This window comes from Narcine bancroftii, chromosome 6 (assembly GCF_036971445.1).
Source record: "Narcine bancroftii isolate sNarBan1 chromosome 6, sNarBan1.hap1, whole genome shotgun sequence".
Classification (NCBI taxonomy): Eukaryota; Metazoa; Chordata; class Chondrichthyes; order Torpediniformes; family Narcinidae; genus Narcine; species Narcine bancroftii.
In genome coordinates this window covers 239,991,011-240,122,629 of record NC_091474.1, presented here as the reverse complement: position 1 = coordinate 240,122,629, position 131,619 = coordinate 239,991,011, and the positions used below count along the sequence as shown (strand labels likewise).

At 42.2% G+C, this 131,619-nt stretch overlaps 1 protein-coding gene across 15 annotated transcripts; it reads right to left on the bottom strand.

Annotated features, from left to right (window-relative positions):
- Nucleotides 1-9,943: 9,943 nt before the first annotated feature.
- LOC138737171 (uncharacterized) lies at nucleotides 9,944-109,923 on the bottom strand. Of its 15 annotated transcripts, XM_069887769.1 has the most exons (9): nucleotides 109,835-109,923; nucleotides 80,730-80,868; nucleotides 78,525-78,652; nucleotides 63,963-64,152; nucleotides 60,386-60,749; nucleotides 58,328-58,391; nucleotides 56,521-56,666; nucleotides 48,051-48,180; nucleotides 44,737-47,551 (listed from the first exon to the last, which is right to left on the bottom strand). In XM_069887769.1, the coding sequence occupies exons 7-9, from the start codon at nucleotides 56,622-56,624 to the stop codon at nucleotides 47,162-47,164; spliced, it is 624 nt and encodes a 207-aa protein (XP_069743870.1). In that variant the 5' UTR covers nucleotides 56,625-56,666; nucleotides 58,328-58,391; nucleotides 60,386-60,749; nucleotides 63,963-64,152; nucleotides 78,525-78,652; nucleotides 80,730-80,868; nucleotides 109,835-109,923; the 3' UTR covers nucleotides 44,737-47,161. The 15 variants fall into 15 exon arrangements, 5 of the variants coding, with proteins under 5 accessions (XP_069743870.1, XP_069743869.1, XP_069743872.1 ...); XM_069887768.1 differs by lacking the exon at nucleotides 78,525-78,652; XR_011340812.1 differs by lacking the exons at nucleotides 44,737-47,551; nucleotides 48,051-48,180; nucleotides 56,521-56,666; ... (2 more) ...; nucleotides 63,963-64,152; nucleotides 78,525-78,652 and adding exons at nucleotides 9,944-10,573; nucleotides 11,644-11,691; nucleotides 12,199-12,328; nucleotides 25,661-27,320; nucleotides 28,863-29,093.
- Nucleotides 109,924-131,619: the final 21,696 nt, after the last annotated feature.

The window sequence follows — 131,619 nt, the reverse complement described above, 5'->3', positions numbered from 1 at the left end:
CGAATCCCGTCGTGTCTGTTAGGAGTTTATACATTCTCTCCGTGTCTGCGTGGATTTTCCACAGGGACTCCAGTTTCCCCCCCACAGTTGAAAAGATACTGGTCATCCGGTCGGCTGCAGCAGGGTCTAACACCAATAGTTAGAAGTTCCTACCTACTTTCACCTTTTCTACCTATTTGGTTCTTGATTTTATAACCAAAGTGCTTCTTATTGGACGCCTTTCCTCTCCTTTACTCACATTTGCTTTAAAATGGCCACAGGAAGTGGAAAATCTGGGAAGAATGAAGAAGTGCCAGCTAATCTAACCCTGAAGGCTATTTCTGATCTACTGGATCAGCACAGACAGTTATTATCCGGCGACTTTTAAACCCATTTAAATGAGAATGGTGCAAAACTTGAAGTCCAGTGTTTAACCCAGGAACACGGTGAATGCTTATCATCTCCTGAGCTTATCTGAGCAAGTTGACCAAGCATGTTGATGGATGAGAAGAAACGTGCTCCAAACTAAGTGACAGTAATTCGAAGCTAATGGTGCAAGTTGTTGACCTGGAAGGCAGGAACAGACAACAGAATCTATGTAGTCTGGGCTTGGCTGAAGCGACTGAAAGTAGAGAACATACACAGTTCTTTTCGGGGTTTTTCTGTGCAAATTTGGAAAGGAGTTGGTCCCATCGCTGCCAGAGATTGATAGAGCACATCGCTCACTAATGCCCGAGCCGTTTTTGGAGCAGAGACCATGTACAGTCATTATACGGCTGCAATACAATGAAACTAAGGATCTTCTGATACGTGAAGCTCGATGTACAGGGAAACTTGGATAGCATGGTCAGTGGATCAAGATTGTAGAAGAATAATTGTCCTGAAGTTTTGAAGGAGTGTGCTGAATATAGGGATGGAATGTTGGAGTGGTATAAACGTGGCTCCAGACCCTCCTTGTTATATCCGATGCACCTCTGCATTACACTTTCCAGTGGTTAAAAGAAGTGGCTGCCTTCAGGTGAAGAGGCTCAGAATTACATAGATGATCTCCCCACCACATCGAGCCCAATGTGAATCTCTACTTGGTGTCTGCAACTAATGATCTATTATTACTTTTAAGGCGTCTAATACTTGTTATATAACATTTGTTGGGACAATACATTGCTTTGGCAACATTTTAATGGTAAAAAAATCATTTTGGTTTTAGTTGTGTAAGCATTTTTTGTATTAAAAATTGAGCTATTGCATTCGAAGTGAAGAATGTTGAAAATTATACATTTATTTTCTCTCAGTAAAAATGGATACTTTATTATATTTTTCTTAGACTTGTATGAGAAATTCTAAAGAATCTTTATTCATAATATGCGAGAAGATTTAGCAAAATTATGTTCTGTTTAAAAGTACTAACTCTAGTTACATAAATAAGATAGGATAGTTAAGAAGGCCGGTGGGATCCTGGGATTCATTCATAGGAGGATTGAGATCAGGAGTAGTGAGGTCATGTTAAAACTCTACAAGTCTCTGGTAAGACCACACTTAGAATATTATGTTCAGTCCTGGTCACCTCATTATAGGAAGGATGTGGAACTATGGAGAGAGTGGAGAGGAGATTTACCAGGATGCTGTCTGGATTGGGAAACAAGTCTTATGAGAGCTCGGGCATTTCACTTTGGAGCATAGAAGGACTTAATAGCAGTCTCAAGGTTATGAGAGGCATAGACTGCCAGCACCTTTCTCCCCAGGGCAGTATCAGCAAAAACCAGAGGGCATCTGTACAAATTGAAAAGAGGGAAGTTTAGGGGAGACATCAGGGATAAATATTTTTTTTACACAGAGGGTTGCAGGTGCCTGCAATGCTTGGCCAGGGGATGGTGGTTGAGGCTGAAACATTGGGGGCATTTAAGAGACTCTTAGACAGACACATGGATGAAAGAAAAATAGAGGGTTATGGGGCAGGGAGGATTTAGAATTTTTTAAGAAGGAAGATATGGTTTGTCACAACATCAAAGGCTGAAGGGCCTGTACTGTGCTATATTGTTTTATGTTCTATGTAATAGAGGTTGAGATTAAAACTCCAACAGATTGTTTTGTTTGACTTGTTGTTGGTGTCTTCAGCAGCTGTTTTGCTTAAGGGAGGGAGATTATTTTCTAAAGGTTGTTATGGCTTTATTAGTGTTAATTTTTAGCCGCAAGGCTAACACCGTGATTTTTGATATTAATTGCATTAAGTATGATTGTCTAATAATTGTGTTAATCAACTTAAAAATATGGATAATTTTATTAATTTCCTTAGTCAGAATGTAAAAGGGTTGAATCATTTGGTTAAAAGGACGTAAATGTTTTCTCATATGAATCAACGTAAAGGCACAGTTACATTTTTACAAGAAACACATATTTGTAATGACGATAATTCTCGTCTTACGACAAGGTAGAGGGGGCAGCATTTTCTTCTTCACTTCAGGCTAAACCCACAGGTGTGTCAATCCTTATTATTCAAAATACTCTCTTTGTCCATCATAATGTTGTATCTGCTATAAATGATGGCTATATTATTGTTTGGGGGAAATTATATAACAAAATGGTAGTTTTTGCTAATGTTAATGTCCCGATTGTCGATGATGTAGGGTTTGTTTGAACATTTTTTTCTTCTCTACCAAATTTGAGTTTCTCCTCTCTGGTTCTGCGTGGGGATTTTAATTGTTAGTTAGATCCTTCCTGGTCCCCTAACCCTGTCCCAATGAGTAAATCTAACTCATTAATTCATTCTTTCTGATCAGATTATGGGATCTCCGATATTTGGTGTTTTCTTCATCCAGGTAGGAGAGAGTATTCTTTCTTTTTAGGCTTTCATCACACTTTTTCTTGAATTGACTGTTTTCTCATTGATAATCAATTCCAGGTAAACGTGCAGAGATAATGGAGATGTCACATTGCAGAAAAAGAAGGCCGTTGCTGGGATGGTCTTTAACTCACACGATTTCATGGGACATGGGTATGTTGAGACTGGCTGCTCTCTGCCTCCAAGCTAAATTTGGTTGAAATTCAGACAGGAGACATATTTAGCATGTCTACTGTTCCTGCAGGTACATGGGGTTTTCAACGTGGAAAGATGAGATGCAAAGCAGAACAAAACCTGCCAAATTGTTCAGACCAATTTCCAGACAGGTGATCTCACCCTATTTCAGGTCACACATATTTCATCCTCATTTTGAAAAATGTTTCAATCCAGTGTCGTCAGGCAGGAACATTCAGCACCAAGTGACAGACGGCTGAAATGTGGTGCAAATGCAGTTGGTTCTGTCCCTGTGAGGGACATGGTTCAGTTTACCCTCTGTGTTGAGTCCAGCAGCATCTGAACCACTGGATCAGGTCCATATCCCTCCCATCATGCACCTGCCCAAATTTATCTGAAATGTCAAAAGTAAACCAGCGTCCCCTTTTCTTGTTGGCAGAACATTCTCACCAATCTCTGAGTGAAGATGTTTTCCCCAAATGTTCCTACGATCCACCTGACCTTTCGTAATCAACTCATGGCATCTCATTCTTATCTCACCCAACCTCAGTGGACAAAGCCTGCATGTATTTACCCTATCTAAACCCTGAATAATTTTGTGTCCCTCAATCAAATCTGCCCCTGTGGTGCGCTGACGGTCAGAAGCAAACACACAAAACCAGACTGTACAACGGGCTTTACTCGACATAAACTTCCACAGAGCCAGCTGTGAGAAGAGATGCTGTAAACTCTGAGAGTTTCTTCAAAGGGCCGGCTTAGGCTTATATTCTGGAGGGTGATTAACACCCGACTGGGTAGGGCTTGGTCTATACTGATCGGTGGATTGACAGCCAAGCAGATGTTGTCTTCTCCCCATGTTCTTTTGCAGGTATAGAGGTTGCCCCATTCAGTAGGTCATTGGTGTACCACCACAGCCCCCATTCTCTGACACACCAGGGAATAACTTCTGAATGCATTCCCTAAAACTCGCTCTTCCTACTCTGCCAACAGCCTAGTAAATTTTCTCTGCACTCCTTCAACATAATAGATATCTTTCCTGAAGACAATTCTCCAAATGTGGCCTCGCTAATGTCTTCTACAACTTCGACATCACATCGCGACTCCTATATTGCACAGAGTACACACAGAAAAGGTGTCTGCTGCTCTCCTGACCACAATGCTTGGATTTATCAAGGCCAGTGTGCCAAAAGCCCTTGACATGAAACTAGGATGCCACTTTGAAAAAAAATATGCATCATTTTCTTTTTGCTCCTTGCAAAGATGAACAATAAAGACATTGAAATTGATGTCAGGTTATAAGGAGTCCTTCCGTACAGGCATGGAAGTGGACCATCAGCCATGGTCTCATTGAATGGTGCAACAGTCTCGATGGGCCAGATACCCTCCTCCTCCTGCTCCTCCTTCCTCCTTAAACTAACGTGATGAGTACAACAGCCAGAAGGAAGGGGTTTTCACACTGACAAGGAGAATGGTACTTTGGGAGGGAGGGTGAATTGTATCGCTGGGAACAAGGATCTCCTGACTCTTCCCCACTGAAACATCTCAGCATCATGGAGTGCGCTGGATTCATGTGGAAACTGTCTCCGTGGGTACTCAGGCTTCCTTAGTGTCACTGCTCCCAAGGTTTCACCGTCCCTTTTTTTTGCATAAGATTGGAATAAAACAGCGTTTGCATAATATTTGAGATGACTTCATTCTCCATCTGCTCCATTCAAAATCACCTCCATAAAACAATATAAAGAGGTTTGATCTCGCTGCTCAAACAGCAGATCCACCCAAAGGTGTCAGGACTCACTGGGTGCGTCCAAAAGTCACTGAAGCAGAGCCCAAGATGCTGAGACTCTGTTTAATTCTGCTTGTCCTGGTCGGGCTGCAGGTTGAAAAAGGAGCAGAAGGTGTTTCTGTGACAGACGTATGCAAGTATACGATCTGTTATCCACTCTTGAATATCGCTGAGCACGATGTAAGTACTGTTGGGAATCAGGAGGGGTGGGTGAGCTGCAGGAAGTAGATGATGCTTGTTCAAATTTCTCCACAGTTTAAAATTTTTCTGACCATCCTGTGTTGTCCTGTGTTGTGGGACAGAAATTCATAGACCAGGAAGAACCCTGGAGAAACACAAACACAGCAGATGCTGGAACGTTGGGTGAATAGCGAGAAGATGGCGGGACTCAGTGGGTCAGGCAGCAGCCATGGAGAGATGGGGTCACTCAGGGTCTCAGGTCAGGACCCTTCGTCCTGACTGCAGTGGGGAAGGGGAGATAGGAAGTCTGTACAGGGGGAGAAATGAGTTTATGGGGGGAGAGGCTTTGAGGTGAGAGAGAATTCTGGAAGAAGGTGGGGGAGGTGGAGAGACAGGTCGGGGAGGGGAGCAGTGCAGCTGGGGAAAATGTCAATGGAAGGAGGTAAAGGAGAGATGGAAAGAGTGGAACAGGATCCAGAGGGGAAGAAAAAAGCTGGAGAAAATACTGTTTGTGCAATTGCATTGAAAAATATGATGATTTCCCAAAGTTTACATTTAGTCTCACCCTGGCATTGGATGAGGCCAAGGACAGACATGTTTGTGAGAATGGAGAGCGAATTAAAGTGACTGGAGACTGGGCGATCCTACTCAGACCAACAGACCCCACCTATGGACATATACAAAATCATCAGGGGGATAGACAAGGTGAAGTCTGATTACTTGTTCCCAATGATGGGGGAGACGAGGACTAGAGGGCATAGTTTAAGAATACAGGGTAGGCCCTTTAGGACGGAGATGAGAAAGCATTTTTTTACCCAGAGAAGTGTGAATCTGTGGAATGCTCTGCCACAGAGGGTGGTAGAGGCGGATTCGCTGACTATGTTCAAAAGAGAGTTAGATAAGACTCTTGTGGGTAACGGAGTTAAGGGTTATGGAGATAAAGCTGGAAAGGGGTACTGATGGTAATGATCAGCCATGATCTAAAATGGCGGTGCTGGCCCAATGGGCCAAATGGCCTACTCCAGCTCCTGTTGTCTATTGTCTATTGTCTATTGTCTATCCCTGGTCCCTGCCCCTCTCCCTCCTACCGCCCAGAATCCTATCACCTCTCCCCTCCTCACCCACTCCCTTTCCCCCCTTTTACTTACTTGAAATCCCCTACTCTAGTCTTGATAAAGGATCCCGTCCAGAAACATTGACTGATTATTTATCTCCATGGATGTTTTCGGACCTGCTCATTCCCTCAGGTTCCTTTGTTCGGAAATTACCTTACTGAAAGTTTTCACATTCATCTATAAACTTTATGAGGGGTGCAGATGGAATGAATGCAAACAGGTTATTTCCACTGTGTTTAGATGAATCCAGAACTGAGTAAATTGGTTAAGGGTGAAAGGTAAAATGTTTTAGACAATGGTTTTTAAACTGCTCCCCTAAACTCACAATCCACTTTAAGTAATCCCTCTGCCATCGGTGCTCTGTGATTAGTAAGGGATTGCTTAAGATGGGATGTGAATGGGAAGGGAAGGTTTTGAACCACTGTTCAAGACCCAATTGATACTGAAATATTTTGCTTGAGAAAAATTGTCATAATCCCACTTCCTTTGGAGTTCTGAAACCGTGCACATCACGAGTCAATTAGGAACGATGAAAAGTAGAGGTTTTAGAACTTTAATGTTCCACCACATACCACCTTATACAATCCCTTATTAATCTTTGAGCACCGATGGCATGGGGATTACTTCAGATGAAGTGTGAGTTTAGGGGGAGGAATTTAAATTCCACTGGCTTAAGGAAGCTATTGGGTGGATTTCTTCACTCAGCGAGTGGTGATAATGTGGAACAGAAGTGGTGAATGTGGCCTCAATTTTTACATTTAAGAAAAATTTGGATAGCTACATGGATGGGTTTTGCACAGGTCTATAGTTCAGAAGCAGGTGGAGAGGATTAGGAAGAACAATGTTTTGGCACAGACTAGATGGGCCGAAGGGCCAGTTCCTTTCCTTAATCCTCACTCCTGCTTGACTATATCCCAAATGGTATCAGCAGTGAGGTATTGAGTCTGCACAATTATTTCCTTGTAATATGACAAAAATTTTCCCAGCTGATATTAAACCAGAACATCATGGTCAGATTCAGGGCAGGGGGTCGGGTTTCAGATTCGAGAATCATTGGGATTTCTTATGACGTGTACAAAAAGGACGGGTTGCAACGAAACGGGAGAGGGACATATCCTGGCAGGTTTGATAGAACTGTGGGGGAGGGGGATGGAATCCAGAATGAGAGGATATTGAATGGGGCAGAAGATCCACAAGTAGATACATTGTACACCAGGATAGTGAGGGACGATAGGCAGTCATTAGGGCAAAATTATATGCGTTGATTAAGGACTTAACCGGGGGCTCTTCAGGAACAGGATTGAAAAGGGTGATAAATAGAGGTTGCACCCTGCAGGTGTGGTGGCTCGTGCAATACACCCTAAACATTACCTCCAGGTTGAGTCGGAGGTGAAGAAGGCAAATGCAATATTGGCGTAATATCATGAGGAATTAGATACAAGAGCAGGGATGAGATGTTGAGGATTTATAAGGCACTGGCCTCACTTGGAGTATGTGGTACAGTCTTAGGGTCCTTACTTAAGAAAGGACGTGCTGGCATCGAGCAGGTTCAGGGAAGGTTCACAAGGATGATGCGAAGAATGGAAGGATTGGAATGTGAGGAACGTATCCCGGCTTTTGGAGTGTACTCTGTGGAGTTCAGAAGAATTAAGGGGAAATCACACAGCAGCATTTTGATCTGTTTAAAGGCCAGGACAGAGTAGACGTGGCAAGGTGGTTTTCCATGGTAGGTAAGTGTAGGACAACACAGATTCAGGATTGAAGGGCACCCATTTAAGACAGAGATGCCGAGGAATTTCTTTAGGTAAGAGAGTGGTAACCGTCTCTAATGGACCAATTCTCTAATGGACCAATTTTATCCATACTCACTTTTTGCTATTGCTACAAGCCCAGAGGACCCCAAAACCCAGCAGCAACGGATATTCACCAAGACAAATGGTTACTTAAACAAAAGTTGCTTTTAATTATCTTTAAACATGAAAACAGAATCACACTTTAACTTAACCCTATTTTTAACTTACTTAATCTAACCTAACCCCTTTCTAATTCTAGGCGCATGTGTGTGTAATGTATGGAAAGTTTAGAAAAGTTCTTTGGTTCGTAGTCCAATCTCACTTCTCAATCCTCCAAGTTCACTGGTTGCAGGCAATTCTTAGACTGTGCACAGAATGTAACATCTATTTATTTATTTAAAACTTTATTTAGTATTTTTCAATAAGAATAAACAGACTTTTACAAAATAAGTAATCTAATAATGATAAAACAATAAAACAAATGCATCCCCTCCCACCTCCCACAACAGACCCTTCAATAGAAGCATTAAAAATAAACAAAAACATTCAGTAATTTACAACATTACTAAATTCATATTCTTCATATAAGGTGTCATAATGATTATGTAAATTATGTCTGATTATCTCCATATAAATACATGACTTCAACTCATGATGCCATCGAATTAGGTTTAACTCCACTTCATCTTTCCAAGACATGGCAATACATTTACGACCAATTGTCAAAGTTTCAAATGCTGTCTGCAAATTATCCAACCCCAAGTCCACTAATGAAATAAAATAGCCTCACAAATATATATTTGGATCTAAGGAAATTGAATTTGAAACAAATTTTGAAGAAATATCCTAATTTTAAACCCGTAAGTTTGAACTTTATCACCAAATGAAATAGAAGGTAGCACACCTCAAACACAGATCTGAATAACGAGATCCAGATTTTTTCAATTTTTCAGGGGTTAAATATAATTGATGCAAAAAGTTATAATGAACCAAACTATATCTTACATTAATTAATTTAGTCAACACATCATCACACATATTTTCCCAATCTACCCGACTCATCTCACAATTTAAATCCTGCTCCCATTTAATCCTAGATGTATCTAAAAAAATTTAACCATAGTATCTTGTAATAATGCATACATCTCTGATATAAAACCCTTATCTGAAAAATATGAAACCATAAGTTCAAATTTAGTTAACTTAAAATTTTAATTTCTCTTCCAAAATTATCTTTGACTAGTGCCCTAATTTGATAAGAAACAGAGAATTCTCTCAAATTTCCCTTTAAGCTGATGAAAAGATAAAAATTTGCCTCTTTCAAAACAATCCAGCAATCTTTTTGTTCCTTTATTCCACCAATCTTCTAAAATTCTATTATTCTATTCAAAAAAAAATCAATTTATGTTAATATATTGGGGTTTGAATTGATAAACTATATTTTGATCCTATTAATACATTCATTTAAGTCCAAATTTTTAATAAATGTTTCAAAATTGGTACATTATATTTCTGTAATAAAACAGTATTCCATTTAAATACAAACTGATGAGGACAAAATTCCAGTATCACAGCCAATTCCACCCTAGCCCAACTAGGAGGATTAGAAATATCTAACATATGATTAATAAATCTTCATTGAGCTGCTTCCTAATCATTTTAAAAATTAGATAGTTGCAAACATAATTGCATCGCTACTCTTGCCAATTTTCCTTTACATAAAAAAATTCTCAAACTACTTTATTTAAATCTTAAAAAAAAAGATTTTGGAAGAGAACAAGGAATCGATTGAAACAAATATTGAATTTGTGAAAAAATATACATACATCTTTATATAATTTACTTGGCTCATTCAAGTTAAAGGTAAATCTTTCCATTTAGTCAAATCTGCTCTAAATTTTCTCATTAATGCTCCATATTTTAAATTATACAATGATTGTAAATTTACATCAATCATTATCCCTAAATACTTAATTTTATCAGTCCATCGAAATTTACTAATTTGTCTACATTAATCATAATTTACTTAAGAAATTGGCAGTATTTTACTTTTATCCCAATTCACTTTATACCCAGATAATTTGCCATATAATTCTAAACAATTTTGCAAATAAATTGAAGATTGATCTGGATTAGTTAAATATATTAAAACATTATCAGTAAATAAATTAATCTTATTCATCCTGTCTGATCCTTATACCTGTAATATTCTCATTCTGTCTCTATGCCTGAGCTAATGGTTCAATGACCAACACAAATAGGCTGGTGACAAAGTGCAACATTGACAAGTTTAACATGTTAATTAAAAAGATAAGTTTGACAATTTGTCGCCATCCTTGCTACAGGATTATTATATAGTGCTTTCACCCAACCAATAAATAAGGGTCCAAATTTATATTTCTCCAAAATACTAAATAAAAAATTCCATTCAACCCTATCAAAAGCTTTTTCAGCATTGAATAATACTACAATTGGTAGGTTGGGTAGCTGATGTGAAGCATTGATCAATGTAACCACTCTAAGAATATTATTCGAACCATACCTATGTTTAATAAAACCAGAATTTGTTGAATAACATCCTTTATTTCTAAATCCATAAGAAGTGAATCCAACTTTCTTACATGCTCCTCCTTCAATATTGGTAAATTTTACCCTGACAAAAATGTTTCAATGGAACCATCGCTTGAACGCCCTCAGAAGCATATAATTTCTGTTAAAATGACAATTAAAATGTCATTAATTTCCTGAGGATTAAAAGTAATTGAATTGTCCTTCCTCACAGCATTAATAATCCTTGAAGCTTGTTCAGTTTTCAATTGCCATGCCAAAACTCTATGTGCTCTGTCCCCTAACTTGTAATAACGTTGCTTAGATCTTTGAATCAAACGTTCAAATTGGTCAGTTTGCAATATATTATATTTTAGCTTAAATTTTGCCCAAAAAATCCATATTATCTTCTGTAGAATTCCTCTGGAATTCCTTTTCCAACTCTGCTATTTGTTTTTCCAACAATTTAGACTCTACCAGAAATTTCTTCTTTTCCCTTGATGCATAACTAATTATTTGACCACGTATAAATGCCTTTAAAGCATCCCATACAATAAAATTACTCCTGTCTGTATTTTTATTCAAATCTAAATAGATTGGAATTTGATCTTTCATAAATTTTACAAATTTTGGTTTTTTCAATAACATTGCATTGAACCTCCAGTGAAATAGTGATTGAATTACTTCTGGCCCCACACCGGAGATAAGCAGCAAAGAATGATCAGAAATTATCCTACTCTTATATTCAGCTTCAATAAAACGTACTTGCAAATATACTGATGCTAAAAAAAAATCAACCCTAGAAAATGAATCCTGATGTGAAGAATAAAGTGAATAATCTTTCTCAGTGGGATTTAATCTTCTCCAGGCCTCAATCAAATTCAGATCTTTCATCAAGGGAACCAATTGAACTGCTTCTTTCGATGTTTTCACAACTTTCAGATATTTATCCAATAATGTGTCTAACACACAATTGAAGTCTCCCCCATCAAAATATTCTCCTTAGCTTGACTTAAAATTAAAGAAGCTTCAGACGCAAACTGTTCATCATCAACATTAGGTGCATACACATTCAATAAAGACCATGACTCAGCAAACAATTTACAATTAATCATTAAAATACGACCAACAGATTCCGAGAAAAAAAATAAGTTCAAATGGTATTTTCTTAGGAATCGAAATTGCCTCTCCTCTTGCTTTTGAATTAAAGGAATATGAAAATACATAACTGACCCAATCCCTCTTCAATTTCAAATGTTCTTTTTCGGTTGAATGAGTCTCCTGCAAAAAAGCAATGTCAACTTTCATCTTTTTTAAATAAGCTAAAACTTGTTTTCTCTTAATTGGATTATTTAAACCCTGAACATTAAACCTTGCAAACTTTTTATTAGACATTATTATCAAAGTAAAACTTGAATAACAAATGAACCCCCCTTAACTTTCTATCCCTTCTACTAACTCAAAAAAACCCTTAAAACTCCCTTAAAATACTCCCTTTCTTTCTATCCCTTCTAATAATTCAAAAAAAGATTAATCTTAAAGCTTCCCTTGATAAATAATCACCAAACAAAACAGTTCCCATCACCCCCCAACAAAATTAAATGTATTTAAATAAAAAAATATTTTTGTATAAAGCACTACAAAGTAGCAACTCCCCACATAACTGGGTGTGGACAGAAATAAACCCCCTCCCCACCCACAGTTAGCAGATGACTTCGGAAAGCTTCAGTGACCTCCCTTCCCCCAATCGGACTTGTTAAATGATAAGTCTAAATCAGGTCACAGCACCATTGATTTTAATCCCAAAACTTGCTCCGGATCATCAATATCAATCAAACTCTTTGAGAGATTCCCATTCCTGATTCCATTCTTCTTCACAGATATCTTCCACTTAGGTGACAAATGCCTTTCAACAGCCCTATCAGGCAGAGAATTAGCAAAAACGAAAACATTATAATCATTCTCAAAAAAGTGTGATTGAAAAGTACCATAAAATAATTTCAATACTGCAGGATATCTAAAAGAAAATTTATAACCCTTTCTCCAAAGCAGCTCTTTAGCAGAATTAAATTCTTTATGTCTTCTCATAATTTCTTCACTCAGATCTGGATAGAAAAATACCTTATTTCCCTGTACCATCAATGGGGATTTATATCTATGTGCTACTCTCAAAATAGTTTCTCTATCTTGATATTTTAGACAGTGAATCAAAATAGCTCATGGTGGTTGACCTGGATATGGTTTACTCCTTAAAGCCCTATGAGCCCTATCCAACTCCAAACCTTCTTTGATTTTCCAGAGAGTCTATCTTCTTCAATAAGTCGTTCTTCTGAATCTCCCATCCAACGAAAGAATCTTCAATTTTCTCTATTTTCTGTTTATTACTTTCCACTTGATCCTTGCAAACTTGAAAGGCACCTACTATTTTCTTAAAATTACCTTGAACCTTCGATTTCATCTTGCTTCTAGTCTGGACACCTGCAGGTCCAGACCCAGCCTGTTCAGAATGCCGTTGACCCTCACCAACAGCCCAGACTTTATCCAGTAACTCCGAGACCCATGACGTACTGCACAATCCCGGCAACATAGAGGTCCGTGAATGCACGTCTTCCGACAAGCTGCCCTGAACGTGCGTGCCACCGGGACTCGCAGCAGTACTTTCAAATAAGATCTGTTTTAACGTATTTGTACGTAACCTACTCTAACTTTTCCAAATTTATCTCCCAAAAATATTTCTATATATTCTGTCACACTATTAATATATTTACAGAAACCTTTTGGATCTATTTTCACCCTGTTTGCTCGAACCACCTCGTACCGCCTTTTAGCTTTTCTGATCTCATTCTTCAGATTCTAATTATATTCAATGTATTCTCCGAACATCACGTTTATTCCTTGTTTCTTATTTTTATTGTTGGTCTCCCTTTTTTTTGAACCAAGTTTCCTATATCCATTGAAAATCAAGGATCTTTCAAAATTGTGACCCAGCCTTTTATCCTAATAAGAACATAAAGATGTTGTACCTTCAAAATCTCACCTTTAAAAGACCTCCCATAAAACAAATCGTCCCCATCCACTCCTCATAAATCCTTTCTCATCTCCTCAAATCTAGTTTCCCCACTCGAAAACCTCAACCCGAGACCCTGACGTATCCCTTTCCATAATTACATTGAAGCTAATGGTATCATGATCACTGGACACAAAGTGCTCCCCAACACATACCTCCATCACCTGCCCTATCACATTCCCCAACAGTAGATCCAACACTGCCCCTTCTCTAATGGTACCGCTATGTATTTCTCTAAAAAACTACCCTGTAAACATTTTACAAACTCCAATCCATCCAGCCCGATCACAGAATGGGTTTCCCAATCTATATTTGGAAAATTAAAATCTCCCACAATCACAACTCTGTGTTTATTACAAATATCTTCTATCTTCCTACAAATTAGTTCCTCTAGTTCTTGCTCCCCATTATGTGGTCTTTAATACGCACCTATAAGTGTGATTACCCCTTTCCCATTCCTCAGTTCCAGCCATACAGCTCCCTGGACCAGCCCTCTAATCCATCCTGCCTAAGTACTGCTGCAATATTTTCCCTGACAAACAATGCTACACTTTAGTAGTAAAAATACAGGAGTAGATTATTATTTAAATGGTGAAAGAGCAGAAGGACTTGGGAGGGCTTCTGCATGAATCGCAAAAAGTTGGGTAGCAGGTTCCACAGGTTATTAAGAAGGCAAATAGAATGTTGGCCTTCATCGCTAGAGGAATTGAATTCAAGAGCAGGAAGGTGATGCTGCAAGCGTACAAGGTCCTGGTGAGGCCGCACATGGAATATGTGTGCAGTTCTGGTCTCCATACTTGAGGAAGGATATACTGGCTTTGGAGGCAGTCCAAAGGAGGTTCACCAGCTTGATCCTGGAGATGAGGGGGTTGACATATGAAGAGAGACTAAATCGCTTGTGATTGTATGGACTTGAATTCAGAAGAATGAGAGGAGAACTTATAGAAACATATAAAATTATGAAAGGGATCAGTAAGATTGTGGCAGGAAAATTGTTTTCACTAGTAGATGAGAGCAGAACTAGGTGACACAGCCTTAAGATTCAGTGGAGTAGATTTAAGACGGAGATGAGGAAAAACTGTTTTTCTTAGAGACGAGTGAATCTGTGGAATTCTCTGCCCAGGGAGGCAGTTGAGGAAACTTCATTAAACATATTTACGGTTCGGTTAGATAGATTTTTACATAAATTAAAAGGAATTAAGGGATATGGGGAAAAGGCAGGTGGGTGGAATTGAGTCAATGATCAAATCAGCCATGATCGTATGGAATGGCGGAGCAGGCCCGATGGGCATGATGGCCAACTCATGCTCCTATTTCTTTGACCCTCTTTGACACCCTGAGCTTCTCCAGAAATTTGTGCTTTTACTTCAACAATGGTGTCTACAGATTTTCAGGATATAGTTCTGGCAGTAAAGAGAACAGAGCACCTGCTGGGTGGTTTGGATCAACGATGATGGCTGCTGCTCTCCGACATCAGCGTTCCCTATAGTTGTTCTCAATGGTAGGAAATGTTTTACCTGGGCTGTATCCACTACCTTTTCAGGGCTTTATGCTCAGGGGTATTGGTGCCCCATACCAGTCCGTGATGCAGCCGGTCACCACACTTCCCACCACATATCTGTAGAAATTTGCCAGGGTTTCCATGTCATGTCAAACCTCCACAAACTCTTGAGAAAGTAGAGAAGTAGATGAGCTTTCTTCAAGATGCCATTTTTGGCTTGTGAAATAGTGTCTCCCATGAACTTAAATCTGCTCACCCTCTCCACCTCTAATCCCCCAATGATCACTGGATCGTACTCCTTTGGTTTACCATTCCTGAAGTCAACAATCAGCAATGGTGTCTCGAGGGGCTTTCACGCTGCCTTGTAAAATGGGGCTAACTGGGTAATTTGCCCAGTCAGTGCCCCTCTCACATGGAAGTTTGAAAGTGTCTGACTTGGTCAGTATCGTCCAAAGTCAACCAGATCCCTGCCCTACCTCAGAGGTAGTCATGGAACCCAGATAAACTTACCCAGGACACATCCACCATCGGCTTGAAAACAAAAATTGCCAACAAAGTTACTCCTGTGGCATCAGTGCCTACATGATGGTGTCACAGGGAAACCCAGCTGAAATGTCTGCAGTGATCGAGGAAGAGAGGAGTCACTGCCAAGGGAGCCGGGGTGGAGAGGGGTTGGGGAAGAGGGTTCTGCCATAAGGGGGAGAGGTTAATGTCGCGGGGGATTGGGCTGGTGCCACGATCAGTGGAAGACGGCTCGCTGATATGGTGGGGGTGTGGTGAGAAGAGAGGAGTTGCTGCCTTGGGGGCTAGAGGAGAGGGATTGGCTACCATGGGGGTGAGGGAGAGAGGACAGGAGTCGACTGCCGTGGCAGCAGAAGGGTCATCCTCCGTGGGTTGGGGAGAGAGCAATCTATGGTGGGAGGGAGACTGACAGCTGGTGGGTGAATTAGCTTGCATGATGCGTCACTTACTGTGTCATTGCGGGCGGCGGGATTCTCCTTAAATCACCGAGTTGGCCTAATAATTGTTGGACGCACCTTTTCCCCACTAATTTCACCCAGGTTCCAGGAGGGCTACCCGGGTGCTGCAGCTTAAAAGCATATATTGAGTGTGAAGTTGTTGTTGGTGCACCATTCAGCCAGGTTTTCAATCTCCTTCCTGTCTGCTAACTCATTGCCCCTTTCAATACCACCTTCTATCAGTGAATTTGTGGGTGTTGTTGTACTGAGCCACATAGGTGTTTAGTGAGTAGAGGAGGGGGCTAAGAACACAGCCCCGTGGTGCTCCAACACTGATGAAGATTATGGAGGAGATGATCTTACCAATCCTCACTGATTGTGGTCTGGAGATGAGGAAATCCAGGATCCATTTACACAGTGAGCTGTTGAGTCCCAGGTCTGGGAGTTTTCTGGTCAGTTTTGAGGGGATAATGGTGGTAAATGTCAATCTGTAGTTGATAAAGAGCAAGGATTTCATATAGATGTTAAGGTAATTAAGATGGTTTAAGGCGTGCTGGCTCTCATTAATGGGGGCATTGAGTTCAACAGCAGTGAGATAACGTTGCAGTTCCATCAAACTCTGGTTAGACCACACTTGGAATATTCCGTTCAGTTCTGCTCCCCTCATTACAGGAAAGATGTAGAAGCTTTGGAGGGGCTGCAGCTTAGATTTACCAATATGTTGTCTGGATTAGAGAATGTCTTAGCAGGCAAGGTTAGCAGGGTGAGGGCTTTTCTCCCTGTGCCAAAGACTTAATAGAGCTCAACAAGTTTATGAGAGCCATCGTGTAGATAATCAGGGTGACAGAAACTAATACCAAATGAAATCTCCTTCAGGTTGGGGAAATAAAGTTTAGGGGAGATGTTGTGGGTATGTTTTTTAACAGAGAGAGCTGTGGGTCCATGGAAGGCATTGCCGGGTGGTGGTGAAGATGGAACAATAAGGACATTTAAAAGACTCTTAGACAGGCACATGCATTCAAGTAAAATAGAGATTTTCAGGTTTCAGATTCATCATCAGGGAGTATGTACACAACATTACAAACATGAGATTCTTTTTCTGCGGGCGAGGCAGAATGACCATTTATTGGCAGTGCAAAATAAACTGTAGACAGCGTATACATGGAAAATGATAACATTTGTGCTGGCGACCCATGGCGACTTTCTGTGGGCTGAAGAAACCCTGTTAAATACCCCTTAAAAATACTCACCATTTCAGCTGATTTCATTACCTTCACCTACATCGTGTTTTTTCATGACATAGCAGATGATGAACACAGTAAAAAAAAACAAAGGGTTGGTGGTGGGAGGAAGGGAAGGGTTTGATTATATAGCTTGGCACTACATCGTGGGCCTATACTGTGCTGTAATGTTCTAAGACTTATCAGGCTCCGACGACCCGGCACCCAACACACACACTGCCCAGGAAGGTAACGGGCGGTCCTTTGACAAGTCTTTCCTTCCATTTTCCCAGGGATATTTCGAAGAGGAGATCACACCCATGTTCTGGCTTAATACGTACATTAATGGATCAGATTTGAAGACTGCATCAAAGGTTGCCCTGGGGAGATTTTTCAATTATTCACATTTCAATAATGCTGCAGGTATGTGCGATATTTCTACAATGCAACAGCACAGAACAGGTCTTAAGTCTTAGTGTCTGACAGGAAGGATATGTTATTTTTCAGCTGGTGTTCTGTGCTTCTTGTGGGGACAGGCTTGAACAAGGACATTTGGTCCTTCCTCAGTGTATTGGTAAAATGGGCCAAACCGAGTTCTCCCATTTTCCATCCTGTCACTCGCTTCCTGCAACAAGAAGCCCACAACCATACACAGTTTTCCAGTTGCTGTGTCACCCGTCACTGATAGAGTTCCAGTTTGACCTTCCCATTTTATATTTAAAATTTAGACGTACAGCACCTTAAACAGACCCATCCGGCCCACAACATCGTGTCATCCAAATACTCCAATTAAGCTGCAACCCCAATATGTTTTTGGAGGGTGGGATTAAGCTGAAGTAGCGGGGGAAACCCAAGGAGACACAGGGAGTGGGTACAAACTCCTTACATACAGCGCTGGATTCACCCTAGATCACAGGCGCTGTAATAGGGTTACTCGAACAGCTACACTCACCGCGTCACACTATGCGTGACAATTTTGCTGCTTTCACCCTATTGATCCACCCTCCCCCTAAACTGATCTTATCCCAAAACCAACATATAGGATATTTCATTTTAAAATGATTACAAGCAAATCATTTGGATTGTGTCAGTTGACACTCAAAGACCACAAAATCACTATAAACTTGTCATACTTCATACTTTTAGGGAAAACTTCACTGATAAAGAAAGAAATTTTAATATAATTATAATTTCATTATATTAGCATACGGACAAGAAATTTGCAAAAATAAAGAATATTTATCGCTTAAACGACACATCATTTTTTTTTAATTGAAAAGAACTTTGAATCTCACAGGCCATATATCCAATGTTAATGAAACATCGGATTTCCATGTTACAGGGACACATTTCCTTGCTACTATTAAACCCAACTTAACAAACTTCACTTGGGAATCTGACAACAATAACTTATGAGCAATTGTTACGAGCAGAATGGACCCAAAACCCAGCAGCAAAAGATATTCACCACAACAAATGGTTACTGAAACAAAAGTTGCTCTTAATTGTGTTTCAACATGAAAACAGGATCAAACTCTATGTTTTCACAATTAACTAACCCAACTTAGCTCCCTTCTAATTCTAAGCGCACGGGAATGTAACATGCGTTTAAATTGAAGAAAAGATCTTTGGTTCACAGTTTAATCTCACTTCTCATTCTCCAATTTCTCTGGTTGCAGGCAATTCTTATACTGTGCACAGAATTTAACATGTATAAAGTTCACCAGGCTTTGGTGCTTGAAAGGTAAATGGTTACTGCTCAGGAAGGCTCCTGTAGGTTTGCAGAGAGAGATGTGTTGTTCCAGGATTTCCACCATTGAGGTACCACCCTTAGTCACCTCAATATCTTGGTGATGAAACCTGCCCCATCACGGTTCTCCAGATGATAACCTCTTTCTTTCAGGCTAACACCGAGTTCCTTTCTGTTCTACTTATTCCAAGACAAACATCAGACAGATAGCACTTCCAGCCATCCGCCACTCTGGAACTTCTGTTTCAGTTCCAACAAGCTTCTCCTGGATGACACTGCTTCAGCTGTATCTCTCTCCATCTGAGATACCAACTGCCAGCCACATGTCCTTGTCTCTCTCACTTGTAAAATCCCCTCTTTCTCCAGCAAACAATCGGAGCCAGCCTTCTGCTCCAATCTGTTATTTTAGGTAAACAAACATCTCAAAGACCTCTGAGTGAGCACTTTGGAGAGAGGTCAGAAACTTTGCAAAAATGTACAACACAGATGACCTGACTCCAGTCCATTCATTTCATGATATCATTTAAATTAGCACCTACTTGTGACTGTGCATAGCATTCTCCATAGTTTTTGTAAAGTCACTGAATATGAATTCTTCAGTATTTCAAAAAAGATGTTTTAAATTGTGTTTATGTATGTAACTTACTGCGGCGGTGCACATCCTCATGGCGAACCGGCCCCTCTTGTATGGCCACGTGGCAGGCCAGCCATGGGGAAATGGCGTCATTTCTCTCTGACTCCAGCATCCCTTCCAGTGTCCACCCTGGGCAGAGATTATGATGTCACAATGTACCAGGTGACTGAGCTCAGGCTGCCCTTAAAGGGACGTACAGAATTTGAACAAAATGAGTCATTAATGACCCTCAACATTGTGGCTGTGTTTCTTCCACTGCTAACACCACCACATTGGTGACCCCCTACGAGCCCAGACATTTTCTGGACTCAAAACACCATGGATTCAGCAGAGGTTAATGCTGTCTCCATCAAGCTTCCCTCAATTTGGACCCACCAACCTTGAACGTGGTTTGGGCAGGTGAAAGCACAATATTAACTTCGCAACATCTCCTCAGTTGCCATGATGTTCTATCATGTGGTGAGTGCTCAGGGCCAAGATACGGCAGAGAAGATGAATGACATCATTTACAGCCCCGCCCCCACCCCCCAACGGCTATGGGCAAGTACACCATCCTCAAAGACCTGTTGCTTGGAACTTTCGGGCTAACTCCCCAGCAAGGGTCGTCCAGGATCCTTCACCTAGATGGGCTTGGGGACCGTAGTCCGTCAGCGCTGATGGACAAAATGCTGACCCTGGTGGAAGAACACAAGCCCTATTTTCTATTTCGCCAGATATTCTGGAAGAGATGCCGGATGACATCCAGTTGCTTCACACAGATGTAGACTTCTCGAACCCAAGGAGAACAGCAGCCCATGCAAATGCCCTCTGGCACAAAAAGAGGGAGAACAAGGCAGCCCTCAACCAGTTGGCACAACCAGGAGCCAGCTGACCGCAAGCTGCTCACAAGACCAAGCCAGAGGAGGGCCAGTTGACCTGGTGTTTCAACCACAAGCGCAGGGGAGTGCAAACCTGTAAGTGCCACCAGCCCTGCGGGTTTCAGGGAAATGACCAGGCCAGCCACCATTGATGGCTGTGATGGCTGCCCACAAAAACAGTCTCCTTCATTTGACAGACAGATCCACTGGCTGCCGATTCCTGGTGGACACAGGGGCTGAGCTCAGAATCCTTCCCCCCCCCACAGTATTAGAGACTCCCACCCGATCTCAAGGTCCAAACCTGTGGGCAGCCAAAGGCTCCACCATCAGGACCTACGGAACCTGCGGTGCACAGATCCAGATGAGGAAGGAGAAGTTCCACGGGTTCGTCCTAGCCTCCATAGGCACCGTTAGGGGTTGACTTCCTCAGAGCTCACGGCCTACTAGTTGACATGAAGGTCAAAAGGTTAGTCAATGCCCGAATGTTCCACTCCACCCGACTGAACATAGCAGAAGCCCAATGTCCCGAAATCACCACCATATACGCCACAAGGGATGTGTTCGATGCGATCCTCCACAAATTTCCCACCATCTTAGAGGCATGCTTCAAAACTGCCCTGCCCCAGCATGGAGTCTTCCACCACATCACCACACAGAACCCCCGCTGCATGCTAGACCAAAATGGCTGCCATCCGAGAAGCTCCAGCTGGCAAAGCATGAGTTCTCCAGGCTCCAGGAACTGGGAATCATCTGGCACTCATACAGGACTTCTCCGCCAACCTCCACGGCACATGGGTCTTCTCCAAAGTGGACCTCATGCGGGGATACCATCAGATCCTGCTGCATCCAGATGACATGGGTAAGATAGCTATTATCACCCTTTCAGCCTCTTCGAGTTCCTGTGATTGCCTTTCGGTCTAAAGAATGCGGCCCAAATGTTCCAGCGCCTAATGGGCGTGGTTGGAAAAGACTTGTACTTTGTGTTCATTTACCTAGGCGATATTCTCATTGCCCGTTGCAACCACAATGAACACAAAGCCCACCTCCTCACACTCTTTGCCCAGCTGACAGACTTCAGACTCACGATCAACACCTAGGACACACCATTTCAGCACGTGGGGCAGTGCCAGAGAAGGTAGTGGCTGTTCAACGATTTCCCAAACCCTGCACCCTGAAAGGCTTCCAAGAGTCCGCAGGATGGTGAACTTTTAGCATCTTTTCATCCCCGGAGCTGTGCGCACCATACGCCCATTGTTCACGCTCATGGCCACCAAAGGAAAGACTTTATCATGGTCAGAGGAGGTGCACAGGTCTTTGTTGCGACAAAGTAGGTTCTAGCAAGCGACCTGCTGCTGGTGCACCTGTAGCCGGAGGTGCGTACGGCACTCTCCGGGGATACCTCAGCTACAGCTGTGGTGGGGGGGGGGGTGTTCTGGAACAGAGGCTCGATGGACAATGGCACCCACTTGTCTTTTACAGCAAGCAGCTGCGCCTGCCAGAGCTCAAAATCCGAGAGCTCCTGCCGCTGTATTTGGCCATCCGCTATTTCCGCTACTTCCTCGAGGGCAGGCCACTCACTGTCTTCATGGATCACAAGCCCCTCACTCAAGCATTGGTGATGACCAAGGAAACATGGTCCGCCAGACAGCAGCGCAACCTCTCGTATGTGTCTGAGTTCATGACCGACATCCAACACAGGGCTGGTAAGGTCAATGTAGTGGTGGATGTGCCCTCCCATCCAGCCATCAACACTCTCGCGCATGGTCTGGATTATGAGTAAGTGGATCAGGCACAGAGAAACGATGAGGAGACACACGCCTTGCGGACCACCATCTTGGGCCTCAAACTCAAGGATGTCCGGGTGCCTAGCAGCCCGGACACATTGCTCTGCGACATCTCAATAGGCATGCCGCGCCCTGTGATCCTGCCACACTGGAGGCCGAAGATCTTCAGTCTGATCCATGACCTTGCTCACCCAGTGGTAAAGACAACAGTGCGGATGTTGGCGATCGGTTTGTGTGGCATGGGCTGAAGAAAGAGGTGGTGCAACTGGCCAGGAACTGTACCAGATGCTAGACCTCCAAGTTCCAGCGACACATGCGAGCCCCCATCCAGAACTTCAATCCGGCGGTTCGCAGATTCCAACACATCCACGTTGATGTCGTCGGACTCCTGCCAGTGTCCAAGGAGGCTCGTTACCTCCTCACGGTGATAGATTGGGCCATAAGGTGGCCAGAGGCTGTCCCCATTAAGGAGGCCTCCTCGTCAACGTGGGCCAGGACTCTGGTCAGCCAATGGATTGGCCGTTTCAGAGTCCTGGCGCACATCACTAGCAACAGGGGGGCGCAATTCACTTCTGCCCTGTGGACCCAGATGGCGAAACACCTGGGGGTCAAGCTCCAGCACACCACAGCATACCACCCGTAGTCCAACGGGTTGGTGGAGAGGTTCCACAAGCACCTGAAGGCCTCGCTTATGGTGAGGCTCTCTGGATCAAACTGGGCGGATGAGATTACTACGGTACCCAAGGAGGACCTGCAGGCTTCAGCAGCGAAGATGGTCTATGACGCACCGCTTTCCCTGCCAGGTGAGTTTTTCTGCCCAGACCCTGATACCACGGCCACCAACAAAATCCTGCTGGTGGATCTACGCAGGCAACTGGCCTCCTTAGCTCACCCACCCCCGGCACACCACGGCACCCAGACATTACATCTCCCAAAAGAGCTCGACTCGTTCCAGTTAATTTTTGTGTGGAGGGGACACAAGGTACGCTGCTATAGCGACCTTACAAGGGGCCATACAAAGTCTTGACCAGTTCGCTGGAACCTTCACCCTGGACCTTGGGGGGGAGGGGGGGAGAGAGGAATTTTTCATGGTGGACTGTCTGAAGGCAGCCCATCTGGACTTACCACAGCCGGTGCAGACAGCTGCGCCTTAGTGCCGGTGCCACCCGGCAAAGTGACAGACCACGCAGCCAGTTCTGGGGGGAATGTGTGGCGGTGCACGTCCTCTTGGCGAACCGGCCCCACTTGTATTGCCACGTGGCAGGGCAGCCATGGGGGAATGTTGTTGTCAGAGGTTTCTCTTTGATTCCAGCATCCCTTCCAGCGCGCACCCTGGGCAGAGATTATAATGTCACAATGCACCAGGTGACAGAGCTCATGCTGCCCTTAAGGGGAGCACTGAATTTGAATAAAGACAGTCATTAACGACCCTCAACGTGGTGGCCGTCCTTCTTCCACTGGTAATTTTACCAAATTATCGCCCAAAAACTTTTCCAAATATTCCATCACACAACTCAAGCTGGTGATAAAGGACACCCCTGTGTACTACATCTCATTAATTTGAAAGGTAAGAGATATTTGTCCATTCGGAATCACTTTAGATTTGGGACATCTGTATAAGGTCTTAATCCAATTTATAAAATTAATACCAAATCCAAATTTACTTTGCGCTCTAAATTAAAACATCCCAATCTAACTTATCAAAAGCTTTGTCCGCATCTAAATCTACAATAAGATTTATATATTTTTTCTGTGTTAAGTCGATTATACTTAATAACCTTACTATATTCTCCGAAGTTTGTCTATTTTAAAGAAACCCATCTGATCCATGTAAATTAAATCAGGAAGATATTCATTAATCCTATTCACTAATACTTTTGAAAAATTTTTATAATCTACATTTAACAAAGATTCAGGTCCATAAATATCAGTTTTAATGGATCTCAATCTTCTTAAGGATTAACCGTAATTATCACCGTTGAAACCTTTCTGGAAGACAATGTTGTTTAGAAGTTTGTTCTATTACTTAGATAAATTATGGAATCAATCAATCTTTAAACTCTTTATAAAATTCAACTGGAAACCCATCTTCACCTGATTTATTATCATGTAAACTAATAAGTGCATCATAAATATCCTGCTCAATAAAAGGACTCCCTAATCAATCTAAACTTTCTTGAGTCAAAGATGGAAATTTTCAATAATTTTCTGTAGCCTCTTCATCTTGTGGTAATTCAGATGTACATAACTTCTCGTAAAATTCCTTAAATAGGTCATTAAGACTTTGTGTCTTTGATGTCACGTCTTCATTATCCTGTTATATAGCATTAATTGTCCTAGAAGATCGTTCTGCTTTTAATTGCCAAGCCAAAACATTTATGTGATATTTCTGCTTGATCGTAATATCATTTTCTCTGTTCTATGTTAAAATTGTATTATATTCTATTTTTATGACTAAAGTTCTATATTTATCCTCAGAAGATGGTTTTTGAATTTCTTTTTCTAATCAAGTTATCTCCTTTTCCAATTTGTTGATATCTTTCATATATTCTTTTTAAATTTTGAGGAGTAGGGGGTTAGATATTTTTTGTAGCTTTTTTAGTTTTTAGATTTTAGTTTCTATATATAGAGTTTCAGTGTATGTTTGTTAACCCTTTATAATGTACTTATGAATAGATAGAGTTGATGTGAATAGGCTCTTCGCCTTGAGGGGAGGAGAGATTGGAATAAGGGATCTAATTTAATGGTTAGAGGGCATCACTTTAAAAGTAACTTAAGAGGAAGCTTCTTCACTCAGAGAGTGGTGGGTGAATGGAATGACCTTCCGGAAGAGGTGGTTGCAGCAGGGTCAATTTTGTCATTTAGCAGCTGCTTGGATGAGTGTAGTAGGTGAGGGGGTTAGAGGGATATGGGCAGGGAGCAGGTAGGTAGAACTAGTAGAGTTCCCTTAAATCGGTGCAGACTAGAGGGGCTGATATGTCCTGCACTGTAATTGTTATATGGTTATGGTATAATATTCTTAATTTTTGAAATTATATATGTTGAATCAATAAAATATTCAAAAAATTACTACTTTCAGATGATTGGAGTTCTCCAACCCTCATTTCTTCTTGAGACTGAAGTAGGGAGACGATGGGAGGGAACTCAGCTGGGCAGATCACCGTGGGATGATCCAGTCAGGCAGTTTCTCCCTGTATCCGGATTCTATGATGTCACAGCACTGAGAGTGGGAAGAGTTTGTATGTGTGTGTGTGTGTGAGTGTGAGTGTGTGTGTGTGAGAGTGTGTGTGTATGTGTGTATATGTGTGTGTGTGAGTTTGTGTGTGTGTGTGTATATGTGTGTGTGTGTGTGTGTGTGTGTGTGTGTGTGTGTGTGAGTTTGTGAGTGTGTGTGTGCGCGCGTGCATGTTTGTGTAAAACAATCAGAAAATTTAAGACAGTTTGGAAAGAATTAAAAAGCCAATGAAATGATTTTTACCAGGAGTCCTTAGCTCAACTCGTGAGAGATGCCTGTTGCTCGAGCCTCCAATTTACTTCAATGTCTTCCTGTCCCTGATGAATCCTATGGACCGTGAATGAGTCGAGAGACGTCTGGTGGCCATGCACTAGGTTGAGGTGGACCTGGTTGTTGGTTTGTGGTGGATGAGGTGGGATGGGATTCTTCCAACACCCAGCACCATCTGCCATCTTTAATCACAGCAGAGAATGGTGGAAATACTCAGCAGGTCTGGCAACATCTCGGGAGAGACACAGAGTTAACATCTGAGTACAATAAACACTGAACTGAACCGTGTCACTCTAAACAATCTGGTGAATGTCGTAGATGAGATGAGTTCACTTTCCTGGATAGGACGAGAAACACAGTTCCTCACTGTATCTTAATACGAGGGACAATGAAAAATTCAATGAATTGCTGATACATCACTGTGACTGTAAATTGTTCTTTCTTCCACAGGTACAATCGTTCCCCTCACTGAACCTTGGGGAGTTCAGGTTCCAATTGAAAATGGCGTTCTAAAACCATTCTTAAACTTTGCCATTTCAGTACCTCTTCAGGTTCAGAGTCCACCTCAGCCAACAGATCCATCTGTTGATTTGTTTTGGTTTCCTACATACTCATTTTATTTCAGGTGAGATTTGTTGGGGCATATCCTGTTGAAGCATTTTCACATTGTGCCCAACAGCTCCACACTCAGGCTCTGCCAGGCTGTGGTGAGTTGTCTGGTCCATATTAGTTGCGACCTTGACTAGCATTAATAGGGTAAAGAAATTGGAACTGGTCACATGACCCTCACATTGACCATGTGATTCATCCCTTCCCCTCCAGATCTCTGTCTCCATCTAAGGGAATGGGCTGCACACCAATATCCGCTGCAGCCCACGGTCTCGCATAACCTCCTTGATGATACCTCCTCCCTCCCTGCCTCCTGTGAGGACTTCATTCTCATTCTCCCTTGTCTTCAGTCTCTGACATGTGTGAGACTTTCCACACCAGTGTCTCTGAAATTTCTTCTTCTCCTTAACCATGATCTCCTCTCCCAGACCTTCACCATATCTCATCTAATTTCTGCCACTCTCCTCTCACCCCTTCTTCTCAAGGTCCAAAAACAGATGTCCCAGGGCCATTACACAATTCTGTCACTGAGTCAGACAGCATGGACACAGACCATTCAGCCCATCATGTTCACACCAACCAGTGAACTCTCACACTTGTCAATCCCATCTTCCAGCTCTTGCCCCGTGGCCATGCTGGTTTCACTGCCCATCTGGACACTTCAGTAACGGTATCAGAGTCTCTGCTTCCACCACAGTTCGTTCCAGGAACTCCTAAGTGTCTGGGGGACAAAGGTCTCCCTCAGATCCTCTTTGAATCTCCCACACCTTTCTCTAAATGTGGGTCCTCCACTTCTAATTACCTTGGAATAGAGGATTCAGGAGATCGTTACCAGGATCAGTGTGCTTGAAATGATATGGAGATGTTGGATAGGCTGCGGATCTTATGGAATGCTGGGTGAAGGAGTGGCACGTTGGAGAGTTTTATAAACTCAGGAGTGGTATAGATTAGGTGTACAGTCCCAAAATCAGTAGTGGCCTAGATTAGGTGTACCATCTCCATCTTTGATCCAGCGCAGAGATATCTGTAACGAGAGGGTATAATCAGATGTGGGATCGATTGCAAAGGCCATAAAACATTTGGACAGGTACGGGGAGAGGAAAGGGTTTCAAGGCATATGGACTGAATGCTGACCAGCAGGAGTGACTTGGTCAACATGGACACATTGGGTCTCAATCATGGCATGGAATATAGAACACTACAGCACAGTGCAGAACCTTCAGCCCACAATGTTGGGCTTACCTATGTAATCCTATTACATAACCATCTAATCCTTCCCTTTTTAACATCAGCGTGGATTAATGCATGGTAGGTCGTGTTTAACAAACCTTGTAGGGTTTTTTGAGGATGTTACCAAGATAGTTGATGAGGGAAAGGGTGTGGATGTTGTTTATATGGACTTAAGTAAGGCCTTTGACAAAGTTCCACATGAGAGTTTGGCCCAGAAGGATAGGACACAGGTATATACATAGAGAGGTCGCAAACTGAATTCAAAATTGCATGGGTGGAAGATAACAGAGTGGTGGTGGATGGTTGCGTTTCAGACGGGAGGTCTGTGTCGAGTGGTGTGCCTCAGGGACCTGTGTTGGGACCATTATTGTTTTTTTATCTATATAAATGACCTAGTTGATAACGTGGTGAATTGGATCAGCAAGATTACTGATGACACGATGATAGGAAAGTCGTAGACAGTGAGGAAGATTGAAGAGTGCTCCAGACCAGCTGGGAAGGTGGGCCAGTAAATGGCTGATGGAATTTAATGCAGATAAGTGTTAGGTCTTGCACAGGGGAAAAGTGAGTCAGGGTGGAGGACATACACATTAAATAGTAGGACATTGAGGAGTGTGGAGGAGAAGAGAGATCTGGGAATACATGTACATTGTTCCCTGAAGATGGTGTCAGATGTGGACAGGGTTGAAAAGAAAGCATTTGGCATCTTAGCCTTTATAAATCAAAGTATTGAGTATAGAAGTTAGGATATTGTATTGAAATTATTCATGTGATTGGTGAGGTCACACTTAGAATATTGTGTGCATTTCTGGTCGGCCAGCAGCAGGAAAGATATCAATAAGATTGAAAGAGTGCAGAGAAGATTGACTCAGATGTTGCCAGGTCTTCAGGAACTGAGTTAGAGGGAAAGATTAAACAGGTTAGGACAATACTCCTTGGATTGAAGAAAAATGAGGGGAGCCTTGAAAGAGGTCCATTAGATGATGAGGGGTAAAGATGTGAGGAGGATATTGCCACGTAGATTGGGGGAGATAAATACGAGAGGTGGTAACTTTACGCTGAAGGGGGAGAGGCACAAGGGGAAGGTTTTTCACTCAGAGAGATGTAGGGGTGTGGAATGAGCTGCCATCTGATGTAGTGAATGGATATTCAACCTTGTGTTTTAGAAATAAATTGGATAAATACATGGACAGGAGAGCTCTGGAGGGTTATGGAATGAAAGCAAATCAGTGGTAATGGCTAGTTCTATTTGACAGCACAGACTGGAAGGGTCGATTGCCTGTTGTTATGTGCTATAATATTCCAGGTTCTAGCCATAACTCTCATTGGCATCTACCTGTTCAATCCAGATTCCTGATGAATGGACTCAGCCTCAAACCAATTCATGGATGAATGATCCACGACCTGCTGTGGTTTTACAGCACGTTTTGTGTGTTACACCCACAACCCTCTATTTCTCTTGCATCCATGTGCCTGCCTCCCAGTCTTTTGAACGTTCATATGACAGCATCGTCACCACAGACAGGAGGCGGTACTTGAGGAATGTAGGGTTTCAAATGTAGTTTCCCTAGAAATAAACAGGGTAAAGATAATCCAGGAACTTATAAACCAATGAGTCTAACTTGGGGCAAGCTGTAGGAGAATGACCTGAGAGAGAGTATTTACAAGCATTTGGAGAGGAAAAATCAGATTGGGGAAAGTCAGCATGGCCTCATCAGTGGAAGGCCGGGTCTCATAATCCTGATTGAATTCTTTGAGGATGTAACAAAGAACATTGATGAAGGTGGACTGGTGGATGCAGTGTATATGGATTTGAGTGAGGCATTTGATAAAGTTCCCATGCAAGGCTCATTCAGGAAATAAAGAGGTGTGGAATCCAAGGAGGTAGATAGAGAATTGGCAGCCAAGAGAAGGCAAAGCATGTTTGAAAGGGGTTTGTATTCTGCATTGATGCCGTGAGCAGTGGGGTTCTGCAGGGACCTGTTCTGGGATCCCTCCTCAATGTGATTTTTATAAATGTCCTGGATGAGGAAGTTGAAGGGTGGGTTTGTATGTTTGCAGCTGACATGAAAGTAGATGGTGTTGTGGACTGTGTGGGGGGTTGCCAGAGGGACAGTGATAGGATGCAGAGCAGGGCTGAGTTGTGGTAGATGGATGTTCACCCAGAACTGGGTCATTTCGATAGGTCAAGTTTGAAGGCAGGATACAATGTCAATGGGGAGATTCTGAGCCATGTGGACAAACATAGTGATCTTAGAGTTCGTGTCCACAAGACCCCCAAAGCTGCAGCACAGATTGATAGCGGTGTTGAGAAGGAGTATGGAGTGTCAGTTTTCATTAATTGTGAGATCAGGTTTAAGAGCCATGAGTTGTTGTTACAGCTGTACAAGACCTTGTTTCTACTCCATTTGGAATATTGTGTTCAATTCTGGTTTGCTCATTGCAGGAAAGATCTGGATATGATCAAGACAATATAGAGGATGATTTTAGGTATGGAGCTGGTTAGGAGAGCATGAATTATAAGGATTGTTTGAGTGAACTTGGTTTTGTCTTCTTGGAGTATCAAAGGATGACCTGATCAAGGGGCTGAAATTGCTGACACCAGGAGGCATAGTTTTAAGGTGCCTCGGAGTAAGTACAGGGTTGATATTGTGTTGATAATTGGTGGGTGCATGGAAAGTGCTGCCAGCAATGGTGCTGGAGTCAATTTAAATAGGATCGTCAGGAGAATTATTAGGTAAATGGAACAGAGAAATGATGGAGGGTTATTCAGTTGAGGAACTTCATAGAGCAGGTTATTCTGTGGCCTCATCAATGTGGGCTGAAGGGCCTGAACTATGGCGCACCTTTCAACGTTCTGTTTTTACCCATCCCACTATCCATAGACACAGACTTTTTACAAAAGGCGGCTACTCACTCGATCATTACCAACCTCATGGATGACATTCTGTGTTCACACTGGGCTCTCGTCTGCACTGCATCAACCCAATGCAGATTGGGTGACAGCTTTGCACTGCCCTTGTGTAAAGACTCTCCGACTTGAGTCCTGTGCCACGTACCTCCTAACAGTGGTCAGTCGTCACACCCAGGAGGGAGGTGGGAGTTGCTCTGAGGATAAGGGTGGAGGAGGGAAGGTCTGAGGGAGGGGGAGTAATTTCTGAGCCCACGGCGGAGAGCAGTCTCTGCATTTCATTGTCCGAGGTGGACAGTGTTCCAAGCCCAGAGTGAGTGATGAAACCAGCTCCCTTTGAAACTCAGTGATTGGGAAAGTGTTCTGTTATCAATTTACCAATAAAGTCACTTTGTATTTATTTGAATTTTTTACAGAACTTTTGAGAGTACAACGGAGGATTATGTGGATCTGGCCAAAAAATTAATGAAAGATTTGGAGAAAGATCAGCGTTCCTTTGACCAATTGTATTTCTACTTAGGATGGTATAACACGCGTGGTCTTATAAAGATTTTAGTCAAAAAATTAAACTGAACTTCACTCAGAGGTTCTGTAAAGCGTTAAGGTTTGAAACAGTGAGATGTGCTGAACTTTATTCTTATTGCTAACGCATGTCTCCCATCTACAACAACAACCTGCATTTCTATGTAATCTTAGTGGAACGAAATATCTTCAAGGTGATAACAAGAGCTGCAGATGTTGGAATCTGGAGCAAAAATCAAACTGCTGGAAGAACTCAGCATTTCGAGCAGCAACTGTAGGGACAATGGGATGGTCGACGTTTTGTGTCGAGACCCTGCATCAGGTCCCCTCATCCCTCCCTCTCAGCTCTTTATACTGTCCATCTCCACTTTCATTCCTGACGCAGGGTTTTGACCTGATACGTCGACCATCCTTTGCCTCAACAGATGCTGCTTGACCCACTTTGTCCATCCAGGAATTTGTTATGTGCTCAGGGTGATTTACACATGTTGGATTTAACCCTGTCTTGTTGGGGATTTGAACCATCCCCTGTGGCCCCCTGTATGAACACTGCTCTCTGCTGGCCATTGCCAGGTACTGCCTCACACTGACACAGCTGCTGTGTTGGGAGCTCACACTTCATTCGCAGTGAACCAGCCACATTAACTCCAGCATCAAGCCCCCTTCCTATTTACTGGCTTGCATTTAACATTTACTGTTCACAGCTTTGGTCCAGTCCTGGGGTCCTGATCAATGATTCCCACGCAGGATGAACACTGCCTTGTGGGTGAGAGGGAATCACTCAGCCAGTACAGGAATCTTCACATTTAAACTCTTCTGGTGAGGAATCGGGGAGTTTGAGCAAGGAGCCATCAAGGCAGAGATATTTCTTCAAAGTCTCCACACAGCACGGTTGTAAATGGGTGGGACCTGCTCTGGGAAACAGGGATCAATCCCTGTGGGAATTTCCCTTTCTAATCTTGCTTGAAACAATTTGTGCACAGACTGAGAATGTGATGTTCCTGAGTACGGATACAGTCACAGAGCATTCCGTCGACACACTAGGATGGATTGTGTGTATGTTTATCCCGGTCACACTGAGCCAAACAGGAACAGACGATGTGGAAAGAGCTGATTGGAAATGGAAGTGTTGGGAGCACAGAGCACTGAAGTTATGGTGGGTGAAATCATGGAGTGGCCAGATGTGGGGCTCCCGGCTTCAGTCTGAGCTGATTCGGAATGAAACACAAAACAAGGGAATGTTCAAATTTAAAGATATGATGTGTTCCTGGTTTGCAAAATCCTTGGGAACACGGAGTGTGAGATAGACTGGGTGCTGTTGGAAGCCCAACTCATTGACTGGAATCTTGCTCATGGACCATGGTTCCTGTTCACAGGCAGCCCATTCACAGCTGTTCTTGGGGATTTAATAAATTGTCTTCTTTGGGGTCTTTCTCATTTGTTTTCCAAAGTGCCGGGAATGTATTCTCACTGTTCAATAAAGAGGGTGATGCATCTCAACACTTGGTGTCCGAGGGAATTCTTGCTCAGAGACAGACCTGGTCATTGATCCTGTCACCAGTCTCTCCATTAAATAATCCACTGGCTCAGCAGCAAGCTGGGAATGTTGTAATGGAAGATTTAAACTGTGTCTTTTACTTCTGATGCTGCAAGGCTGAGAACTTGCCTGTTTTTTTTAGAATTAGTAGACACATCTGGTTTACACTATGAGGCCTAGGATACATATTTAGTAGACACATCTAAATTCCACCATGGGGCCCAGGATGCAGTTTTCTTTTGTTGGTCGCAGACTGTCAGGAGACTTTGAAGATTATTAAACCATTTCTTCAAAGAGATAAGATCTGAAGTAAACAACTTTTGGGTAATATAAGCCATGGTCCCACTGCTGAAGGGAGAGACACTCCAAGAGGTAGCAACATCTCTCAGCAAGAAGAAGAACTTCAAGAGTCCAGCTAACGTCACGGTCGAGGGAGGTGGAGAAGCTGCTACCGGCGCCTCGACAACCTACAGCAAGTGTGCAGTCGTTGCCTCGCTTCGGCAGTTGGGACCAGTCCAGGCATTGATAAGTATAATTGGGAAGGGCTTGCATATTGTAGTGTGAATTCAGCTTTAGATTTAGTAATAAATACTTGTATAAACTGAACTGATCTCGGTGTGTGTGTCTATTTTCTTTCGGTAGCTCGAACACTGTGACCAATCTAAAACGAACAAAGTGAGAGGTATAAGTTTACTCAAGACAAATGTACACGACATGAAGCAAAGTGAGAAGGTGAAAGGGCCCAGCGGTTCGGGCAGCATCCATGAGAGAAATGGATGGTCAACGTTTCATCCTGGGGTTTTTTCAAGCCTAAGGCAGGGAGGGAGGATGTTCAGGGAAGGGCAAAGAGATCACTGGACACAGCGGGAAATCTAAAATCCAAAGATAACATCAGTCACGCAACAAGGAAAAAGTAAAAAGTGTCTTTGTCAGACCTGGGGAAAAGACAAAAGATGGCTATAAATCTGCAGTGGCGATGGGGGATGGGGGAGAGATGTGACTCTGTGTGAAACTGGGGAGACATTGGATGGAGATAAGCTGTAAATATGAGTAGCAGCTCAATGACTAAATGGCAGCTGTCAGAGAGTGAGAATAGAGATAAAAGAACAGAGAGAAAAAGGGGGACATGGATAGGATGGTCTGGAGGGATACAGGCTGATGACAGGCAACATCTTGAGGGAATAATGGGTAATCAATGTTTCAGGTCTGAGCCCTTTGGCAAGTTATGAGCACAAAACACTTGGGCACCTGAATGAAAAGGTGGGGGGGGGGGGGAGGGGTGAGAAGAGAGGAGAGAAGGGAGGATGGAGGCAGATGGAGGAGGCAAAAAGACAAGATGTTTTCAGTGGATCAGGGTGGGAGGTAGAACAAATAGCTGAGAAATGATAGCGGGAGGGGGTAGCTCTCTTAACGGAGAATGAAATGGGGGTAGCGGGGGTGGGGGTCTGGAGTAAAGGAGACAGAAGGATGGGGAGAGTTTTAATGAAACTAAAGTTGTCAATATAAATGCCATCTGGATGGACAGTAGCCAGGTGGAAAATTATGTGTTGTTCCTCCGATTTGCGGCTGACATGTCAGTGCAGGAATGGAGTGTGGAATAAAAATGGTTAGCCGCTGTGTGGTCTCCATTATTGCAGTAGAAGTAGATAATCAACATGAAAGAGGGACTTCTGTCCGACTGGAAACTGTCGGCCTTCAGGAGATGTGCATGAGGAAGTGGTGCTGCCTCGGACATTTCCCATAAACTTCCTTCCTCTCACCTGAAAAAAGATTTGCTATTGTCACATCAGGGAAAAAGTACTGCTGTCCACCCTGTACATTACCTTCATACACACCTCTATCCTTCACCGTTCTGAAGAGAAAAGCCCGATCTATATCAACCTTGCTTCATCAGGCATGTTCTCCAATTCAGACAGGGTCTCAGCAAATCTCCTCCACACCATCTCAACAGTGCAATATTTCTCCTAAACGTTCCTCCCTTCACTTTGCACAGATGTTCTCTGGTGTTTGCCTCTCCTACCCTGGGAAACAGGCGCTGACTTCAACCTTATCTAATCTTCTCATACTCTTGTAGACTCTACCAAGTCACTTCTCATCCTTCTTCTCTCCAAAGAGAAAAGCCCTAACTCTGGTAACCTTGCCTCATAAGACACATTTTCCAATCCAGGCAACATCCTGGTAAATCTCCTCTGCACCGTCCCCATGGCTTCCATAGCCTTCCTGTAATGAGGTGAGCAAGACTGAACACAACATCCTAAGTGTGGTCTCACCCAAGATTTATAGAGCTACCACATTTCCTCACAACTCCTGAACTCAATGCCCCAATTAATGAAGCCCAACATACCAGAGGCATACTTAACTATCTTATCAACCTGTGTGGCAATCTTGAGACATCTATGGATTTGGACTCCAAGGTTGCTCTGTTCATCCATACTGTTAAGTATCCAACCATTAACCATGTACTCTGCCTTACAGTTTGACCCACAAAATCTATCACCTCACACTTATCCAGATTGAATTTCATCTGCCACTTTTCTGCCCCATTCTACATCTTGTATATATTTTGTCAAAATCTACCACAACAATATGTTCTATAACACATCCACCATTCATATAATCTGAAAACCAGTTGACCATCCCTCTACTTATTCATCCAGGTCATTCATAAAACCACAAAGAACAATGGTCACAAAACAGATCCCTGTGGAGTTCCACTAATCACTGAGCTTCAGGTAGAATACCTTCTGTCCCCTGCTAGGTCCTGCTTTCTATTGATGCTGTAATCACATTGATGACTAAGTTAACAAATATGCAAATTATCTCCCGCATGTTCAATATTGTAGCCGTGCTGTTAAATAAGAAAAATTTAATTCTCCGCTTTCTGCGAGTTCTCTGATGAAGGATTGAGGGACAAAATGTGGGAAGTGACAGGAACGAGGAAACCAGGAGATCATCTGACGCCAACCTCTTTGGACAAAACACTCCAGGAAAACGTGCGGAGATAATGGAGATGTCACATTGCAGAAAAAGAAGCCTGTTGCTGGGCTGGTCTTTAACTCACATGTTTTCATGGGACATGGCTTTGTAGAGCCTGGCTGCTCTCTGCCTCCAAGCTAAATTTGGTTAAAATTAAGACATGAGACATATTTAGCATGTCTACTGTTCCTGCAGGTACATGGGGTTTTCAATGTGGAAAGATGAGATGCAAAGCAGAAGAAAACCTACCAAATTGTTCAGACCAATTTCCAAACAGGTGATCTCACCCTATTTCCGGTCACACATCCTCATTTTGAAAAAAAATTCAATCCTGCGACCTCAGGCAGGAACATTCAGCACCAAGTGACAGACGGCTGATACCTGATGCAAATGCTGTTGGTTCTGTCCCTGTGAGGGACATGGTTCAGTTTACTCTCTGTGTTGAGTCCAGCTGCATCTGAACCACTGGGTCAGGTCCATATCCCTCCCATCATGTACCTGCCCAAATTTATCTGAAATGTCAAAAGTACAGCAGCGTCCCCTTTTTCTGGTGGCAGAACATTCTCACCACACTCTGAGTGAAGATGTTTTCCCCTAATGTTCCCATGATCCACCTGACCTTTCACAATCAACTCATGGCATCTCATTCTTATCTCACCCAACCTCAGTGGACAAAGCCTGCGTGTATTTACCCTATCCAAACCCTGAATAATTTTGTGTCCCTCAATCAAATCTGCCCCTGTGGTGCGCTGACGGTCAGAAGCAAACACACAAAACCAGAAGACTGCAGAACAGGCTTTATTCGACATAAACTTCCACAGAGCCAGCTGTGAGGAGAGATGCTGTAAACTCAGAGTTTCTTCAAAGGGCCGGCTCAGGCTTATATCCTGGAGTCTGATTGACATCCGACTAGGTAGGGCTTGGTCTATACAGGTTGGCTGATTGACAGCCAACCAGATGTTGTCTTGTTCCCATGCTCCTTGGCATGTATAGAGGTTGCTCCCTGCAGTAGGCCAGTGGTGTACCACCACAGCCCCCCATTCTCTGATGCTCCAGGGAATAACGTCCTGATCCAATGCCTAAAACTCGATCTTCCTACTCTGCCAACAGCCTAGTAAATTTTCTCTGCACTCCTTCAACATAATAGATATCTTTGCTGTAGACAATTCTTCAAATGTGGCCTCACTAATGTCTTCTACAACTTCAACATCGCATCTTTATTCCTATATTGCATAGAGGTACACACAGAAAAGGAGTCTGCTGCTCTCCTGTCCACAATGCTTGGATTTATCAAGGCCAGTGTGCCAAAAGTCCTTGACATGAAACTAGGATGCCACTTTGAAAAAAAATATGCATCATTTTCTTTTTGCTCCTTGCAAAGATGAAAAATAAAGACACGGAAACTGATGTCAGGTTTGAGGTGTCCTGCAGAACAGGCATGGAAGTGGACCATCAGCCATGGTGTAATTGAATGGTGGAGCAGAATCGACGGTCCGGATACCCTCCTCCTTCTGCTCCTCCTCCCTCCTTAAACTAACGTGACGAGTACAACAGCCAGAAGGAAGGTGTTTTCACACTGACAAGGAGAATAGTATTTTGGGAGGGAGGGTGTATTTTATTGCTGGGAACAAGGGCCTCCTGACTCTTCCCCACTGAAACATCTCAGCATCATGGAGAGAGCTGGATTCATGTGGAGCCTCACTCCGGGGGTACTCAGGCTTCCTCAGAGTCACCGCTCCCAAGATTTCACCATCCCATTATTATGCATAAGCTTGGAACAAAACAGTGTATGCATAATATTTGAGATGACTTCATTCTCCAGCTGCTCCATTCAAAATCACCTCCATAAAACAATATAAAGAGGTTTCATCACGCTGCTCAAACACCAGATCCACCCGAAGGTGTCAGGACTCACTGGGTGTGTCCTACAGTGAACGGAGCAGAGCCCAAGATGCTAAGACTCTGTTTAATTCTGCTTGTCCTGGTCGGGGTGCAGGTGGCAGAAGGAACAGAAATTGATTCCGTGACAGACGTATGCAAGTCCACGATGTGTTATCCACTCTTGAATATCACTGAGCACGATGTAAGTACTGTTGGGAATCAGGAGGGGTGGGTGGGCTGTGGGAAGTAGATGATGCTTGTTCAAATTTGTCCACAGTTTATAATTTTTCAGATTATCCTGTGTTGTCCTGTGTTGTGGGACACAACTTCACAGACCAGGAAGAACCCTGGAGAAACATAAACCCTGCAGATGCTGGATTGCTGGGTGAACAGCGAGAAGCTGGAGGGACTCAGTGGGTCAGGCAGCAGCCATGGAGAGATGGGGTCACTCAGGGTCTCAGGTCAGGACCCTTCGTCCTGACTGCAGTGGGGAAGGGGAGATAGGAAGTCTTGACTGGGGGAGAATGGGGGTTATGGGGGGAGAAGCTGAGAGGTGGGAGAGTTCTGGAAGAAGGTGGAGGAAGTGGAGAGACGGGGAGGGGAGCAGTGCAGCTGGGGAAAATGACAATGGGAGGAGGTAAAGGAGAGATGGAAAGTGTGGAACAGGATCCAGAAGGGAAGAAAGAAGCTGGAAAAAATTCTGTTTGTGCAATTGCGTGGATAATTAAGACGATTTCCTGGAATTTACGTTTAGTCTCACCCTGGCACTGGATGAGGCCAAGGACAGACATGTTTGTGAGAATGGAGAGCGAATTAAAGTGACTGGAGACTGGGCGATCCTACTCAGACCAAAAGACCCCACCTATGGACGTATCAACCTTGAATCCCTGGTCTCTGCCCCTCTCCCTCCTTCCGCCCAGAACCCTATCACCTCTCCCATCTTCACCCACCCCCTTTCCCCACCCTTTTATTTACTTGAAATCCCTTACTCTAGTCTTGATAAAGGATCCCATCCAGAAACATTGACTGATTATTTATCTCCATGGATGTTTTCGGACCTGCTCATTCCCTCAGGTTCCTTTGTTCGGAAATTACCTTACTGAAAGTTTTCACATTCATCTATAAACCTTATGAGGGGTGCAGATGGAATGAATGCAAACAGGTTATTTCCACTGCGTTTCGATGAATCCAGAACTGGAGTAAATTGGTTAAGGGTGAAAGGTAAAATGTTTTAGACAATAGTTTTTAAACTGCTCCCCTAAACTCACATTCCACTTTAAGTAATCCCTCTGCCATCGGTGCTCTGTGATTAGTAAGGGATTGCTTAAGATGGGATGTGAATGGGAAGGGAAGGTTTTGAACCACTGTTCAAGACCCAATTGATACTGAAATATTTTGCTTGAGAAAAATTGTCATTGTCCCACTTCCTTTGGAGATCTGAAACCGTGCACATCACGAGTCAATTAGGAACGATGAAAAGTAGAGGTTTTAGAACTTTAATGTTCCACCACATACAACCTTATACAATCTCTTATTAATCTTTGAGCACCGATGGCATGGGGATTACTTCAGATGAAGTGTGAGTTTAGGGGGAGGAATTTAAATTCCACTGGCTTAAGGAAGCTATTGGGTGGATTTCTTCACTCAGCGAGTGGTGATAATGTGGAACAGAAGTGGTGAATGTGGCCTCAATTTTTACATTTAAGAAAAATTTGGATAGCTACATGGATGGGTTTTGCACAGGTCTATAGTTCAGAAGCAGGTGGAGAGGATTAGGCAGAACAATGTTTTGGCACAGACTAGATGGGCCGAAGGGCCAGTTCCTTTCCTTAATCCTCACTCCTGCTTGACTATATCCCAAAGAATATCAGGAGTGATGTGTTGTGTCTGCACAATTATTTCCTTGTAATACCCAGCTGATATTAAACCAGAACATCATGGTCAGATTCAGGGCAGGGGGTCGGGTTTCAGATTCGAGAATCATTGGGATTTCTTGTGACGTGTACAAACAGGACGGGTTGCAACGAAACGGGAGAGGGACATATCCTGGCAGGTTTGATAGAGCTGTGGGGGAGGGGGATGGAATCCAGAATGAGAGGATATTGAATGGGGCAGAAGATCCACAAGTAGATACATTGTACACCAGGATGGTGAGGGATGATAGGCAGTCATTAGGGAAAAATTATATGCGTTGATTAAGGACTTAACCGGGGGCTCTTCAGGAACAGGATTGAAAAGGGTGATAAATAGAGGTTGCACCCTGCAGGTGTGGTGGCTCGTGCAATACACCCTAAACATTACCTCCAGGTTGAGTCGGAGGTGAAGAAGGCAAATGCAATATTGGCATAATATCATGAGGAATTAGATACAAGAGCAGGGATGAGATGTTGAGGATTTATAAGGCACTGGTCTCATTTGGAGTACAGGGTACTGTCTTAGGGTCCTTACTTAAGAAAGGATGTGCTGGCATTGTGCAGGTTTTAGGGAAGGTTCACAAGGATGATGCGAAGAATGGAAGGATTGGCATGCAAGGAACGTTTGATGGCTTTTGGACTGTACTCCGTGTAGTTCAGAAGAATTAAGGGGAAATCACACAGGAGCACTTTGATCTGTTGAAAGGCCAGGACAGAGTAGATGTGGCAAGGTGGTTTTCCATGGTAGGTGTGTCTAGCTTCATGATTGAAGGGCACCCATTTAAGACAGAGATGCGGAGGGATTTCTTCAGCTAGAGAGTGGTGACCCTCTGGAATTTGCTACCACAGGCAGCTGTGGAAGCTGGATGTTGGGTGCATTTAAGGCAGAGATTGATGGATAACTGAATAATAAGTGTATCAAAGGTTCTACCAAGAAGGCGGGAGGGTGGGGCAATGTGGGAGAAGGACTTACCTCTGTTCCTACATCTTATCATGACATACTCATTTCTTCAACTATTGGCAATGTCCTGGTAAATCATCTCTGAACTCTTTCAATCTGATTGAAATCTTTCCTGCAGTTAGGTGACCAAAACTGCACACAATGCTCCAAATCTGGCCTCACCAATGTCTTATAAAATCTTAATATAGCATCCCAACTCCTGTACTTGATTTATGAAGGCCAATATGTCAAAAAAGCTGTCTTTACAACCCTATCTACATGTGACCTCACTTTGAGGTAACAATGTATCTGTATTGCCAGATCCCTCTGTCCTATTGCACTCTTCAGGGCCCTTCCATTTACCCTACATGTTCTTTCTTGATTGTCCTTCAAAATGTCAACACCTCACACTAGTCTGAATTAAATTCCATCTGCCATTTTTCTGCCTATTTTCCCATCTGATCCAGATCCCTCTCCAAGTTTTGAACGCCTTCCTTGCTGTCTGCAACTCCTCCAATCTTACTTTTATTTGCAAACTTGCTGATCCAATTGAACACATTTTCATCCAGATCATTGATATAGATGTCTAAAAATAATGGTTCCAGCACCGATCCCTGAAGTACCCCATTAGTCTCCAAGAAGCAATCTCTGGTTACTCCCTTTCAGCCAATGCCAAAGCCAGTTTACTACCTCACCATGAATAGCGAGTGTCTGAACCTTCCTGACCTACGTCCAATGTGGGACCTTGTCAAAGACTATACTAAAATGCATGTAGACAACATCCTCAGCCTTTCCTTCATTAACGTTCCAGTTAACCTCCTCGAAAATTTCTATCTGATGAGTCAAACATGATCTACCACTTAGATAACCATGTTGACGATCCTTAATCAGTCCTTGGCTATCAAAACATTTATATATCCCAACTCTTAGAACACCTTCCGATAATTTACCTACTACTGATGTCATGCTCTCCTGCCTATTATTTTCAGGGTTACTTTTGTTGACCCAGTTTCCTGAGTAAATACTGATGCAAAAAAGTTCCATTTAAGGTCTCCCCCATCCCTTTTGACTCAATAACGAGCCAGCCACTGGGTGCACAGGCAAGTTGGCAGAAGAGTTGAGGAACTGTGGGAGACTTTCAAAGGGATTTTTCACAATGCCAACAGAAATATTATCCCGTTAAAACTAAGGGCAGTAAGAGAGGGAAGAGCTAGTTTTGTTTAGCCAAGGAAATAAAGGAAACTATAAAATTAAAAGCTCGTGTGTACAAAGTTTCCAAGAGCAGTGGGAAACTGAAGGATTGGGAAAACTTTAAAAGGCAATAAAGGACAATTAAATGAGAAATAAGGGAAGGGAAGAAGGATCATGAAGGGAAATTAGCACAAAATATAAAAACATAGCAAAAAATGTTATAAATATATAAAATGGAAGAGGTTGGCAAGAGTCAACATGGGTCCCTTGGAAGATGAGAGAGGGAGATTGATATTGAGTAACGAGGAAATGGCCGATGCATTGAACAGATATTTTACGTCAATCCTCACGGTGGAAGACACGTCAGCATATCAAAGAGTGGTGAGAGGGATATGAAGGGAGGTGAGAGGCTCGATAAAATAATTGTTCCAAAGAGATAGTGATGAGAAGACTAATGGGACTGAAGGCAGGCAAATCCCCTGGTCCTGACGGGATGCATAAGGGCAGGAGTTATAATTGACGTGTTGGGAGTCATTTACCAAAATTCTTTGGATTCTGAGCAGGTCCCAGCAGATTGGAAGACAGAAAATGTCACGCCACCTTTTAAAAAGAGGTTTAGGCTAAAGTGAGGTAACTTTCAGCGAGTAGGAAAAATGATTGAGTTTGTCATTAAGGATGAAATAGCAAGACATTTAGACGAAGGGGTTCCATCTGGCAAATGCAGCAGGGATTCAGAAAGGCCGGGTCTTGTTTGACAAACGCTGGAGTTCTTTGAGGATATAATGGGTGCAGTAGATAGAGGGGAACAGGTTGATGTTGTCTATTTGAATTTCTAGAAGGCATTAGATAAGGTGCCACACAAGAGACTTATCAATAAGATACAGATGAATGGAGTTGGGGGAAGTATATTGACATGGTTAACTGACAGAAGGCAGAGAGTCAGGTTTTCTGATTGGCAGACAGTGGTAAGTGGGGGGCCACGGGGGTCAGTCCTGGGCCTGCAGCTGTTCACCATTTACAGTGATAATTTGGAAGAGGGGACTGAGTGTCGTGTAGTGAAGTTTGTGGATGATACTGAATTGAGTGGAAAAGCAAATTGTACAGAGGATGTTGAGAGGCTGCAGAAGGATATAGTTAAGTTAGGTGAGTGGACAAAGGTCTGGCAGATGGAGAACAATTTTAGTAAATATGACATAATCCATATAACATATAAAAAATCTTTGGCTTGGCTTCGCAGACGAAGATTTATGGAGGGGGTAAAAAGTCCACGCACGAGAAAAGGCCATCTCAGCCCTCTTGTCAACACCGAACCAAGTATTCGCCTCTAGTCCCATCTACCTTCCCCTTGTCCATAACCCTCCATTCCACTCCCATCGAAATACCTAACAAATTATTCCTTACCTGATAAAATTGACCCTGGTGCCATTGCTTCTCCTGGAAGCTCATTCCAAACAGCCACCACTCTCTGAGTAAAGAAGTTACGCCTCAGGTTACTTCTAAACTTTTGTCCTTTAACTCTTAACTCGTGACCTCATGCTTCAATCTCTCCTATTCTCAATGGAAAAAGACTATCCATATCAACTCCATCCATCCCCATCATAATCTTAAATACCTCTATCAAATCGCCCTCAATCTTCTACGCTCCAAGGAATAAAGACCTAAACTGCTCTATCTTTCTTTGTAATCTAGATGCTGAAACCCAGGTAACATTTTCATAAATCTTCTCTGCACCCTCTCTACCTTGTTGATTTACTTCCTATAATTCAGTGATTAGAGCTGCACACAGTCATCCATATTTGACCTCACCAATGCCTTGAACAATCTCAACATCACTTCCCAACTCCTGTATTCTATGCTTTGATTTATAAAGGCCACCATAATAACAACATTTTTCACTACCCTATCCATGTGAGATTCTACCTTCAGGAAATAATGAACTGGATTTAAATTCCTGGATCTTTCTGCTCCACTGCATTCCCCAATGCTCTCCCATTTACTCTCTTCGTCAAGTTTTATTATTCCTTCCAAAATGAAGAACTTCACACTTCTCAGCATTAAACTCCATCTGCCGTCTATCAGCCCACTCTTGTAAGCCGTCCAAATCCTTTTGCAATCTTTGAACATCTTCTTAAATATCCACAATCCCACTTATTTTATTATCATCTGCATATTTACTAATCCAATTTACCACCCATCATCCAGATAATTAATGTATATGACAAACAGCAATGGACTCAATAGAGATCCCTGAGCCACAATGCTTGTCACCGGCCTCCAGCCTGACAACTGTTATCCAATACGACTCTCTGGCATCTCCCTTCCAGCCACTGTTGATTCTATTTGACTATCTCAAAGTTAATACCTAGTGCTTGAACTTTCCAAACTAACCTTCCATGCGGAACATTATCGAAGGCCTTACTGAAGTCCATATTGACAACATCCACTGCTTTCCCCTCATCAACATTCCTAGTTACCCTCTTCCAAAAATTCAACAAGATTGGTCAAGCAAGACCTTCCATTTTGAGTGTTCCTGATCAGACCCTGTCTCTCCAGATACTTGTATATATATCTCTAAGGACACTTTCCATTAACTTACCTGCCACAGACGTCAATCTTACAAGCCTATAATTGCTAGGCTTGCTCCTTGAACCATTTTTGAACAACGGAACCACATAAGCAATAAGCCAATCCTCCGGCCCTATCCACATCTCTAACGACATTTGTGAAATCACTGTCTGAGTCATTGCTATTTCCTCATTAACTTCTCTCAAGGTCCTGGGGAACATCCCATCGTCACCTGGAGACTATCCACCTTTATATGCTTCAAAAGCTCCAGAACTTCCTCTCTCTTATTCACAACAGACTCTATAATCACCCTCTTTGCTTCCTTTAACCTGCACAATTCAATATCCTTCTCCTTGGTGAATACCGAAGAAAGGAACTAGTTCAAATTCTGCCACATCTCATTTGGCTCCACACACAGTTTTCCGCTTTGATTCTCTAATGGACCAATTTTATCCCTCACTCACCTTTTGCTATTGCTACAAGCCCAGAGGACCCCAAAACCCAACAGCAACAGAAATTCACCAAGACAAATGGTTACTTAATCAAAAGTTGCTTTTAATTATCTTTAAACATGAAAACAGAATCAAACTATAACTTAACTCTATTTTTAACTTACTTAATCTAACCTAACCCTTTTTAATTCTAAGCGTATGTGTGTGTAATGTATGGAAAGTTTAGAAAAGTTCTTTGGTTCATAGTCCAATCTCACTTCTCATTCCTCCAAGTTCACTGGTTGCAGGCAATTCTTAGACTGTGCACAGAATGTAACATCTATTTATTTATTTAAAACTTTATTTAGTATTTTTCAATAAGAATAAACAGACTTTTACAAAATAAGTAATCTAATAATGATAAAACAATAAAACAAATGCATCCCCTCCCACCTCCCACAACAGACCCCTCAATAGAAGCATTAAAAATAAACAAAAACATTCAGTAATTTACCACATTACTAAATTCATATTCTTCATATAAGGTGTCATAATGATTATGTAAATTATGTCTGATTATCTCCATATAAATACATGACTTCAACTCATGATGCCATCGAATTAGGTTTAACTCCACTTCATCTTTCCAAGACATGGCAATACATTTACGACCAATTGTCAAAGTTTCAAACGCTGTCTGAAACTTATCCAACCCCAAGTCCACTAATGAAATAAAATAGCCTCACAAATATATATTTGGATCTAGGAAATTGAATTTGAAACAAATTTTGAAGAAATATCCTAATTTTAAACCCGTAAGGAATCGATTGAAACAAATATTGAAATTCAGAAAAAATATTCACCTTTATACAATTTACTCAACCTATTAAAGTTAAAGGTAAATCTTTCCATTTAGTTAAATCTGCTCTAAACTTTCTCATTAATGCTCCATATTTTAAATTACACAATGATTGTAAATTTACATCAATCATTATCCCTAAATACTTAATTTTATCAGTCCATCGAAATTTACTAATTTGTCTACATTGATCATAATTTCCTTCAGAAATTGGCAGTATTTCACTTTTATCCCAATTCACTTTATATCCAGATAATTTGCCATATAATTCTAAACAATTTTGCAAATAAATTAAAGATTGATCTGGATTAGTTGAATCTATTAAAACATCATCAGTAAATAAATTAATCTTATTCATCCTGTCTGATCCTTATACCTGTAATATTCTCATTCTGTCTCTATGCCTGAGCTAATGGTTCAATGACCAACACAAATAAGCTGGTGACAAAGTGCAACATTGTCAAGTTTAACATGTTAATTAAAAAAATAAGTTTGACCATTTGTCACCTCCCTTGCTACAGGATTATTATATAGTGCCTTCACCCAACCAATAAATAAGGGTCCAAATTTATATTTCTCCAAAATTTTAAATAAAAAATTCCATTAGACCCTATCAAAAGCTTTTTCAGCATCTAATGATACTACCATTGGTAGGTTGGGTTGCTGACATGAAGCGTTGTTCAATGAAACCACTCTAAGAATATTATCCAAAGCATATCTATGTTTAATAAAACCAGCCTGGTCAGAATGTCCTAATTGTCGTAAATACTTTGCTAGTCTATTTGCTAATAATTTTGCTACTGTTTTATAATCCACATTTAATAAGGAAATTGGTCAATAAGAAGAAACTTTCAAAGGTTCTCTGTCCTTTTTTGGTAAAACTGTTATTATTGCACTCCAACATGAGTCTGGCAAAGCTGGCTCCTGAGTTACCTGATTAAGAACACCCATAAATACAGAGGACAGATCATCATAAAAATCTTTATAAAATTCACCAGTGAACCCATCATCTCCTGGTGATTTCCCATTAGGCATTTGTTGAATAACATCCTTAATTTCTAAATCCATAAGAGGAGAATCCCACTTTCTTACATGCTCCTCCTTCAATATTGGTAAATTTAACCCTGACAAAAATGTTTCAATGGAACCATCGCTCGCACACCCTCAGAAGCATATCATTTCTGTTAAAATGACAATTAAAATGTCATTAATTTCCTGAGGATTAAAAGTAATTGAATTGTCCTTCCTCACAGTATTAATAATCCTTGAAGCTTGTTCAGTTTTCAATTGCCATGCCAAAACTCTATGTGCTCTGTCCCCTAACTCGTAATAACATTGTTTAGATCTTTGAATCAAATGTTCAAATTGGACAGCTTGCAATATATTATATTTTAGCCTCAATTTTGTCAAAAAAACATCTTATTATCTTCTGTAGAATTCCTCTGGAATTCCTTTTCCAACTCTGCTATTTGTTTTTCCAACAACTGAGACTCTACCAGAAATTTCTTTTCCCTTGATGCATAACTAATTATTTGAGCACATAGAGATGCCTTTAAAGGATCCCATACAATAAATTTACTCCTGACTGTATTTTTATTCAAATCTAAATAGATTACAATTTGATCTAAAATATATTTTTACAAATTTTGGTTTTTTCAGTAACATAGCATTGAACCTCCAGTGAAAAATTGATTGAAATACTTCCAGCCCCACACCGGAGATAAGCAGTAAAGAATGATCAGAAATGATCCTACTCTTATATTTAGCTTCAATAAAACGTACTTGCAAATATACTGATGCTAAAGAAAATCAACCCTAGAAAATGAATCCTGATGTGAAGAATAAAGTGAATAATTTTTCTCAGTGGGATTTAATCTTCTCAAGGCCTCAATCAAATTCAGATCGTTCATCAAGGAAACCAATTGAACTGCTTCTTTTGATTTTTTTCATCAACTTTCAGAAATTTATCCAATAATGTGTCTAACACACAATTGAAATCTCCCCGAATCAAAATATTCTCCTTAGCTTGACTTAAAATTAAAGAAGCTTCAGACACAAACTGTTCATCATCAACATTAGGTGCATACACATTCAATAAAGACCACGGCTCAGCAAACAATTTACAATTAATCATTAAAATACAACCAACAGATTCCGAGAAAAAAACAAGTTCAAATGGTATTTTCTTAGGAATCGAAATTGCCTCTCCTCTTGCTTTTGAATTAAAGGAATATGAAAATACATAACCGACCCAATCCCTCTTCAATTTCAAATGTTCTTTGTCGGTTGAATGAGCCTCCTGCAAAAAAGCAATGTCAACTTTCATCTTTTTTATATAAGCTAAAACATGTTTTCTCTTAATCGGATTATTTAAACCCTGAACATTAAACCTTGCAAAGTTCATATTAGACATTATTATCAAAGTAAAACTTGAATAACAAATTATCCCCCCTTAACTTTCTATCCCTTTCACTAACTCAAAAAAGCCTTAAAACTCCCTTAAAAGCCCCCCTTTCTTTCTATCCCTTCTAATAATTCAAAAAAAGATTAATCTTAAAGCTTCCCTTGATAAATAATCACCAAACAAAACAGTTCACAAACCCCCCCCCCAACAAAATTAAATGTGTTCAAATAAAAAAAATATTTTTGTAGAAAGCACTACAAAGTAGTAACTCCCCACATAACTGGGTATGGACAGAAATAAACCCCACCCCCCCAAATTACTTCAGAAAGCTTCAGTGACCTCCCTTCCCCCAATCAGACTTGTAAAATGATAAGTCTAAATCAGGTCACAGCACCATTGATTTTAATCCCAAAACTTGCTCCGGATCATCAATATCAATCAAACTCTTTGAGAGATTCCCATTCCTGTTTCCATTCTTCTTCACAGATATCTTCCTCTTAGGTGATGAATGCCTTTCAACAGCCCTATCAGGCAGAGAATTAGCAAAGACGAAAGCAAAGTGTGATTGAAAATTACCATAAAATGATTTCAATACAGCAGGACATCTAAAAGAAAACTTATAACCCTTTCTCCAAAGCAGTTCTTGAGCAGAATTAAACTCTTTACGACTTCTTATAATTTCTTGAATCAGATCTGGATTGAAAAAAAACCTTCGTTCCCTGTACCATCAACAGGGATTTATATCTACGTGCATTCTGGACTGCTACTCTCAAAATAGTTTATCTATCCTGATATTTAAGACAGTGAATCAAAACAGCTCATGGTGGTTGACCTGGATATGGTTTACTCTTAAAGCCCTATGAGCCCTATCCAACTCCAAACCTTCTTTGATATTTCAAGAGAGTCTCTCTTCTTCAATAAGTCATTCTTCTGAATCTCCCATCCAACGAAAGAATCTTCCACTTTCTCTATTTTCTGTTTATTACTTTCCACTTGATCCTTGCAAACTTGAAAGGCACCTTCCATTTTGTTAAAATTATCTTGAACTGTGTCCACCAAATTCAAACATTTATTGACATCACCTTTAACAGCAAAAATGTCCTTTTTAAGAGAAGAAACTTCTTCAGAAATATTATTCATTTTTTCAGTTATATATATAAATCCATGTTCCATTTGAGTAGATATTTGCGTTGACATATTACCCATTTGATGTGCCATTGATTCCAAAATGGTAAAAACAGTTTCAAATTTAGTGTCCTCTCCTTGAGGCCTTCCTTGTTTCTCTTCAACAACAATCTATGATTCTTCTTCCAATTCTTTTAATTCAGCCTTCGATTTCATCTTGCTTCTGGTCTGGACCCCTGGAGGTCCAGACCCAGCCTGTTCAGAGTGCTGTTGACCCTCACCAACAGCCCAGACCAATGACGTACCGCGCATGCCCGACAACACAGAGGTCCGTGCATACATGTCTTCTGACATGCTGCCCTGAATGTCCATGCCACTGGGACTCGCAGCAGCGCCACGCATCGGTTCCGTCGTGGGCTCCAGCAACTCTACAGTGCACCCGACATTGAGCCCGCGCTGATCAAGATATAAGTAAAAATTTGGTAGCCGGGCTGGAGTCCTTTGTTGCTTGGGTGGCTGTCCCGTCGACTCTGAGGATTCCATTTGGTAGTTAGGCCTCACTTCTTCTGAACTTTTAATTCTGAATCTGTGTCTTGGATTTCTTTGTATTCGCTGCCATTACAGTCTTCAAACATTCAAACTTCAAAGAAAACTTTTAAAATGTTTCTAAGTATTTCAAATCAGGTATTTAAAAGTCCAACTGGGGGAATATGGAATTACAGTTCTTCCTCCTTCCCCATCAGGCCACACCCCAGAATTTACCATTCATAATGTTCACAAGGCTTTGGTGCTCAAAAGATAAATGGTTACCACTCACGAATGTTCTTGTTGGTTTTCAGAGAGAGAATTGTTGTTCTAGGACATCCACAAATGAAGTACTTCTATCAGCCACCTCATTGTCTTGCTGACGAAACTTGCTCTGTCAGGATACTCCAGATGATAATCTCTTTCAGTCAGGTAACCTTTCTGTTTCACTTATACCAAGTGAAACATTTTCATCTTTGGAGCTTCTATTTCAGTTCCAGCAAGCTTCTTCTGCCTGTCTCAGCTCTCTATCACACACTCTGACCCTCTGCTTTCACCCTCTGCTTGCAGAAACCACCTAACCATCTCCATCAAAATATAGGAGTCAGTCTTCTGGTTCATCTGTAGTTTTTAGGGAAACAAGAACCCATCAGTGACCTCTCTAAGCACTCTTCAAAACTCTGCCAAAAGGTATGAGAAGACACGTTGTCTCTGGTGTTGCTTTAAAGACAAGAGTTCATTCATTTCACAATGTCAGTTCAATTAACACCGACTTGTGAAGTCTCCACAGGCACTCGTCAGAGTTTCTGCAAAGTCACTGACTGTGGACATGAAGTCTCCAGTATTTTCAAATAAGATCTGTTTTAATGTGTTTGTACGTAACCTACTCTAAATTTTCCAAATTTATCTCCCGAAAATATTTCTATACATTCTGTCACATAATTAATATATTTATAGAAGCCTTTTGGATCCAGTTTCACCCTGTTTGCTCGAACCACCTCGTACCGCCTTTTAGCTTTTCTGATCTCTTTCTTCAGATTCTAATTATATTCAATGTATTCTCCAAACTTCTCCTTTATTCCTTGTTTCTTATGTTTATTGATGGTCTCCCTTTTTTTTGAACCAAGTTTCCAATATCCCTTAAAAATCACGGATCTCTCAAAATTTGACCCTGTCTTTTATCCTAACAAGAACATAAAGATGTTGTACCTTCAAAATCTCACCTTTAAAAGACCTCCCATAAAACAAATCGTCCCCATCTACCCCTCATAAATCCTTTCTCATCTCTTCAAATCTAGTTTCCCCACTCGAAAACCTCAACCCCAGACCCTGACCTATCCCTTTCCATAATTGCATTGAAGCTAATGGTACCATGATCGCTGGCCACAAAGTGCTCCCCAACACATATCTCCATCACCTGACCTATCTCATTCCCCTTCAGTAGATCCAACTGCCTCTTCTCTATCGGTACCTCTATGTATTTCTCTAAAAAACTACCCTGTAAACATTTTACAAACTCCAATCCATCCAGCCCTATCACAGAATGGGTTTCCCAATCTATATTTGGAAAATTAAAATCTCCCACAATCTCAACTCTGTGTTTATTACAAATATCTGCAATTTCCCTACAAATTAGTTCCTCTGGTACTCGCTCCCCATTATGTTATCTTTAATACGTACCTATAAGTGTGACTACCCCTTTCCCATTCCTCATTTCCAGCCATGCAGCTTCCATGGACCAGCCCCCTAATCCATCCTGCCTAAATACTGCTGCAATATTTTCCCTGACCAGCGAAGCTACACTTTAGTAGTAAATGTACAGTAGATTATTATTTAAATGGTGAAAGAGCAGAAGGACTTGGGAGGACTTCTGCATGAATCACAAAATGTTGGGTAGCAGGTTCAACAGGTTATTAAGAAGGCAAATAGAATGTTGGCCTTCATCACTAGATGAATTGAATTCAAGAGCAGGGAAGTGATGCCGCAAGTGTACAACGACCTGGTGAGGCCGCACCTGGAGTATGTGTGCAGTTCTGGTCTCCATACTTGAGGAAGGATACAAAATCATTATAAACTTGTCATACTTTTAGGGAAAATTCACTGATAAAGAAAGAAATTTTAATATAATTATAATTTCATTATTTTAGCATACGGACAAGAAATTTGCAAAAATAAAGAATATTTATCGCTTAAACGACATGTCATATCTTTGAATTGAAAAGAGCTTTGAATCTCACAGGCCATATATCCAATGTTAATGAAACATCAGATTTCCATGTTACAGGGACACATTTCCTTGCTACTATTAAACCCAACTTAACAAACTTTACTTGGGAATCTGACAACAATAACTTATGAGCAATTGTTACGATCAGAATGGACCCAAAACCCAGCAGCAAAAGATATTCACCACAACAAATGGTTACTTAAACAAAAGTTGCTTTTAATTGACTTTCAGCATGAAAACAGGATCAACCTTCAGCTTATCACAATTAACTAACCCAACTTAACCCCCTTCTAATTCTAAGCACACTTGAATGTAATGTGCATTTAAATTGAAGAAAAGATCTTTGGTTCACAGTTTAATCTCACTTCTCATTCTCCAAGTTCTCTGGTTGCAGGCAATTCTTATACTGTGCACAGAATTTAACATGTATAAAGTTCACCAGGCTTAGGTCCTCGAAAGGTAAATGGTTACTGCTCAGGAAGGCTCTTGTAGGTTTGCAGAAAGAGATGTGTTTTCCCAGGATTTCCACCACTGAGGTACCACCCTTAATCACCTCAATATCTTGGTGATGAAACTTGCCCCATCACGGTTCTCCAGATGATAACCTCTTTCTTTCAGGCTACTACTGAGTTCCTTTCTATTCCACTTATTCCAAGAGAAACATCAGACAGATAGCACTTCCAGCCATCCGCCACTCTGGAACTTCTGTTTCAGTTCCAACAAGCTTCTCCTGGCTGATACTGCTTCAGCTGTATCTCTCTCCATCTGAGATACCAACTGCCAGCCACATGTCCTTCTCTCTCTCACTTGTAAAATCCCCTCTTTCTCCAGCAAACAATCGGAGCCAGCCTTCTGCTCCAATCTGTTGTTTTAGGTAAACAAACATCTCAAAGACCTCTGAGTGAGCACTTTGGAGAGAGGTCAGAAGCCTTGCAAAAATGTACAACACAGATGACCTGACTCCAGTCCATTCATTTCATGATATCATTTAAATTAGCACCTACTTGTGACTGTGCATAGCATTCTCCATAGTTTTTGTAAAGTCACTGAATATGAATTCTTCAGCATTTCAAAAAAGATCTGTTTTAAATTGTGTTTATGTATGTAACTTACTGCGGCGGTGCACATCCTCATGGCAAACCGGCCCCTCTTGTATGGCCACGTGGCAGGGCAGCCATGGGGAAATGGCGTCGTCAGTGGTTTCTCTCTGAGTCCAACAGCCCTTCCAGTGCCCACCCTGGGCAGAGATTATGATGTCACAATGCACCAGGTGACTGAGCTCAGGCTGCCCTTAAAGGGGCGTGCGGAATTTGAAACAGTTGTTAATTACCCTCAACATGGTGGCTGTGTTTCTTCCACGGCTAACACTACCACGATGGTGACCAACGAGCCCAGACTTTTTTCTGGACTCAAAACACCATGGATTCAGCAGAGGTTAATGCTGTCTCCGTAAAACTCCCTCAATTTGGACCCACCAACTGAGTACGTGGTTTGTGCAGGTGAAAGCACAATATCAACTTCGCAACATCTCCTCAGTTGCCATGATGTTCTATCATTTCGTGAGTGCTCTGGACCAAGATACGGCAGCGAGGATAAATGAACATCCACAGCACGCTCCCCCCCCCACCCCCCAGGCTACGGGCAAGTACACCATCCTCAAACATGCTGCTTGGAACTTTCAGGCTAACTCCCCAGCAATGGGCTTCCAGTCTCCTTCACCTAGATGGGCTTGGGACCATAGTCCGTCGGTGCTGATAGACGAGATGCTGGCCCTGGTGGAAGAACACAAGCCATGTTTTCTCTTCCGACAGATAATCCTGGATCAAATGTCAGAGGACATCCAGCTGCTTCACACAGATGAAGACTTCTCGAACCCGAGGAGAACAGCAGCCTGTGCAGATGCCCTCTGGCGCACAAAGAGGGAGAAAAAGGCAGCCCTCAACCAGTTGGCACGACCAGGAGACAGCTGACCACAAGCGCTCCCAAGGCCAAGCTAGAGGAGGGCCTGTCGACCTTGTATTTCAACCACCAGCGCAGGGGAGTGCAAGCCCACAAGTGCCACCAGCCCTGCAGGTTTCAAGGAAATGACCAGGCCAGCCATCATTGATGGCTGTGATGGCTGGCCACACAAACAGTCTCCTTCATGTGACAGACAGATCCACTGGCTGCCGATTCCTGGTGGACACAGGGGCTGAGCTCAGCATCCTTCCCCCCATAGCATTAGAGACTCACACCTGATCTCGAAGTCCAAACCTGTGGGCGGCCAATGGCTCCACCATCAGGACCTATGGAACCCACGTGACACATATCCAGATCAGGAAGGCGAAGTTCCATGGGAGGTTCGTCCTAGCCTCCGTCGGCACCGTTAGGGGTTGACTTCCTCAGAGCTCATGGCCTACTAGTTGACATGAAGGGCAAAAGGCTAGTCAATGCTCGAACATTTCACTCCACCCGACTGAACACAGCAGAAGCCCACTGGCCCAAAATCGTCACCATATCTGCCACAAGGGACGAGTTCGATGCGATCCTCCACAAATTTCCTGCCATCTTAGAGCCACGGTTCAACACCGCCCTGCCCCAGCATGGGGTCTTCCACCAAATCACCACACAGGGCCCCCTGTTACATGCTAGACCCAGATAGCTGCTGTCTGAGAAGCTCCAGCTGGCAAATTGTGAGTTCTCCAGTCTCCAGGAACTGGGAATCAGGCACTCGGACAGCACCTGGGTATCTCCGCTCCATATGGTCTCGAAATCGTCCGGTGGCTGGAGACTGACTACTGTCGGTTGAATGACACACCACCCCCGACAGGTACACAGTGCCCTTCATACAGGACTTCTCCGCCAACCTCCATGGCATATGGGTCTTCTCCAAAGTGGACCTCGTGCGGGGATACCATCAGATCCCGGTGCCTCAAGATGACATGGATAAGACAGCTATTCTCACCCCTTTCAGCCTGTTCGAGTTCCTGCGATTCCCTTTCGGTCTAAAGAATACGGCCCAAATGTTCCAGCGCCTCATGGACGCGGTTGGAAAAGACTTTGTGTTCATTTATCTGGGTGATATTCTCATTGCCAGTTGCAACCGCGATGAACACAAAGCCCACCTCTGCACACTCTTTGCCCAGGTGGCGGTCTTCAGGCTCACAGTCAACACCTGGGACACACCATTTCGGCCTGTGCGGCAATGCCGATGCCAGAGAAGGCAGCGGATGTTCAAAGATTCCCCAAGCCCTCCACCCTGAAAGGTCTCCAAGAGTTCGTGGGATGGTGAACTTATAGCTTATTTTCATCCCCTCAGCTGCACGCGCCATGCGCCCATTGTTCGCGCTCATGGCCACCAACGGAAAGACTTTATCATGGTCAGAGGGTGTGGACAGGTCTTTTTCGCGACAAAGGAGGCTCTAGCAAGTGACCTGCTGCTGGTGTACCTGTGGCCGGAGGCGCACACAGCACTCTCCGTGGATGCCACAGCTACAGCAGTAATTGGGGAGGGTTTCTGGAACAGCGGCTCGATGGACAATGGTGCCCACTCGCCTTTTTCAGCAAGCAGCTGCGCCCGCCGGAGCTCAAATACAACGCCTTCAACCGAGAGTTCCTGGCGCTATATTTGGCAACCCACCATTTCCACTACTTCCTCAAGGGCAGGCCATTTACAGCCTTCACGGATCACAAGCCCCTCACTCAAGCATTGGTGATGACCAAGGAAACATGGTCTGCCAGACAGCAGCGCCACCTCTCGTATGAGTCTGAGTTCATGACTGACATCCAACAGAGGGCTGGTAAGGTCAATGTAGTGGTGAATGTGCCCTCCCGTCCAGCCATCAACACTCTCACGCATGGTCTGGATTATGAGTAAGTGGATCAGCTCAGAGAAACGATGAGGAGACACACGCCTTGCGGACCGCCATTTTGGGCCTCAAACTCAAGGATGTCCGGATGCCCAGAATCCGGACACATTGCTCTGCGATGTCTCAATAGGCATTCCACACCCGATCATCAAGCCACACTGGAGGATGAAGGTCTTCAGTCTGATCCACGACCTTGCTCACCCAGTGGTAAAGACAACCGTGCAGATGGTTGGGGATCAGTTTGTGTGGCACGGGCTAAAGAAAGGAGTGGTGCAACTGGCCAGGAACTGTACCAGATGCCAGACCTCCAAGTTCCAGCGACACATGCGAGCCCCCATCCAGAACTTCAACCCAGCGGTTCGCAGATTCCAACACATCCAAGTTGATGACTTCGAGCCTCTGCCAGTGTCCAAGAAAGCTCGTTACCTCCTCATGGTGATGAACTGGGCTACAATGTGGCCAGAGGCTCTCCCCATTAAGGAGGCCTCCTCGTCAACGTGGGCCAGGACTCTGGTCAGCCAATGGATCGGCCGTTTCCGAGTCCTGGCGCACATCACTAGCAACAGGGGGCGCAGTTCACGTCTGCCCTGTGGACCCAGATGGCGAAACACCTGGGGGTCAAGCTCCACCACACCACAGCATACCACCCGTAGTCCAACGGGTTGGTGGAGAGGTTCCACGGGCATCTGAATGCATCGCTTATGGTGAGGCTCTCTGGATCAAATTGGGCAGATGAACCACCCTGGGTCCTCCTCGAGATTAATACGGTACCCAAGGAGTACCTGCAGGCTTCAGCAGCGAAGATGGTCTATGATGCACTGCTTTCCCTGCCAGGTTAGTTTTTCGGCCCAGACCCTGACACCACGGCCACCAACAAAATCCTGCTGGTGGATCTATGGAGGCAACTGGCCTCCTTAGCTCACCCACCCCAGGCATGCCATGGCACCCAGCCATTTCATCTCCCAAAAGAGCTCGACGCGGTCTAGTTCATTTTTGTGTGGAGGGGACTCCTACACCGACCGTATAAGGGGCCATACGAAGTCTTGCATCAGTCTCGTGGAACCTTCACCCTGGACATTGGAGGGAGAGAGAATCTTTCTTACAGTGGACCGCATTGAAGCCGACCAATTTGGACTTACCACAGCTGGAGCAGGTTGCCACGCCCAAGCGCCGGGGCTACCAGCCAAAGTGACAGGCCATGTAGCCACTTCTGGGTGGAATGTGTGGCAGCGCACATCCTCATGGTGAACCAGCCCCACTTGTATTGCCATGTGGTGGTGCAGCCCTGGGGAAATGGCATCGTCAGAGGTTTCTCTTTGACTCCAGCATCCCTTCCAGTGCGCACCCTGGGCAGAGATTATAATGTCACAATGCACCAGGTGACAGAGCTCATGCTGGCCTTAAGGGGGCGCACTGAATTTGAATAAAAACAGTCATTAACGACCCTCAACGTGGTGGCCATGTTTCTTCCACTGGAAATTTTACCAATTTTTCACCCAAAAGCTTTTCCAAATATTCCATCACACAACTCATTCAAAATTTACTAAAAATAGTAATTCAGGATCTAAGGGAAAATTCACTCTCGTTTTCCATAGTAGGAATTTACTAATAGAAACCCAAAAAGGATGAACCTTTGAGCAAATCCACATAGAGTGAAGAAAAATTCCAATTTCTGTTCAATATCTAAAACACTGATCCAATAAATCTGATTTCCATCTACTCAATTTCTGAGGATTAATATCTAATTGATGTAAAAGTTATAATGAAGTAATCTATATTGTACATTAATTGTGTTTGTCATAACTTCTTTACACAAATTTTGCCAGACTTGTTGATCTATTATCGTGTTCAAATCCCATTCCCATCTTTCTTTTGAATGAAACAAGCCTACTTTAGGGGTCTCTTCTTGCAATTGAAATAATTTTTTAATCATTCCATCATCCATAATTTGTTCCAAATCTGAAAAATCTTTTAAAATTATTTCTGGACCCAATTTTTCTCTCATCTAAGCCCTCAAATGAAAATAATAAAATAATGTATATCATATTTAATCATTAATTGATCAAAAGATATCAATCTATTATTATCCTAACAAAAAACCCAAATTAGAGACTCCCTTATGATACCATCTGTCCTAAAAAGGATTATCTTTGGAAAAGATTATTAAAAGATTAATTAGTTGTGTTTTTAATGAGAGAATAAATTCATCAGTTTCCAATTTAACTTTACTCCAAATATTCAACAAAAGTTTTAATATCGGAGCTTCCTTGTCAATAACATTAGATTTAGAATCCCATTTATAAATAAATTCATCTGGTTTAACTTCTCCAATCTCATTTTATTCAATATCCATCCATGATGGTCTAATTTTAACAAACATAAAAACTAAAAACCTTAATAATGCTGCTCTGTAATAATTCTTAAAATGGGGAAGTTGTAATCCTCCTTGTTTATATTTCCATGTTAATTTAACTAATGGCTTTCTTTCCATTTTCCCTTTCCAAAGAAAACTCCTAACCTGCTTATTTAAATCTTGAAAACAAATTTATGTTCGAGATATAGGTATAGTTTGAAATAAATAATGGTTTAAGTCGTTGAAAAAATGTTCATCTTAATACAGATAACTCTACCAATTAATGTAATCGGTAGGCTTATACATTTCTTTAAATCTTCCTCTCCCTTTTTAAATATTGGAATATAATTTAATTTATATAAAATTTTCAAATTAGTATCAATACATTAAATATTTAATCTTATCTGTTCATTTAAAACAAACCATTTGTCTACTTTGTGAATAATCTCTTTTTAGAAGTTCCATAACTTCACCTTATATCCCAAAATTTTCCCATAGTCTAACAAATGACTATAAACTCTTGGTAATGATATTTGTGGTTGAGTTAAATAAACTAATACATTATCAGCAAATAAACTAATTTTATGTTGTACCTGATTTATCTCAAATCCTTTTCATTGTTGATCATCTCTAATTTTTGTGCAAGTGGTTCTATGGCTAAAGCAAACAAAGCTGGTAATAAAAGACACCCCTGCGTACTACATCTAATCAATTTGAAAGATAGAGATATCTGTCCATTAGGAATCACTTTAGATTTAGGACATCTGTATAAGGCCTTAATCCAATTTATAAAATTAATACCAAATTCAAATGTACTTTGCACTCTAAATTAAAACATCCCAATCTAACTTATCAAAAGCTTTGTCCGCATCTAAATCTACAATAAGATTTACATCTTTTTTTCTGTGTTAAGTCAATTATACTTAATAACCTTACTATATACTATGAAGTTTGTCTATTTTTAACAAAACTTGTCTAATCCATGTAAATTAAATCAGGAAGATATTCATTAATCCTATTCACTAATACTTTTGAAAAATTTTTATAATCTACATTTAACAAAGATTCGGGTCCATAAATATCAGTTTTAATGGATCTCAATCTTCTTAAGGATTAACCGTAATTATCACCGTTGAAACCTTTCTGGAAGACAATGTTGTTTAGAAGTTTGTTCTATTACTTAGATAAATTATGGAATCAATCAATCTTTAAACTCTTTATAAAATTCAACTGGAAACCCATCTTCAACCGATTTATTATCATGTAAACTAATAAGTGCATCATAAATCTCCTGCTCAGTAAAAGGACTCCTTAATTGATCTAAACTTTCTGGAGGCAAAGATGGAAATTTTAAATAATTTTCTGTAGCCTCTTCATTTTGTGGTAATTCAGATGTACATAACTTCTCGTAAAATTCCTTAAATAGGTCATTAAGACTTTGTGCCTTATATGTCACATCTTCATTATCCTGTTATATAGCATTAATTGTCCTAGAAGATTGTTCTGCTTTTAATTGCCAAGCCAAAACATTTATGTGATATTTCTGCTTGATCATAATATCATTTTCTCTGTTCTATGTTAAAGTTGTATTATATTCTATTTTTATGACTAAAGTTCTATATTTATCCTCAGAAGATGGTTTATGAATTTCTTTTTCTAATAAAGTTATCTCCTTTACCAATTTGTCGATATCTTTCATGTATTCTTTTTAAGTTTTGAAGAGTAGGGGGTTAGATATTTTTTGTAGTTTTTTTAGTTTTTAGATTTTAGTTTCTATATATAGAGTTTCAGTGTATGTTTGTTAACCCTTTATAATGTACTTATGAATAGATAGAGTTGATGTGAATAGGCTCTTCCCCTTGAGGGGAGGAGAGATTGGAATGAGGGGTCTTAAGTTAATGGTTAGAGGTCAACATTTTAAAAGTAACTTAAGAGGAAGCTTCTTCACTCAGAGAGTGGTGGGTGAATGGAATGACCTTCCGGAAGAGGTGGTTGCAGCAGGGTCAATTTTGTCATTTAGCAGCTGCTTGGATGAATGTATGGATGTGAGGGGGTTGGAGGGATTTGGGCAAGGAGCAGGTAGGTGGAACTAGTAGAGTTCCCTTAAATCTGTGAGGACTAGAGGGGCCGATATGTCCTGCACTGTAATTGTTACATGGTTATGGTATAATATTCTTAATTCTTGAAATTATATATGTTGAATTAATAAAATATTCAAAAAAATTACTACTTTCACATAACTGGGGTTCTCCAGTCCTCATTTGTTCTTGTGACTGAGGTAGGGAGTCGATGGGAGGGAACTCAGCTGGGCATTTCACTGCGGGCTGTACCAATCGGGGTGTTTCTCCATGTATCCGGATTTTATGATGTCATAGTACCAAGAGCGGGAAGAGTTTGTGTGTGTGTGTGTGTGTGTGTGTGTGTGTGTGTGAGTGTGTGTGTGTGTGTGTGTGTGTGTGTGTGTGTGTGTGTGCGCGTGTGAGAGAGAATGGGTGCGTGTTTGTGTGCATGTGCATGTTTATGTGTGTGCACGTGTGTGTTTGTGTGTGTGTGTGTGTGTGTGTGTGCGCACGTGCATGTTTGAGTAAAACTATCAGAAAATTTAAGAACAATTTGGAAAGATTTAAAAAGCCAGTGAAAGTGATTTTTACCAGGAGTCCTTAGCTTAACTCATGAGTGACGCCTGTTGTTCGAGGCTCCAACTTATTTCAATGTCTTCCTGTCCCTGATGAATCCTATGGACCGTGAATGGATCGAGAGACGTCTGGTGGCCGTGCACTAGTTTGAGGTGGACCTGGTTGTTGGTTTGTGGTGGATGAGGTGGGATGGGATTCTTCCAACACCCAGCACCATCCGCCTTCTTTAATCACAGCAGAGAATGGTGGAAATACTCAGCAGGTCTGGCAACATCTCGGGAGAGACACAGAGTTAACATCTGAGTACAATAAACACTGAACTGAACCGTGTCACTCTAAACAATCTGGTGAATGTCGTAGATGAGATGAGTTCATTTTCCTGGATAGGACGAGAAACACAGTTCCTCACTGTATCTTAATACGAGGGACAATGAAAAATTCAATGAATTGCTGATACATCACTGTGACTGTAAATTGTTCTTTCTTCCACAGGTACAATCGTTCCCCTCTCTGAACCTTGGGGAGTTCAAGTTTCAATTGAAAATGGCGTTCTAAAACCATTCTTAAACTTTGCCATTTCAGTACCTCTTCAGGTTCAGAGTCCACCTCAGCCAACAGATCCATCTGTTGATTTGTTTTGGTTTCCTACATACTCATTTTATTTCAGGTGAGATTTGTTGGGGCATATCCTGTTGAAGCACTTTCACATTGTGCCCAACAGCTCCACACTCAGGCACTGCCAGGCTGTGGTGAGTTGTCTGGTCCATATTAGTTGCGACCTTGACTAGCATTAATAGGGTAAAGAAATTGGAACTGGTCACATGACCCTCACATTGACCATGTGATTCATCCCTTCCCCTCCAGATCTCTGTCTCCATCTAAGGGAATGGGCTGCACACCAATATCCGCTGCAGTCCAGGAGCTCCCACAACCCTCTTGATGATACCTCCTCCCTCCTTGCCTCCTGTGAGGACTTCATTCTCATTCTCCCTAGCCTTAAGTGTCTGACACGTGAGACTTCCCACACTGGTATCTCTGAAATTTCTTCTTCTCCTTAACCATGACCTCCTCTCCCAGACCTTCACCATATCTCATCTAATTCATGCCACTCTCCTCTCACCCCTTCTTCTCAAGGTCCAAAAACAGATGTCCCAGGGCCATTACACAATTCTGTCACTGAGTCAGACAGCATGGACACAGGCAATTCAGCCCATCATGTTCACACCAACCAGTGAACTCCCACACCTGTCAATCCCATCTTCCAGCTCTTGTCCTGTGACCGTGCTGGTTTCAGTGCTCATCTGGACACTTCAGTAACGGTATCAGAGACTCTGCTTCCACCACAGTGTGTTCCAGGAACTCCTCAGTGTCTAAGTGACAAAGGTCTCCCTCAGGTCCTCTTTGAATCTCCAACACCTTTCTCTAAATGTGGGTCCTCCACTTCTATTCACCTTGGAATAAAGGATTCAGGAGATCGTTACCAGGACCAGTGTGCTTGAAATGAGAGTTATGGCAAGAACCTGGAATATTATAGCACATAACAACAGGCATTCGACCCTTCCGGTCTGTGCTGACCAATAGGACTAGCCATTACCACTGATTTGCTTTCATTCCATAATCCTACAGAGCTCTCCTGTTCATGTATTTATCCAATTTATTTCTAAACATAAGGTTGAATCTCCATTCACTACATCAGATGGTAGCTCATTCCACACCTCTACGTCACTCTGAGTGAAAAATCTTCCCCATATGATTCCCCTTAGAGCCTAAAGCTACAACCTCTCGTATTTATCTCCCCCAATCTAAGTGGCAACATCTTCCTCACATCTATACCCTTCATAATCTAATTAACCTCTATCAAGGCTCCCCTCAAGGTTGAGTAGGCTAGGGACCTTCTGGAATGCTGGATGATAGGTCGGCACGTTAGAGAGTTTTATAAACTCAGGAACGGCATAGATTAGGTGTACAGTCCCCGTCTCTGACCCAGGGCAGGGGTATCTGTAACTAGAGAGTATAATCAGATGTGGGATCGATTACAAATCCAGAAAACATTTGGACAGCTACGGGGAGAGGAAAGGGTTTCAAGGCATACGGACTGAATGCTGACCAGCAGGAGTGACTTGGTCAACATGGACACATTGTGCCTCAATCATGGCAAGGAATATAGAACACAACATCACAGTGCAGGCCTTTCAGCCCACAATGTTGTGCTTACCTATGTAATCCTATTATGGAACAATATAATCCTTCCCTTCTTCACATCAGCAGGGATTAACGTATGGTAGGTCGTGTTTAACAATCCTTGTAGGGTTTTTTGAGCATGTTACCAAGAAGGCTGATGAGGGAAAGGGTGTGGATGTTGTTTATATGGACTTAAGTAAGGCCTTTGACAAAGTTTCTCATGAGAGGTTGGTCCAGAAGGATAGGACACAGGTTTATAGATAGAGAGGTTGCAAACTGAATTTGAAATTGGCTGGGTGGAAGAAAACAGAGTGGTGGTGGATGGTTGCTTTTCAGACGGGAGATCTGTGTCGAGTGGTGTGCCTCAGGGATCTGTGTTGGGAACATTATTATTTGTTATCTATATAAATGACCTAGTTGATAACGTGGTGAATTGGATCAGCAAGATTACTGATGACACGAAGATAGGAAAGTCGTAGACAGTGAGGAAGATTGAAGAAGAGTGATCCAGACCAGCTGGGAAGGTGGGCCAGTAAATGGCTGATGGAATTTAATGCAGATAAGTGTGAGGTGTTGCATAGGGGAAGAGTGAATCAGGGTGGAGGACATACACAGTAAATGGTAAGACATTGAGGACTGTGGAGGAGTAGAGAGATCTGGGAATACATGTACATTGTTCCCTGAAGCTGGTGTCAGATGTGGACAGGGTTGTAAAAAAAGCATTTGGCATCTTAGCCTTTATAAATCAAAGTATTGAGTATAGAAGTTAGGATATTGTATTGAAGTTATTCATGTGATTGTTGAGGTCACACTTAGAATATTGTGTGCATTTCTGGTCGGCCAGCAGCAGGAAAGATATCAATAAGATTGAAAGAGTGCAGAGAAGATTGACTCAGATGTTGCCAAGTCTTCAGGAACTAGGTTAGAGGGAAAGATTAAACAGGTTAGGACAATACTCCTTGGATTGAAGAAAAATGAGGGGAGCCTTGAAAGAGGTCCATTAGATGATGAGGGGTAAAGATGTGAGGAGGATATTGCCACGTAGATTGGGGGAGATAAATACGAGAGTTTGTAGTTTTAGGCTAAAAGGGGAGAGGCATAAGGGGAAGATTTTTCACCCAGAGAGACGTAGAGGTGTGGAATGAGCTGCCATCTGATGTAGTGAATGGAGATTCAACCTTGTGTTTTAGAAATAAATTGGATAAATACATGGACAGGAGAGCTCTGTAGGGTTAAGAATGAAAACAAGTCAATGGTAATCGCTAGTTCTATTGGTCAGCACAGACAAGAAGGGTTGAATGCTTGTTGTTATGTGTAATAATATTCCAGGTTCTAGCCATAACTCTCATTGGCTTCTACCTGTTTAGTCCAGATACCCGACGAATGGACTCAGCCTCAAACCAATACTTGCCTTTAACTTCTGATGAATGATCCATGATCTGCTGTGGTTTTCCAGTATGTTTTGTGTGTTACACCCACAACCCTCTATTTCACTTGCATCCATCTGTCTGCCTCCCAGTCTTTTGAACGTTCATATGACAGCATCGTCACCACGGACAGGAGGCGGTACTTGAGGAATGTCGGGTTTCAAATGTAGTTTCCTAGAAATAAACAGGATAGAGATAATCCAGGAAATTATAAACCAATGAGTCTAACTTGGGGTAAGCTGTAGGAGTATGTCCCAAGAGAGAGTATTTACAAGCATTTGGAGAATCAAAATCAGATTAGGGAAAGTCAGCATGGCCTCATCAGTGGAAGGCCGGGTCTCAGAATCCTGATTGAATTCTATGAGGATATAACAAAGAACATTGATGAAGGTGGAGTGGTGGATGCAGTGTATATGGATTTGAGTGAGGCATTTGATAAGGTTCCCATGCAAGGCTCATTCAGGAAATAAGGAGGTGTGGAATCCAAGGAGGTAGATAGAGAATTGGCAGCCAAGAGAAGGCAGAGCATGTTTGAAGGGGGTTTGTATTCTGCTTTGATGACGTGAGCAGTGGGGTTCTGCAGGGACCTGATCTGGGATCACTCCTCGATTCGATTTTTATAAAAGTCCTGGATGAGGAAGTTGAAGGGTGGGTTTGTATGTTTGCAGCGGACATGAAAGTAGATGGTGTTGTGGACTGTGTGGGGGGGTTGCCAGAGGGACAGTGATAGGATGCAGAGCAGGGCTGAGTAGTGGCACATGGATGTTCACCCAGAACTGGGTCATTTCCATAGGTTAAATTTGAAGGCAGGATACAATGTCAATGGGGAGACTCTGAGGCATGTGGACAAAGTTAGTGATCTTAGAGTTTGTGTCCACAAGACCCCCAAAGCTGCAGCAGATTGATAGTGCTGTTGAGAAGGAGTACGGTGTGTGGGTCTTAAATAACTGTGGGATTAGATTCAAGAGCCATGAGTTCTTGTTACAGCTGTACAAGACCTTGTTTCTACTCCTTTTGGAATATTGTGTTCAATTCTGGTTTGCTCATTGCAGGAAAGATCTGGATACGATCAAGACAATATAGAGGATGATTTTAGGTATGGAGCTGGTTTAGAGAGCATGAATTATAAGGATGGTTTGAGTGAACTTGGTCTTGTCTTCTTGGAGTATCAAAGGACGACCTGATCAAGGGGCTGAAATGGCTGGCACCAGGAGGCATAGTTTTAAGGTGCCTCGGAGTAAGTACAGGGGTGATAGAGTGTTGACAATTGGTGGGTGCATGGAAAGTGCTGCCAGCAATGGTGCTGGAGTCAATTTAAATAGGATCGTCAGGAGAATTATTAGGTAAATGGAACAGAAAAATGATGGAGGGTTATTCAGTTGAGGAACTTCATAGGTTATTCTGTGGCCTCATCAATGTGGGCTGAAGGGCCTGAACTATGGCGCATTTTTCAATGTTCTATTTTTACCCTTCCCACTATCCATAGACACAGACTTTTTACAAAAGGCGGTTACTCACTCGATCATTACCAACCTCATGGATGACGTTCTGTGTTCACACTGGGCTCTCGTCTGCACTGCATCAACCCAATGCAGATTGGGTGACAGCTTTGCACTGCCCTTGTGTAAAGACTCCCCGACTTAAGTCCTGTACCACGTACCTCCTAACAGAGGTCAGTCGTCACACCCAGGAGGGAGGTTGGATTTGCTCTGAGGATAAGGGTGGAGGAGGGAAGGTCTGAGGGAGGGGAAGTGAATTCCAAGCTCACGGTGGAGAGCAGTCACTGCTTTTCATTGTCCGAGGTGGACAGTGTTCCAAGCCTAGAGGGGGTGATGAAACCAGCTCCCTTTCAAACTCATTGATTGGGAAAGTGTTCTGTTATCAATTCACCAATTAATTCACTTTGTATTTATTTGAATTTTTTACAGAACTTTTGAGAGGAAAATGGAGGACTACGTGAATCTGGCCAAAAAATTAATGGAAGATTTGGAGAAAGACCAGCGTTCCTTTGACCACACGTTTTTCGGCATATCATGGTATAACACGCGTGGTCTTATAAAGATTTTAGTCAAAAAATTAAACTGAACTTCATTCAGAATTTCTGTAAAGCATTAAGTTTTGAAACAGTGAGATGAGCTGAAATTTATTCTTATTGTTAACGCAGGTCTCCCACCTACAACAACAACCTGCATTTCTATGTAATCTTAGTGGAACGAAATATCTTCGAGGTGATTACAAGAGCTGCAGATGTTGGAATCTGGAGAAAAAATCAAACTGCTGGATGAACTCAGCAGGTCGAGCAGCAACTGTGGGGACAACAGGAAGATCGATGTTTTGTGTCAAAACCCTGCATCAGGTCCCCTCATCCCTCCCTCTCAGCTCTTTATACTGTCCATCTCCACTTTCATTCCTGACGCAGGGTTTTGACCTGATACGTCGACCATCCTTTGCCTCAACAGATGCTGCTTGACCCACTGTGTCCATCCAGGAATTTGTTATATGCTCAGGGTGATTTACACATGTTGGATTTAACCCCGTCTTGTTGGAGATTTGAACCATCCCCTGTGGACCCCTGTATGAACACTGCTCTCTGCTGGCCATTGCCAGGTACTGCCTCCCACTGACACGGCAGCTGTGTTGGGAGCTCACACTTTATTCGCAGTGAACCAGCCACATTAACTCCAGCATCAGGCCCCCTTCCTATTTACTGGCTTGCGTTTAACATTTACTGTTCACAGCTTTGGTTCAGTCTTGGGGCTCTGATTAATGATTCCCACCCAGGGTGAACACTGCCTTGTGGGTGACAGGGAATCACTCAGCCAGTACAGGAATCTTCACATTTAAACTCTTCTGGTGAGGAATCGGGGAGTTTGAGCAAGTAGCCATCAAGGCAGAGATATTTCTTCAAAGTCTCCACACTGAACGGTTGTACATGGGTGGGACCTGCTCTGGGAAACAGGGATCAATCCCTGTGGGAATTTCCCTTTCCTCTAATCTTGCTTGAAACAATTTGTGCACAAACTGAGAATGTGATGGTCCTGAGGACGAATACAGTCGCAGAGCATTCCGTCGACAACCTGGGATGGATTGTGTGTATGTTTATCCCGGTCACACTGAGCCGAACAAGAACAGACAACGTGAAAAGAGCTATTTGGAAATGGGAAGTGTTGGGAGCACAGAGCACTGAGGTTATGGTGGGTGAAATCATGGAGTGGCCACATGTGGGGTTCTCGGCCTCTGTCTGAGCTGATTCCGAATGAAACACAAAACAAGGGAATGGTCAAACTTTAAAGAGATGATGTGTTCATGGTTTGCAATATACTTGGGAACATGGAGTGTGAGATAGACTGGGTACTGTTGGAAGCCCAACTCATTGACTGGAATCTTGCTCATGGATCATGGTTCCTGTTCACAGGAAGCCCATTCACAACTGTTTTTGGGGATTTAATAAATTGTCTTCTTCAGAGTCTTTCTCGTTTGTTTTCCAAAGTGCCGGGAATGTATTCTCACTGTTCAATAAAGAGGGTGATGCATCTCAACACTTGGTGTCTGAGGGAATTCTTACTCAGGAACAGACCTGGTCACTGATCCCGTCACCAGTCTCTCTATTAAATAACCCACTGGCTCAGCATCAAGCTGGGAAAGTGCACGACATGGAGCAAACGTGAGAAGATGGAAGGGCCTAGCGGGTCGGACAGCTTCCATGGAGAGAAATGGATGGTCAACGTTTCATCCTGGGGTTTTCTCAAGTCTAAGGCAGGGAGGGAGGATTTTCAGGGAAGGGCAAAGAGATCACTGGACGCAGCAGGAAATCTAAAATCCAAAGATAACATCAGTCAGGCAACAAGGAAAAAGTAAAAAGTGTCTTTGTCAGACCTGGGGAAAAGACAAAAGATGGCTGTAAATCTGCAGTGGCGATGGGGGATGGGGGAGAGATGTGACTCTGAGTGAAACTGGAGAGACATTGGATGGAGATAAGCTGTAAATATGAGTAGCAGCTCAATTACTAAATGGAAGCTGTCAGAGAGTGAGAATAGAGATAAAAGAACAGACAGAAAAAAGGGGACATGAATAGGATGGTCTGGAGCGATACAGGCTGATCGAAGGCAACATCTTGAGGGATAATGGGTAATCAATGTTTCAGGTCTGAGTCCTTAGGCAAGTTATGAGCACTAAACACATGGGCACCTGAATGAAAAAGTGGGGGGGGGGGGGGTGGGGAGAAGAGACGAGAGAAGGGAGGAAGGGGGCAGATGGAGGAGGCCAAAAGGAAAGATGGTTTTCAGTGGATCAGGGTGGGAGGTAGAACAAATAGCTGAGAAATGATAGCGGGAGTGGGTAGCTCTCTGAATGGAGTGTGAAATGGGGGGGAGCAGGGGGGGAGCAGGAGGAAAGGAGACAGAAGGATGGGGAGAGTTTTAATGAAACTAAAGTTGTCAATATTAATGCCATCTGGGTGGACATTAGCCAGATGGAATATTATGTGTTGTTCCTCCGATTTGCAGATGGCCTTGGTTTGGCAGTGACATGTCAGTGTGGGACTGGAGTGTGGAATTGAAATGGTTAGCCGCTGTGTGGTCCCCATTATTGCAGTAGAAGTAGATAATCAACATGAAAGAGGGACTTCTGTCCGACTGGAAACTGTTAGCCTTCAGGAGATGTGCATGAGCAAGTGGTGCTGCCTCGGACATTTCCCATAAACTTACTTCCTCTCACCTGAAAAAAGATGTCCTCTGGTATTTGCTATTATCACATCAGGGAAAAAGTACTGCTGTCCACCCTGTACATTACCTTCATACACACCTCTATCCTTCACCGTCCTGAAGAGAAAAGCCCGATCTATATCAACCTTGCTTCATCAGGCATGTTCTCTAATGCAGACAGCATCTTGGCAAATCTCCTCCACACCATCTCCATCACCCAGTGTTTCTCCTAAACTTTTCTCCCTTCACTTTGCACAGATGTCCTCTGATATTTGCCTCTGCCATCCTGGGTAACAGGCGCTTACTTCAACCTTATCTAATCTTCACATATTCTTGTAGACTCTACCAAGTCACCTCTCATCCTTCTTCTCTTCAAAGAGAAAAGCCCTAACTCTGGTAACCTTGCCTCATAAGACACATTTTCCAATCCAGGCAACATCCTGGTAAATCTCCTCTGCACCGTCCCCATGGCTTCCATAGCCTTCCTGTAATGAGGTGAGCAAGACTGAACACAACATCCTAAGTGTGGCCTCACCCAAGATTTATAGAGCTGCCACATTTCCTCACAACTCCTGAACTCAATCCCCCGATTAATGAAGCCCAACATACCAGAGGCATACTTAACTATTTTATCAACCTGTGTGGTAATCTTGAGAGATCTATGGATTTGGACTCCAAGGTCCCTCTGTTCATCCATACTGTTGAGTATCCAACCATTAACCATGTACTCTGCCTTACAGTTTGACCCAATAAATCTATCACCTCACACTTATCCAGATTGAATTCCATCTACCACTTTTCTGCCCATTTCTACATCTTGTACATATTTTGTCAAAATCTAACACAATATGTTCTATAACACATCCACCATTCATATAAGCTGAAAACCAGTTGACCATCCCTCTACTTATTCATCCAGGTCATTCATAAAACCACAACAAACAATGGTCACAAAACAGATCCCTGTGGAATTCCACTAATCACTGAGCTCCAGGTAGAATACTTTCTGTCCACTGCTAGGCCTTGCTTTGTATAGGCAAGCCAATTCTGATTTCACACGGTCAAGGTTCCATTGATCCCATGCCTTATGTCCTCCTTTTTTAAAAGATTTTATTTAAAAATTTAAAACCACTATACATTTTGTGACAGAGTATAAAGATATGTTTTTGGGAGATAAATTTGGAAAGGTTTGTTAGAGGAGGTCACAGACAACACTTTAAAACAGATCTTATTTGAAATACTGAAGCTCTGCTAATGCTAGACATATCAGCCCACAGCCTTTTTCAAGAGCTTTGGAGAGTGCCCAAGAGACTTCACTAATGAATTGTTGTTTACAAAAAGGCAACAGATGAAAGATCTTGTGAAAGTTGCAGATTGTCTGGACCTGTTCTAAGAGGGTCATATAGTTTGGCAATCAGAGAGAGTCAAACATGCTTTTGCTCTCAGAGAGAGAGAGAGAGAGAGAGAGAGAGAGAGAGAGAGAGAGAGAGAGAGAGAGAGAGAGAGAGAGAGAGAGATACACAGATCACTTCTACAGTGTCACAGCTGGGAACAGCAACTTGGACTGGAACAGGACTAGCTGGCAAGCTTGAGAAAAAGCACATTTGGAAGATTGTGGTCATTGCAAGAAGAGAGGACTGTCTGTCTAATGTTTCACTTGGAATAAGTGAAACAAAAAAAAACTCTGTGATGACCTGAAAGAAAGAGGTTATCATCTGGAGAACGCTGCTGGGTCACGTTTCTTCGGGAAGACACTGAAGTGTCTGGATACAAGGAATCTATTGTAGGTGTCTATCATACCACAAATCTCTCTCTGAAAACCGACAAATACCTACTTGAGAGATAACCATTTACCTTTCGAGCACCAAAGCCTGGTGAACTTTATGAATGTAAATTTATGTGCACAGTATAAGAATTATATGCTACTGGTGAATTTGGAGGAATGAGAAGTGAGGTTGGACTGTGAACCAAATAACTTTTCTGAACTTACACACACATGAGATACTCTACAGCCATAGCCAATAGCAAACAGTTAGTGTAATACACCCCCATTACATCATCACACACTTTAATCTTGATTTATGAATTTCCAATTCAGACATTTTCATTCCAGAAATAAATGTATTAATATCCCTTTAATAAACTTAATTTCTACCACAGACACTTAAAAAAGCTTTAACTTGATAATAACAAAAAATGTATTTTTGTAACATTGTATTTTTCTTTCATTTGTTGGAAAGATATAAAATAATCAGCTTCAAGGCAGTTTTCTATCATTTTATCCCCATTTGATTCCAATAAAATGAAAAAGTTTATTTTGATATGAAGTGTTTTATGTGAAATCTTACCTTTCCCACCTAGTTCATAATCTATTTTATTCCATAATTCAATTAATTGTTTCAATATAGGTGGGTCCTTTTTGCCAATCAATAGTTTGGTATTCCACTTATAAATAAATTCAAATATAGATTTTTCATCTATTTTAGTTAATTCTATATTAGCCCATGTTAAAGATTTATCTAAATCAAACATTCCATACTAAATTTCTACTGACCAGCTTTGTAATAATTTTGAAAATGTGGAAGCTGTAAACCTCCTAATTCAAATTTCCATGTTAATTTTACAAAGGAGACCCTTACTATTTCACTTTTCCACAAAAATTTCCCAATTATTGAATTTAGATTCTTTAAAAATCTTGAGGTACAATACAAGGAAAGGATTGAAAAAAAGGATAACGAATCCTTGAGAAAATATTCATCTTAATACAATTCATTCTACCTAGTAAAGTTGTAGGTAAATATAGATGACACTTTAAAGGTTGTAGTATTTCCCAATTTCAAAAAATGTCATCTTCAAGGAAACATGAGGAGAATATTTTGAATTACTATCTTATTAATCCAATAAACCAAATTTTGTAAATGCAGCTTTAAGTAGATTTGTCATTGATAAAATGGATAAACCTTTTTAGTAAATTTGCATTAAGACTTTCATAATAATGAACAAACAAGGCATTTACTGTATAATGATATAATGATATTCAACTTTAAACAGATATAAGAAGAAATAGACAAAACTATAGAAGACAAAATAAGACGAGTGCAAAGAAAATGATCTCACACATGTCTCCTTCATAGTTCGTCGAAGAATAAGCTGCAAGCTCTTGGTCTGTGCATATATTACAACATATTACATCATAGTCACTTTGGTAACACTACAAACAATACTCCTTCTTAAAGAGATAGACTTCAAATTAACTACAAATCAAAAACACAAGGTTTAAACCTTTACAGTAAAGACTTCCATCTATTCAAATCCCCTTTAACTTTATTAAATAATGATAAAGAATTCAACTTTAAAAATATCCAAATTTTTATCACTTTTAATACCCAAATACTTAATCCCATTATCTGACCATTTAAATTGAACATTTGTTTTACATTGTGTGTAGTTTCCCTCAACATAATTTCACTTTTATCTCAATTAATTTTCGTGCCTCATGTTTTTCTCAACGAGCCTCCCATGGGGGTCCTTGACAAATGTCTTACTAAAATCCATATTCTCCACACCTGCTGCTCTTCCTTCATCAATTTCTTTTGCTCATTCAGGTGCCTTGACATTCAGAGAGGGCAATCAAATTTCACGTGGGTGGAAAGAAAAATTTGAAACCCGCTGTTTTAATCATCCCTAATTGACTCGTTATGTGCACGGTTTCAGAACTCCAAAGGAAATGTGCCAATGACAATTTGTCTCATGCAAAATATTTCAATAACAATTCGGTCGAGAGCAGTGATTCTCACCCTGGTCACACCCTCTTCTATCTTCATAGAAGCAGAAGCCCGAAAACCAGCACCTCGAGGTTAAAGATGGTTTCTTTCTAACAACCTGAACTTCTCCTTGATACTCTAATCATAAGGCCATTTCATGCCAGGCCAGAGGCCGGATACAAGCGTGAAGGGAAACATAAATTTCGCCTTAGAAGACTCAGCCTGCACCGCATTCATATTGAGTGACACCTCATAACACCCTCCAGAGCTGATGGAGGTGGAGGCGACTGGGGCCGTATCGACACCTGCTGAGCCAATGCCATTCATACACACCAGGCTCTCTGCAATGCAGTGAACTGGAATTCACTGTATACTTGGTGTTAAGATGGCTGGTTCCTCCCTTGGCTCTACCCTCACCTACCCCAATATAAACCCTGGATTTCCCTCCTTATCTCAGAATCACCTGAAGACTATTGTAAATACCAGCCATTGATTGTAAGCTATTAAAAATATGTTGGTGCTCCTCACAAGTCTGTGAGTGCAATCAGTCGTGTTAAAATTCTAATAGCTTGATTTTGAAGCAGGATGGAAGCCCTGTTGAAGCCAGGCATGCTCCAGGTCCACCCTCTGTCCACAGAGGCCCTGGAGGAATTAATCTACTGGCTGAATTGCTTCCAGTCTTAAGTGACAGCCACGCAAGATGTCTTCAAGTCCAATAGTCTCCAGAGATCTGCCCTTCTCTCTCAAGTTGTCCCCAAGGGATTTGCTGTCATTAGGAAATGTGCAACATACAAGTCGGCCATAGAATGCTTAAAGGCCCGTTACATGAGGCCTTAGAACAACATGCTAATGAGACATCGGCTTGCTCAACATCAGCAATGCCTGGGTGCATTGCTGGATAATTATGTCCTTGAACTGTGGGCCCTGACTAGGAACTACCACTTTGAACCAGTCACAGCCTGGGTGAGAGAGGAGGACAAATCCAGAACACCCTCTTGGCAGGAGGCACTGACTGCTAGAAAGAAAGAAAGAAAGAAAGAAAGACTTGGCCAAAACGCTGGAGCAGGCAAAAACACTCGAACAGACCCAACGACCTGACGGGCAAAAGCGGCATCATTTCAGAAGACCAGAACATTGGGGCACCGGTGACCCCCACAGCCCCAGCACCAACTGCCGTGGCCATACATGACAGGGTATGCTACTTCTGTGGCACCCCGGCGCCAGATTGCCCATGAAGGACGCTGTGTGCTCAGGATACAGTAAGCGAGAGCACTGGTTGATGTTCTGCTGGGCCAAGGGGAACCCAGAGAGAGTCACCACGTGTTTGGCCCCAAATCAGCGTTCGACGCATGCATGATTCCCAAAGTGCCAACCCCAGACTCTCCATGCTGCTCGCCGCCAGCATCTTGCTGCGCTTTGTGTGGTGAGACCTGTCACCAGAAGTAAAGCATTGTGGAAAGCAATGGCAGCCACCTTGTCACACCTTGTGGTTGATGCCAGTAGTCCTGCTTCGGATCCACATGGGAGCAACGTCGTTCCCAGAGCACTGGTATCGGTCGTCCTGGATCAGGCAAGACCTCACCAATTGAATAATTTTACAGTGGAGGTGAGAGTAAATGTACACTTCACTGATTGCTTGGTAGACATTGGTTCCACTAAAAACTTTATAAACTCCATGACCACTCTGCTGTACAGCTTAAAAGTTTATCCAATACACCACCGTATTTACCTAGCATCGCATTGGAACTCTGTGACGATCCAGGGGGTACTGTATAGTACATATAAATGTGAAAGGTGGGCATTTTTAAAGTTCTGTTTGTATGTTCTGAAGGATTTGTGTGTTCCTGTGTTGCAGGGCCTGGACTTCCTGTGTTAACTTAAAAGTGTGACCATGGAGTACTCGAGCACACTTCCTCCAATCACGGTGAGGAACGGAAAATCCCAAAAGCTGGACATCACATGTGGTATCTCCAACCTAAGTATTGATCTCCACCACCCCCACCCCCTCACTGTTTCTGAACCGGATCCCCGATTGCAAGCGAATAGCTACAATGACCAGGCGATCCAATGTGGGGGCCAGGAATTTATCAGAGCTGAGACACAGCGGCTGCTTAAAGAAATTATCACTGAGCCAGCAACAGCCCCTGGAGAACTCGGGTGGTAGTTGGGAAAGGGGGAGAAACCTCCAGGCTAGTGATTGACTGTATAGGAGTAAAGTTAAGAAACAGTGTGTGGCAGAGAGTTTAGAACTGGAGAAGCAAATTGCCGAATTGGAGAAGGAATTTCAGAAAGATGTGATGGAAGATAAAAAAGTCGTTTTGGCTAATCTGAAACTAATCTTATAACATATTGCAAACTTATCAATTTGAGCATTTAATTAATCGATCTAAGCAGCATTAGTATGAGTTGGGTGAGAGAGCACATAAGGTATTTGCACGGAAGTTAAAGATGGAACAGGTTTCACGGATTATTAATGCTGTTAAAAAGAATTCAATAGTTAACTATAAAGCTCAGAAAATTAACGACCAGTTTTATTCATTTTATCAAAAAATATATACTTCTGAGTGGAAACAGGATAAAGGTTCCTTTGAATGTTATTTATCCAAATTAACATTAACAACATTAAAGGAGGAAGATGTTGTGGAATTGGAAGTTCCGTTTACAGAATTTGAGATTAAGTAAGTTATACAGGAGATGCCAAATGGATAGTCACCGGGGAATGATGGATTTTCTGTGGAATTTTATAAATTTTTATTGAAGATTTATCCTCTGTGTTTGAGGATGTATTACAACAAGTAACTGATGAGTGTGAGTTACCGGAATCTTGCTCCAGTGCTTTAATTACTGTAATTCAGAAAAAAGATCGAGATCCGTTGAAAGAGTCTTTCTATAGACCTATTTCTCTACTGGATGTAGACTATAAAATTATAGCAAAAATGTTATCAAATCGACTTACCAAGCATTTACCTAAATTGATACAAATTGATCAAACAGGTTTTATTAAGTATGGAAATGCATCAGATAATATCCTTTGATTGATTACGTTGGACAATACATATTGACAGCAGCCCAACCATCCGCTTATCGTGGAAACAGCCTTTGACAGGGTTGAATGGGAATTTTTATTTAAGGTGTTGGAGAAGTTTAAATTTGTCCCTTTTTTCATTGGTTGGGTTAATGCTTTATATACAAGCCCAATTGCCAGGGTGGTGACAAATGGTCAAGTTACATTACTGTTGAAACTGACACGTTCGACTCGACAAGGGTGTCTATTGTAACCAGCCTTGTTTGCATTGGCTATTGAATCGTTAGCACAAACAATAAGACAGAATGAACAGATAACAGGAATGAGAGTTAAGGATGAAGAGCATAAGATTAACCTATTTGCAGGTAATGTTTTAATATATTTGACAGACCCAGAATGATTATTGCCGCATCTGCAGGAATGTTTATTACAATATGGAACATTATCTGGATGTAAGGTTAATTGAGATAAGAGTGAAATTTTGCCAATTGGAGAAGGAGATTATTCAGAATATAAAGATATTATAACAATGAAATGATCTGATAAAATTAAATATTTAATAATAATTGAAAATGCTGATTATCAATCTTTAAAAAAGTTAAATTATGTTCCTTTACTAAAAAAGATTACAGCAGATTTAATTAAATGGAAAGATCTCCCATTATCTTTAATTGGTCGAGTTAATTGAATTGAGATGAATATTTTTTGCTAGAATTCAATATTTATTTCAATCAATACCGTGTTCTCCTTCAAAGGGATTATTTCAGGATTTAAATAAAGCCATTCAGGATTTAAATAAAGCCATTCAGGGTTTAAATAAAGCCATGAGAGAATTTTTATGGAAAGGTAAATTATCGCAGGTAGCATTATATAAACTTACTTGGAAGCATGCGTTAAGTGGGCTTCAATTTCCTCATTTTCACAATTATTATGAAGCAGCCCAGTTGAAATGTATTAGTAGATTGATGGATTTGGACCAATCCCCAAGATGGGCAAACGTTGAGACAGCTTGCATTTCTGAAATTGAGCTGCATCAATTTATATATTGATGGAATATAAATTTGTTGCAGGAATATAATATGCTAATATTAAAGCATCTATTAAAGGTGTGGACTAAAAGAAATAAGATTTTAGGATCAAAAGGTAAATTGTCAATTTTAACCCCACTATATAATAATCAGCTTATTCCTTTTTCAATATTTAATAATTACTTAAAGCATTATGATTATAAGGGTATAAAGACATTGCAGGATTGTTTTGTAGAAGGACATTTTCTTTCCTTTTATCAATTGAGGGAACATTTTGATATTACTGAAAATTCTTTGTTGGTTTATTATCAACTATGAGCTTTGGTGAAAGATATGTATGGTAGAGAGATGATTTTACCTGTATTGACAGAATTTGAATCTTTGATTTCTTCTATACCAAAAGAAGGTTATATTTCTGTTATATATTAAGTGTTACAAGACAACATGGATAAACTGGAATGGGAGAAGTCTAAGATTAAATGGGAAAATAATTTAGCCTTTGTTTTTCCTGAAGATTATTGGGCAGATATGTGTTACAACAGTGTAACTAAATTGACGAATGTATGGTATGGAATGGTTAATTATAATTTTTTACATCAGTTATATTTAACTCCAGTGAAATTGAAAAGATATGGTTTTACTAACTCGGATTCCTGCTTTAGATGTGGTTGATGTACTGGAACTTTTTAAAATGCTGTTTGGTCTTGTGTTTATGTACAATCATTTTGGGGAGAAATTAGGTTAATTTTGGAAAAAATATATAACATTAAGTTATCATTGGGTCCATCTATTTTTTTAATGGGTTACATGGTTCCTTTAAAGGGATTAGGGCTGGATCAATTTCAAATTGCATTTGTACATTCAGTACTGTCTGTAGCTCAAAAATGTGTAGCAAAGACATGGAAGGATAACACAGTGATTAATATAACGGGATGCGATAATGAATTGAAAGCTTGTATTGTTACAGAAAAAATACTTATAATTTGCATGATAATTATTCTTTATTTGTCAATAAGTTGTTACCGTATTTGGAATATATGCATTTAGATGTACCTTGATGTATTATAAATTTTTCCTTTCTTTAGCTCTCCTTAAGAGAGCTGGCTGATGGGGTGGGAGGGTGGGAGGGGCATTTCTTTTTCTTGTTTTACTTTCTGTGTTTATTTTTTAATTTTATTCTTTATATCCAATTATATAAAATTACTTATATTGGATTGTATAGTGTTTTTCTATTAACAATTTTTTACATAAATAAAATTTTCCAAACAAAAAGATCTCCGGATCCCAAAGACCATGAAGGCCTGAAGGAGGTGCCTGGGCTACTTTTATTACTAGGCCCAGTGGGTCCCTCACTATGTGGATAATGTCCGCCTCTTTTTAAATTCCACCTCCTTCCCATTATCGGCTGAAATTCAGGCCATTTTCGACTACGTTCAGATCTACATCACAAAGTCCACCATGCTGATGGTGGACAACGATGCAGCCTTCCATGTGGAAAGCAATGCTTTTGACATCGCTCTGGCCACTACCCTTACCCAGGTGGGCAGACCAGTTGCCTTTTTTTCCTCACACCCTACAAGGCCACAATCTTCAGAACCCATCAGTGGATAAAGAGGCTCAAGCCATTGTAGAGACCATCAGGCACTGCAGGCATTACCTGGCCGGCAGAAAATTTACACTATTCACTGACCAGCGATCAGTGGCATTCATGTTTAATAATGCAAAAAGAGGTAAAATAAAGAATGATAAGTTTGCTAGTTGGAGGCTCGAACGCTCCACCTATAATTATGACAGCATTCAGGCCAGGTACTCTCGATGTACCTCCAGATGGTCTGTAATGAGGAAGCTGTACCTCTGCACTCACTGGCCAGTTGCGGACACTGCATAATGAACTTTTTTGCCACCCAGGCATCACTCACATGGATCATTTCATCAAGGGGCGCAAACTGCCCTACACCGTTGACAATATTTGATCCGGCCAGGTCTGCATGTAGTGAAATCCACACTTCTATCTGACAAAGCACACCTGATAAAGGCATCCCGCTCCTTTGAACGACTCAGTGTTGATTTCAAGGGTCCCCTCCATTCCACCAATGGAAACATGTAGTTTGTTAACATCATCGACCAGTATTCATGTTTTCTGTTCGCCATCCCCTGTCCAAACATGACCACCAGCACGGATATCAGGGCCTTGCACTCTATGTTCACCCTGTTCAGATATCACAGCTATATCTATAGTGACCAGGGCTCATCATTTATGAGCGAAGTGCTACGCCAGTTCTTTCTCGTAAGAGGTATTGCTTCAAACAGGACAACTAGCTACAACGCCCGGGGGACGGACAAGTTGCAAAGAAAAACACAACAATATGGTAGGCATTGATATTGGCTCCCCATCTAAAGGCCTTCCAGACTCATATGGCAAGAAGTCCTACCCAGGCGGTTCACTCTATAAGGTCACTTCTCTGCAATGCAACTAACATAACTCCTCATGAACTAATGTTCACTTTCCAGATGAAATCCATGTCAAAGACCACCCTCCTGACTTGTCTAATGGCATCAGGGCCTGAGTATAACAGACCCCCTGATCGATAGGGTGCACCTGTTGCCCGCCAACCCAGCATATGCCTATGTGGCATACCCTAATGGCAGAGAGGATACCACATCGATCAGAGTCCTGGCACCTGCAGGATTTCAAACAAGCCAGGAACCACAAAGTACCCCACCCAGGGTTCTGGATGACTCAACGTGGGAAGTGGGTCAATCCACTCCACAACCAGAACGAGATCCCTTGAGAACCAGTAACCCAACACCACAGGGGGTCCCAGAAGCCCAAAGTCCTCCAGTACTGAAGCGCTCACCCGTAATAATGAGACCACCTGACAGACTCAACTTCTAAATATTTGTAAATTGTTACTGTTTTGAATGTATAGTCTCTGTTTTCACCCACAGGTTCCATTCTGAAGGAAGGGGTGAATGCAGTGAACAGTAATTCACTGTCTGTGTGTAGTCCCCAGGCCCACCCTCATCTACCCCAATATAAACCTTGGTTTTTCCACCTTACCTCAGATGCACCTGAGGACTATTGTGTCAACCGGCCATTGATAATAAGCTATTAAGGGTGTGTTTCTGCTCCTCTCAAGTCTCTGAGTGCGATCGGTCACAGTATAGGTGTCTTAAAATCGCTGCCCCTAAGTATCAGTCTGGGCGACATCATCGCGACCCACCGCCAGCCAGCCACTTGAAGCGTTTGACATCCATGCTGAGCGCGCTCTGCCACAGACCCTTCTCCCAAGGAGGCTCCTGGGAGCAGGCCACGGCACATTGACGGAGATAGGACCCTCGAGGCAAGGGTGAGGAATCTCCGCCTTTACCCTTGGGCTTTTCAACTGCATGAAAGGGCCAACATACTGCTCTGACATCACTTGTCTGGACTTTTGTAATGCCACTCCTTTCCCTCATGCATTCTGAAATAACCATATAACAATTACAGTACGGAAACAGGCCATCTCGGCCCCTCTGGTCAGCACCGATTTAAGTGAACTCCATTAGTCCCATGTACCTGCTCCCCGTCCATAATTCCCTCACATCCATGCACTCATCCAACCTTCTCTTAAATGACAAAACTGACCCTGTTACAACCACCTCTTCCGGAAGTTCATTCCAGTCGGCCACCACTCTATGAGTGAAGAAGTTTCCCCTCATGTTACTTCTAAATATTTGCCCCCTAACCCTTAACTTATGGCCCCTCATTCCAATCTCACCTACCCTCAAGGGGAAGAGCCTATCTATCCCCCTCATAATTTTAAATCCCTCTATCAAATCCCCCCCCTCGACCTTCTACGCTCCAATGAATAAAGACCCAGTCTACTCAATCTTTCTCCCTATTCTAGATACTGCAATCCAGGCAACATTTTAGTGAATCTTCTCTACACCCTCTCTACCTTATTGACAACCTTCCTATAATTTGGGGACCAGAACTGCACACAATATTCCAAATTTGGCCTCACCAACGCCTTGAACATCTCAACATCACTTCCCAACTCCTATATTCTATGCTTTGATTTATAAAGGCCAGCAGACCAAAAGGCTTCTTCACCACCCTATCCACATGAGAATCCACCTTCAAAGAACGATGAACTATTATTCCAAGATCTCTCTGTTCCTCTGCATTCCTCACTCGCCTCCCCTTCACTGCAATGCTGTGCGTGAATATGATTTTTCAATTTATTACCTCGTTTTAATTTTATGTTCTTGACTGACGTTTTCTCTCATAAAGGACCTACTCAGCTGGAACAAGTCGAATTTGGGTGCATGTGTCCAAAGTGCATGACAATAGTCTCATCATCACTCAAAGTGATCAATTGCGCCATCTATGGGAAGAAGAGCAGAAGAAATATCCCCTCTGTTGAAGCTGTAATCACATTGATGACTAAGTTAACAAATATGCAAATTATCTCCCGCACGTTCAATATTGCAGCCGTGCTGTTAAATAAGAAAAACATTTTTCTTGCCAAATTTTTTCCCTCTACACCTCCTCGCTGGGATATTATGACACATTTTGTCTGCATTTTCAGGTCGTATGACATTATTTTCGAGGAGCGGTTCCCCTGGTCTCCTCAAAAAACGCAGACCATCAATGTTTGTCCATCTGCTATTTAAGGAAGCCAAACTTCCTCAAAGTGGGAGCACTTCTTGGAACAGAGTCATGGCTGTCACATTGCGATTCCCTGCTGACACCTGCTAGACCTTGTTAAGTGGTCGTTAAAGCCTTGAAACAGCCCACTGACTTCATGCTGATAGTTAGATACCCAAGATGGCTAATCCTGTATTTGTTCTCCCCACCTTCCCCCCAGTTCCCGCAGAATCTCCTCTCAGTGACAGATGATCATAAGACTTATTATGCCATTTGCCCCATCGAGTCTGCTCTGCCATTCACATCATGGCAGATATGTCTTTCCTTTCAGCCCCATTCTCCTGCCTTTTTCCTGTAACTCTGTGGTTCTCAACTTTTTTTATCCACTCACACACCACTTTAAGTAATCCCCCTCAATGGTACACTTCCAGAAGTTGCTGAGGAAGAGGGGAGACACGCCAGGTATCCTGAGTCTTTGGAGAATGTAGAGGCATTGGTTCATATTGAAGTAGGGCAGTTTCTGAGGAAATTATTCATGACACATGCTGAAAGGTGCAAGAGGCTAAAGATCTGGAACCTGCTTCTGTAATCAGGAGGTCAAACAGCATCAGTAGAAGGAAATTGAACTGCTTCCTTTCATTGGGATGGCCAGAAGCAGAGGGCATTGTCTCAAAATTATGGAGCACCCATTTAACACAGAAGGAAGACTTTCTTCTCCTAGAGAGTTGGGTGTCTTTGGAACTCCATTCTGCAGAGAGTGGTGGAACAATCTTTGGGTGCATTATAATCTGAGATAGAATTGAATTGAGACATTTAATCTTTCTCCTGGGCTAACAAAAGCGAGGGGAGGGAAGTTTAGGGGAGATGTTAGGGGTGAGTTAATAAAAACTCCTTTAAACTTTCCTCCACCAGATGCCCTGTGATTTTTACAACTGTCACCCTGGGAAGACTCTGCTGTTGTTCACCCTATTAATGACCCTCATAATCCCGTATTCCTCCATGACTTCACTAACCCCCACGACCAATGGAATGGAGGAAGCATTTTTCAGTCATCTGGGGGTCAAGGCTGGGCAAACATAAAGAAAAGAGAGAGGAGATAGAGACAAGCATAAACTTCGTCAATAAGTCTAAACTCAGGCTGTGGTTCTTTAAAAAAAATTATTCTTCCAAAATTAAATTCAGCTATGGTGATGTCATCGGAGTCAATTTTCAGAAAGAGCATGAACAGGTATGCAAAGTTAATGTGGGCAAGGTAAGATTGTACCGAGTTCCAATCTATAACTCATTAGAGCAGAATCAGGCAGTTTGGCCCATCGAGTCTGCCTGCCATTCTATCATGGTGGATTTACCTGTACTATATTTTTCAACTTCATTCTCCTATCTTCTCCCTGTCACACTAGATTCCCTTCCTAATTAAGGATCTCTCCAGTTCTCAATGACTCGGCGTCCACAGTTGTCTGGAGCAATGAATTCCACAGATTCACTATCCTCCGAGTAAAGAAATTCCTCATCGTTTCTGCTCTAAAGGGATGTTTTGGTATACCGAGGTTGTGCCCTCTGACCTCAGATGCCCAGACCATAGGAAACATAATCTCTATGTCCACTCTGTCCAGTCCTTTTAGTATTCAATAGGTTACAATGAGATTCTCCCCATCAGTCTTCCAAACTTACTTGAGTACGGTCCCAGAGAATCAATATGCTCCTCATATTCATTCTCCGCATAAACCTCCTGTTGACCCCCCCACCCCTCCCTCGAATGCTAACACATTGGAGACACAGTTCACACAATGTTGTTACAGCACCAGCGATAGGGACACAGGTAGGAATCCCGTCGTGTCTGTTAGGAGTTTGTACATTCTCTCCGTGTCTGCGTGGATTTTCCACAGGGACTCCAGTTTCCCCGCCACAGTTCAAAAGATACTGGACATCCGGTCGGCTGCAGCAGGGTCTAACACCAATAGTTAGAAGCTCCTACCTACTTTAACCTTTTCTACCTATTTGGTTCTTGATTTTAAAACCAAAGTGCTTCTTATTGGACGCCTTTCCTCTCCTTTACTCACATTTGCTTTAAAATGGCCACAGGAAGTGGAAAATGTGGGAAGAATGAAGAAGTGCCAGCTAATCTAACCCTGAAGGCTATTTCTGATCTATTGGAACAGCACAGACAGTTATTATCCAGCGACTTTTAAACCTATTTACTACTAACATAACAATTACAGCACGGAAACAGGCCATTAGGCCCTTCTAGTCCGCACCGAACCAAACACCCCTTTCTAGTCCCACCTCCCTGCACAATGCCCATAACCCTCCATCTTCTTCTCATCCATATACCTGTCCAACCTTTTCTTAAATAATACAATTGACTCCGCCGCCACTATTTCTCCCGGAAGCTCATTCCACACGGCTACCACTCTCTGAGTAAAGAAGTTCCCCCTCATGTTACCTCTAAACCTCTGCCCCTTAATTCTTAACTCATGTCCTCTTGTTTTAATCTTTCCTCCTCTTAATGGAAATAGTCTATCCACATCCACTCTGTCTATCCCTTTCATAATCTTAAATACTTCTATCAAATCCCCTCTCAACCTTCTACGCTCCAAAGAATAAAGACCTAATCTGCCCAATCTCTCCCTGTACTCTAGATGCTTAAACCCAGGTAACATTCTGGTAAACCTTCTCTGCACTCTGTTTATATCCTTCCTATAATTAGGCGACCAGAACTGCACACAGAACTCCAAATTAGGCCGCACCAACGTCTTATACAATCTCAACATCACCTCCCAACTCCTATATTCCATGCAATGATTGATAAAGGCCAGCATACAAAAAGACTTCTTCAGAATGGTCCTAAACGTGAAGTCCAGTGTTTAACCCAGGAACACGGTAAATGTTTATCATCTCCTGAGCTTATCTGAGCAGTTTGACCGAGTGTGTTGATGGATGAGAAGAAACGTGCTCCTAACTAAGTGACAGTAATTCGAAGCTAATGGTGCAAGTGGTTGACCTGGAAGGCAGGAACAGACGACAAAATTTATGTAGTCTGGGCTTGACTGAAGCGACTGAAAGTAGGCAAATAACACAATTCTTTTCAGGGTTTCACTGTGCAAAGTTTGGAAAGGAACTGCTCCCATCTCCGCCAGAGATTGATAGAGCACGTCGCTCACTAATGCCCAAGCTGTTTTCAGAGCAGAGACCATGTACAGTCATTATACGGCTGCAATACTATCAAACTAAGGTTCATCTGATTAGTGAAGCTCGTCGTACAGGGAATCTTGAATAGCATGGTCAGTGGATCAAGATAGTAGAAGACTAACTGTCCTGAACTTTTGAAGGAGTGTGCTGAATATAGAGATGCAATATTGGAGTGGTATAAACATGGCTCCAGGCCCTCCTTGTTATATCCGATGCACCTCTGCATTACACTTTCCAGTGGTTATAAGAAGTGGCTGCCTTCAGGTGAGGAGGCTCAACATTACATAGATGGTCTCCCCACTACCTCGAGCCCAGTAGTTCAGATGCAGCTGGACACAAAGAGACTCTAAGAGACTCTTAGACAGACACATGGATGAAAGAAAAATGGAGGGTTATAGGGTAGGGAGGGTTTAGAATTTTTTAGGAAGAAGATATGGTTTGTCACAACATCAAAGGCTGAAGGGCCTGTACTGTGCTATGTTGTTTTATGTTCTATGTAATAGAGGTTGAGATAAGAACTCCAACAGGAAGATTTGTTGGGGTTAAGAAAGATTGTTTTGTTTGACTTGTTGTTGGTGTCTTCAGCAGCTGTTTTGCTTAAGGGAGGGAGGTTATTTTCTTAAGGTTGTTATGGCTGGAGGAGTCACGTGATGGAGTAGTGGCCGGACAGTGAACTCCTGCCCTCTCCAGAAAAGTTGGGAAAAACAAAGGAAAACACAAAGGCACAGAAATAAAAGTGAAAAAAAAAGTGAGTATAAAGGTGGAAAGAAGATGGCGACAAAAAAAGAAAAATCGAAAGCAACGGTAAGAAGAGAGGAAGAGAAGACAATGGAGGAAGAAGGTGAAGGCCTTACCTGTTCGAAGTGGCCTGCGGTGGAGAGAGAAACCCGCTCCCTCAGGTCAGTAGATAATGGACTACAAAAATTGCTCGCTGAGCCTAGAAAAAGTGCGCAACAGCGCATGAAAAAAAACACACCGACGGGAGGGGGGACCAGCTGGGGAGTCGATCTCCACAGCCGGCAACGACAGCTGCAGAACACCTGCAGCAAGAAGAGACCACAGAAGACAATGGAAACAAGAAAGAAGAGAAGAAAAGGGCAACAAAGAAACAACAGATGGCCAACCCAGAGGAAGAAGAAGAGGAAGAGTACAGTGAAATAGAAGAAGGGAAAGGCAAGGTAAAGGAATACTTTCTCTTATTAAAGGATACATGGAGTCATTTAAAGAATGGCAAACACAGGAATTTAATGATTTAAGAAAAAGAATAAACAACACAGAAGAGAAAATGAATAAAATAGATATGACCTTAACAGAAATGGGAAAGAAAGAGCGGGCAGTAGCAGCAGAAATGGAGGTAGAAGACTTAAAAAAGAAATTGGAGGAATCTAATAAAAAAGCGATAGAGACACAAGAACTGTTAGCTCAAAAAATAGATATAATGGAAAATTATAACAGAAGAAATAACATAAAGATAGTGGGCCTTAAGGAAGATGAAGAAGGCAAGAATATGAGGGAGTTTATAAAAGATTGGATCCCTAAGACCCTAGGATGTCCAGAACTACAGCAAGAAATGGAAATAGAAAGGGCACATAGAGCATTGCCCTCTAAACCACAACCACAACAAAAACCAAGATCTATTGTAGTAAAATTCCTAAGATATACTACAAGAGAAAAGGTACTGGAGAAGACAATGGAAAAAGTAAGAGTGGGCAACAAACCACTGGAGTATAAAGGGCAAAAAATCTTCATTTATCCAGATATAAGTTTTGAACTCCTAAAGAAGAGAAAAGAGTTCAATACAGCAAAGGCGATTTTATGGAAGAAAGGGTATAAATTTATACTAAAGCATCCAGCGGTATTGAAAATATTTATTCCAGGACAACAAAACAGACTATTCTCGGATCCAGAAGAAGCACGAAAATTTGCAGAACAATTACAAAAATAGACTGAGGGATGAAGACGGGTAATGAGAGTAAAAATGATCACGATTGATATGTATGTGGGTAAAGTGGTATAAGAGTGAATAGATAAAATGTGCATACGTGAAGGTATCTGTACTTAGAGGAAAATATAGATAGTATAGACAAGAATGAATAAGGGAAGGTAATTGAATAGAGAGAATAAGGAGGGAATTAAAAGAGTGACCTTTGTTACATATGAAAAGTGAAATCTTTTCTGGGGAGGGCTGGGTGGGGAGAAATAGCGGTCACTGCAAAATCAGTTGACGCTTGCGAGTGAATTCGCAAACCCAAATGGAGAGGGGAGATGTGGTTGTCCGACAAGGGATAAAGGACAACTCAGGAGGGGAAGGGGAGATTGGGGATAAAGAAGATATAAATAGGAGAATAAGGAAAATGTTGGATGTTGTAGGAATGTTGTCTTATAAAGAGTTGAAAATAAGAAAACAGAAATGGAAAAGGAGGAAAGGTAATGATGGAAAAACGGAAGGAGAAGATAAACAAAGTATAAAATGGCTACGCTGAACTATATGACTTTAAATATTAATGGAATACATAACCAAATTAAAAGGAAGAAACTACTAAATTTACTGAAAAAGGGAAAAATTGATATAGCATTTGTCCAAGAAACACACTTAACTGAATTGGAGCACAAGAAATTAAAGAGAGATTGGGTAGGACACGTAACAGCAGCATCGTATAATTCAAAAGCCAGAGGAGTAGCTATATTAATTAGTAAAAATGTGCCATTTAAAATAGAAGAGGAAATAATAGATCCAGCAGGGAGATATGTTATGATAAAATGTCAGATATATTCGGAGTTTTGGAATCTACTTAATGTATATTCACCTAACGAAGATGATCAAAAGTTTATGCAAGATATCTTTTTGAAGGTAGCTAATACGCAAGGGAACATACTAATAGGAGGGGATTTCAACCTGAATTTGGATCCAAATATGGATAAAACGGGGAAAATAATTAACAGGAAGAACAAAGTAACCAAATTTATAATTAAATCAATGCAAGAAATGAAACTTTTGGATATATGGAGGAAACAAAACCCAAAAGAAAAGGAATACTCATACTACTCGGCTAGACATAAAACATACTCAAGAATAGACATATTTTTGTTATCAGCTAGTATGCAGGATAGAGTAAGAAAAACAGAATATAAAGCGAGAATGCTATCGGACCATTCACCCTTAATATTGACAGTAAAGCTAGAGGACATCCCTCCAAGAATGTATAGATGGAGATTAAACCCCATGCTACTTAAAAGACAGGATTTTAGAGAATTTATTGAAAAACAATTAAAAATGTATTTTGAAGTAAATACGGAATCAGTGGAAGATAAGTTTATACTATGGGATGCAATGAAAGCATTCATTAGAGGGCAAATAATAAGTTATGTAACCAAGATGAAGAAGGACTATAATCAGGAAACAGAGCAGTTGGAAAGGGAAATAGTAAACATAGAAAAAAAATTAGCAATGAAGGAAGATACAACTAAAAGAAGAGAATTGGCAGATAAAAAAATAAAATATGAAACATTACAAACATATAAGGTAGAGAAGAATATAATGAAGACAAAACAGAAATATTATGAACTAGGGGAAAAAACGCACAAAATCCTAGCATGGCAGCTTAAGACAGAACAAGCTAAGAAAATGGTATTGGCATCAGGAAAAAAAACAAACAAATTACATATCTTTTCTTTCTTTGGCTTGGCTTCGCGGACGAAGATTTATGGAGGGGGTAAAAAGTCCACGTCAGCTGCAGGCTCGTTTGTGGCTGACCAGTCCGATGCGGGACAGGCAGACACGATTGCAGCGGTTGCAAGGGAAAATTGGTTGGTTGGGGTTGGGTGTTGGGTTTTTCCTCCTTTGCCTTTTGTCAGTGAGGTGGGCTCTGCGGTCTTCTTCAAAGGAGGCTGCTGCCCGCCAAACTGTGAGGCGCCAAGATGCACGGTTTGAGGCGTTATCAGCCCACTGGCGGTGGTCAATGTGGCAGGCACCAAGAGATTTCTTTAGGCAGTCCTTGTACCTTTTCTTTGGTGCACCTCTGTCACGGTGGCCAGTGGAGAGCTCGCCATATAATACGATCTTGGGAAGGCGATGGTCCTCCATTCTGGAGACGTGACCCATCCAGCGCAGCTGGATCTTCAGCAGCGTGGACTCGATGCTGTCGACCTCTGCCATCTCGAGTACCTCGACGTTAGGGGTGTGAGCGCTCCAATGGATGTTGAGGATGGAGCGGAGACAACGCTGGTGGAAGCGTTCTAGGAGCCGTAGGTGGTGCCGGTAGAGGACCCATGATTCGGAGCCGAACAGGAGTGTGGGTATGACAACGGCTCTGTATACGCTTATCTTTGTGAGGTTTTTCAGTTGGTTGTTTTTCCAGACTCTTTTGTGTAGTCTTCCAAAGGCGCTATTTGCCTTGGCGAGTCTGTTGTCTATCTCATTGTCGATCCTTGCATCTGATGAAATGGTGCAGCCGAGATAGGTAAACTGGTTGACCGTTTTGAGTTTTGTGTGCCCGATGGAGATGTGGGGGGGCTGGTAGTCATGGTGGGGAGCTGGCTGATGGAGGACCTCAGTTTTCTTCAGGCTGACTTCCAGGCCAAACATTTTGGCAGTTTCCGCAAAGCTGAAAATATTCTCCCAGAATCACAGTGCGGCTTTCGCGCTAACAGAGGAACCACTGACATGGTCTTTGCCCTCAGACAGCTCCAAGAAAAGTGTAGAGAACAAAACAAAGGACTCTACATCACCTTTGTTGACCTCACCAAAGCCTTCGACACCGTGAGCAGGAAAGGGCTTTGGCAAATACTAGAGCGCATCGGATGTCCCCCAAAGTTCCTCAACATGATTATCCAACTTCACGAAAACCAACAAGGTCGGGTCAGATACAGCAATGAGCTCTCTGAACCCTTCTCCATTAACAATGGCGTGAAGCAAGGCTGTGTTCTCGCACCAACCCTCTTTTCAATCTTCTTCAGCATGATGCTGAACCAAGCCATGAAAGACCCCAACAATGAAGACGCTGTTTACATCCGGTACCGCACGGATGGCAGTCTCTTCAATCTGAGGCGCCTGCAAGCTCACACCAAGACACAAGAGAAACTTGTCCGTGAACTACTCTTTGCAGATGATGCCGCTTTAGTTGCCCATTCAGAGCCAGCTCTTCAGCGCTTGACGTCCTGCTTTGCGGAAACTGCCAAAATGTTTGGCCTGGAAGTCAGCCTGAAGAAAACAAATTACATATAATCCAAAAGAAATTAAGGAAAACTTTAGAGAATTCTATGAACAATTATACCGAACTGAAAACGAAGGGAAAGAAGGGAAAATAGAGGAATTTTTGACTAAAATTGAACTACCAAAACTACAAATAGAGGAACAAAATAAATTGACAGAACCATTTGGAATAGTAGAAATACAAGAGATAATAAAAAAATTACCAAATAATAAGTCACCAGGAGAGGATGGACTCCCAATAGAATTCTACAAAACATTTAAAGACTTATTAATTCCGCCCCTCCTGGATGTAATCAACCAGATTGATGAAACACAAAGCTTACCAGATTCATGTAAAACAGCAATAATTACAGTAATACTAAAACAAGGGAAAGATCCACTCTTACCAGCATCATATAGACCAATATCTTTGCTAAACACAGACTATAAGATAATAGCTAAACTATTAGCAAACAGATTAGCAGAACAGGTACCGAAAATGGTAAATTTAGACCAAACTGGATTTATCAAAAAAGACGCACAACAGACAATATTTGTAAATTTATTAACTTAATTCATGCAGTAGAAGGAAATAAAGCACCTGCAGTAGCAGTTGCTTTAGACGCAGAGAAGGCCTTCGACAGAGTAGGATGGAATTATTTGTTCAAAGTATTGCAAAAATTCAGTTTACCGGAGAAGTATATTAATTGGATTAAAGCATTATATAAGGGACCGTTAGCGAAAGTGACAGTAAATGGACATGTATCAAAGCAATTTAACTTAAGCAGGTCAACGCGGCAGGGATGCCCACTATCACCTTTATTGTTTGCGCTAGCTATAGAACCACTAGCAGAATTGATAAGAATAGATAATAATATAAAAGGAATAAAAATAAAAGACAGGGAATATAAAATCAGTCTATTTGCGGATGATGTTATAGTGTACTTAACAGAACCAGAACTATCAATAAAAGAATTATATAAGAAATTGAAGGAATATGGAGAAGTGTCGGGTTACAAGATAAACGTAAATAAAAGTGAAGCAATGCCTATGAATAATGCGGATTTCTCAAAATTTAAGAAGGAATCTCCATTCAGATGGCAAATGCAGGCAATAAGATACCTAGGTGTACAAATAAACAAAAATCTAGGCCAATTATATAAACTCAATTATAATCCACTAATGAAAAAATTACAGGACGATTTAGAGCATTGGAAAGATCTACCACTAACACTGATAGGAAGGATAAACTGTATTAAAATGAACATTTTTCCAAGGATATTATACTTATTTCAGGCATTGCCAATACAACTGATGGAAAAATTCTTCAAAGAGTTAAAGAAAATAATAAGGAAATTTTTATGGAGAGGGGGGAAACCGAGAATAGCACTAGATAAATTAACAGAATGGTATAAACAAGGAGGCTTACAATTGCCAAACTTTAAAAATTATTATAGAGCCGCACAATTAAGATACCTATCAGATTTTTATCAAACAAGGGAAAAACCAGACTGGACGAGATTAGAATTAGATAAAATAGGGGAAAAGATACCTGAACACATATTATATAAATGGGACGAAAAATTGGTACCACATAGAACTTCTCCAGTATTACATCATCTCCTCAATATTTGGAAGAAGATCCATGTAGAAAGAAATAAAACAAATTATCAATTACCAAAACTAATATTGACGCAAAATAAGCTACTCCCTTTTACAATAGACAACCTTTCCTTTAGAGAATGGGAAAAAAAAGGGATTAAAAGAATAGAAAATTGTTTTTCAGGAAGTAGGTTCTTATCCTTTGAACAAATGAGAGATAAGTACAATATAACTGGAGATACAGCGCTGGCATATTACCAACTGAGATCCTACTTGAAGGATAAATTAGGAAGCAATTTGAGTTTACCAGAGGGAAGTAACCTTGAATATGTGATTACAGATACAATGTTAATCAAAAGATTTATAACAAATATGTATATTAAACTGCAAGAAAAGGAGAATGAGGAAACAAATGGTAAAACTAAACAAAAATGGGAACAAGATTTAAATATAAAGATAAAAAAGGAAACATGGGAGAAATTATGTTCTGGAACGATGAGAAATACAATAAATACGAGGCTACGTATGATACAATATAATTGGTTACACAGACTATACATTACACCGCAAAAGTTAAATAAATGGGACCCAACAGTATCTGATAGAAGTGTTCGATGTAAAAAAGAAATGGGAACAACAATTCATGCAATCTGGACATGTGAGAGAGTAGAAAAATTTTGGGATGATCTCAATCAGATATTAAATAAAATAACAGAAAACAATATACCAAAGAATCCAGAGATCTTTCTCCTAAGTAACATAAAAAACAAAGAATTTGGAATTGATTTGGAGGATGCACAAAAAAGATTTGTTAAGATAGCCCTAGCCGTAGCAAAAAAATGTATTATGTCAACCTGGAAATTGGAAGATAATTTGAAAATACAACAATGGTATATAGAAATGAATAAATGTATTCCATTAGAAAAAATAACATATAGTTTAAGAAATAATATTGAAATATTCGAACAAGTATGGGAGCCTTACATTAAATACAATAGCGAAAACCTACCGGGGACAAACATTACCTAAGTTGATGGAAGGAGAAGGAAAGAAAAGAATGGACTCTGTAGAATTTCTGGTGTATTTTTGTTGAATGACAACATTGTCTGACTGAATTAATGCAACCTAGATTGTATACCTAAAATGGATGAGAGGGGGGGGTTGGGGGGGTGGCTTGGGAGGAGGGAGGGGGGGGGAGAACAAGTCACTGTAAATGTGTGAAAAAGAAAAAGTGTATATCATGGCTAATGTGATTTATGGTGTGAAAAAAAAATTAAAAAAAAAGAAAATTTAAAAAAAAGTTGTTATGGCTTTATTACTGTTAATTTTTAGCCACATGGCGAACACCATGAGTTTGGATATTAATTGCATTAAGTATGATTGTCTAATAATTGTGTTAATTAACTTAAAAATATGGATAATTTTATTAATTTCCTTAGTCAGAATGTAAAAGGGTTGAATCATTTGGTTAAAAGTAAGTAAATATTTTCTCATATGAATCAACGTAAAGGCACAGTTACATTTTTAGAAGAAACACATATTTGTAATTACGATAATTCTCGTCTTACGACAAGGTAGAGGGGGCAGCATTTTCTTCTTCAGTTCAGGCTAAACCCAGAGGTGTGGCAATCCTTATTATTCAAAATACTCTCTTTGTCCATCATAATGTTGTATCTGCTACAAATGATGGCTACATTATTGTTTGGGGGAAATTAGGTAATAAAATGGTAGTTTTTGCTAATGTTAATGTCCCGATTGTCGATGATGTAGGGTTTGTTTGAACATTTTTTTCTTCTCTACCAAATTTGAGTTTCTCCTCTCTGGTTCTGGGTGGGGATTTTAATTGCTAGTTAGATCCTTCCTGGTCCCTTAACCCTGTCCCAATGAGTAAATCTGCCTCATTAATTCATTCTTTCTGATCAGATTATGGGATCTCCGATATTTGGTGTTTTCTTCATCCAGGTAGGAGAGAGTATTCTTTCTTTTTAGGCTTTCATCACACTTTTTCTTGAATTGACTGTTTTCTCATTGATAATCAATTCCAGGTAAACGTGCAGAGATAATGGAGATGTCACATTGCAGAAAAAGAAGGCCGTTGCTGGGCTGGTCTTTAACTCACACGGTGTCATGGGACATGGGTTTGTTGAGACTGGCTGCTCTCTGCCTCCAAGCTAAATTTGGTTGAAATTCAGACAGGAGACATATTTAGCATGTCTACTGTTCCTGCAGGTACATGGGGTTTTCAACGTGGAAAGATGAGATGCAAAGCAGAACAAAACCTGCCAAATTGTTCAGACCAATTTCCAGACAGGTGATCTCACCCTATTTCAGGTCACACATATTTCATCCTCATTTTGAAAAATGTTTCAATCCAGTGTCGTCAGGCAGGAACATTCAGCACCAAGTGACAGATGGCTGATATGTGATGCAAATGCAGTTGGTTCTGTCCCTGTGAGGGACATGGTTCAGTTTACTCTCTGTGTTGAGTCCAGCAGCATCTGAATCACTGGATCAGGTCCATATCCCTCCCATCATGCACCTGCCCAAATTTATCTGAAATGTCAAAAGTAAACCAGCGTCCCCTTTTCTTGTTGGCAGAACATTCTCACCAATCTCTGAGTGAAGATGTTTTCCCCAAATGTTCCTACGATCCACCTGACCTTTCGTAATCAACTCATGGCATCTCATTCTTATCTCACCCAACCTCAGTGGACAAAGCCTGCATGTATTTACCCTATCTAAACCCTGAATAATTTTGTGTCCCTCAATCAAATCTGCCCCTGTGGTGCGCTGACGGTCAGAAGCAAACACACAAAACCAGACTGTACAACGGGCTTTATTCGACATAAACTTCCACAGAGCCAGCTGTGAGAAGAGATGCTGTAAACTCTGAGAGTGTCTTCAAAGGGCTGGCTTAGGCTTATATTCTGGAGTGTGATTAACACCCGACTGGGTAGGGCTTGGTCAATACTGATCGGTGGATTGACAGCCAAGCAGATGTTGTCTTCTCCCCATGTTCTTTTGCAGGTATAGAGGTTGCCCCATTCAGTAGGCCATTGGTGTACCACCACAGCCCCCATTCTCTGACACACCAGGGAATAACTTCTGAATGCATTCCCTAAAACTCGCTCTTCCTACTCTGCCAACAGCCTAGTAAATTTTCTCTGCACTCCTTCAACATAATAGATATCTTTCCTGTAGACAATTCTCCAAATGTGGCCTCGCTAATGTCTTCTACAACTTCGACATCACATCGCGACTCCTATATTGCACAGAGTACACACAGAAAAGGTGTCTGCTGCTCTCCTGACCACAATGCTTGGATTTATCAAGGCCAGTGTGCCAAAAGCCCTTTACATGAAACTAGGATGCCACTTTGAAAAAAAATATGCATCATTTTCTTTTTGCTCCTTGCAAACATGAACAATAAAGACATTGAAATTGATGTCAGGTTATAAGGAGTCCTTCCGTACAGGCATGGAAGTGGACCATCAGCCATGGTCTCATTGAATGGTGCAAAAGACTCGATGGGCCAGATACCCTCCTCCTCCTGCTCCTCCTTCCTCCTTAAACTAACGTGATGAGTACAACAGCCAGAAGGAAGGGGTTTTCACACTGACAAGGAGAATGGTACTTTGGGAGGGAGGGTGAATTGTATCGCTGGGAACATGGATCTCCTGACTCTTCCCCACTGAAACATCTCAGCATCATGGAGTGCGCTGGATTCATGTGGAAACTGTTTCCGTGGGTACTCAGGCTTCCTCAGTGTCACTGCTCCCAAGGTTTCACCGTCCCTTTTTTTTGCATAAGATTGGAATAAAACAGCGTTTGCATAATATTTGAGATGACTTCATTCTCCATCTGGTCCATTCAAAATCACCTCCATAATACAATATAAAGAGGTTTGATCTCGCTGCTCAAACAGCAGATCCACCCAAAGGTGTCAGGACTCACTGGGTGCGTCCAAAAGTCACTGAAGCAGAGCCCAAGATGCTGAGACTCTGTTTAATTCTGCTTGTCCTGGTCGGGCTGCAGGTTGAAAAAGGAGCAGAAGGTGTTTCTGTGACAGACGTGTGCAAGTTTACGATCTGTTATCCACTCTTGAATATCGCTGAGCACGATGTAAGTACTGTTGGGAATCAGGAGGGGTGGGTGAGCTGCGGGAAGTAGATGATGCTGGCTCAAATTTCTCCACAGTTTAAAATTTTTCTGACCATCCTATGTTGTCCTGTGTTGTGGGACAGAAATTCATAGACCAGGAAGAACCCTGGAGAAACACAAACACTGCAGATGCTGGAACGTTGGGTGAATAGCGAGAAGATGGCGGGACTCAGTGGGTCAGGCAGCAGCCATGGAGCGAAGGTGTCAGTCAGGGTCTCAGGTCAGGACCCTTCGTCCTGACTGCAGTGGGGAAGGGGAGATAGGAAGTCTGTACAGGGGGAGAAAGGAGTTTATGGGGGGAGAGGCTTTGAGGTGAGAGAGAATTCTGGAAGAAGGTGGGGGAGGTGGAGAGACAGGTCGGGGAGGGGAGCAGTGCAGCTGGGGAAAATGTCAATGGAAGGAGGTAAAGGAGAGATGGAAAGAGTGGAACAGGATCCAGAGGGGAAGAAAAAAGCTGGAGAAAATACTGTTTGTGCAATTGCATTGAAAAATATGATGATTTCCCAAAGTTTACATTTAGTCTCACCCTGGCATTGGATGAGGCCAAGGACAGACATGTTTGTGAGAATGGAGAGCGAATTAAAGTGACTGGAGACTGGGTGATTCTACTCAGACCAACAGACCCCACCTATGGACATATACAAAATCATCAGGGGGATAGACAAGGTGAAGTCTGATTACTTGTTCCCAATGATGGGGGAGACGAGGACTAGAGGGCATAGTTTAAGAATACAGGGTAGGCCCTTTAGGACGGAGATGAGAAAGCATTTTTTTACCCAGAGAAGTGTGAATCTGTGGAATGCTCTGCCACAGAGGGTGGTAGAGGCGGATTCGCTGACTATGTTCAAAAGAGAGTTAGATAAGACTCTTGTGGGTAACGGAGTTAAGGGTTATGGAGATAAGGCTGGAAAGGGGTACTGATGGTAATGATCAGCCATGATCTAAAATGGCGGTGCTGGCCCAATGGGCCAAATGGCCTACTCCAGCTCCTGTTGTCTATTGTCTATTGTCTATTGTCTATCCCTGGTCCCTGCCCCTCTCCCTCCTACCGCCCAGAATCCTATCACCTCTCCCCTCCTCACCCACTCCCTTTCCCCCCTTTTACTTACTTGAAATCCCCTACTCTAGTCTTGATAAAGGATCCCGTCCAGAAACATTGACTGATTATTTATCTCCATGGATGTTTTCGGACCTGCTCATTCCCTCAGGTTCCTTTGTTCGGAAATTACCTTACTGAAAGTTTTCACATTCATCTATAAACTTTATGAGGGGTGCAGATGGAATGAATGCAAACAGGTTATTTCCACTGTGTTTAGATGAATCCAGAACTGAGTAAATTGGTTAAGGGTGAAAGGTAAAATGTTTTAGACAATGGTTTTTAAACTGCTCCCCTAAACTCACAATCCACTTTAAGTAATCCCTCTGCCATCGGTGCTCTGTGATTAGTAAGGGATTGCTTAAGATGGGATGTGAATGGGAAGGGAAGGTTTTGAACCACTGTTCAAGACCCAAATGATACTGAAATATTTTGCTTGAGAAAAATTGTCATAATCCCACTTCCTTTGGAGTTCTGAAACCGTGCACATCACGAGTCAATTAGGAACGATGAAAAGTAGAGGTTTTAGAACTTTAATGTTCCACCACATACCACCTTATACAATCCCTTATTAATCTTTGAGCACCGATGGCATGGGGATTACTTCAGATGAAGTGTGAGTTTAGGGGGAGGAATTTAAATTCCACTGGCTTAAGGAAGCTATTGGGTGGATTTCTTCACTCAGCGAGTGGTGATAATGTGGAACAGAAGTGGTGAATGTGGCCTCAATTTTTACATTTAAGAAAAATTTGGATAGCTACATGGATGGGTTTTGCACAGGTCTATAGTTCAGAAGCAGGTGGAGAGGATTAGGCAGAACAATGTTTTGGCACAGACTAGATGGGCCGAAGGGCCAGTTCCTTTCCTTAATCCTCACTCCTGCTTGACTATATCCCAAATGGTATCAGCAGTGAGGTATTGAGTCTGCACAATTATTTCCTTGTAATATGACAAAAAGTTTCCCAGCTGATATTAAACCAGAACATCATGGTCAGATTCAGGGCAGGGGGTCGGGTTTCAGATTCGAGAATCATTGGGATTTCTTATGACGTGTACAAAAAGGACGGGTTGCAACGAAACGGGAGAGGGACATATCCTGGCAGGTTTGATAGAACTGTGGGGGAGGGGGATGGAATCCAGAATGAGAGGATATTGAATGGGGCAGAAGATCCACAAGTAGATACATTGTACACCAGGATAGTGAGGGACGATAGGCAGTCATTAGGGCAAAATTATATGCGTTGATTAAGGACTTAACCGGGGGCTCTTCAGGAACAGGATTGAAAAGGGTGATAAATAGAGGTTGCACCCTGCAGGTGTGGTGGCTCGTGCAATACACCCTAAACATTACCTCCAGGTTGAGTCGGAGGTGAAGAAGGCAAATGCAATATTGGCGTAATATCATGAGGAATTAGATACAAGAGCAGGGATGAGATGTTGAGGATTTATAAGGCACTGGCCTCACTTGGAGTATGTGGTACAGTCTTAGGGTCCTTACTTAAGAAAGGACGTGCTGGCATCGAGCAGGTTCAGGGAAGGTTCACAAGGATGATGCGAAGAATGGAAGGATTGGAATGTGAGGAACGTATCCCGGCTTTTGGAGTGTACTCTGTGGAGTTCAGAAGAATTAAGGGGAAATCACACAGCAGCATTTTGATCTGTTTAAAGGCCAGGACAGAGTAGACGTGGCAAGGTGGTTTTCCATGGTAGGTAAGTGTAGGACAACACAGATTCAGGATTGAAGGGCACCCATTTAAGACAGAGATGCCGAGGAATTTCTTTAGGTAAGAGAGTGGTAACCGTCTCTAATGGACCAATTCTCTAATGGACCAATTTTATCCATACTCACTTTTTGCTATTGCTACAAGCCCAGAGGACCCCAAAACCCAGCAGCAACGGATATTCACCAAGACAAATGGTTACTTAAACAAAAGTTGCTTTTAATTATCTTTAAACATGAAAACAGAATCACACTTTAACTTAACCCTATTTTTAACTTACTTAATCTAACCTAACCCCTTTCTAATTCTAGGCGCATGTGTGTGTAATGTATGGAAAGTTTAGAAAAGTTCTTTGGTTCGTAGTCCAATCTCACTTCTCAATCCTCCAAGTTCACTGGTTGCAGGCAATTCTTAGACTGTGCACAGAATGTAACATCTATTTATTTATTTAAAACTTTATTTAGTATTTTTCAATAAGAATAAACAGACTTTTACAAAATAAGTAATCTAATAATGATAAAACAATAAAACAAATGCATCCCCTCCCACCTCCCACAACAGACCCTTCAATAGAAGCATTAAAAATAAACAAAAACATTCAGTAATTTACAACATTACTAAATTCATATTCTTCATATAAGGTGTCATAATGATTATGTAAATTATGTCTGATTATCTCCATATAAATACATGACTTCAACTCATGATGCCATCGAATTAGGTTTAACTCCACTTCATCTTTCCAAGACATGGCAATACATTTACGACCAATTGTCAAAGTTTCAAATGCTGTCTGAAAATTATCCAACCCCAAGTCCACTAATGAAATAAAATAGCCTCACAAATATATATTTGGATCTAAGGAAATTGAATTTGAAACAAATTTTGAAGAAATATCCTAATTTTAAACCCGTAAGTTTGAACTTTATCACCAAATGAAATAGAAGGTAGCACACCTCAAACACAGATCTGAATAACGAGATCCAGATTTTTTCAATTTTTCAGGGGTTAAATATAATTGATGCAAAAAGTTATAATGAACCAAACTATATCTTACATTAATTAATTTAGTCAACACATCATCACACATATTTTCCCAATCTACCCGACTCATCTCACAATTTAAATCCTGCTCCCATTTAATCCTAGATGTATCTAAAAAAATTTAACCATAGTATCTTGTAATAATGCATACATCTCTGATATAAAACCCTTATCTGAAAAATATGAAACCATAAGTTCAAATTTAGTTAACTTAAAATTTTAATTTCTCTTCCAAAATTATCTTTGACTAGTGCCCTAATTTGATAAGAAACAGAGAATTCTCTCAAATTTCCCTTTAAGCTGATGAAAAGATAAAAATTTGCCTCTTTCAAAACAATCCAGCAATCTTTTTGTTCCTTTATTCCACCAATCTTCTAAAATTCTATTATTCTATTCAAAAAAAAATCAATTTATGTTAATATATTGGGGTTTGAATTGATAAACTATATTTTGATCCTATTAATACATTCATTTAAGTCCAAATTTTTAATAAATGTTTCAAAATTGGTACATTATATTTCTGTAATAAAACAGTATTCCATTTAAATACAAACTGATGAGGACAAAATTCCAGTATCACAGCCAATTCCACCCTAGCCCAACTAGGAGGATTAGAAATATCTAACATATGATTAATAAATCTTCATTGAGCTGCTTCCTAATCATTTTAAAAATTAGATAGTTGCAAACATAATTGCATCGCTACTCTTGCCAATTTTCCTTTACATAAAAAAATTCTCAAACTACTTTATTTAAATCTTAAAAAAAAAGATTTTGGAAGAGAACAAGGAATCGATTGAAACAAATATTGAATTTGTGAAAAAATATACATACATCTTTATATAATTTACTTGGCTCATTCAAGTTAAAGGTAAATCTTTCCATTTAGTCAAATCTGCTCTAAATTTTCTCATTAATGCTCCATATTTTAAATTATACAATGATTGTAAATTTACATCAATCATTATCCCTAAATACTTAATTTTATCAGTCCATCGAAATTTACTAATTTGTCTACATTAATCATAATTTACTTCAGAAATTGGCAGTATTTTACTTTTATCCCAATTCACTTTATACCCAGATAATTTGCCATATAATTCTAAACAATTTTGCAAATAAATTGAAGATTGATCTGGATTAGTTAAATATATTAAAACATTATCAGTAAATAAATTAATCTTATTCATCCTGTCTGATCCTTATACCTGTAATATTCTCATTCTGTCTCTATGCCTGAGCTAATGGTTCAATGACCAACACAAATAGGCTGGTGACAAAGTGCAACATTGACAAGTTTAACATGTTAATTAAAAAGATAAGTTTGACAATTTGTCGCCATCCTTGCTACAGGATTATTATATAGTGCTTTCACCCAACCAATAAATAAGGGTCCAAATTTATATTTCTCCAAAATACTAAATAAAAAATTCCATTCAACCCTATCAAAAGCTTTTTCAGCATTGAATAATACTACAATTGGTAGGTTGGGTAGCTGATGTGAAGCATTGATCAATGTAACCACTCTAAGAATATTATTCGAACCATACCTATGTTTAATAAAACCAGCATTTGTTGAATAACATCCTTTATTTCTAAATCCATAAGAAGAGAATCCAACTTTCTTACATGCTCCTCCTTCAATATTGGTAAATTTTACCCTGACAAAAATGTTTCAATGGAACCATCGCTTGGACGCCCTCAGAAGCATATAATTTCTGTTAAAATGACAATTAAAATGTCATTAATTTCCTGAGGATTAAAAGTAATTGAATTGTCCTTCCTCACAGCATTAATAATCCTTGAAGCTTGTTCAGTTTTCAATTGCCATGCCAAAACTCTATGTGCTCTGTCCCCTAACTTGTAATAACGTTGCTTAGATCTTTGAATCAAACGTTCAAATTGGTCAGTTTGCAATATATTATATTTTAGCTTAAATTTTGCCCAAAAAATCCATATTATCTTCTGTAGAATTCCTCTGGAATTCCTTTTCCAACTCTGCTATTTGTTTTTCCAACAATTTAGACTCTACCAGAAATTTCTTCTTTTCCCTTGATGCATAACTAATTATTTGACCACGTATAAATGCCTTTAAAGCATCCCATACAATAAAATTACTCCTGTCTGTATTTTTATTCAAATCTAAATAGATTGGAATTTGATCTTTCATAAATTTTACAAATTTTGGTTTTTTCAATAACATTGCATTGAACCTCCAGTGAAATAGTGATTGAATTACTTCTGGCCCCACACCGGAGATAAGCAGCAAAGAATGATCAGAAATTATCCTACTCTTATATTCAGCTTCAATAAAACGTACTTGCAAATATACTGATGCTAAAAAAAAATCAACCCTAGAAAATGAATCCTGATGTGAAGAATAAAGTGAATAATCTTTCTCAGTGGGATTTAATCTTCTCCAGGCCTCAATCAAATTCAGATCTTTCATCAAGGGAACCAATTGAACTGCTTCTTTCGATGTTTTCACAACTTTCAGATATTTATCCAATAATGTGTCTAACACACAATTGAAGTCTCCCCCATCAAAATATTCTCCTTAGCTTGACTTAAAATTAAAGAAGCTTCAGACGCAAACTGTTCATCATCAACATTAGGTGCATACACATTCAATAAAGACCATGACTCAGCAAACAATTTACAATTAATCATTAAAATACGACCAACAGATTCCGAGAAAAAAAATAAGTTCAAATGGTATTTTCTTAGGAATCGAAATTGCCTCTCCTCTTGCTTTTGAATTAAAGGAATATGAAAATACATAACTGACCCAATCCCTCTTCAATTTCAAATGTTCTTTTTCGGTTGAATGAGTCTCCTGCAAAAAAGCAATGTCAACTTTCATCTTTTTTAAATAAGCTAAAACTTGTTTTCTCTTAATTGGATTATTTAAACCCTGAACATTAAACCTTGCAAACTTTTTATTAGACATTATTATCAAAGTAAAACTTGAATAACAAATGAACCCCCCTTAACTTTCTATCCCTTCTACTAACTCAAAAAAACCCTTAAAACTCCCTTAAAATACTCCCTTTCTTTCTATCCCTTCTAATAATTCAAAAAAAGATTAATCTTAAAGCTTCCCTTGATAAATAATCACCAAACAAAACAGTTCCCATCACCCCCCAACAAAATTAAATGTATTTAAATAAAAAAATATTTTTGTATAAAGCACTACAAAGTAGCAACTCCCCACATAACTGGGTGTGGACAGAAATAAACCCCCTCCCCACCCACAGTTAGCAGATGACTTCGGAAAGCTTCAGTGACCTCCCTTCCCCCAATCGGACTTGTTAAATGATAAGTCTAAATCAGGTCACAGCACCATTGATTTTAATCCCAAAACTTGCTCCGGATCATCAATATCAATCAAACTCTTTGAGAGATTCCCATTCCTGATTCCATTCTTCTTCACAGATATCTTCCACTTAGGTGACAAATGCCTTTCAACAGCCCTATCAGGCAGAGAATTAGCAAAAACGAAAACATTATAATCATTCTCAAAAAAGTGTGATTGAAAAGTACCATAAAATAATTTCAATACTGCAGGATATCTAAAAGAAAATTTATAACCCTTTCTCCAAAGCAGCTCTTTAGCAGAATTAAATTCTTTATGTCTTCTCATAATTTCTTCACTCAGATCTGGATAGAAAAATACCTTATTTCCCTGTACCATCAACGGGGATTTATATCTATGTGCTACTCTCAAAATAGTTTCTCTATCTTGATATTTTAGACAGTGAATCAAAATAGCTCATGGTGGTTGACCTGGATATGGTTTACTCCTTAAAGCCCTATGAGCCCTATCCAACTCCAAACCTTCTTTGATTTTCCAGAGAGTCTATCTTCTTCAATAAGTCGTTCTTCTGAATCTCCCATCCAACGAAAGAATCTTCAATTTTCTCTATTTTCTGTTTATTACTTTCCACTTGATCCTTGCAAACTTGAAAGGCACCTACTATTTTCTTAAAATTACCTTGAACCTTCGATTTCATCTTGCTTCTAGTCTGGACACCTGCAGGTCCAGACCCAGCCTGTTCAGAATGCCGTTGACCCTCACCAACAGCCCAGACTTTATCCAGTAACTCCGAGACCCATGACGTACTGCACAATCCCGGCAACATAGAGGTCCGTGAATGCACGTCTTCCGACAAGCTGCCCTGAACGTGCGTGCCACCGGGACTCGCAGCAGTACTTTCAAATAAGATCTGTTTTAACGTATTTGTACGTAACCTACTCTAACTTTTCCAAATTTATCTCCCAAAAATATTTCTATATATTCTGTCACACTATTAATATATTTACAGAAACCTTTTGGATCTATTTTCACCCTGTTTGCTCGAACCACCTCGTACCGCCTTTTAGCTTTTCTGATCTCTTTCTTCAGATTCTAATTATATTCAATGTATTCTCCGAACATCACGTTTATTCCTTGTTTCTTATTTTTATTGTTGGTCTCCCTTTTTTTTGAACCAAGTTTCCTATATCCATTGAAAATCAAGGATCTTTCAAAATTGTGACCCAGCCTTTTATCCTAATAAGAACATAAAGATGTTGTACCTTCAAAATCTCACCTTTAAAAGACCTCCCATAAAACAAATCGTCCCCATCCACTCCTCATAAATCCTTTCTCATCTCCTCAAATCTAGTTTCCCCACTCGAAAACCTCAACCCGAGACCCTGACGTATCCCTTTCCATAATTACATTGAAGCTAATGGTATCATGATCACTGGACACAAAGTGCTCCCCAACACATACCTCCATCACCTGCCCTATCACATTCCCCAACAGTAGATCCAACACTGCCCCTTCTCTAATGGTACCGCTATGTATTTCTCTAAAAAACTACCCTGTAAACATTTTACAAACTCCAATCCATCCAGCCCGATCACAGAATGGGTTTCCCAATCTATATTTGGAAAATTAAAATCTCCCACAATCACAACTCTGTGTTTATTACAAATATCTTCTATCTTCCTACAAATTAGTTCCTCTAGTTCTTGCTCCCCATTATGTGGTCTTTAATACGCACCTATAAGTGTGACTACCCCTTTCCCATTCCTCAGTTCCAGCCATACAGCTTCCCTGGACCAGCCCTCTAATCCATCCTGCCTAAGTACTGCTGCAATATTTTCCCTGACAAACAATGCTACACTTTAGTAGTAAAAATACAGGAGTAGATTATTATTTAAATGGTGAAAGAGCAGAAGGACTTGGGAGGGCTTCTGCATGAATCGCAAAAAGTTGGGTAGCAGGTTCCACAGGTTATTAAGAAGGCAAATAGAATGTTGGCCTTCATCGCTAGAGGAATTGAATTCAAGAGCAGGAAGGTGATGCTGCAAGCGTACAAGGTCCTGGTGAGGCCGCACATGGAATATGTGTGCAGTTCTGGTCTCCATACTTGAGGAAGGATATACTGGCTTTGGAGGCAGTCCAAAGGAGGTTCACCAGCTTGATCCTGGAGATGAGGGGGTTGACATATGAAGAGAGACTAAATCGCTTGTGATTGTATGGACTTGAATTCAGAAGAATGAGAGGAGAACTTATAGAAACATATAAAATTATGAAAGGGATCAGTAAGATTGTGGCAGGAAAATTGTTTTCACTAGTAGATGAGAGCAGAACTAGGTGACACAGCCTCAAGATTCAGTGGAGTAGATTTAAGACGGAGATGAGGAAAAACTGTTTTTCTTAGAGACGAGTGAATCTGTGGAATTCTCTGCCCAGGGAGGCAGTTGAGGAAACTTCATTAAACATATTTACGGTTCGGTTAGATAGATTTTTACATAAATTAAAAGGAATTAAGGGATATGGGGAAAAGGCAGGTGGGTGGAATTGAGTCAATGATCAAATCAGCCATGATCGTATGGAATGGCGGAGCAGGCTCGATGGGCATGATGGCCAACTCATGCTCCTATTTCTTTGACCCTCTTTGACACCCTGAGCTTCTCCAGAAATTTGTGCTTTTACTTCAACAATGGTGTCTACAGATTTTCAGGATATAGTTCTGGCAGTAAAGAGAACAGAGCACCTGCTGGGTGGTTTGGATCAACGATGATGGCTGCTGCTCTCCGACATCAGCGTTCCCTATAGTTGTTCTCAATGGTAGGAAATGTTTTACCTGGGCTGTATCCACTACCTTTTCAGGGCTTTATGCTCAGGGGTATTGGTGCCCCATACCAGTCCGTGATGCAGCCGGTCACCACACTTCCCACCACATATCTGTAGAAATTTGCCAGGGTTTCCATGTCATGTCAAACCTCCACAAACTCTTGAGAAAGTAGAGAAGTAGATGAGCTTTCTTCAAGATGCCATTTTTGGCTTGTGAAATAGTGTCTCCCATGAACTTAAATCTGCTCACCCTCTCCACCTCTAATCCCCCAATGATCACTGGATCGTACTCCTTTGGTTTACCATTCCTGAAGTCAACAATCAGCAATGGTGTCTCGAGGTGCTTTCACGCTGCCTTGTAAAATGGGACTAACTGGGTAATTTGCCCAGTCAGTGCCCCTCTCACATGGAAGTTTGAAAGTGTCTGACTTGGTCAGTATCGTCCAAAGTCAACCAGATCCCTGCCCTACCTCAGAGGTAGTCATGGAACCCAGATAAACTTACCCAGGACACATCCACCATCGGCTTGAAAACAAAAATTGCCAACAAAGTTACTCCTGTGGCATCAGTGCCTACATGATGGTGTCACAGGGAAACCCAGCTGAAATGTCTGCAGTGATCGAGGAAGAGAGGAGTCACTGCCAAGGGAGCCGGGGTGGAGAGGGGTTGGGGAAGAGGGTTCTGCCATAAGGGGGAGAGGTTAATGTCGCGGGGGATTGGGCTGGTGCCACGATCAGTGGAAGACGGCTCGCTGATATGGTGGGGGTGTGGTGAGAAGAGAGGAGTTGCTGCCTTGGGGGCTAGAGGAGAGGGATTGGCTACCATGGGGGTGAGGGAGAGAGGACAGGAGTCGACTGCCGTGGCAGCAGAAGGGTCATCCTCCGTGGGTTGGGGAGAGAGCAATCTATGGTGGGAGGGAGACTGACAGCTGGTGGGTGAATTAGCTTGCATGATGCGTCACTTACTGTGTCATTGCGGGCGGCGGGATTCTCCTTAAATCACCGAGTTGGCCTAATAATTGTTGGACGCACCTTTTCCCCACTAATTTCACCCAGGTTCCAGGAGGGCTACCCGGGTGCTGCAGCTTAAAAGCATATATTGAGTGTGAAGTTGTTGTTGGTGCACCATTCAGCCAGGTTTTCAATCTCCTTCCTGTCTGCTAACTCATTGCCCCTTTCAATACCACCTTCTATCAGTGAATTTGTGGGTGTTGTTGTACTGAGCCACATAGGTGTTTAGTGAGTAGAGGAGGGGGCTAAGAACACAGCCCCGTGGTGCTCCAACACTGATGAAGATTATGGAGGAGATGATCTTACCAATCCTCACTGATTGTGGTCTGGAGATGAGGAAATCCAGGATCCATTTACACAGTGAGCTGTTGAGTCCCAGGTCTGGGAGTTTTCTGGTCAGTTTTGAGGGGATAATGGTGGTAAATGTCAATCTGTAGTTGATAAAGAGCAAGGTTTTCATATAGATGTTAAGGTAATTAAGATGGTTTAAGGCGTGCTGGCTCTCATTAATGGGGGCATTGAGTTCAACAGCAGTGAGATAACGTTGCAGTTCCATCAAACTCTGGTTAGACCACACTTGGAATATTCCGTTCAGTTCTGCTCCCCTCATTACAGGAAAGATGTAGAAGCTTTGGAGGGGCTGCAGCTTAGATTTACCAATATGTTGTCTGGATTAGAGAATGTCTTAGCAGGCAAGGTTAGCAGGGTGAGGGCTTTTCTCCCTGTGCCAAAGACTTAATAGAGCTCAACAAGTTTATGAGAGCCATCGTGTAGATAATCAGGGTGACAGAAACTAATACCAAATGAAATCTCCTTCAGGTTGGGGAAATAAAGTTTAGGGGAGATGTTGTGGGTATGTTTTTTAACAGAGAGAGCTGTGGGTCCATGGAAGGCATTGCCGGGTGGTGGTGAAGATGGAACAATAAGGACATTTAAAAGACTCTTAGACAGGCACATGCATTCAAGTAAAATAGAGATTTTCAGGTTTCAGATTCATCATCAGGGAGTATGTACACAACATTACAAACATGAGATTCTTTTTCTGCGGGCGAGGCAGAATGACCATTTATTGGCAGTGCAAAATAAACTGTAGACAGCGTATACATGGAAAATGATAACATTTGTGCTGGCGACCCATGGCGACTTTCTGTGGGCTGAAGAAACCCTGTTAAATACCCCTTAAAAATACTCACCATTTCAGCTGATTTCATTACCTTCACCTACATCGTGTTTTTTCATGACATAGCAGATGATGAACACAGTAAAAAAAAACAAAGGGTTGGTGGTGGGAGGAAGGGAAGGGTTTGATTATATAGCTTGGCACTACATCGTGGGCCTATACTGTGCTGTAATGTTCTAAGACTTATCAGGCTCCGACGACCCGGCACCCAACACACACACTGCCCAGGAAGGTAACGGGCGGTCCTTTGACAAGTCTTTCCTTCCATTTTCCCAGGGATATTTCGAAGAGGAGATCACACCCATGTTCTGGCTTAATACGTACATTAATGGATCAGATTTGAAGACTGCATCAAAGGTTGCCCTGGGGAGATTTTTCAATTATTCACATTTCAATAATGCTGCAGGTATGTGCGATATTTCTACAATGCAACAGCACAGAACAGGTCTTAAGTCTTAGTGTCTGACAGGAAGGATATGTTATTTTTCAGCTGGTGTTCTGTGCTTCTTGTGGGGACAGGCTTGAACAAGGACATTTGGTCCTTCCTCAGTGTATTGGGAAAATGGGCCAAACCGAGTTCTCCCATTTTCCATCCTGTCACTCGCTTCCTGCAACAAGAAGCCCACAACCATACACAGTTTTCCAGTTGCTGTGTCACCCGTCACTGATAGAGTTCCAGTTTGACCTTCCCATTTTATATTTAAAATTTAGACGTACAGCACCTTAAACAGACCCATCCGGCCCACAACATCGTGTCATCCAAATACTCCAATTAAGCTGCAACCCCAATATGTTTTTGGAGGGTGGGATTAAGCTGAAGTAGCGGGGGAAACCCAAGGAGACACAGGGAGTGGGTACAAACTCCTTACATACAGCGCTGGATTCACCCTAGATCACAGGCGCTGTAATAGGGTTACTCGAACAGCTACACTCACCGCGTCACACTATGCGTGACAATTTTGCTGCTTTCACCCTATTGATCCACCCTCCCCCTAAACTGATCTTATCCCAAAACCAACATATAGGATATTTCATTTTAAAATGATTACAAGCAAATCATTTGGATTGTGTCAGTTGACACTCAAAGACCACAAAATCACTATAAACTTGTCATACTTCATACTTTTAGGGAAAACTTCACTGATAAAGAAAGAAATTTTAATATAATTATAATTTCATTATATTAGCATACGGACAAGAAATTTGCAAAAATAAAGAATATTTATCGCTTAAACGACACATCATTTTTTTTTAATTGAAAAGAACTTTGAATCTCACAGGCCATATATCCAATGTTAATGAAACATCGGATTTCCATGTTACAGGGACACATTTCCTTGCTACTATTAAACCCAACTTAACAAACTTCACTTGGGAATCTGACAACAATAACTTATGAGCAATTGTTACGAGCAGAATGGACCCAAAACCCAGCAGCAAAAGATATTCACCACAACAAATGGTTACTGAAACAAAAGTTGCTCTTAATTGTGTTTCAACATGAAAACAGGATCAAACTCTATGTTTTCACAATTAACTAACCCAACTTAGCTCCCTTCTAATTCTAAGCGCACGGGAATGTAACATGCGTTTAAATTGAAGAAAAGATCTTTGGTTCACAGTTTAATCTCACTTCTCATTCTCCAATTTCTCTGGTTGCAGGCAATTCTTATACTGTGCACAGAATTTAACATGTATAAAGTTCACCAGGCTTTGGTGCTTGAAAGGTAAATGGTTACTGCTCAGGAAGGCTCTTGTAGGTTTGCAGAGAGAGATGTGTTGTTCCAGGATTTCCACCATTGAGGTACCACCCTTAGTCACCTCAATATCTTGGTGATGAAACCTGCCCCATCACGGTTCTCCAGATGATAACCTCTTTCTTTCAGGCTAACACCGAGTTCCTTTCTGTTCTACTTATTCCAAGACAAACATCAGACAGATAGCACTTCCAGCCAACCGCCACTCTGGAACTTCTGTTTCAGTTCCAACAAGCTTCTCCTGGCTGACACTGCTTCAGCTGTATCTCTCTCCATCTGAGATACCAACTGCCAGCCACATGTCCTTGTCTCTCTCACTTGTAAAATCCCCTCTTTCTCCAGCAAACAATCGGAGCCAGCCTTCTGCTCCAATCTGTTATTTTAGGTAAACAAACATCTCAAAGACCTCTGAGTGAGCACTTTGGAGAGAGGTCAGAAACTTTGCAAAAATGTACAACACAGATGACCTGACTCCAGTCCATTCATTTCATGATATCATTTAAATTAGCACCTACTTGTGACTGTGCATAGCATTCTCCATAGTTTTTGTAAAGTCACTGAATATGAATTCTTCAGTATTTCAAAAAAGATGTTTTAAATTGTGTTTATGTATGTAACTTACTGCGGCGGTGCACATCCTCATGGCGAACCGGCCCCTCTTGTATGGCCACGTGGCAGGGCCGCCATGGGGAAATGGCGTCGTCAGTGGTTTCTCTCTGACTCCAACAGCCCTTCCAGTGCCCACCCTGGGCAGAGATTATGATGTCACAATGTACCAGGTGACTGAGCTCAGGCTGCCCTTTAAGGGGCGTGCGGAATTTGAACAAAAAGAGTAATTAATGACCCTCAACGTTTCTTCCAACGAGCCCAGACTTTTTTCTGGACTCATAACACCATGGATTCAGCAGAGGTTAATGCAGTCTCCATCAAGCTTCCCTCAATTTGGACCCACCAACCTTGAACGTGGTTTGGGTTGGTGAAAGCACAATATTAACTTCGCAACATCTCCTCAGTTGCCGTGATGTTCTATCATGTGGTGAGTGCTCAGGGCCAAGATACGGCAGAGAAGATGAATGACATCATTCACAGCCCCGCCCCCACCCCCCAACGGCTATGGGCAAGTACACCATCCTCAAAGACCTGTTGCTTGGAACTTTCGGGCTAACTCCCCAGCAAGGGTCGTCCAGGATCCTTCACCTAGATGGGCTTGGGGACCGTAGTCCGTCAGCGCTGATGGACAAAATGCTGACCCTGGTGGAAGAACACAAGCCCTATTTTCTATTTCACCAGATATTCTGGAAGAGATGCCGGATGACATCCAGTTGCTTCACACAGATGTAGACTTCTCGAACCCAAGGAGAACAGCAGCCCATGCAAATGCCCTCTGGCACAAAAAGAGGGAGAACAAGGCAGCCCTCAACCAGTTGGCACAACCAGGAGCCAGCTGACCGCAAGCTGCTCACAAGACCAAGCCAGAGGAGGGCCAGTTGACCTGGTGTTTCAACCACAAGCGCAGGGGAGTGCAAACCTGTAAGTGCCACCAGCCCTGCGGGTTTCAGGGAAATGACCAGGCCAGCCACCATTGATGGCTGTGATGGCTGCCCACAAAAACAGTCTCCTTCATTTGACAGACAGATCCACTGGCTGCCGATTCCTGGTGGACACAGGGGCTAAGCTCAGAATCCTTCCCCCCCCCACAGTATTAGAGACTCCCACCCGATCTCAAGGTCCAAACCTGTGGGCAGCCAAAGGCTCCACCATCAGGACCTACGGAACCTGCGGTGCACAGATCCAGATGAGGAAGGAGAAGTTCCACGGGTTCGTCCTAGCCTCCATAGGCACCGTTAGGGGTTGACTTCCTCAGAGCTCACGGCCTACTAGTTGACATGAAGGTCAAAAGGTTAGTCAATGCCCGAATGTTCCACTCCACCCGACTGAACATAGCAGAAGCCCAATGTCCCGAAATCACCACCATATACGCCACAAGGGATGTGTTCGATGCGATCCTCCACAAATTTCCCACCATCTTAGAGGCATGTTTCAAAACTGCCCTGCCCCAGCATGGAGTCTTCCACCACATCACCACACAGAACCCCCGCTGCATGCTAGACCAAAATGGCTGCCATCCGAGAAGCTCCAGCTGGCAAAGCATGAGTTCTCCAGGCTCCAGGAACTGGGAATCATCTGGCACTCATACAGGACTTCTCTGCCAACCTCCACGGCACATGGGACTTCTCCAAAGTGGACCTCATGCGGGGATACCATCAGATCCTGCTGCATCCAGATGACATGGGTAAGATAGCTATTATCACCCTTTCAGCCTCTTCGAGTTCCTGTGATTGCCTTTCGGTCTAAAGAATGCGGCCCAAATGTTCCAGCGCCTAATGGGCGTGGTTGGAAAAGACTTGTACTTTGTGTTCATTTACCTAGGCGATATTCTCATTGCCCGTTGCAACCACAATGAACACAAAGCCCACCTCCTCACACTCTTTGCCCAGCTGACAGACTTCAGACTCACGATCAACACCTAGGACACACCATTTCAGCACGTGGGGCAGTGCCAGAGAAGGTAGTGGCTGTTCAACGATTTCCCAAACCCTGCACCCTGAAAGGCTTCCAAGAGTCCGCAGGATGGTGAACTTTTAGCATCTTTTCATCCCCGGAGCTGTGCGCACCATACGCCCATTGTTCACGCTCATGGCCACCAAAGGAAAGACTTTATCATGGTCAGAGGAGGTGCACAGGTCTTTGTTGCGACAAAGTAGGTTCTAGCAAGCGACCTGCTGCTGGTGCACCTGTAGCCGGAGGTGCGTACGGCACTCTCCGGGGATACCTCAGCTACAGCTGTGGTGGGGGGGGGGGGTGTTCTGGAACAGAGGCTCGATGGACAATGGCACCCACTTGTCTTTTACAGCAAGCAGCTGCGCCTGCCAGAGCTCAAAATCCGAGAGCTCCTGCCGCTGTATTTGGCCATCCGCTATTTCCGCTACTTCCTCGAGGGCAGGCCACTCACTGTCTTCATGGATCACAAGCCCCTCACTCAAGCTTTGGTGATGACCAAGGAAACATGGTCTGCCAGACAGCAGCGCAACCTCTCGTATGTGTCTGAGTTCATGACCGACATCCAACACAGGGCTGGTAAGGTCAATGTAGTGGTGGATGTGCCCTCCCATCCAGCCATCAACACTCTCGCGCATGGTCTGGATTATGAGTAAGTGGATCAGGCACAGAGAAACGATGAGGAGACACACGCCTTGCGGACCGCCATCTTGGGCCTCAAACTCAAGGATGTCCGGGTGCCTAGCAGCCCGGACACATTGCTCTGCGACATCTCAATAGGCATGCCGCGCCCTGTGATCCTGCCACACTGGAGGCCGAAGATCTTCAGTCTGATCCATGACCTTGCTCACCCAGTGGTAAAGACAACAGTGCGGATGTTGGCGATCGGTTTGTGTGGCATGGGCTGAAGAAAGAGGTGGTGCAACTGGCCAGGAACTGTACCAGATGCTAGACCTCCAAGTTCCAGCGACACATGCGAGCCCCCATCCAGAACTTCAATCCGGCGGTTCGCAGATTCCAACACATCCACGTTGATGTCGTCGGACTCCTGCCAGTGTCCAAGGAGGCTCGTTACCTCCTCACGGTGATAGATTGGGCCATAAGGTGGCCAGAGGCTGTCCCCATTAAGGAGGCCTCCTCGTCAACGTGGGCCAGGACTCTGGTCAGCCAATGGATTGGCCGTTTCAGAGTCCTGGCGCACATCACTAGCAACAGGGGGGCGCAATTCACTTCTGCCCTGTGGACCCAGATGGCGAAACACCTGGGGGTCAAGCTCCAGCACACCACAGCATACCACCTGTAGTCCAACGGGTTGGTGGAGAGGTTCCACAAGCACCTGAAGGCCTCGCTTATGGTGAGGCTCTCTGGATCAAACTGGGCGGATGAGAATACTACGGTACCCAAGGAGGACCTGCAGGCTTCAGCAGCGAAGATGGTCTATGATGCATCGCTTTCCCTGCCAGGTGAGTTTTCTGCCCAGACCCTGACACCACGGCCACCAACAAAATCCTGCTGGTGGATCTACGCAGGCAACTGGCCTCCTTAGCTCACCCACCCCCGGCACACCACGGCACCCAGACATTACATCTCCCAAAAGAGCTCGACTCGTTCCAGTTAATTTTTGTGTGGAGGGGACACAAGGTACGCTGCTACAGCGACCTTACAAGGGGCCATACAAAGTCTTGACCAGTTCGCTGGAACCTTCACCCTGGACCTTGGGGGGAGGGGGGGAGAGAGGAATTTTTCATGGTGGACTGTCTGAAGGCAGCCCATCTGGACTTACCACAGCCGGTGCAGACAGCTGCGCCTTAGTGCCGGGGCCACCCGGCAAAGTGACAGACCACGCAGCCAGTTCTGGGGGGAATGTGTGGCGGTGCACGTCCTCTTGGCGAACCGGCACCACTTGTATTGCCACGTGGCAGGGCAGCCATGGGGGAATGTTGTTGTCAGAGGTTTCTCTTTGATTCCAGCATCCCTTCCAGCGCGCACCCTGGGCAGAGATTATAATGTCACAATGCACCAGGTGACAGAGCTCATGCTGCCCTTAAGGGGAGCACTGAATTTGAATAAAGACAGTCATTAACGACCCTCAACGTGGTGGCCGTCCTTCTTCCACTGGTAATTTTACCAAATTATCGCCCAAAAACTTTTTTAAATATTCCATCACACAACTCAAGCTGGTGATAAAGGACACCCCTGTGTACTACATCTCATTAATTTGAAAGGTAAGAGATATTTGTCCATTCGGAATCACTTTAGATTTGGGACATCTGTATAAGGTCTTCATCCAATTTATAAAATTAATACCAAATCCAAATTTACTTTGCGCTCTAAATTAAAACATCCCAATCTAACTTATCAAAAGCTTTGTCCGCATCTAAATCTACAATAAGATTTATATATTTTTTCTGTGTTAAGTCGATTATACTTAATAACCTTACTCGGGAGAGACACAGAGTTAACATCTGAGTACAATAAACACTGAACTGAACCGTGTCACTCTAAACAATCTGGTGAATGTCGTAGATGAGATGAGTTCACTTTCCTGGATAGGACGAGAAACACAGTTCCTCACTGTATCTTAATACGAGGGACAATGAAAAATTCAATGAATTGCTGATACATCACTGTGACTGTAAATTGTTCTTTCTTCCACAGGTACAATCGTTCCCCTCTCTGAACCTTGGGGAGTTCAAGTTTCAATTGAAAATGGCGTTCTAAAACCATTCTTAAACTTTGCCATTTCAGTACCTCTTCAGGTTCAGAGTCCACCTCAGCCAACAGATCCATCTGTTGATTTGTTTTGGTTTCCTACATACTCATTTTATTTCAGGTGAGATTTGTTGGGGCATATCCTGTTGAAGCATTTTCACATTGTGCCCAACAGCTCCACACTCAGGCACTGCCAGGCTGTGGTGAGTTGTCTGGTCCATATTAGTTGCGACCTTGACTAGCATTAATAGGGTAAAGAAATTGGAACTGGTCACATGACCCTCACATTGACCATGTGATTCATCCCTTCCCCTCCAGATCTCTGTCTCCATCTAAGGGAATGGGCTGCACACCAATATCCGCTGCAGCCCACGGTCTCGCATAACCTCCTTGATGATACCTCCTCCCTCCCTGCCTCCTGTGAGGACTTCATTCTCATTCTCCCTTGTCTTCAGTCTCTGACATGTGTGAGACTTTCCACACCAGTGTCTCTGAAATTTCTTCTTCTCCTTAACCATGACCTCCTCTCCCAGACCTTCACCATATCTCATCTAATTCATGCCACTCTCCTCTCACCCCTTCTTCTCAAGGTCCAAAAACAGATGTCCCAGGGCCATTACACAATTCTGTCACTGAGTCAGACAGCATGGACACAGACCATTCAGCCCATCATGTTCACACCAACCAGTGAACTCTCACACTTGTCAATACCATCTTCCAGCTCTTGTCCCGTGGCCGTGCTGGTTTCACTGCCCATCTGGACACTTCAGTAACGGTATCAGAGTCTCTGCTTCCACCACAGTTCGTTCCAGGAACTCCTAAGTGTCTGGGGGACAAAGGTCTCCCTCAGATCCTCTTTGAATCTCCCACACCTTTCTCTAAATGTGGGTCCTCCACTTCTAATTACCTTGGAATAGAGGATTCAGGAGATCGTTACCAGGATCAGTGTGCTTGAAATGATATGGAGATGTTGGATAGGCTGCGGATCTTATGGAATGCTGGGTGAAGGAGTGGCACGTTGGAGAGTTTTATAAACTCAGGAGTGGTATAGATTAGGTGTACAGTCCCAAAATCAGTAGTGGCCTAGATTAGGTGTACCATCTCCATCTTTGATCCAGCGCAGAGATATCTGTAACGAGAGGGTATAATCAGATGTGGGATCGATTGCAAAGGCCATAAAACATTTGGACAGGTACGGGGAGAGGAAAGGGTTTCAAGGCATATGGACTGAATGCTGACCAGCAGGAGTGACTTGGTCAACATGGACACATTGGGTCTCAATCATGGCATGGAATATAGAACACTACAGCACAGTGCAGAACCTTCAGCCCACAATGTTGGGCTTACCTATGTAATCCTATTACATAACCATCTAATCCTTCCCTTTTTAACATCAGCATGGATTAATGCATGGTAGGTCGTGTTTAACAAACCTTGTAGGGTTTTTTGAGGATGTTACCAAGATAGTTGATGAGGGAAAGGGTGTGGATGTTGTTTATATGGACTTAAGTAAGGCCTTTGACAAAGTTCCACATGAGAGTTTGGCCCAGAAGGATAGGACACAGGTATATACATAGAGAGGTCGCAAACTGAATTCAAAATTGCATGGGTGGAAGATAACAGAGTGGTGGTGGATGGTTGCGTTTCAGACGGGAGGTCTGTGTCGAGTGGTGTGCCTCAGGGATCTGTGTTGGGAACATTATTATTTGTTATCTATATAAATGACCTAGTTGATAACGTGGTGAATTGGATCAGCAAGATTACTGATGACACGAAGATAGGAAAGTCGTAGACAGTGAGGAAGATTGAAGAAGAGTGATCCAGACCAGCTGGGAAGGTGGGCCAGTAAATGGCTGATGGAATTTAATGCAGATAAGTGTTAGGTCTTGCACAGGGGAAAAGTGAGTCAGGGTGGAGGACATACACATTAAATAGTAGGACATTGAGGAGTGTGGAGGAGAAGAGAGATCTGGGAATACATGTACATTGTTCCCTGAAGATGGTGTCAGATGTGGACAGGGTTGAAAAGAAAGCATTTGGCATCTTAGCCTTTATAAATCAAAGTATTGAGTATAGAAGTTAGGATATTGTATTGAAATTATTCATGTGATTGGTGAGGTCACACTTAGAATATTGTGTGCATTTCTGGTCGGCCAGCAGCAGGAAAGATATCAATAAGATTGAAAGAGTGCAGAGAAGATTGACTCAGATGTTGCCAGGTCTTCAGGAACTGAGTTAGAGGGAAAGATTAAACAGGTTAGGACAATACTCCTTGGATTGAAGAAAAATGAGGGGAGCCTTGAAAGAGGTCCATTAGATGATGAGGGGTAAAGATGTGAGGAGGATATTGCCACGTAGATTGGGGGAGATAAATACGAGAGGTGGTAACTTTACGCTGAAGGGGGAGAGGCACAAGGGGAAGGTTTTTCACTCAGAGAGATGTAGGGGTGTGGAATGAGCTGCCATCTGATGTAGTGAATGGATATTCAACCTTGTGTTTTAGAAATAAATTGGATAAATACATGGACAGGAGAGCTCTGGAGGGTTATGGAATGAAAGCAAATCAGTGGTAATGGCTAGTTCTATTTGACAGCACAGACTGGAAGGGTCGATTGCCTGTTGTTATGTGCTATAATATTCCAGGTTCTAGCCATAACTCTCATTGGCATCTACCTGTTCAATCCAGATTCCTGATGAATGGACTCAGCCTCAAACCAATTCATGGATGAATGATCCACGACCTGCTGTGGTTTTACAGCACGTTTTGTGTGTTACACCCACAACCCTCTATTTCTCTTGCATCCATGTGCCTGCCTCCCAGTCTTTTGAACGTTCATATGACAGCATCGTCACCACAGACAGGAGGCGGTACTTGAGGAATGTAGGGTTTCAAATGTAGTTTCCCTAGAAATAAACAGGGTAAAGATAATCCAGGAACTTATAAACCAATGAGTCTAACTTGGGGCAAGCTGTAGGAGAATGACCTGAGAGAGAGTATTTACAAGCATTTGGAGAGGAAAAATCAGATTGGGGAAAGTCAGCATGGCCTCATCAGTGGAAGGCCGGGTCTCATAATCCTGATTGAATTCTTTGATGATGTAACAAAGAACATTGATGAAGGTGGACTGGTGGATGCAGTGTATATGGATTTGAGTGAGGCATTTGATAAAGTTCCCATGCAAGGCTCATTCAGGAAATAAAGAGGTGTGGAATCCAAGGAGGTAGATAGAGAATTGGCAGCCAAGAGAAGGCAAAGCATGTTTGAAAGGGGTTTGTATTCTGCATTGATGCCGTGAGCAGTGGGGTTCTGCAGGGACCTGTTCTGGGATCCCTCCTCAATGTGATTTTTATAAATGTCCTGGATGAGGAAGTTGAAGGGTGGGTTTGTATGTTTGCAGCTGACATGAAAGTAGATGGTGTTGTGGACTGTGTGGGGGGTTGCCAGAGGGACAGTGATAGGATGCAGAGCAGGGCTGAGTTGTGGTAGATGGATGTTCACCCAGAACTGGGTCATTTCGATAGGTCAAGTTTGAAGGCAGGATACAATGTCAATGGGGAGATTCTGAGCCATGTGGACAAACATAGTGATCTTAGAGTTCGTGTCCACAAGACCCCCAAAGCTGCAGCACAGATTGATAGCGGTGTTGAGAAGGAGTATGGAGTGTCAGTTTTCATTAATTGTGAGATCAGGTTTAAGAGCCATGAGTTGTTGTTACAGCTGTACAAGACCTTGTTTCTACTCCATTTGGAATATTGTGTTCAATTCTGGTTTGCTCATTGCAGGAAAGATCTGGATATGATCAAGACAATATAGAGGATGATTTTAGGTATGGAGCTGGTTAGGAGAGCATGAATTATAAGGATTGTTTGAGTGAACTTGGTTTTGTCTTCTTGGAGTATCAAAGGATGACCTGATCAAGGGGCTGAAATTGCTGACACCAGGAGGCATAGTTTTAAGGTGCCTCGGAGTAAGTACAGGGTTGATATTGTGTTGATAATTGGTGGGTGCATGGAAAGTGCTGCCAGCAATGGTGCTGGAGTCAATTTAAATAGGATCGTCAGGAGAATTATTAGGTAAATGGAACAGAGAAATGATGGAGGGTTATTCAGTTGAGGAACTTCATCGAGCAGGTTATTCTGTGGCCTCATCAATGTGGGCTGAAGGGCCTGAACTATGGCGCACCTTTCAACGTTCTATTTTTACCCTTCCCACTATCCATAGACACAGACTTTTTACAAAAGGCGGCTACTCACTCGATCATTACCAACCTCATGGATGACATTCTGTGTTCACACTGGGCTCTCGTCTGCACTGCATCAACCCAATGCAGATTGGGTGACAGCTTTGCACTGCCCTTGTGTAAAGACTCTCCGACTTGAGTCCTGTGCCACGTACCTCCTAACAGTGGTCAGTCGTCACACCCAGGAGGGAGGTGGGAGTTGCTCTGAGGATAAGGGTGGAGGAGGGAAGGTCTGAGGGAGGGGGAGTAATTTCTGAGCCCACGGCGGAGAGCAGTCTCTGCATTTCATTGTCCGAGGTGGACAGTGTTCCAAGCCCAGAGTGAGTGATGAAACCAGCTCCCTTTGAAACTCAGTGATTGGGAAAGTGTTCTGTTATCAATTTACCAATAAAGTCACTTTGTATTTATTTGAATTTTTTACAGAACTTTTGAGAGTACAACGGAGGATTATGTGGATCTGGCCAAAAAATTAATGAAAGATTTGGAGAAAGATCAGCGTTCCTTTGACCAATTGTATTTCTACTTAGGATGGTATAACACGCGTGGTCTTATAAAGATTTTAGTCAAAAAATTAAACTGAACTTCACTCAGAGGTTCTGTAAAGCGTTAAGTTTTGAAACAGTGAGATGTGCTGAACTTTATTCTTATTGCTAACGCATGTCTCCCACCTACAACAACAACCTGCATTTCTATGTAATCTTAGTGGAACGAAATATCTTCAAGGTGATAACAAGAGCTGCAGATGTTGGAATCTGGAGCAAAAATCAAACTGCTGGAAGAACTCAGCATTTCGAGCAGCAACTGTAGGGACAATGGGATGGTCGACGTTTTGTGTCGAGACCCTGCATCAGGTCCCCTCATCCCTCCCTCTCAGCTCTTTATACTGTCCATCTCCACTTTCATTCCTGACGCAGGGTTTTGACCTGATACGTCGACCATCCTTTGCCTCAACAGATGCTGCTTGACCCACTTTGTCCATCCAGGAATTTGTTATGTGCTCAGGGTGATTTACACATGTTGGATTTAACCCTGTCTTGTTGGGGATTTGAACCATCCCCTGTGGCCCCCTGTATGAACACTGCTCTCTGCTGGCCATTGCCAGGTACTGCCTCACACTGACACAGCTGCTGTGTTGGGAGCTCACACTTCATTCGCAGTGAACCAGCCACATTAACTCCAGCATCAAGCCCCCTTCCTATTTACTGGCTTGCATTTAACATTTACTGTTCACAGCTTTGGTCCAGTCCTGGGGTCCTGATCAATGATTCCCACGCAGGATGAACACTGCCTTGTGGGTGAGAGGGAATCACTCAGCCAGTACAGGAATCTTCACATTTAAACTCTTCTGCTGAGGAATCGGGGAGTTTGAGCAAGGAGCCATCAAGGCAGAGATATTTCTTCAAAGTCTCCACACAGCACGGTTGTAAATGGGTGGGACCTGCTCTGGGAAACAGGGATCAATCCCTGTGGGAATTTCCCTTTCTAATCTTGCTTGAAACAATTTGTGCACAGACTGAGAATGTGATGTTCCTGAGTACGGATACAGTCACAGAGCATTCCGTCGACACACTAGGATGGATTGTGTGTATGTTTATCCCGGTCACACTGAGCCAAACAGGAACAGACGATGTGGAAAGAGCTGATTGGAAATGGAAGTGTTGGGAGCACAGAGCACTGAGGTTATGGTGGGTGAAATCATGGAGTGGCCAGATGTGGGGCTCCCGGCTTCAGTCTGAGCTGATTCGGAATGAAACACAAAACAAGGGAATGTTCAAATTTAAAGATATGATGTGTTCCTGGTTTGCAAAATCCTTGGGAACACGGAGTGTGAGATAGACTGGGTGCTGTTGGAAGCCCAACTCATTGACTGGAATCTTGCTCATGGACCATGGTTCCTGTTCACAGGCAGCCCATTCACAGCTGTTCTTGGGGATTTAATAAATTGTCTTCTTTGGGGTCTTTCTCATTTGTTTTCCAAAGTGCCGGGAATGTATTCTCACTGTTCAATAAAGAGGGTGATGCATCTCAACACTTGGTGTCCGAGGGAATTCTTGCTCAGAGACAGACCTGGTCATTGATCCTGTCACCAGTCTCTCCATTAAATAATCCACTGGCTCAGCAGCAAGCTGGGAATGTTGTAATGGAAGATTTAAACTGTGTCTTTTACTTCTGATGCTGCAAGGCTGAGAACTTGCCTTTTTTTTAGAATTAGTAGACACATCTGGTTTACACTATGAGGCCTAGGATACATATTTAGTAGACACATCTAAATTCCACCATGGGGCCCAGGATGCAGTTTTCTTTTGTTGGTCGCAGACTGTCAGGAGACTTTGAAGATAATTAAACCATTTCTTCAAAGAGATAAGATCTGAAGTAAACAACTTTTGGGTAATATAAGCCATGGTCCCACTGCTGAAGGGAGAGACACTCCAAGAGGTAGCAACATCTCTCAGCAAGAAGAAGAACTTCAAGAGTCCAGCTAACGTCACGGTCGAGGGAGGTGGAGAAGCTGCTACCGGCGCCTCGACAACCTACAGCAAGTGTGCAGTCGTTGCCTCGCTTCGGCAGTTGGGACCAGTCCAGGCATTGATAAGTATAATTGGGAAGGGCTTGCATATTGTAGTGTGAATTCAGCTTTAGATTTAGTAATAAATACTTGTATAAACTGAACTGATCTCGGTGTGTGTGTCTATTTTCTTTCGGTAGCTCGAACACTGTGACCAATCTAAAACGAACAAAGTGAGAGGTATAAGTTTACTCAAGACAAATGTACACGACATGAAGCAAAGTGAGAAGGTGAAAGGGCCCAGCGGTTCGGGCAGCATCCATGAGAGAAATGGATGGTCAACGTTTCATCCTGGGGTTTTTTCAAGCCTAAGGCAGGGAGGGAGGATGTTCAGGGAAGGGCAAAGAGATCACTGGACACAGCGGGAAATCTAAAATCCAAAGATAACATCAGTCACGCAACAAGGAAAAAGTAAAAAGTGTCTTTGTCAGACCTGGGGAAAAGACAAAAGATGGCTATAAATCTGCAGTGGCGATGGGGGATGGGGGAGAGATGTGACTCTGTGTGAAACTGGGGAGACATTGGATGGAGATAAGCTGTAAATATGAGTAGCAGCTCAATGACTAAATGGCAGCTGTCAGAGAGTGAGAATAGAGATAAAAGAACAGAGAGAAAAAGGGGGACATGGATAGGATGGTCTGGAGGGATACAGGCTGATGACAGGCAACATCTTGAGGGAATAATGGGTAATCAATGTTTCAGGTCTGAGCCCTTTGGCAAGTTATGAGCACAAAACACTTGGGCACCTGAATGAAAAGGTGGGGGGGGGGGGGGGAGGGGTGAGAAGAGAGGAGAGAAGGGAGGATGGAGGCAGATGGAGGAGGCAAAAAGACAAGATGTTTTCAGTGGATCAGGGTGGGAGGTAGAACAAATAGCTGAGAAATGATAGCGGGAGGGGGTAGCTCTCTTAACGGAGAATGAAATGGGGGTAGCGGGGGTGGGGGTCTGGAGTAAAGGAGACAGAAGGATGGGGAGAGTTTTAATGAAACTAAAGTTGTCAATATAAATGCCATCTGGATGGACAGTAGCCAGGTGGAAAATTATGTGTTGTTCCTCCGATTTGCGGCTGACATGTCAGTGCAGGAATGGAGTGTGGAATTGAAATGGTTAGCCGCTGTGTGGTCTCCATTATTGCAGTAGAAGTAGATAATCGACATGAAAGAGGGACTTCTGTCCGACTGGAAACTGTCGGCCTTCAGGAGATGTGCATGAGGAAGTGGTGCTGCCTCGGACATTTCCCATAAACTTCCTTCCTCTCACCTGAAAAAAGATTTGCTATTATCACATCAGGGAAAAAGTACTGCTGTCCACCCTGTACATTACCTTCATACACACTATCCTTCACCGTTCTGAAGAGAAAAGCCCGATCTATATCAACCTTGCTTCATCAGGCATGTTCTCCAATTCAGACAGGGTCTCAGCAAATCTCCTCCACACCATCTCAACAGTGCAATATTTCTCCTAAACGTTCCTCCCTTCACTTTGCACAGATGTTCTCTGGTGTTTGCCTCTCCTACCCTGGGAAACAGGCGCTGACTTCAACCTTATCTAATCTTCTCATACTCTTGTAGACTCTACCAAGTCACTTCTCATCCTTCTTCTCTCCAAAGAGAAAAGCCCTAACTCTGGTAACCTTGCCTCATAAGACACATTTTCCAATCCAGGCAACATCCTGGTAAATCTCCTCTGCACCGTCCCCATGGCTTCCATAGCCTTCCTGTAATGAGGTGAGCAAGACTGAACACAACATCCTAAGTGTGGTCTCACCCAAGATTTATAGAGCTGCCACATTTCCTCAGAACTCCTGAACTCAATGCCCCAATTAATGAAGCCCAACATACCAGAGGCATACTTAACTATCTTATCAACCTGTGTGGCAATCTTGAGACATCTATGGATTTGGACTCCAAGGTTGCTCTGTTCATCCATACTGTTAAGTATCCAACCATTAACCATGTACTCTGCCTTACAGTTTGACCCACAAAATCTATCACCTCACACTTATCCAGATTGAATTTCATCTGCCACTTTTCTGCCCCATTCTACATCTTGTATATATTTTGTCAAAATCTACCACAACAATATGTTCTATAACACATCCACCATTCATATAATCTGAAAACCAGTTGACCATCCCTCTACTTATTCATCCAGGTCATTCATAAAACCACAAAGAACAATGGTCACAAAACAGATCCCTGTGGAGTTCCACTAATCACTGAGCTTCAGGTAGAATACCTTCTGTCCCCTGCTAGGTCCTGCTTTCTATTGATGCTGTAATCACATTGATGACTAAGTTAACAAATATGCAAATTATCTCCCGCATGTTCAATATTGTAGCCGTGCTGTTAAATAAGAAAAATTTAATTCTCCGCTTTCTGCGAGTTCTCTGATGAAGGATTGAGGGACAAAATGTGGGAAGTGACAGGAACGAGGAAACCAGGAGATCATCTGACGCCAACCTCTTTGGACAAAACACTCCAGGAAAACGTGCGGAGATAATGGAGATGTCACATTGCAGAAAAAGAAGCCTGTTGCTGGGCTGGTCTTTAACTCACATGTTTTCATGGGACATGGCTTTGTAGAGCCTGGCTGCTCTCTGCCTCCAAGCTAAATTTGGTTAAAATTAAGACATGAGACATATTTAGCATGTCTACTGTTCCTGCAGGTATATGGGGTTTTCAATGTGGAAAGATGAGATGCAAAGCAGAAGAAAACCTACCAAATTGTTCAGACCAATTTCCAAACAGGTGATCTCACCCTATTTCCGGTCACACATCCTCATTTTGAAAAAAAATTCAATCCTGCGACCTCAGGCAGGAACATTCAGCACCAAGTGACAGACGGCTGATACCTGATGCAAATGCTGTTGGTTCTGTCCCTGTGAGGGACATGGTTCAGTTTACTCTCTGTGTTGAGTCCAGCTGCATCTGAACCACTGGGTCAGGTCCATATCCCTCCCATCATGTACCTGCCCAAATTTATCTGAAATGTCAAAAGTACAGCAGCGTCCCCTTTTTCTGGTGGCAGAACATTCTCACCACACTCTGAGTGAAGATGTTTTCCCCTAATGTTCCCATGATCCACCTGACCTTTCACAATCAACTCATGGCATCTCATTCTTATCTCACCCAACCTCAGTGGACAAAGCCTGCGTGTATTTACCCTATCCAAACCCTGAATAATTTTGTGTCCCTCAATCAAATCTGCCCCTGTGGTGCGCTGACGGTCAGAAGCAAACACACAAAACCAGAAGACTGCAGAACAGGCTTTATTCGACATAAACTTCCACAGAGCCAGCTGTGAGGAGAGATGCTGTAAACTCAGAGTTTCTTCAAAGGGCCGGCTCAGGCTTATATCCTGGAGTCTGATTGACATCCGACTAGGTAGGGCTTGGTCTATACAGGTTGGCTGATTGACAGCCAACCAGATGTTGTCTTGTTCCCATGCTCCTTGGCATGTATAGAGGTTGCTCCCTGCAGTAGGCCAGTGGTGTACCACCACAGCCCCCCATTCTCTGATGCTCCAGGGAATAACGTCCTGATCCAATGCCTAAAACTCGATCTTCCTACTCTGCCAACAGCCTAGTAAATTTTCTCTGCACTCCTTCAACATAATAGATATCTTTGCTGTAGACAATTCTTTAAATGTGGCCTCACTAATGTCTTCTACAACTTCAACATCGCATCTTTATTCCTATATTGCATAGAGGTACACACAGAAAAGGAGTCTGCTGCTCTCCTGTCCACAATGCTTGGATTTATCAAGGCCAGTGTGCCAAAAGTCCTTGACATGAAACTAGGATGCCACTTTGAAAAAAAATATGCATCATTTTCTTTTTGCTCCTTGCAAAGATGAAAAATAAAGACACGGAAACTGATGTCAGGTTTGAGGTGTCCTGCAGAACAGGCATGGAAGTGGACCATCAGCCATGGTGTAATTGAATGGTGGAGCAGAATCGACGGTCCGGATACCCTCCTCCTTCTGCTCCTCCTCCCTCCTTAAACTAACGTGACGAGTACAACAGCCAGAAGGAAGGTGTTTTCACACTGACAAGGAGAATAGTATTTTGGGAGGGAGGGTGTATTTTATTGCTGGGAACAAGGGCCTCCTGACTCTTCCCCACTGAAACATCTCAGCATCATGGAGAGAGCTGGATTCATGTGGAGCCTCACTCCGGGGGTACTCAGGCTTCCTCAGAGTCACCGCTCCCAAGATTTCACCATCCCATTATTATGCATAAGCTTGGAACAAAACAGTGTATGCATAATATTTGAGATGACTTCATTCTCCAGCTGCTCCATTCAAAATCACCTCCATAAAACAATATAAAGAGGTTTCATCACGCTGCTCAAACACCAGATCCACCCGAAGGTGTCAGGACTCACTGGGTGTGTCCTACAGTGAACGGAGCAGAGCCCAAGATGCTAAGACTCTGTTTAATTCTGCTTGTCCTGGTCGGGGTGCAGGTGGCAGAAGGAACAGAAATTGATTCCGTGACAGACGTATGCAAGTCCACGATGTGTTATCCACTCTTGAATATCACTGAGCACGATGTAAGTACTGTTGGGAATCAGGAGGGGTGGGTGGGCTGTGGGAAGTAGATGATGCTTGTTCAAATTTGTCCACAGTTTATAATTTTTCAGATTATCCTGTGTTGTCCTGTGTTGTGGGACACAACTTCACAGACCAGGAAGAACCCTGGAGAAACATAAACCCTGCAGATGCTGGATTGCTGGGTGAACAGCGAGAAGCTGGAGGGACTCAGTGGGTCAGGCAGCAGCCATAGAGAGATGGGGTCACTCAGGGTCTCAGGTCAGGACCCTTCGTCCTGACTGCAGTGGGGAAGGGGAGATAGGAAGTCTTGACTGGGGGAGAATGGGGGTTATGGGGGGAGAAGCTGAGAGGTGGGAGAGTTCTGGAAGAAGGTGGAGGAAGTGGAGAGACGGGGAAGGGAGCAGTGCAGCTGGGGAAAATGACAATGGGAGGAGGTAAAGGAGAGATGGAAAGTGTGGAACAGGATCCAGAAGGGAAGAAAGAAGCTGGAAAAAATTCTGTTTGTGCAATTGCGTGGATAATTAAGACGATTTCCTGGAATTTACGTTTAGTCTCACCCTGGCACTGGATGAGGCCAAGGACAGACATGTTTGTGAGAATGGAGAGCGAATTAAAGTGACTGGAGACTGGGCGATCCTACTCAGACCAAAAGACCCCACCTATGGACGTATCAACCTTGAATCCCTGGTCTCTGCCCCTCTCCCTCCTTCCGCCCAGAACCCTATCACCTCTCCCATCTTCACCCACCCCCTTTCCCCACCCTTTTATTTACTTGAAATCCCTTACTCTAGTCTTGATAAAGGATCCAATCCAGAAACATTGACTGATTATTTATCTCCATGGATGTTTTCGGACCTGCTCATTCCCTCAGGTTCCTTTGTTCGGAAATTACCTTACTGAAAGTTTTCACATTCATCTATAAACCTTATGAGGGGTGCAGATGGAATGAATGCAAACAGGTTATTTCCACTGCGTTTCGATGAATCCAGAACTGGAGTAAATTGGTTAAGGGTGAAAGGTAAAATGTTTTAGACAATAGTTTTTAAACTGCTCCCCTAAACTCACATTCCACTTTAAGTAATCCCTCTGCCATCGGTGCTCTGTGATTAGTAAGGGATTGCTTAAGATGGGATGTGAATGGGAAGGGAAGGTTTTGAACCACTGTTCAAGACCCAATTGATACTGAAATATTTTGCTTGAGAAAAATTGTCATTGTCCCACTTCCTTTGGAGATCTGAAACCGTGCACATCACGAGTCAATTAGGAACGATGAAAAGTAGAGGTTTTAGAACTTTAATGTTCCACCACATACAACCTTATACAATCTCTTATTAATCTTTGAGCACCGATGGCATGGGGATTACTTCAGATGAAGTGTGAGTTTAGGGGGAGGAATTTAAATTCCACTGGCTTAAGGAAGCTATTGGGTGGATTTCTTCACTCAGCGAGTGGTGATAATGTGGAACAGAAGTGGTGAATGTGGCCTCAATTTTTACATTTAAGAAAAATTTGGATAGCTACATGGATGGGTTTTGCACAGGTCTATAGTTCAGAAGCAGGTGGAGAGGATTAGGCAGAACAATGTTTTGGCACAGACTAGATGGGCCGAAGGGCCAGTTCCTTTCCTTAATCCTCACTCCTGCTTGACTATATCCCAAAGAATATCAGGAGTGATGTGTTGTGTCTGCACAATTATTTCCTTGTAATACCCAGCTGATATTAAACCAGAACATCATGGTCAGATTCAGGGCAGGGGGTCGGGTTTCAGATTCGAGAATCATTGGGATTTCTTGTGACGTGTACAAACAGGACGGGTTGCAACGAAACGGAAGAGGGACATATCCTGGCAGGTTTGATAGAGCTGTGGGGGAGGGGGATGGAATCCAGAATGAGAGGATATTGAATGGGGCAGAAGATCCACAAGTAGATACATTGTACACCAGGATGGTGAGGGATGATAGGCAGTCATTAGGGCAAAATTATATGCGTTGATTAAGGACTTAACCGGGGGCTCTTCAGGAACAGGATTGAAAAGGGTGATAAATAGAGGTTGCACCCTGCAGGTGTGGTGGCTCGTGCAATACACCCTAAACATTACCTCCAGGTTGAGTCGGAGGTGAAGAAGGCAAATGCAATATTGGCATAATATCATGAGGAATTAGATACAAGAGCAGGGATGAGATGTTGAGGATTTATAAGGCACTGGTCTCATTTGGAGTACAGGGTACTGTCTTAGGGTCCTTACTTAAGAAAGGATGTGCTGGCATTGTGCAGGTTTTAGGGAAGGTTCACAAGGATGATGCGAAGAATGGAAGGATTGGCATGCAAGGAACGTTTGATGGCTTTTGGACTGTACTCCGTGTAGTTCAGAAGAATTAAGGGGAAATCACACAGGAGCACTTTGATCTGTTGAAAGGCCAGGACAGAGTAGATGTGGCAAGGTGGTTTTCCATGGTAGGTGTGTCTAGCTTCATGATTGAAGGGCACCCATTTAAGACAGAGATGCGGAGGGATTTCTTCAGCTAGAGAGTGGTGACCCTCTGGAATTTGCTACCACAGGCAGCTGTGGAAGCTGGATGTTGGGTGCATTTAAGGCAGAGATTGATGGATAACTGAATAATAAGTGTATCAAAGGTTCTACCAAGAAGGCGGGAGGGTGGGGCAATGTGGGAGAAGGACTTACCTCTGTTCCTACATCTTATCATGACATACTCATTTCTTCAACTATTGGCAATGTCCTGGTAAATCATCTCTGAACTCTTTCAATCTGATTGAAATCTTTCCTGCAGTTAGGTGACCAAAACTGCACACAATGCTCCAAATCTGGCCTCACCAATGTCTTATAAAATCTTAATATAGCATCCCAACTCCTGTACTTGATTTATGAAGGCCAATATGTCAAAAAAGCTGTCTTTACAACCCTATCTACATGTGACCTCACTTTGAGGTAACAATGTATCTGTATTGCCAGATCCCTCTGTCCTATTGCACTCTTCAGGGCCCTTCCATTTACCCTACATGTTCTTTCTTGATTGTCCTTCAAAATGTCAACACCTCACACTAGTCTGAATTAAATTCCATCTGCCATTTTTCTGCCTATTTTCCCATCTGATCCAGATCCCTCTCCAAGTTTTGAACGCCTTCCTTGCTGTCTGCAACTCCTCCAATCTTACTTTTATTTGCAAACTTGCTGATCCAATTGAACACATTTTCATCCAGATCATTGATATAGATGTCTAAAAATAATGGTTCCAGCACCGATCCCTGAAGTACCCCATTAGTCTCCAAGAAGCAATCTCTGGTTACTCCCTTTCAGCCAATGCCGAAGCCAGTTTACTACCTCACCATGAATAGCGAGTGTCTGAACCTTCCTGACCTACGTCCAATGTGGGACCTTGTCAAAGACTATACTAAAATGCATGTAGACAACATCCTCAGCCTTTCCTTCATTAACGTTCCAGTTAACCTCCTCGAAAATTTCTATCTGATGAGTCAAACATGATCTACCACTTAGATAACCATGTTGACGATCCTTAATCAGTCCTTGGCTATCAAAACATTTATATATCCCAACTCTTAGAACACCTTCCGATAATTTACCTACTACTGATGTCATGCTCTCCTGCCTATTATTTTCATGGTTACTTTTGTTGACCCAGTTTCCTGAGTAAATACTGATGCAAAAAAGTTCCATTTAAGGTCTCCCCCATCCCTTTTGGCTCAATAACGAGCCAGCCACTGGGTGCACAGGCAAGTTGGCAGAAGAGTTGAGGAACTGTGGGAGACTTTCAAAGGGATTTTTCACAATGCCAACAGAAATATTATCCCGTTAAAACTAAGGGCAGTAAGAGAGGGAAGAGCTAGTTTTGTTTAGCCAAGGAAATAAAGGAAACTATAAAATTAAAAGCTCGTGTGTACAAAGTTTCCAAGAGCAGTGGGAAACTGAAGGATTGGGAAAACTTTAAAAGGCAATAAAGGACAATTAAATGAGAAATAAGGGAAGGGAAGAAGGATCATGAAGGGAAATTAGCACAAAATATAAAAACATAGCAAAAAATGTTATAAATATATAAAATGGAAGAGGTTGGCAAGAGTCAACATGGGTCCCTTGGAAGATGAGAGAGGGAGATTGATATTGAGTAACGAGGAAATGGCCGATGCATTGAACAGATATTTTACGTCAATCCTCACGGTGGAAGACACGTCAGCATATCAAAGAGTGGTGAGAGGGATATGAAGGGAGGTGAGAGGCTCGATAAAATAATTGTTCCAAAGAGATAGTGATGAGAAGACTAATGGGACTGAAGGCAGGCAAATCCCCTGGTCCTGACGGGATGCATAAGGGCAGGAGTTATAATCGACGTGTTGGGAGTCATTTACCAAAATTCTTTGGATTCTGAGCAGGTCCCAGCAGATTGGAAGACAGAAAATGTCACGCCACCTTTTAAAAAGAGGTTTAGGCTAAAGTGAGGTAACTTTCAGCGAGTAGGAAAAATGATTGAGTTTGTCATTAAGGATGAAATAGCAAGACATTTAGACGAAGGGGTTCCATCTGGCAAATGCAGCAGGGATTCAGAAAGGCCGGGTCTTGTTTGACAAACGCTGGAGTTCTTTGAGGATATAATGGGTGCAGTAGATAGAGGGGAACAGGTTGATGTTGTCTATTTGAATTTCTAGAAGGCATTAGATAAGGTGCCACACAAGAGACTTATCAATAAGATACAGATGAATGGAGTTGGGGGAAGTATATTGACATGGTTAACTGACAGAAGGCAGAGAGTCAGGTTTTCTGATTGGCAGACAGTGGTAAGTGGGGGGGCCACGGTGGTCAGTCCTGGGCCTGCAGCTGTTCACCATTTACAGTGATAATTTGGAAGAGGGGACTGAGTGTCGTGTAGTGAAGTTTGTGGATGATACTGAATTGAGTGGAAAAGCAAATTGTACAGAGGATGTTGAGAGGCTGCAGAAGGATATAGTTAAGTTAGGTGAGTGGACAAAGGTCTGGCAGATGGAGAACAATTTTAGTAAATATGACATAATCCATATAACATATAAAAAATACAGCACGAGAAAAGGCCATCTCAGCCCTATTGTCAACACCGAACCAAGTATTCGCCTCTAGTCCCATCTACCTTCCCCTTGTCCATAACCCTCCATTCCACTCCCATCGAAATACCTAACAAATTATTCCTTACCTGATAAAATTGACCCTGGTGCCATTGCTTCTCCTGGAAGCTCATTCCAAACAGCCACCACTCTCTGAGTAAAGAAGTTACGCCTCAGGTTACTTCTAAACTTTTGTCCTTTAACTCTTAACTCGTGACCTCATGCTTCAATCTCTCCTATTCTCAATGGAAAAAGACTATCCATATCAACTCCATCCATCCCCATCATAATCTTAAATACCTCTATCAAATCGCCCTCAATCTTCTACGCTCCAAGGAATAAAGACCTAAACTGCTCTATCTTTCTTTGTAATCTAGATGCTGAAACCCAGGTAACATTTTCATAAATCTTCTCTGCACCCTCTCTACCTTGTTGATTTACTTCCTATAATTCAGTGATTAGAGCTGCACACAGTCATCCATATTTGACCTCACCAATGCCTTGAACAATCTCAACATCACTTCCCAACTCCTGTATTCTATGCTTTGATTTATAAAGGCCACCATAATAACAACATTTTTCACTACCCTATCCATGTGAGATTCTACCTTCAGGAAATAATGAACTGGATTTAAATTCCTGGATCTTTCTGCTCCACTGCATTCC

Bases quoted from the DNA above. Each gene is read 5' to 3' on its own strand.
- LOC138737171 (XM_069887769.1), bottom strand. From the start codon at position 56,624: ATGAGGATGTGCGCTGCCACACATTCCACCCAGAAGTGGCTACATGGC. The intron at 48,181-56,520 runs GTAAGTCCAAAT...TCTGCCTGATAG, and splicing joins GGCAACCTGCTCCAGCTGTG to GGCTGTTGAAAGGCATTCAT. The intron at 47,552-48,050 runs GTGCTGTGACCT...GCTTTTTTGCAG, and splicing joins TTTTGGGATTAAAATCAATG to GAGGCTCATTCAACCGACAA.